The following is a 120,186-nucleotide window of genomic DNA, read 5'->3' on the forward strand; positions in this document are numbered from 1 at the left end:
GCCGCGCGTCGGCATCGGCGGCTCGGCGCCCCCGTCGCCGTCGGTTTCCTTGGTCGCATATGGGCCCCCTCCGCGCCCGCCGAGGCCGCGCCGCGCGAGTCGCCTTGCCGCTGCCGCACGCCACCCCCGCCCCCCACGTCGCACCTCGCACGGCGCCGCATGCCGCCGCGCGCGGCCGATCGCACGACGTGACCACAGCTCGCCACAGAGGACAAATTCCATTTCGCCCCCCGGGAAAACTTTAAACCCGGTGTGGGGATCGCGGCAAGGCAGCGGCCGCAACGGAGAAGAAGAGAGGAATCCACGGCTCGCCCGTGATCATCCGACGGCCGACCTCCACCAGCGCCCGCTGGCGACGCATCGCAGCCGCCCAGGATGGGGAGCCCACAGCGAAATATTACGAGTCGCGAGTCGCGACTCGCACGGCCCGCGCCGCGCGCGGGGTGTCGGTCAAGGTGCCCCCACGCCCCCGCGGTTGGCGCCGCCGCCGCCGCCGCCCACCGCCGCCCGCGTGCACCCACCGCCACCTGTTGCCGCCTAAGGGGAACGCCTCCGTTATAACCCACCGCACCATGCCGTCCTCCACCGCCTCACCATCCACGCCAGGGCCACCCCCGCCATGGCCTCCCCTTCCCCTTCTCCCCCCGCCCCCGCCTCCGGCCGCCGCGTGCCGCCCCCGTGCTGGACTCCCGACGAGACCCTCGCCGTCGCTCGGGCCTACACGGCGCGCCGCCTCGCCGTCGGCCGGGAGCACCTGACCTCCGCCGACTGGGCCGCCGTGGCCGCGGCCGCCCCGTCCAAGACCGCCAGACAGTGCCGCCACAAGGTCGAGAAGCTCCGCCGCCGCCTCCGATCCAGCCGCCGCCGCCCCTGCCCGCTTCTCGACGCCATCGATCTCCTCGACGGCCCTTCCCCGCCCTTCTTCTCCAAGTCGCAGTCCCGGTCCCCGTCCCTGTCCCCATCGCCACCGCCGGCAGTTTCTCCGCCGTCTCCCCCTTCCCCTCCCGCCTCCCCGCCCAGGAAGAGGAGGCGGGACGATGCCGGCGACGAGGATGGACTGAGTGACGTGGTGGGAGCGCTGAGGGCCATCGGAGAGGGGTTTCTGCGGGCGGAGGAGAGGAGGATGGAGGCCGCCAGGGAGACGCAGAGGATGCGGATGGAGATGGCGATTCGGCACCTTGATGCGCAGCGGAGGCTCATGGACGCGTTCGTGGGTCGCATCGTCGACGCCTTGGAGTAAAGTGGTGGCGCAAAGGTGTCTCCTCTCAAGTTTTCTTCCTTGTCCTCGTTTCGTAATGGCTCGTGTTTAGGAGTTTCTTAGAGCTGTTCATATGTAGTAGCTGTGATGGATCTGTGATGTAGTTGAAGTGGACAAATCTTAGTGCTTTGCAGTCTTGTATTTGCTGAAAGGGGCGTTTCTTATGGAAGAAGAAATTATCTTCCCATTTTCATGTCAATTTTGCTTGAATTTGTTAACTTTTATGTTCTGAAAAAAGTAACATATACTATGATAAAATAACAGCTCTAGAACATTGAATGTTGATGACAATTGTGTTTGGGGCTACCTGCACTTTTATTTACCTGAGAAGAAAGAATGCACATCAGCACATGTCTCTGCTATATTATTCACATACAGCATGAAAACCTTTGTTACCTTTTGCATAATAAACCGAATGTCTGAACCAAAAGGATGAACTGGAGACGTCGTTTGTCAACAACTGTAACTTTTCTCCTTTTGCTAGTACCTTGGCGCTTCAGCTGTGGCCGATAGTATCTTTCCTATTTTTCTTGAGACGCTGAATGAACTCACTACTGGGTTTTACTTCGATGGTTGGGCCAGCCTATATGCTTTGAAGTTTGAACCCAGTCATGCCAAGGGTTCATTTTCAGTCACGTCCCAGCAGAGTAGCATCCTTTTTTACTTCTGCTAGAGTTTTCACTTCATGGGGCTGAATATTTAGCATATCCAATTGGAGTACTGAAGAAATCAAGAAATCACTATCCTGAATATAATAACCCTATCCTGAAGGTGGATGTATTTCTGTGACCCTTTCAAGCAATTACAAATGGGAAAAGGATCAGGCCATATTGGCACCGCGATGATTGCTTGTATCCTGAATATACATATTGAATATTATTGATACCCAAGGTAAAATCCTAAAGAAAACTCTGATGGGCACATGAAGATTTCTGTACAAAGGTGACCAGAGACAAAAGTTTGTGTTCACTTCTCATATCTACATGTATCACAAAATTGGAGATGAATTCTACGTTTCTTCTTTATATAATGAGGTTATTCCTTATGACATGTTCTACTTTAGAGTTTGCATAGTATCAGAAGAGAATATGTTATCTTAGCTGCATGATGGTTTATGTTGGTTATTAGATGTTTCATCGAGATTCACTGCGGTGCTTATAGGCTACTATCCCAACCTTCATTTTTATCTTTCATTGACCAACTTTTGTTAAGAAAGATAAAATTCTTTGGATATATGTATGCTACCTTATTAATTATCTTTATGTATTTCCTTGTGCAAGGAACATTTCTGTTTCTGTGAACAATTCTGTTGAAGTTCTGTTTCTCCTTTCATTCCTTTCCCTAACAAATATCTTGCAGCGTGTGCATGAATTTGTTCATTACTGATCTATGATATTTTTCTGCTTTCCTGCTTTTTAAGGAGATTTTACGTTTTATATGATACTTATCCTTTTTGTCACATATTACTCACATTTGCTATATGCACTTCTTATAGAGAAGGGCAAATTATTTTCGGTTATCTATTAGCCCTCAGGCTTTCTGCTGAGCTGAAAGTTTTAGTTATTCCGAATGGCAAAATTTGGGAACTTTAGATATCCCGCGACCTGCTACATGGGTACTTATCTATCTTGTTATTGTTTAGAATCCCCTTATCCAGTGAGAACACTAAATGGGTACTTAAAGCTTTCCAAGGACTATAAGTTTATACATGAAAGGTTTTATCTTTCCACTATCCAAAACTAACAGTTCCATTTGGTGTCAGCGGATTTGCTGCAGATGAAGGCACCACTTAAGTATGATCTAGGACCACCATCATAGGATGTGGTCCTTACTCCTTCGAATGCTGGCATCCACTCCTTTAGCTAACTGTGCTGTTCGACAATTGGGCTACCACTTGAGATTAGCATGAACAAATGAAAATTGAGGTATGCACATTGACTCGACGATGCACGCTGATCTAAAGCAGGGACTCGCTCCATGATGTTCGGCTTTACTTCCGCATTCTATCGTGTGTGGTCCTTAAAATTTTGATATGATTCTGTATAGGAAGCACTATTTAGATTTATCGGATAACATTATTTAAAAGGCTAGTCTACTGAATATTTTCATCTCGCGGGTCCTTTTTGTGTCGTATACCATGAACATGCTCTTGTTTCACAATGAATGATGTATTTTTTTGAGATCTGTATGGTGTCTGTTTTCTTTTATAACATGAACACTACTTTAGTTCCCAAAACTGAACATTTCTGCCATAGCTGTTTGTGAGAATTCTTCTCGAATTGACATCTTTTCTTGGACCCGTATAGGTTGTGCGCATACGATCTATTTGTTCTTGGCGAGTAAGTAACATTTAGGCATCAAACTGTATTACATGAAAGCTGAATGGTATCCATGTGCTAGTGCTATCCATATGAATCCTTGCTTACGGTTATGAAAATGGTGCAAGTGAAATAGCATCATTAATTACTCTGAACACAGAATATGCATATCTGTTTACTTTAGTTCTCTCCGTGAGAGTTAAACAGAAAGGGAACGTCTTTTAACTTCATCTTCCCAAGTTTCATGAGTAGTGATTTTTTCTTAAGTACACAAATGAAATCTTGTGCATTTTCTTGGATATAATTTCCAGTAAACTTGGATATGATTATCTTGCTTTGTATCCTCATCTCTTGTTCCATCTGCAGGTATGGGCGTATGGTTAGTTGCACCTGAAAGCAGCTTCTAGCTGTGGGACAAATCAGTCATTCTGCTGATGTTTGATGTTTTCATGTACTCTTGCATTGCCTTTTGTTGTGGTGAAAATAGATAAATTCAGGTCTCTGGTCAAACAAACACATGCCTTGCACAATTCCGCATATACACTTTGAGAGAAAGTAGGTAGATGCCAATAGTTTTGGGCCAATCAGCAAGCACAAAAGCAGGAAAAGAAGGGATTGCCTAAAGCAAAAGTAAGCCTATCTTTTGCACCATCTTCTTTAGGCCTGGGACCATCTCTAAGATGTCCTAATTGCTATCTATTGATCTCAAATGTAACTTGTGGCATATAGTTACCCTACTGCTGCTAAGATATGTCCAAATTTGAATGATGGATCATTGCATTGATGTCATTTTCTTCTGCAGAGTATGTAGAGTGCACCCCATAGCATACATAGAAGACTATGATCACAAAGCTCCAGATGCTGAACCTCAGATAGGACCTCATCTTGAGGGTGGTTATCAGGAACACGTTCAGGAAGACAGATGCAGCAGCAGGCCATGGCATCAGAGGGACCGACCACTCCGATGGTGGTCCAGCGATGTCCTGCCGTGCTGTGCAATGGAAGATTGTGGTAATTGCTATGGAGATGGCCCCGAACAATGCCATCCCCCATCGGCACCACCCGTCGATCTTCCTCGAGAGGGAGAAGCCGAGAGAACTCAGCGTGAGCACCAGCAGGAAAAGGAGGACATGGAGCGGGCGGTTCACGCCGACCTTCACATACCGGTGGTAGATGAGTGCGTTGGCCACTAGGTAGAAGACCAGCAATGTCCCGATGGATATCATCTCAAACACTATCTGCAGCTCCGTGAAGAGTGCTAATGATGCAGTGCAGAAGCCTGGGCAACGAAAGTGCTTCACGGTTAACTAGAAAGTACTGCGAAAAAATAGATGCTGGCTAGTGGATTGGAATGTATTTGTTAGACGTAATCTGCTCTGTCTTGTGATACATATATGAACATGAGCATACCGTTGCCGAGATTTTACATTCATAAGACGTCTCATTTAAGTTACATGTACTGATCTTAAACTGCTTGACCTATAGAAACAATAAGTTTGTCTCAATCATGGGTGACACTACTTGTTATATGGACTTTGCCCAGAATTGTTGGAAGTCCATATCAGAGCATCAAAAGAAAAAGCAAGGTTCAGAGCTAGGGCGAGAGGGTTTGCCGTTTGCTTATTATACGTATCACTCGGCTAGACTAGGTTCATTTTTGTAAGTTATCTTCCGGGGCTTGTGGTTCATAAGCTTGTGACTTTAGCCATTACTACTTGCTAGAGCATACTATTTGTTTGCAACCATCTCCATCACTCTACTCCCCATTGGAGGATTTAAAAAGCACTTCTACTCCAATGCTGATACTAGACTTGCAGAAATTATTTAAGACTACTATTCAACACGTAGAAGTACTGCACATCTTGATTGCTGAAGTTTGACTCACTGACACATATTGCAATAAATGCTGAATAAATTGATGTTGTTTAATTTGAAAGATTTAGCAGCGTCGTTCTGGATACCTAGAAAAATGGTGGCGTTCATAGGAGTGCCCGTGGAAGGGTGGACCTTGGCGAGCCACGACGGCACCAGGCGCGCCCTGGCGATCACGCACAGGTACCTGGCCTGCCCCAGCATCGCCACCAGCAGCGACGCCACGATGCCGAGGCTCGCGCCGGCGCCGACCACGCTGCTCGCCCACCTCCAGCCCACCTTCTCCCTGAACGCCGACGAGAACGGCGCGGTCTCCGTTATCTGCACCAATGCGCACCGCACGGTGAGCCGAGAAGAACAAGCAGCACCGTTGGATCGATCCGCAGGCACAACACCTCCGCATGGTCACCTCGGTGTAGGGCAGCATGACGCAGAGGGCGACGGACATGAGGCAGTAGAGCGCGGACACGACGAGCACCGAGCCGGCGATGCCGACGGGGAGCGCGCGGGCAGGGTCCCGGATCTCCTCGGCCATGGTGGATGCCGAGTCGTACCCGATGTAGCTGAAGTAGACGATGGCCGCGCCGTCCAGGATGCCGCGGACGCCGTAGGGGGCCAGCCCGTGCGGCCGCACGAGGTTCCTCGCGCTGCCGTTCCACAGGCCGGCCACGATGATGAAGGCGAAGAAGAGCAGGTGGAACACCGTGAGCACCATGTTCAGCATCGAGCTCTCCTTGGTGCTGCAACAGTTGCAAATGAAACCAGTCTGGTCAATGCCAGTTCTTTTTTTCTTTTTTGCTACATGTGTTTTGCTGATCTCTGCGACTCTTCCTAATATTTTTGGGGGAAAAAAAATCAAAAGAACAGGTGCGTACTTGTACGTCCATGTGTCATCTATCAGACGCACACTGATAGCAAGTCATGCACGCACAGAACTTAATTGCATTGTGCTACTGTTGTGTTCATCGTAAAATATATATAGGAACTAAGAACACAGAACCACATGCTAACGAAGAGAAAAATACATTATCAGAGGAAAAATAAAAGAAAGCTTAAGTAATGCGATACTAGATAGAAATTCATACGGTTCAGTAGTGTGCCTACATTTACCTATAGCACAAGCATACGGTTATGAGGACGATGAGCGCGACGGCCGGCACGTCCAGCGCGTTGTACCCCTCGGCGATGCCGGCGACGATGATCCTCCACGCGTTGGGCTCCGTGACCCCGAACGTCGAGGCCAGGTAGTCCGTGAAACTCCTCGCCACCGCCGCGTTCGACAGCACGTACTCCATCAGAATGTTGGCTCCACCAAAGAACCCCACGAACTCGCCTGACAAAATAAGATAAAGGGGGTTTTGCTTCCTTGTTCCATCTACTTAAGAAACATGTTATGAAAAAAATCGGTTATAGTAGTAGTAGTTTTTTTGTCGGAAGACCATGAACAGCATCTAGCACGGAATTTATTGTTCTCATAAGATTTCGGTAGTAGTTTCAACAGGAACGGTGGCGCTGAATGTTCTTCAGTTTGTTTTAATTAACTGCAGGCAGCGTGTGGAACCAGAACCAGGGAGATGAGGAAAAGGGTTTATGATGAATTACCGAACGTTACTCTGAGGTAGCTGAAGGCGCCGCCGGCGACGGGAACGCGCACGGCGAACTCGGCGTAGCAGAAGGACGACAGCAGCGCGGAGACTCCGGCGATGACGTAGGACGCGAAGACGGCGGGCCCCGCGGTGTCGCGCGCCACCTTCCCCGTGGTGACGAAGACCCCCGCGCCGAGCATCCCGCCGACGCCGAGCCCGACGAGGTCGTACCACTCGAGCCGCCGCTTCATGCGCGCCCCCGACCGGTCCCGCACCTCGTTCAGCTCCTGCGCCGGCGTCCACGTCACCAGCGCCCTCCTCCGCAGCCGGTGCGGCGTCTGCGCGATCGACAGCAGCACGTCGCGCAGCGCCATTGGCCCAGCCGCCTAGCTTTGTTCGTGGCTCCCTCCCTTTCTTCTCCTCTTCCTCCTTGGCTCTCTTGACGGTTTCTTTGATCAGTGGCCTGTGGCCAGCTGCTGGGTGAACGTAGCCGGGACGATCGAATCGAGCTCGCTACTATTTATAAGAGAATAGAGGAGAGCATTCAAGTTCTTGGCCACTCGAACGGTGGGCAATGGAGTCTGAAGTCTCTGCATCCGTTCAGCTAGCTTTTGGGGCGTACGGGCCTCGCGAGCTTGCTAATAGCCATTAGCCAAGCCAGCCCAGTAGTGGGTGGATCGATGGATGTTTGCGTCCGTCTGTAACTGGGGGAAACCCTTTGCCTACTGGCTCTACTGGAACTGGAGTATCTAGCTCGCATGGTGGAGCGGCTTCAGAATCAAGGACCTGTCTCTTACTGCTGCTCGGTGCTCGCTGTGAACGACCGCTTGGAACTCAGCTTGCGTGCACCGTGGCCTGCCTGATGACAGGAGGGCACGGTTCGTCCGTGCGCGAGCCATGTGTTCGGCGTTCGCCTCGAAAAGCACTCCAACCAGAGCACGCACATGCCCAACTCAATTGGAGAGGACTAGCAGCTGTTAGCTGCAGCGCGAGAAGCTGTTCTTGCGCCACTACTTCTCTGAAAGCTTTGAAAAAAATCTTGGAGCGAAATGTGTTGGGTAATTTCATCTTTTTTGGATAAAGAGGTAATTTCGTCTGAATGCATTTCTTACCAGAATAAAATATGGTTGCAGATTCAGGCATATATTCTGGACTCGCCTTCATTTACTTAATCCTGTACACACCAGCAGCGCGCTGGTACATGTAAATGTGCGATTTCTGACGGCTCCTGCATTTTCTATGCTGCTACGACTGAAGCTCACACATGGCACAGGATTCAGGCTTTCAGCAGGTAGATGTGGATGGATCTTGTGGCTGTTTATAAATGGTGATGAAATCAATACTAGGATGTAGAGCACAGATTCCTGTACCTCTCATGTTGACACCTGGTCTGGCAGGCAACTTTATAGTGCTTAATGGAAAGCAGGGAGGTCAAATCTACATGAGCCCTATAAGGAGACCATCAGACCACCAATATACTAATGAGCATGTACTAGACACCACAAGGTACATGAGCATGGCGACTTGTCGACGTGCAATTGGCTCCTCGGGGGAGAGAGCACGCCACAGGCACTGTCAGCTGCAGGTTGCTCCAAGAAGTTATTTCTTATCTGCCTGAAGAAGATGTCATTTTGAGTTTTGTTTCCTGCAAGTAGTACAAATATCAATGTGTAGCTACCAACTTTCAATTACTACGAGAGGAAATGCCAGAGCTGAACTGAAAAGCGAGAAAACGCAGAAAAAGCTTATAGCAATTAGTAAGCAATATATCTGTAGAAAACAATAAGAGTTGCAGCATCCATAACAAATCCTGAACCTAGTAATTATGTATTTTAAAAGTGTTGAGAAAAGGCGTCAGACGATTGAAATATTAGGGGAAAAGAAACAGTTCTGAAAGTGAGTCAATGTACTGTGATACAACACTGATCAGCTTCTTTATCGAAGGAAAACCTTGATGAGCTTTTCCACGACGCAATCTCTGTAGAAAGATAACATAGGAGGATAGCACCAATGATCTGACGGCTTGAAAGAGAGGCCAGGCGATGTCCAGAGTAGTCAAAGATTCAGAGAGCATAACATGATTAGTCTGATGCTCTGAAAGATGTATACAGACGAACTGCTGCATGAAAGCATCAAGGTCACTGCTACAAAAAAAAAAGCTTTATTTGCACACCGTATAATACCTGAAAAAAGGTCGACGGCTAAAAGGATAGCAGCGATCGATCGATCTGCAGGCTAGCGGTTGTCACTGTAGGGGGTTCCCGGAGAATGAAGAACACGCAGACACACTCGCAGAGGCTGCCACTAATGATGGCCCCGAGAGAAAGATGAGGCGACTTTGCAATTGTTAATCCTTCGGTTTGGCACGGATTTGGAATCGCCTTGTTAATCACAAATTAAAGGGGAGGCGTAGGTTAGATGCTACAGGTGTAGGCACGCTGCTTGATGCTCCTTAGCTAGCCTGCCCTTTGGAATAGAATGATATCCTAGCCAAACTGCATTCCCATGTCCATGTGGGTATGCTACTTTTGCTAACATGCGTGGACGTAGTTAGATCAGAATGCATTAGGCATGCTGGAAAAGATTGTGATTTGTTTAGGCTCCAGGTCAGGAACCTTGTGGATTTTGTATTGCGCTGCAGCGCTACACACCTAGATAACTGCACCTGTTATGTAGCGCTACACTCCTAGTTTTTTTTTTAAGTGGTGTTATTTCTTTCAGAACACATATGTTTCTTAGGGAGAGAAACTGCTCAATTATTTCCACTACATTTGGTTAGAGGAATGTATTTATTAGATTATCTGCTCCTCCTTATGCATTAGCAACCTGTTTATGATAAGGAACGATTCCCTGTATTAGTTCTGTTTCAGTTTTATCATTTTGGGCTGCAATCAAAACTTGACCCAGTAGCATGTAAGAAAGTTCAGTCCGTCTACCTGGCCCAGCCTGTACCATTTTGTGTACTCGTTGGCCCATTAAACCACCACCTCAGTCAGTCTTGGGCCCACCAAAACATCCCCAGCCCAAGGCATCAAAGGAAAGAGGAGAACAGGAAAAAGGGTAAGAATGGCGAACGCCCCGGCGACGTCGCGGCAGGCTCCGTCGTCCCTCCCTCGTTCAAGGATACGGAGGCGCCGCCACACACCGGCATACCGCAGACCTCGCGAACCATGGCCACCATACCCAGCCAGTGGGGAGCACAAGCGCGCGGCCGGGCACGCGAGCCCACGGCATCCGGTTGATGGTTCCTGGTGTTCAGCGGCGGGCGATTGCTTGGCGCGACAGAGGGCCGCCTCACAATTCCGGCCGGGACAGGAGTCCGGGCGGGGGCGACGGCAACGGCGGTGGGCATGGCACCGCGGGCGGGACGGAGGGAGTAGGAGCAGATCCGAACATGGTACCAGGGTCTAAATGCAAAAAAACGGATCGCGATTAACAATCACTATCCAAATTAGAGGGCCTGCCAAATTATGTTCATCCTTGTGTGCCATTGGTCTCGTATCATAGACAAAAAAAAATTTGTGCATGTCATTTAGTGACACATAAGAAATGAGTTATATTTTTTAATGGTATTCAAAAAATTTACTCCAATTTGAAAATATTTAGGAGTCTTTGTATAAATAATCGCGATCCATATAAGGGGTTAACTGAAAAGTATAGGGGCTGTATGCAAATACTATTTTTCTTAAATTTTTGCAGACCACCTCCGCTCCATGGCAGCCATCGAGATCCCGCCGCCACCGGCGACCTCCGCCATCCCCGCCGGCAGCCCCGCACGAGCCTCCATCTACTCTCCGGTCACAATTAATACTCGCGATTCAAATTAGGGGGTTCATTGAAAATTACTGGGGAGCTATATGCAAATATCATCTTTCTTAAAATTTTGCCGGTCACCTCTAATCCATGGGAGCCAGCGCCGCTGCCGGCTGCCGGCGACAGCTCCCATCCCCGCCGGCAGTCCCGCACGAGCCACCGTCCCTCGCACATCACAGGTCCAGTCGCGGTGGCATTGGCACTCCCCGGCTGGGTCGATTGACTCGATTCCGTGTTAGGGTAAAACACTCCTATGCTTCATGGCTTCATGCGGCGCCTTGCCGGAGCGCCGCCACACACCGGCAGACCGCAGATCGGATGGCCTAGCGACGGCGCAGCGAGAGCCATGGTTCGTCAGTGCTTCTCTTTTCTGGTACAGTTTCGTGCGATAATTTTCTGGTCAAAACTCTCAAGTCCCTAGGTAAAACTGCTGAGTACCTGACATTTGCGAAATACCTGGTGATTTTGCGGCGGCGAGGTATTAATTCTGTCATTGGCCTGGTGTTGTGGATGTTTTCTTTTCCCTCTTTGCCCGGCAGCACAAAGGGTGTTCCCGTGGGATTTGGTAGGGCGGGTAGGAAGCCTATACTATCTTATAGTATGTTTGTTTGATGCAAAAGAACTGTGTCATGGCCTCACAAGTCTATTAGGTGTATCCTGTGGTTACTGGTTCCAAATTAAATGTTTGTACACAAAGGAGGTGATTTGAAAAACTAGGCAGGTTCTTGTTGCCACACAAAGCATGCTAGTGTTCTAGCCTTGTAGGTAACCAGGCAAGATACATGGTTCACCTATGATTTAGTTCTTTATATGCCTCTGTGCAAAACTAATCTAAATAAACCGCAATGTGTTGTCATTGATTAATATCGGTTCGATAGACTGCGCCGGTTGCGTGGCTTATATATGATGCTTTACAGCGGTTGGATTTCACCAGGGCAAGTAGTCAAAGAAAGGCACATGGAATTCAGGAAGCACCCATTGCGTGCATTTGATGGTTCAGAGACGAGCAAGACAATTCTTGATGTATCAGGTGCGTGCTTCATTTTATTTCCCTCTAATCCCCACCTAACATTCTTTTACACGAGTCCTATTCTCGCACTTATATAAGCACCTACATTCAAGCATAGGAGTTTTGGAAGGCTTCATACAATCATTCAGTGACACTACCGTTATGGCATTTTTCAAGCCATCTCTAGTGTTCTTTTCAATTGTTACTTTCCTCAGCCTGAATTGTGGTCCATCTCATGTATCTGCCAAGGTTTATATGGTGGTGATGGAGGATGATCCAGTCATTTCTTACAAAGTGAACCGCAAGCATGCCATGTATGTGTTTTCTGTATAGGAATAGGTTGACTTGTGTTATCTCCGGGAAGGGAAGTACACTTAACAAAAGAATTTCATTCAGGAGAGGCGAGGAAGCTCAGAAGTACAAACGAGTGGCCACAACAAAGCATGACAGCTTCCTGGACTCATTTCTCCCAATGGGATCTTACAAGAAACTGTACAGTTACACTCACTTGATTAATGGATTTGCTCTTCATGCTGAATCTGAGAAGGTGCTTTTTCTTAATCCCGAAAGTGCATAACATTACTTTATTCTTTAGTCTGTTACTTGATATTCAGTCTGGGAAACAAGAAAAGTGTTCTACAACGAGCTTTCATTCCCTCACCTGATAGAATAGAATTTCCAGTACCAGGAATAATATCCAAGTGCATACATAAATAATGATTGGATCTGCAGAGATACATCATAACATATAGACATAATATAAACGATATAGGCGAACTTATGCAAATTCTGGTTATTTTTTAATATTATCAGGAGTATTTTTGCAGTGAATTCATAAAGTCTGGTCTAGATTTGCTGCTGCTCTACCGCAGTTTCCCTCAATAAAATAAATCCGATCCACTTTATTTTCTGATCAGTGAGCAGTATATAACTTAATCTCTCAGTGTACTTACAAACTAAGACCCATAAAAGACATGACGATGTCCATCACAGCATCACGGAACTCATCAATGATCAAATAAATATGTTTGCTCTTATACTTTGCCATCCTTTTGCAAGTTTTCTTAAAGAATTGATGATCTTATTAGTGAAAGACGGTTGCTTGTTTCCATTGAGATTAATATCTGTTAATGTGTAACAGACGGTTAGAATTCTTAGCCGGGCAAAAGGAGTTAGACTTATCCAAGAAGACATCAAAATGGCCAAGATGACAACACACACTCCAAATTACATTGGAGCTAGTGGAGTCTGGCCACTACTGGGTGGTGCTGAAAATTCTGGTGATGGGGTGGTGATTGGCATGATTGATACTGGCATCGACCCCAAGAACCCAAGCTTTGTTAGCAGTAACATGTCAAGCCAAGCAAAATCACCACCAGCTAGTTTCAAAGGAATGTGCCATGCTGGGAATAGGTTTCCTCCAGATTCATGCGGTGGTAAGATAGTGGGAGCTAGGTGGTTTGCACGTGCTGCGCAAGCGACTGGAGAGTTCAATGCTACAATTCACTACGCATCTCCTTACGATTCAGATGGTCATGGCAGGTGTGTGCAACTATCTACTATGTTGATGGCTCTGTTAATTCATTTTTAACCACAGAATGTGTCACTGGCTGATCATACCAATATCTTCACAGCCACACCGCATCGATTGCAGCTGGGAATTTCCATACGCCAGTAATATCCAGAGGCTACAGCTTTGGGTATGCAAGTGGCATGGCCCCTGGAGCTCGGTGAGGAAGATTGAAAGAACAATCCTTTTTCAGCATTTCAGATATTGGAAGCAAAGAGGGGAAGCAATGTATATAATCTCACTCTTTGTTGCCTCTTCTGATTGCCCTGACAGACTCTCAATCTACAAAGCTGCATATCCTTTCGGTGGATATATGTCAGATGTGATAGCTGCAGTCGACCAGGTTCTTAGATATTATACTCTTTATTACAGAAAGCTACTACCATCTGTATCTCGGTAGCTGTATGCTAAACTGCCTGTGCTACTTGTTTGTAGGCTGTAGAGGATGGTGTGGATGTTATAAGTCTTTCTATGGCTCCTTCTTCAGTTTCATCTGGGCCAGCATCTTTCCTCAATTTGCTTGAGGCACAACTTCTCCTTGCCACAAAAGCTGGAGTCTCAGTTGTTCAAGCAGTTGGCAATGGAGGCCCCGATGAGAACACAGTCGTTTCTTTCAGCCCATGGATATTAAGTGTTGCTGCTTCGACGACAGACCGGAAGTATAGAAAATCAATCATAATCGGCAATGGGAAAGCCTTCTCCTGTGGCACTCTTTCTGGTATTCATTTCAACTTATCTTGGTTGTTGCTCGATAATTTGTAGCTTTTTGCCAATTTGTAAGCACAATTCAATACACTCCAATTTTTCCTTATGCTATTTATAAATTTTAGCAGATATTGGATAGGATAAGAGCTTTCTATCCTAGCTTACAGCATCATTCTGTTACCTGTCACATTCATGTAGATTTTAATGACGATTGACTATATCATAATGTGCCAATCTTTGTTTTGACTCCCTTCTTGCTTGTGTTGCCAGCACCAACACCAGGTGAAATAATGTACCCACTAGCATGGGCTGATGATGTGATAGTTGAGAATTCAACCGACGAAGGGTCAATCAAATGCCTAGATCCAAGGATCTTCATCAAACCTCTTGTCCAGGGAAAGGTGATTATTTGCATGTTCGACTCATCAGACTACTATGATGATGTGAGCCTTGCTAGCATCATCGATACGATTCAGAAAATTGGGGCTGCTGGAGTCATTGTTACTGATCGTTCTACGCACGACGTTGACATTGAATTTGAGCCTACATTTCCCACAACAGTTCCTTCAGCCATAGTCCTGAAGGGTTCTGACATGAGGGTAATTTCCTGAACAAGCAAAATGTCATTAGAGAAACTGTCTGTCCCTGGGTCCTGAACTCCTGATTCAGTTAGACTAGAGCTTGTGTTTTGCGTTACACTAGCGATTGGATCTGTACTGGAACTGCATTGTCTTTTGCAACTGGGTGCAGGCTCTAATGCAGTACTACAACAATAACACGGTTCGAGATGAAGACGGAAACGTTCTCAGCTTCGGAGCCACTGCTCGGATTCTGGAGGGACGGCGTGCAGCCTACACGGGAGAAGCACCTGTCGTCGCCGATTACTCGTCGCGGGGACCGGACGTGGAGAACTCGCTGATGCAGCCAGCAGAGGTGCTGAAACCGAACGTCATGGCGCCAGGGCATCTTATATGGGGAGCCTGGAGCCCGACGAGCTCCGCGCTGCGGGAGATCCACGGCGAGAACTATGGGCTGCTGTCGGGCACAAGCATGGCGGCCCCGCACGTCGCCGGGGTGGCTGCCCTGATCAAACAGAGGCACCCGACGTGGAGCCCCGCCATGATCATGTCCGCGATCATGACGAGCGCAGACGCGACCGACCGGTCGGGCTGGCCCCTGATGGCGAGGGGTGACGAGGGCTCCCTCAGCCCCGCGACGCCGTTCGACATGGGCGCGGGCGCCGTCAACGCGGCGCGCGCTCTGGACCCGGGCCTGGTGTTTGACGCCGGGTACCGGGACCACCTCCAGTTCCTGTGCGCGGTGCCCGGCGTTGACGAGGCTGCGGTGCTCCGCGCGGTGGGCGCGCCGTGCCCTCCCCGGCCGCGGGCGGGGGCGGGGGTGGTGCGCTGGTGCTCGGACCTCAACTCGCCGAGCGTGACGGTGGCGAGCCTGGTGGGGTCGCGGCGCGTGGACCGGCGGGTCACCAGCGTCGGCGCGCACAACGAGACGTACATGGCGTACGTGCGCGCGCCGGAGGGCGTGGCGGTGCGCGTGTCGCCGGCCGAGTTCTCCATCGCGCCAGGGGCGGCGCGGATGCTGCGGATCGTGCTCAACACCACCGCGCCCGGGAACGCCTTCAGCTTCGGCGAGGTGGTGCTCAGGGGCGACAGGAAGCACCGCGTCCGGATCCCCCTCGCCGTCTACCCCGCGGCGGCGCTGAGCCGGTGAACTCGCGGCACGAAACCATGCCACACCTAGCTCATAATGAAATAAAGCACGTGTGTTCTGGTGCACACTCGTTCCCGTTCGAAAATGCAGAGCAGAGGCTGCCTGCCTTTGTGGGGGAGCGCGGGAAGTCTCGTGACATTCGAATGTTCAGAACGGGTCGAACTCGAGACAAAGCTAGTCTTGGCTCTTGAGATCGTGAGCAGGCAAAACCACTCCCCGTTTTAAAATGCTCTTTGAAATCCACGTGTCCCGCGTGGCAATGAGGTGGACCTGGTTTGAGTGCATTTCCTGGGAACCGACGATGACTTGGAAATTAAAATAGGGTTATCCATCCATCCATCCATGGACATGCATGAGAGCTGCGAGCACGATTGGAATGAGGGTCTGACTATGAGCAGCAGCCAGCAGCAGATGACGCCGCGGCGTCGGTGCGACGCGGCGAGGCGGCCGTGCTTATCCGCGAGGGGCTCCCATCCCAGCTTGCACGCCTCCACCTCAGCGCGGACGCGGCGGCGGGCCGGTGCGCCGGCCGCACCTACCCCAGTTGACATCGGCCGCGAATCTGCCGGTGTTTGACCCCGTTTTTTATGGAGCGAGTTCTATGTCGATCGCGGGGCGCGCGGCCTCAGACGGGGACGCCGGCGGCGCGCGCTTGCGTGCACGCGTGGGCTCTCGTGGCCACGCGCAACCGGTGGGAAGCCATGCCGTCCGTCCGTCGACCCACCCCGTCCACGTCCACGGGCTCGAATTGAACTGCGGTCTGGCCGCTGGGCCTGGGCGGTACGATGCCGCGCCGGTGTCTCTGAGCCGTTGGTCACGCAGGTGCGACCAGGTCGTCAGCATCTACACGTTTCGCCCGAGACAAACAGCAGGGTGTAGATTTGACAGACACACACGCGCACAGACTTGAGTTTACCCGATCCATCCACGGTTACTACGAAAGGTAAAAAGGGATTCATCCACGAAAGTGTAAAGACCAGCGTGCTCGCGAGATGGAGCTCCACACACGATCTGGCGACGGGACCACACGGAAAAGGGAGTTCTTCGCATGTGATCTGCTCCCACCGAACCCCGGGGAAGTGGGGGCCTGAGGGCACGGCATGGAACTGCCGCTGTCTAGCCAGACACGGCCACAGCACCCCGTTCCATGGTTGCGTGATTGCATCCGTCCTCCGGCTCCACCTGCCTGGCTGCCTCCGTTTGGGCAGCTCTTTCCCAGGGTAGGCGCTTCCCCCGCCCGGAACGAGGAAGATCTCGGTTCTCGCCTGCCTCAGATAGTCAGATGCCCCTGTCCATGCACCGCCCGTCCGCCTCGGGCCTCGCCCTCGCTGAAACCTTGCGCCTGCTAGGTAGGTGCAAATTAGTGATCTTTATATGCATCTTTAATTTTTTTAGTTCAAAATTTTGTACTGATTTTTAAAATAAGATTTGATTTTAAAGAAATAATATAAAATTGTAAACTAATAAAGATTGGAGGTACACTTAAAAATCACTAATTGACACCCCTAGCACCTACGTTGTCATAGGAGTGCGTGCTATGAGGACCAGTACCAATGGCAAGAGATATACGAGAGAGTAGGGATTTTTTTTTGAAAAAAGTCTACTTTACCTCCTCTAACTTTCACGAAAGTTTAATTTTCCTCCAACTACAAAACCGGTCATATGATCTCCTCCAATTCTTCAAAACCGGTCAACTTTCCTCCTTGACTGGTTTTGAGGCTGAGGTGATAATGGTTTTGATTTTTTTTTTGAATTTTTCATATGTGCAAATTTGGAAGTAACAAAGTATAAAAAATTATGATATTTCACAAAATGCTAAACCATAGAGCATGGATAACATTACAATAAGATGTGCAAGATTTTGCTAAATGAAATTTAAATTGTTGAATTTCAAATGGACATAGAATCACAATTTTTCTAATTTTTTAGGTACCCAAGTAATTACTAAAAATTTGATAACATTATATTTGTGCATCCTTTTAAACCTTGTTGATGTGGTATCTTTGTTTGGCACATGCTATATACGATAGCATGTGCCAAACAAAGATACAATCATTTAGATACCATAGAAATTTGGAAAATTTTGATTACGCCTCCTTTTAAAATTTTAACAATTTAAATTTTGTTCAACAAAATCTTGCACATCTTGTTGTACTGTTATCCATGGTCTGTTTTAGCGTTTTGTGAAATATCATGATTTTGAGAGTTCTCTAGGTAATACTTTGTTACTTCTAAAGTTGCATGTATGAAAAATATTTTTTTTTGTCAAAACCACTATCACCTCAATCTCAAACCACTTAGGGAGGAAAGTTGTCCAGTTTTGATAAGTTGGGGGAGGCCATATGTTCGGTTTTATAGTTGGAGGAGGAAAATCGGACTTTCGTAAAAGTTGGAGGAGGCAAAACAAACTTTTTCCTTTTTTTTGAAAGGAAGATAGCAAGGATGTAAATGGTAAAAATATTTTCCAAACATATTTGATTTCAATCTGGTTTGAAAGTTTTTATTCGTTCGCATCCGATTCTAGTTATTCAATACCTATAATTGATCCGTATCTGGATACTAAAATTATATTTTTATGATGTCGATATCTATTACAATCTTATCCGGTAAAAACTAAGGGGGTGTTTGGTTCATGGGACTTATGCAAAAGTCTCTGGTACTTTAGGGCCTGCTTAGTTCCATAATTTTTCTTGTGCTATAGTAACTTCGAACGTTTAACCACTAATTAGAAGTATTAAATGTGGATAACCGACAAAACTCATTCCATAAACCCCGGGTGAAATCGCAAGATGAATCTAATGAACCTAGTTATGTAATGATTAGACAATACCGTGCTACCGTAAACAATATCTAATGATGGATTAGTTAGGCTTAATAGATTCGCCTCGCGATTTTTCGCTCATCCGTGTAATTAGTTTTATAAATATCTAATACTCCTAACTAGTGTTGTAAAAGTTGCCAAAACTTTTTGCTCAAAATTTTTGGCAACTAAACACGTCCGTCCCTAAAGAATCAGACATGAGAGACTTTTTTAGGCTAAAGTGCTAGTTGAGGGTAAAGAATCAGAAGTCCCTCTTGAATTTTTTTTGGATTAAAAGTCTATACGAGACCTAGTATTCCACCTCTATCCCTAGCGCTCACCTCTTGGATGCATGCAGATTAGGAGCAATATGGTACTTTGTGCATTCATTTAGATCTTTAGTCTCTTGGAATCTCTAAAACCAAACACGTAGGGACTCAAGATTTTAGTCCAGAGACTAAAATTGGTCTAGAGACTTTTGATAATTAAAAATCATCTAACACTATTTGTATTCGATCCCTATTCGAATAAATATATGAAAACAAATACGACATCAATAATATGTGTCTCTGTACGATCCGTTTACATCTTACTAATGCGGGGAGATGGCGTCGCAACGCCCGGGTTTGGACATTAGCTGGCACGTTGCCGTGTCAGCGTGGTGCCTTGAGTTGACGACACGGGCTGCAGGCTGCAGAGAATCCTGGGGAACTGAAAGACGAAATCCTGACAGAAAACACACATCACGCCAGACTTTTCAGTAACGGTTGGGGTGAGGTGAAGCATCGGAACGAAAAAGGTCGGGCGCGGCACGGCACGGCACGCACTGGGGCACCCTTTTGGGCCCGGTGTCGTACAGGACCCACAGGGAAACGGAAAATGTAAGTATTGGTAGAAAAGAGGAGAGAAGCCGAGACCGGAGAGGCATCAGGCAGCCATGAACGGAGCACGAGCAAGAAATCGCTCGGCGCCGTGGCCTCCCCCAGAAATTTCCTAATGAAACTCGCAATCTCCCTTCCTTATCCGGCATCGGCGCGCGCCACTAGTGAATTCGCGTTGGTGGCCAACAACCCCTTCCCGCCCGGAAGACGTGCTGCTGCCTCCAACTCCGACCCAAATCGAGTGCCAGTCGCGCTCCAACGTTTGTTGCGAGCAGAGTTCCTGTCTGACCTCCGAACTCCTCCCTCTTCTCCCTCCCTTCCTTACTTCCCCCAAAAGTTCGATCTTATCCCTCCTCCTTCCAGCTCCGCTTCCGCCCGCCTGGATCCACCCTGCCTCGCTATTAATACCGCCCGTGGCTCGTGCCTCCGATCTCCATTCCCAGGCCTTTCTCCTCGCTCCGCGGAGGAAACGCGCGCCGCCTGCCCTGCAGCCCGCGCTCTTTCCTGTTGCCGTTTTTAGCTCGCCCTCGGATCTCGCTCCCGTCGCGTGCGCCTGCTGTGTTCCTGTCGGCGCTGCTGGAAAGACGGGCCCTTTCGGCCGGCCGGCCTCTCGTGTGAGCCGTGATCTTTCCTTCTCATCCTTGGACCCGGAGGAGGTGCCGCCGCCATGAACGCGCTCGCCGCCACCAGCCGCAACTTCCGGCGCGCCGCGAGGCTGCTCGACCTCGACCCCAAGCTCGAGAAGAGCCTGCTCATCCCGTTTCGCGAGATCAAGGTGGGCTCCCCCGCGCGGTTGCTCGCGCCATCCGTGCTCCGTCTTTTCTGTTCTCGTGAGGATTGTTTCCGTCCGCGTTGACGGCTGATGCCTGATGGCTTGGTTGCTCATGGGTTTCGCCCTGTTCGTCGTCGCAGGTGGAATGCACCATCCCCATGGACGACGGCAAGTTGGCGTCCTTCGTGGGGTTCCGCGTGCAGCATGACAACGCCCGTGGGCCGATGAAAGGCGGTATCCGCTATCACCCTGAGGTGAGGCATCTCCCCTGATGCGATTCTGTTGTTGATTATGTCTAAGCATGCTAAGAATAGCTTCTGTAGCCATTGTGAACTTAGTTCATTGCTTCTTTTTGGTCTGGTGGATCTGCAATACGATACAATACTTTTCTGTAACTTAATTTGGGGTATTTTTTACTGTATATGTTGTCAAGCAGATGACGTGCGAACAGTATTCTTTTTTCGTTATGAAATATCTCTATTTGTCATACTTCTATCTTTATGCTTATTGTTGATATCTCTCTTGGTCCAAACTGAAAGAATGGCTTGATTTGTATTTTTTTCTATTATTTGTTGAACCACTCTCTAAAGACCTCGGATGTCCAAAAGTTTTACTTCCTTACAGGCCAATTCAACTCTATTCCATAAATAACTTTGCTGGAACATATTAAAAATTTCTGCCGGGAGGTCTTGTCTGATTCATCTATTTTGAATTTTTTTTAAGCACTCTATTTTGAAGTTGTTATGATGTTTTTTTAGTAAAGTCTATCACCGGTCCATAAACTTGTGTCGCTGTGTCACCCCGGTCCCTAAACTCACAAATCGACCGTTCAGATCCTCAAACTTGTCCATCTGTGTCATCTCGGTTCATAAACTTGTTCCACTGTGTCATCCCGGTCTCTAAACTAGAAAATCAAGTGTTTACGTCCTCAAATTTGTTCAATCATGTCATTCTGGTCCATAAACTTGATTTTGAGTATCATATGGGTCAAACAGGGCGATCTAAAATCTATATATTAAAAAGTAATTCATAACTTTTTCATATGAACTTGAATAAAGATAAACTTTATATCAAAATGGTAGCCCTCGGCGTATTCTACAATTTTGTAGTTGAAATATTTTTGAATTAAAACTGTTTAGGGTCTCAAAATATTATTGTAAGTTTATAGATTTTGAAATTTAAAATTTAAAATTAAATTTTGGGACTATAAACAATTTTAATTCAAAAAAATTTCAACTTCAAAGTTGTAGATCACGTCGAGAGATACAATTTTGATATAAAGTTTGTCTTCATTCGAGTTCATATGAAAAAGTTATAAATTATTTTTTGATATAAAGGTTTTAGATCGTCCGGTTTGGACTTAGATGAGACTTAAAACCAAATTTAGGGACTGGAATGACATGACTGGATAAGTTTGAGGATCTAAACAGACGGTTTATAAGTCTAGGGACCGGAATGACACAATCCAACAAGTTTTAGAACCTAAACAACCGATTTACGAGTTTAGGGACCGGAATGATACAGTCGAACAAGTTTAGGGGCCGGTGACGCACTTTACTCTCTTTTTTTCCAGGTAGTTAACTGACTACATTGTGGCTGCTTGGGTTAAACATGTGACTAACCAACTGATGTCATCATTTTCTTTTAGTAACAGAAGGCACCGTTTTCTTTTCTAATGCCATTCCTAGGTGTTCGTTCTTTTCTTCTACATTTTTAAATGTTAAGAAGGAAAAAAATCAGCTCCAGAATTTCTTGTTAACATTCTGTCTTGTATTTTTTTTCCTTGATCCAATTGTTTGACTGGCAAACAATGATTTTTATTGTTCGGTTTGACAGGTTGATCCAGATGAAGTAAACGCACTTGCACAACTGATGACATGGAAGACAGCAGTTGCAGCAGTACCTTATGGTGGCGCAAAGGGAGGGATTGGGTGCAATCCCGGTGAACTAAGTAGAAGTGAGTTGGAGCGGTTGACACGCGTATTTACACAGAAAATCCATGATCTTATCGGGACTCATACAGATGTCCCAGCTCCTGACATGGGGACCAATGCACAGGTGAGCCTGGCATTCCTTTTGTCATTTTTTGTAAGCCACTGTCATTTTTTGGTATGCTCAGCTCCTTCCCCTAGTCCTGGCACCAATTTATCCAATTATGACGCAGACCATGGCATGGATGTTAGATGAGTACTCGAAGTTCCATGGCCACTCCCCTGCAGTTGTCACAGGGAAGCCAATAGTAAGTGAATAAATATTAGTTATTACAGCAGGTTACTTTGTGCAAATAAAGTCTTTACAAAGTTTGATAAGATTTTTTTTTTGGTTGTAGGATCTTGGTGGATCCCTGGGGAGGGATGCAGCCACAGGGCGGGGTGTGATGTTTGCTACCGAGGCTCTCCTGGCTGAATATGGAAAATCCATTTCTGGATCGACTTTTGTTATTCAGGTGGGTCATAGTGGACTTCCAAAGTACTTTTATAAGATGGTAAAAAGAGAATAGCATGTTCAAGCTTAAACAAGAGCATGAATTCCTGCTGTTTTCTTAGAGTGTTAACTGCAGCTCAACTAGCAAAATGTGTTTAATTACTATGTGTATGCTATTTTTCTATTTTGCTAGCACAATATATATAGTCCTTATAGTCTGTAAAACTTGCAGGGTTTCGGTAATGTTGGTTCATGGGCCGCGCAACTTATCCATGAGAAGGGTGGTAAGATATTAGCCCTTGGGGACGTGACAGGTTCAATCAGAAACAAGGCTGGCATAGACATACCTGCTTTGATGAAGCACAGGAATGACGGCGGCGCTTTGAAAGATTTTCATGGCGCCGAAGTTATGGATTCTGCTGAGTTGCTAGTGCATGAATGTGATGTTCTTATTCCCTGTGCCTTAGGTGGTGTTCTTAACAAGTAAGAACTAGTGGTCCTTGTCTACTGTTACTTTCATTTATTTTCTGTCAACAATTGTCGCTCATTAGTATGGCTTTCTCAGTACCTCCTCATGAACTAAGAAACTATGCCAATCTTGTTGCGAGTCGAATAGTCTGCTTCTGATTCGTTTCCTAGTTTAGTAGTATAGATTCAAGGCTGCTGATTTGGCTTAATTAATTTTGTGAAGGGAGAATGCTCCAGATGTGAAGGCCAAGTTTATAATTGAAGCTGCTAACCATCCAACTGATCCAGAGGCAGATGAGGTACACAGAAAAATTTATAATAACTATTATCTATGAGATATGAGATATTATTAGGAACACAACCAATTTGGCAACCATGTATTCTGAGCCCCTGGCTCTTGTATATGTAGATTCTCGCCAAGAAGGGAGTAATTGTATTACCTGATATCTATGCTAATTCGGGTGGTGTGATAGTTAGCTACTTTGAGTGGGTTCAGGTAAATTAGCTGTACATTCTTCGCCATGTTATTGCACATCCTGCTTCCTTGTTTTAATCCAACACCTTCTTTGCACTATTTTGATGGTGCAGAACATTCAAGGTTTCATGTGGGATGAAGAGAAAGTGAACAATGAACTAGAAAAGTACATGAGAAGTGGTTTCCACCACACCAAGGCCATGTGCAAGTCTCTAGATTGCGACCTTAGGATGGGGGCATTCACTTTAGGAGTTAACAGGGTTGCTCGCGCCACCCTCTTGAGAGGCTGGGAGGCATGAGACCATTAATGGCATACAGATTCATCAGATTCAACATTCAATTATTCATGTCCAACAACGTTGGATGTTGGATGACCAGTGTTTGATCTGCTAAAATTCATCAGAAGTGGCCAGCTTGGAATGAGTCCAGTTGAAATAATATTCTGGGTGCTGTGCTTGTTGTGCCTTCTTTTTTTCACCAATACACTGTCCTGGGTTGCCAATGGTTAGTTATCCAGTTTCTGGTGATGGTTGATGAAAAAAATTATTGTCTACAAGTGATTCCAATAGAGTTCCTGTATCATGTCAGTCTTATTGAAATTCTGGTACGGGTTTGAAGACCCCAGATGTGAATGAATTGCAAAAACTGCATAATAAACTTGAATATTCCAGCAAGATACATTTCCAGAATATATTCACATGAACCGACAGTTAAGATAAAGCATATAACTGCTACGAATCTCTCATAGTTCATTAAGTTATATTCTACCCACTGCATTTAGCAATTCTGAAAGTGTTCTTAAGCTTACGAGATGATTCAGGGAGCCCAGGTTTTCAAGCTATGCGTTCGCTGCAGCCGGGGTTAGACAAGGCAGAGCGAGCAAACAACACGCCGGATCATTTGGTATCTCTTCAGCTGTCACTGGGTATAGTTTGCGAGCCTGGATGCTGCCCCGATCAGCAACAGACGCTGGGGTAGAGCAGCCACCGGCAGTCACTGGTATCAGCTTGGGTGATGCAAATGAGACCTTACGGCCTGCCTTCTTGCCAGCAACTGGTGTAGGAGCAGAGCGGTTGGTAGCCACCGCCACCCCTGTGCACTGCCGGCGATGGCTCTTGGGTGTAGCTGATGGAGCCTTGCCATCATCCTTCTTTCCTGCAGTACGGACAGAGCCTGCCTTGCGAGGCTGACGAACACTCTTGTTGGTTGCATATGGAGCCTCCTCAATACCATCCTTCTCAGCAACCAACAACACAGGAACAGAGCCGTCATCAGCAGCCACGACCACCAGCTCGCAAGCCTGGCTGCTGGACTCTGGTGAAGTGGACACTGTGCAAATGTCATCAGTCTTGGCCACGAGTGCCAGGTCAAAGGATGGGGCTTCATGGCCGTCCCTCTTGTAGTCTATGGCAGGCGTTGCCACAGGCACAGGCACGTCGGTGGTGGTCGCCAGGGCCAGCTCGAGAGGCTGACCACCGTCCACGGGCGAAGTTGGAGTGGCCTCGGTGCATGCCTTGTCCATGATCGATGTTGTTGCAGAGGCATTGCCCATAATCACCAGCGCCAGCTCCTTGTCCGTGGTGTATGGAACTTCGCTGCTGTCACGGCGCTTGAATGTCGAGGATGCTGCCTGATCTCCATCCTTGTTGGCAACAGCAGCAGGTGAAGTTGGAAGAGAGTCCTCGGCAGCAGCCAGTCGTGCAGCGGCTTGACGCAGCCCGCGACGCTTGGGCGTCGAGGACACTGCCTGGCTTCCATCCTTCCTGTCAGCAACAGCAACTGGTGAAGTTGGAACAGAGTCCTCACCCACGGCCAGTCCCACCACGGCACGACGCCGTCCGCGGCGCTTGGGCAGCGAGGATGCTGCCTGGCTTCCGTCCTTCCACTCGGCAACAGCAACTGGTGACGCTGGAACATACTCCTGAGCAGCGGCCAGTCCGGCCACTGCCCCATCCTTCCTGGCGTCCGCCACTTTCTTGGATAAGCCCACCGCGGCCTGTTCCACCGGGCGATCCACATCCGTGTCCTCCTTGGGGCTGCGCAAGTACTGCCCCGCCGCGGTGCAGACGAAGAAGCCCTCGATGACGTGCTTCTTGAGGTAGTGGCGAAGGAGCCTGTCATGTGCCGGCGGCACGCCGGGGTGCCTGGCGCGGATGAAAGCCGAGATGGAGTCCTCCTCCGAGCCACCATCCTCGCACAGCTCGTCGATTGCCTCGCCAATCATCTGCAACCGAACGTGGCCAACAATGTCAAGCGTGGTGATAGGCGTCCGCCCAGACAAATGGCTGGTACGAACTCAATTGCAACGCCCTTTTCTCATCTCAAATCTCAAAGAAAGAAAAAGTAAAAGAGGGGGGAAATATTCCATTGTTGGGCAATCAGTCGATCAACGTTCGTTCGACTGGAGGTATGGGTGGCTTTTCCACTGGAGGTGCCAAGTTCGTTCGATTAAGCACAGATTAACAGGACAAATTAATTACAGAAACAAAACTAACCACAAGCCGTACTATTGTCCAACAATAAAGTGCAAAATCTAAAGGAATGTTTTTTGAGGAATCATCCAATAAATAAAAGAGGAGCAGGGAGTAATTTGGGGGTGAGGTCCCGATCAAAGAATCCGCGGGGACAGTAGGCCATTACCCAGCAATAGGGTGGGTGATCCGGCGTGGGCTGCCGCTGCTTCCGCACGGCCCCCACCGGATGCGGCGGCTTCCCCTCCTCCTCCGTCTCCTTGCTCCGCTTCGCCGCTTGCCCTGCGTCCACCTCGACGACGGCGGCCATTGCTGGGTAGGTGGATGCGGAAGATCGGGTCCCGCCGCTTGTTTGGGTGGCCGACGAAGTAACGGGGAGAAGCGAGGGCGAGAGCCGAGAGGGACTGCGGCCGGTGGGTGTGCTTGTGGTTGGGCCGGGCTCTTCCGTCTTCCCTGCTGTTGTGCGGGTTGGCTATTTACTATTTTACTGTCGACCGGAGGGGTCCTACAGTTGATATTCCTACCGCTCTTTTTTTATTTTTTAGTAACTTTATTATCGTTTTTTTGAGAAAAAAAGTTCAAAAAAACTTTAAAGAGACAGATAATTTTCAAGTGAAAATTTGGTGAGGTAGAATTTTTTTTGGTGAAATAAAAAAGTTTTACGAGAAAAATTTTGACATATAGGAATTTATGAAATAAACTGAAAAATTGAAGGAAAAAGTGGAAAATAAAAAAACTCAGGTAAAATTTTTTTACTAAAAATTTTTGTATGAAAAGAAGAAAAAAAGAAAAAGTGAAAAAACCCTACCGACTGCCCACCGGCGCCGCTCGCCGGCGACGCCGCCGCACCCGACCCACCGCACCGCCTCTCCATCGCCAGCCCACCGCGCCGCTCCCCCAGCCGAAGATGTCAGAGCTCGCCTCTGGCATCGCGGATCCCTGTCGTGCCGCGCCTGCCCGTCGCTCCATGCCACCTAGCCGCCGCCGCCGCACCACCCAGCTCCATCGTGCTGGATTTGGGAGGAAGGGGAAGGGGCTCGGTGGCTGGATCCGGGAGGGATAGAAGGATGGAGGAAAAAAAAAGGGGGAAGAAGAAGGAAAATAGGAAGATGGACTGTAAGTTACAAAATTTACAGTCAACCACATACTCAATATTGGACTGTTCTGCTGCCTTTTATGGTGGTCACGGTCAGGGCTGGGAAACCCAACTATTCGTGGACCATACTGCCCTTGGTCATTGTAGCATCTCTCTCCCTGCTTTTTTGTTCAAACCCTTATTTTGCTATTCACCTGGTGAGTTGGTTACAGATTTACAATAAAGTCCCTGCAAGGGACTGTAATAAAAGGATAAGTTCCAGTACAAGGTGAGTCGCATCGAAATAAATCAATCAGTGAGTGGCAGCTGGCAGATTTTTTTAGTGGGGTAGCTAGCAGGTAGTAGGGGAGAGACCACCACCTGGGCCGAGCTACCGATAGTCCGAATCCACAGGCCCATTAGCCCAGGACCATTTGTGTTGCCTCTGATTTTTCCTCCTCACGCATTACGTCATGCCGTGAGCCGTGTCAAAAAAAAAAACTCATTCTGTGAGCTGACCTTTGATTTGCTGCTGTCGTCTTCGTCGGAAAACAAGAAAAATCAAGCAAGCAAATGTATGGCCATCGAGCACTAATAAAGGAAACATGCTCGCAAAAGTCGCGAGCAACAGACAGTTCTTCCTCTTTCCTGCCTTCCACCTCTTGCACAGTTTGCACTTACCAGTGCGGGGGCGGGGGCGGGACTGCGGGCGGCATGGACGGACCGAGGGGTGCCGCGCCGGGGCGTGGGTGGACGGCGCCGCACGGACGGGTCGGCGATACCGGGTCCGGGCGGGGCTCCATCCCCGACGGCTCGTGGTGGAGTTACGGCTGGGGGTGGGCCTCGGGGCCCGGGGGTGGCTGGGGCAACGGCCACGGCTCCGCGCAAGCCCCCGGCGGCGCTGCAGACGGCGCCGCGTACGGCGGCTTTGGCTACGGAAGCGAGCGCGGGGGATTCGGGTTCAGCTTCGGCGGCGCGAGCGGCCACGCCGGCGGCTTCAGCTGGGGAGCCGGCGGCGGGGCGTCTGGGACTGGAGGTGATCACGCGGCTCACGGCGGCTGGAGCGCGCGCGGTGGGTTCGGCGGTGGCGGAAGGCAGCGGACACCGCGAGGTCGCGGTCGTGGCAGCAACTGAAGAAGGCCAATCAGCATCTGGTGCTGTGCGGTGTGCTCGTGCAAGACTGCAATAGCGTCTCTGGTTTCATCCTGTGTGATTGTCTGCTTTTTTTATTAAAAAAATGTGACTGTGTCTGTAACTGTAAGCAAGAAACACCTTTGGTTCAGACTGTGTTTTGTTGGTAACACTAATACTAGTACCGTGTTTCTGGTAGAGAATCAAATGAAGGTAGAAGTAGAACATATGCTTAACATTTATTTCCCTGGAGGTACATGAATTATAGCCCGGTAAAACGACTGCAATATGAAACTCAGGTTCCAAGCTGTTGCACATGCTACAAAAAGGTTTGTAGGAAACAGAAAACTCGTTTCGGAACAAGGGAGTAGTTCCCATCCATTTTCATAACAGAGTGACGTCTGACGATCTAAATCATCTCTGGAGCTATTGGTTACCAACAAATAAAGCCAGATGCTCAGGTCCTCCAGCATACATACATAAAGGCCTAGAGCATTGAGGTAGCAGGCAGAGGAACACCCAAGCAGCAGTCTTCAACGGAAAGGACATGATTGATTCAGAGAAATACACACCTTTTGGAGTAAGGAGCTTTTTGATTCAGAAGTACTAAACTTTTCACAAGCATTTAACCTCGGTCTAGCCATCCACATGGAGGAGTTATTTTCTTTGGATATCTATTCTCACACTTGCTTTGGCCTTTTATCGATTTGATAATTCAGCTTGCAGTTGCATTTGAACTTGCAAAGTGAAAACAGGTAACCAAGGAGCAGAGAAAGATGGTATAGATGGTGAACAGTGAACACATATTGAATCTTACCTTTGCATTCATGTTGTTATCTGGCGTCATCGCGTCTGCATGTGAGCTTGAAGCCACAAAAGCCAATGTGCATAGATTATGCTTTCAGGACAAGTAAACACATCCAAATTCTGAACAAACTCAATGATAGTCAATAACAGCGTTTTAAAAACAGTTCCAGGCCGGACTCATATTGAGGGCATTCTAGCCAATCACTGGCAGGTGTCCAGAATTGAGCAGTTTTGGATTAAAATGTCAACACGAAATCCACAAGGTTTTGCTGGTGCTTTGAACTGAACAAAGTTGCCATGTTTCTATGTGTACTATCGTGACCATAAAAATATATTCTTGAGATGTACAGTAGAGATTTCTCATATTTTAAAATGACGCCACAAGAATTTCCATATGCAAAAAATGATCTAGCAATAGATTGCATCAATTTTTCAAAATGCTCAAGGAACATACTTGTAATATTCTGCTGATGCTATTAATTGAAATGAAATGTTGTCAACAGATCAAAAGACAATAAGAAAGGGCAAATAAATTTAGAATTCTCAAATAAGAATAGTGAAACATAGTACTTTCGTTTCATATTGCAAAACATGATTTACCACTATCTACATAATTTGGCTGAGCTACTGCAACATAATTGACCATGATTAAAAAAATTATCATGCCCTTGAACGGCAGTCATAGCATGACCACCAATTATTCCTCATATGTAAATTAATGGTAGTTAAGCATAGAGCAACCAATAAGGGATGAAGATTGTCAAAATAGAAAATCCACAAACTGATTGGGATGTATATGTGCACAATTGTCTACACATTTATTGTTAGACATACAAAATAACGAATAGGACGGGAGCGAAGGAAACACCTTACCCCAATGATAACCAAAGCATTGATGTCCATCTTGCATTTGTAACCATAAAAAAAATTCTAAAAGCAGACTAAATGAAACAAGTACAGCTATGCCAAAAATACTGCACATTCTAAACTTAATACAACCAGCCATCACACTCCACTGAACCACAAAGGCATTTTTTCTTCTTAATGTTACCATTTGCATCATGAACCTGATCTATTTTATAGTTGTAGTGGTATGCCAGTTCTTGATTGGGCCGAATATCATCACTAGCAAAGAACATGATATGAGGCACACTGATGTCTTCATGATCATAGAGGACGTTTTGTGCATAGAGGTTGGGGGTGCAACTATGATTGATAAATTTTGTAAAGTTTCCCATTTCTGAAGCATCAACAGCAAATCCAGCTTCATCATCTTTACCCGGACCCTTCTGAAGTGAGGGTATAGATCTTGATAGTCCCTCCCAAAGAGATTCATCATAATAATTGTGACCAATAGCAAATAAGTACTCGTCAGTCGTCCTTTTTTGTGCCTCTTCATCCTCCAGCACTTCTCCGATATATTCACACACAAAACTCCCAGATGGTATGAAGTCAAGAGTCCTCACACCCCAACCCATTGATTTTGTTTTGAAGACTTGCAGCCGGAACTTGAGGCCATGTTGGCCAACTCTGTTGTGACATGTAGGAGGGCACTTGCAAGAAGGCCCACACTCATAAACGAGAGGTTTTGCTTCTACAATGCGGCCTTTATCATTGAAAGGGATTTCTCCACCATTTTTCATAGCACATGCGCATTTTTTTGAGTCTGAGCATCCGCCTACACAACCACAGCCTGCTGGTGGAGTTGGCCTATAGTTACGGGGATATTGAAGGCGTGACATGTAGCGATATGGCATTGGGCACTCAGCGGATATATTGTTAACAACAGATACAGGGACCCTCTCCAGTCCTTGGGACAGATCTTTGATGATAATACTAGTGTTTGATCCATACTTCCCTGTCTGCAGAATTTCTTTGATGTCAATGTGTTTCTGTCCTTCCATTCTTCTCAGTCGGAACATGTACACATAACGGTCTTCACACTCTTTCACCCTCCAGTACTTCTCCACGTGGTATAGACCACTATATATATAAATAGGGAATTTCTTTTTTCCATTAACAGTGCTGAATCCATGGATAACACGAACTGGCGTATTAGTGTCCATGCTCTTTTTCAGCGCCAGGTTCGTACCCTCTATCTTCTGATTGACTGTAACTGCCACTGATCCAGAATACACCAAGACATCCAGATTATAATTGTTGTCGTAAGATTGTGCATTAGAGACAATGCTAATAGCGACACTAGTCCCATCATGCCTCTTGGTATAATCAATACCTAACCGATGCGGACGATGGAGACCAACAACACAAAGCTCTACCCTCAAATGAAAGATATCGCCAGGATAGATTCCAGGCACACTGCCAATATATTTCTTATCATCACACTCTGTGGAAAACCGCTCCCTGAAAATTCTGTAAGCCTGTAGATCAGGCCGCACGTTAAGCACTTCTTCCCTCGAATTCTCTTCTTCTTCATCTAAAAGCTCCCGATAAATTAACCGGAAATCCTGCAGAGACCGCATGATGCTCTCTCGAACGATGACACCTGGCATTCCTTTATCCTGATCATCATTATTGGTTTTCCTCTTCTTACATTCAGAACCAGTCTCATTTGCACCTTCCACTGAGGAGAAGTCACGCATAGCTGAAACTCTAACACCAGAATGAGCACTTGCGTAGTACCACACACTGCTTCTAGTTGCTGGAGTTGAACTGTCATCAAGATCAAACCCATATGATGGACAATCAGGAGATCCATTATCAGAGCCAAAAGCTTTGGAGAATGATCGCTTGTACCCAACCTGGAATCTCCATGGTACGACTGCCTTCCGACCCTTGCGGCAATATATTCCATTACCATTGTCATCAGGAGTTGCAGCACTGCAACCTTTGGCTGCTGCATCATTCCCCTTGGCCGCCCCATCTCCCGTGCGACACTCTGTTGCAGTGTGATAAGCAGAATCTCCCAACCCAACATTTATTTCTGGGTCCTCCGACCTGAGATCTGAAGCAGAAGAATCATTGCTCTTTAATCCAGTCTGATCCACAAAAGACTCCTTCAAACCTTCAGCAAAGCACTTCTTCACTTCTACATTGCTCCCAGCCACCTCAGGGTCGCAAGCTGCTCCATCGCCAGTACCCCTTGAATCCTGTGTACCAACGTCCTTGACACTGCCATCACAATTGTCGCTCCCCAAATTGCAGTCCACTCCAGCTTCAACGACATTGGCGACACTGTTATTTCCAGTTTCATCCAATCGGGGGCTCTTCGCCCCGCCATCCCTGCCAGACTTGCCCAGATCGCAGGCATTTTCGGGTACAGGGCGGCCCCCATTATCCACATCAGGGTTCTTGAAACTCTGCCTGGGAGTGCATCCCTCTGATTGCCGCTCTCCACCACCAACCGCCCCACTCTTGCCGCCGCTCGGCGCTCCACCGGATCCGCAATCTTTCGCGTCCCGGACGCCGACGGTCTCACCACCGCTGCTCGCCGCCCCACCCGATCCGCAATTTTCCGTTCCCGGATCACCGACGGTCTTACCGCCGCGGCAGCTGGGTGCTACGGCGGCGGCGTGCATGAGCGGCTCCCTGACGATGCCGCGCTGGAAGCGCCAGGGCACCAGCACCTTGCACCTCCGCGCGCCGACCGCCCTCGGTGGCTCCACCGCGGCCCCCATCTCCATCCAACGTCGCCGCCTACCCTGCTTGGAGCCTCCGACCCACCAGCAGACCCCCCTCCTCCGAAATCCCCTGGACGCGGATTAAAAGAAAAAACATGAGATGCCTCACGCCCTCAATACGAATCGGGCGGACCCGAGGGGGGAGGGGATAACCAAGGGGGCGAGCCAGTGCCCAGTAGGCCGGAGGTCTCCCCGATGCATACCTGAAAACGGCAACTGCCCGCGGAGCGGCGGGGCAAGGCGGGGCGGTTCCGGGACGGAGCGGGGGGGGGGGGGGGGGGGGGGGGGGGGGGGGCGAGGGGGGGAGTAGAGAGCGGCGGCTCCGATGGAGCGGGAGAGGAGAATGGGGTCTGGAGCGATGAATGGGGTCGCGCGGCGCCGAGCCGGGCGGCAGCGGTGGAGTGTGAGTGACGTGCTGTTGCCGAGCGCCTGGTCCCCCTTTTCCCCTGTTCTGATCTGCTACAGTTTTATTATGGCGTTGTTCCACTTATTAATCGGATCCGATTTTGTGTACACGGTGGGTGAGTTCTCCGATTCATAGCTTGATTAGTCGGATCGTGTTAAATTGATATTGGTTAAACCATACCATGTTTTGTGTAAAATTGAGTCGACAATTAGCACCTGTTACGATTGGGAGCGCTTTTCCTCTATTTTTTTCCCCGTGATTGAAAGGATTGGAATCGATTTGATGAGAAAAAAATATTAATAAAGCTATATCTTAAGATATCTGAGTTATGTGCCGGCTCCTCCTTTAAATTTATAAAACTCGAATTTCACATGCCTGAGTACACAAAAGATACATGTAGCCGGGGACTGAGCCGTAGCTCAGTTGGTAAGGGAAGCCGGTGTGCTCCCTGCCCGCCCGCGTTCGAAACTGTGTTTCGACGCCTGGTGCCCACAAGGGGATTTATTTCCCGTTTCAAGTGGTTGTATCCTCAGGCGCCTATGCAGCACAATAGGAGGCGACGTTCTCGACGCTAAGCGAAGCCTGGTCTTCGTGAATATATTGTAGGCGTGTTCCTGTTGTATGCGACACAATAGGAGAGCGTCGCCAAGCGAAGCCTGGCCTTCGTGAATATATTGTAGGCGTGTTCCTGTGTATAAGTTTAGGTTTAGCGTGCGCCTTAGGGGTGTGTGTGGAGTGCGTGGGTTGTGTTTGGGCATGCGTTCAGACACTACAACTTGTATTTCAGGTCTGAGGAATAAAAAGATACATGTAGCCATTTTAAGCCAAATGATTAGTACTGTAGGACAAACAAAATATTTAGCCGGTTTTTAGTTGGTTGGTACACGACAGAAACGCATTTAGCCGTTTCAAGCATTTGCTGCATGAGGGCAAACCGAGCCAAATGAGTAGCACAAGGCAGAGACAATTTAGTCGTGTTGGGGCATATTTGTCATGTCAAAGCTACAACTCTTTTTCAGTAATGTTTTTCACCTTATGAAGAAAATGAGAGAAACGAACGAGGTTAGACCAATTTATCACCATTGAGCCCTCGTGGACGAGTGCTTGATTGACTATTCCGGGCTTAGTCGCATACTCTGTGTTTATTGGTGGATGTGCTGGTTTTCGATCAATTGGAAAACCAGCAAAGATTAATAGATTGTATTCTTTAATAACTTGTAACTATTAGTAATCGTTACTATCTCTTTTCATTCTTTCATCTAGGACTTTAACTTTCTAAGTCATCAAGTAAGAAGTTTCATATCATTATGAATTTTATATGAATATAGTATTTTTGTTGGCATACACATGCACATAAAAAATTAGTCCACGGAAGATCCTACAAAGTGAGGAGTGTGCAGCCTACCATCATGACCACCACCAACTGCATTTATAAGATCAGGTTTGGTTTTTAAGTCATATGTCCCATCACATGGTATGTTTAAATACCAATTAGTAACACTAACTATAGACATAATACATATCTGATTTATAAGTCGTGCCTTAATCACGATATGAATTTATTAAGTCTTAGTCCATAATTTAACCACTCAGTAACTATCCGGCAATTGTGCATTAATTATACTTAATAGATTCGTATAGAGCCCTAATTGCAACTTATGCAATTATTTTTATATTAAATTGACATCCTAACATTCAAATTGACATCCAAACATTCGATGTGACAGCTACATAAAAAAATCAAACGAGATCTAAAATAGCGAAATTGTTCCATTGTGCTACAGCAACAGCCAGCATAAGGGCAACCACAATGTTGCATAAAGGTAGCCTTAATTAAAAAACATACTAGAGTCGTACCATTGTGGAGGTGCACCATAAGGGAAAAAAGTTTTAAGATGAATTTTAAGCTTAAGGTGTGACTTTAAGAAATTGTTTTTCTTCTCGCTCACTGTTGGTGGAAACAGCTCAGAGACTGGAGGTCGAAGCCTCCTACACAATCAGCGCCCAATTGCACGACACGAAAATTAAGGCAAGCGTAATTGCTCCTTGCATTCAATGTCCCATCACCAACAGTTACAGTGGTATTTATAGCCGGCGGCTTACCTACCCGCTGGCTTGGATTTCCCGTAATGGCCTCTAAATGCTAGATTCCTAAAATATTCCATGAGCAATTAAGTACATTCATCCCTGAACACTCTGTACAAGGCCCTGCACGTGGGCCTGCTCCGCCGTGCCCCCTTCGTCAGTCTGGCCTGCAGCAGCTCCTCTTCGGCTTCTCGGCTCGGCAGCGCCCGTGGAGTCGCCTTGCTTTGGGCTTCACCTCCCCTAAAGACTTCGTCCCATCAAACTCCTTCGGGTAGGCTTCGCCGTCTTCCTTGTGACTTCGCGTCCTTGCGCCTTCGGTCCTAGGGCTTCGCCCCGGGTCAAGGTCTAGCCCCTTCGATCCTCTTCGGCTCCGCCGGCCTTCGTACCGAAGGTCTTGCAGCTTCCTCTCGTCCTCTGGTCGGTTGCCTTCGGCGACGGGCAAAGGTGGCATTCCCAACACTCACCTTCCTCCCCCTCTCACTAGCATAGGATGTGGTTGGATATGTATATATATTGCAGCAACCTTTGAGCAGATTTGCACCAAATTTCAAATTTGTTCCATGGCAATATTTTAAGTTTGTTCATATAGTGCAAATTTACACCAAATCTAATTATTTTAATAAAATTTTGAAAATTTCCGTGGAACATGAATGAAATAAAATTAACATGATAAACTAAGTTCAAATGAACCTTAATTTTTAAATTTGGTAAATTTTAGAGCACGTTTTGATGCCTAAAAATACAATGAAACTTAAATTTTACCCATATTCAAATATTTACATTTCAATTTTTTTCTTTCCAACTAAAAATAATAGTTAAAATAGTTTTTCTATCACCTACTCTACCTTTGTAAAAAATCTCATAATTTTTAGACCCATTTAACTTTTTTTTCTTGCTATAAAAGTTGGAGGGAGAAAAAAAAAGAAAAAAAAAGCTCTACTGTGACGAAAATCAGGGTGGTTTCGGTGTGGGGGTGAGGGGTGGGGGGATTTTAAAATCAAATGGTTTCAAGAGTTTAAGGAGTATGATGTTCGGTTTTGGAGTTAAGAGTTTTTTTTACTCGGTGACAAATTCAGAGGGTAGCTTCATAATCTGTAACTAATCCAAACAACTCTTTGTATAAATGAGATGAAGAAAGGGAGGAAAAACTTGCTGTAACAATGTCTTGGCGTACGAGCCAAAGTTTTGCAGGCCCGGGGTGTGTGCCATGCTGCTGGCTCAGTGGCTCGGCAGTCGGCACAGCCGTGCAGAGAGGCTGGACCTGTCAACTCCGTTGGACGACGCGGATGCGCTCCGCCTGTTTCTGCAGCCGCGCTTCGTCTCTACTCTCTCTACTGCTCGGATGCGGTTTTCCTTTTTCTCCAGCCAGGCATGCACTCGGACGCACCAGAGAGCAAGGTAGCCTGGTGTACTGTGGAAACATTGGTAACGTGGTGTACTGGCTCAGCCAGATCCATCGGGTCATGAGCATGCTTCTATTTTGCAACTTTGCACGGATTCTTTTCCGGCATTGCTTTAGGTGCTTATTATGCCGCTGATTTATCCATATGTGCACACCAGTAGGATGATGGTTAAAAAATGACCAAAACGCCCTTAAAAACCAAACATCTTACTGTACGGAGAGTGAAATCTAAATTGCTCATTGCGAATTTTCGATCTCCAAATGAAAAGAGCATGTATAGGGCATATAGTTGTCCAACGGGCCCAGCCCGGCACGATTAGCCCGAATAACTAATAGTGCCGGTCCGGGCCGGCTCACGTGCCGAGGCACTGCGCACGAGCACGGCCCGAGGCCAATTTGGCGTGCCGGGCCAGCCCGACCGACCCGTTAAGCGCTGCACGGCCCGAGCTGCCGGTGCGGAGAAGCCGCCGCGCGGAGGAGCTGCCGGCCGCCACGCCGCGCAGAGGAGCTGCCGGCGCGGAGGAGAGGAGGTGGCCCGCCGGCCGCGGTGCGTGGGAGGAGGTGGCGCGGCCTGGAGGAGGAGGAGGAAGCGGCCGCGGCCTGGATCTGCTGCATCGCCGGCCGGAGGACGCCGCCGCCCAACGGAGGGAGAGAGGGGAGGGGGCGCGAGGGAGGACAGGGGTGGGGCGGGCGGCGTGAGGCCGTGAGCCGCGTGAGGGAGGGAGGGGTGGGCCGGTGGGGTGGCATATGTGGGCTATGGCCTGCTAGATTTAGAGTTTGGGACATGGGCTTTGTATTTTTATGTGGGCTGAATACATATTCGTGCCTGGCCGGGCCGGCCCACATGCCTGAGGCGCGGCCCAGGCACGGTACGATGCCCGTGCCGGGCCGGGCCTTGTATCGGGCCGAAAACTCGTGTCTCGGGCCGGCCCACGGGCCTCAGACCTAATGGAAAACTATAATAGGGCGCCTAATAACAAGCTAGAGCTCCAGATGTGATTGGGGCCTAGTGGCCTATGGTACGTGCGCACTCCATGCTTGCTTCCAAGCAAGCACGTCTGTATTGTACCTGGACAAGTGGCCGCACATGGCTGCTTGCTTGGAAGCAATGCTTGTATTGTATTGTATTGTACCTGTCCCTATGCAGCTAGCTGCTGCTGAGAACTACCGCTGCTGGTGGCGCCGTCGTCCTCGGACAGGCAGCAGCTGTGCAGCCTTAGACCGGCGGCACCAGCTGGGGTCGTCGGCGTCGTCTTATCCAGCTCCAGCCACAGCATCTCGGCCTGGAGGACGGCGCAGTAGTGGCCGAACGTCTCCGGCGACACGTTGAGGTCGAACCCGACGGCGAAGAGGAAGTCCACCTCCAGGTAGTTCATCTCCGGCAGGCTGATGCCGCCGACCCTGGCGAAGTAGGCGTTGTTGTAGCACCTGCGGAGGTAGTGCATAGCCGTCAGGTTCAAAGCTTGTTCCACAATTCAGAAACCAGCAGGCTTAGTGCCTGCCAGCAATGGGCTACCTGACGTGCACCAAACCAGATGGGCCAAGGATAGGCATCACCGAACCAATTCTTTTAGAATGTCAAATGGCCAGTTGAGTAATGTTTTTTTTTATAATTGTTGAATGATGGTTTAGAGAAGATGTCAATCACTCAGATGGATGATGGGTAATTTCTTTCTGAAAGGGACAGTAGGGTTCAGTTCAGAACTTCAGATATGATGCTCTTGGCAAGGAGAGAATTGGGCCGGTGAGCATCAGCATGGGGCAAGTTGCAAATGTCCCACTCTAATTCTATCACACAACTTAGCCATGGATTAACTTCCAAAGCGAGGAAAGGTTGTGACGGGGACAAAGAGGGTGAGGATCTTTGTCCTATGTTTTTGGGTCCCCACTCCCCAGTGCGTGTGTGGGCTGTATGGGAGGAACTGGATGAGCATATTTTCTTTGTTGGACGCGCATAATTTTCCCCATACATTATAACCCCCCAAAAGGCCAACTCAACCTCTAGAGAGGATAGTGAGATAACACTTGGTGACAATAAATACACAAAGTTGCTGCATTTTTCCATGGTCAGTTTCTCAAATGTAACGTGTGTCTTGTCATAGTTGCTGCATTTTTCAATTGCCAGTGCATAGGATGTAGGTACAGCAAGTACCAGTTAGAATTTAGGCAGCAAGTTGTTGAGCTCTGTTCCTTGAAGAATTTGCTCTGCTATGGTATGATCGTATCTCATCAGAGAATTCCATATTTGACTCTGAATTTTCAGAATCTGTTGGCTATGGTATGATCGTATCTCATCAGATAATTCCATATTCAGAAGAACCAATTCACCAATCTTTGTCATGGGTTAAGTAGAAGTCATCTGCATTACGACATGGACACCGATTTGAGCGTGGACACAAAAAAAAGCACACTATTCCAAACCTGGACGACAGGTTTACCCAAGTACCTTGCAAAAAGGAAGCAAGATAGTACTATTCGTGCAAAAATGCCTGGTCTCAAAATCAGTAGCTAGGTAAAATATATATAATGATCCAAATTAGAGCAAAAGAACATGATCATGTGATGTTATCTCTCCATTGTTATTAGAAATGAAAGGTGTGGCCAGGGGATCATATCAGGCGTGAAGTAGGCACACTCACACGTCATCCATGAACTTGACGGCGGCAAGCACGGCGGTGATGAGGAGGCGGTGGACGCTGTACGAGTCCACGGCGAGCGCGGCGCGCCCGCGCCGGCCGCGGCGCAGGAGCCGGTCGAGGTAGACGTAGGCCACCACGTAGCACGCGGGGCTGCACCCGGCGAACCGCGCGATCCGCGCCATGTACGAGCGCACCGAGATGTCCGGCCTCTCCGTGGCCCGGAACGCCGACGCCGGTGCCAGCGAAGCCGCGGACGCGGGCGCGTGCGCGTCCCCGGCGGCGAGCTCATCCGCCGCCGCATCGTTGCGCTCCACAACGCGCTCCAGCAGCGCGGAGAGGATGCCCACCACCCGCGGCATGTCCGCCAGCTGCTCCTCCTCCTCCTCGGCCATGACACGGTCTCTTGCCGTCGTGGCCTTCTACTAGACGCTGTGTGTGCGGGTTCTTATGGAGACTTGAAGAGGCGGTGGACTTGATGCTGCCGAGCTGAATAGGTCGTTATATAAAGGGAAATGGAGGGAAGAAGCTTAAAAACTGAGCGCCTATTCAAGGTATACAAAAACTGCTTAAAAACTGAGCGCCTATTCAAGGTATACAAAAACTTTTCATCAATTTTACTGAAATCTGTACGGAACATTTCCATGTTGAAAGCCAGCAGTAGAGCTAGAGAAGAGTTGGCATCAAGGTTGGCGGCGATAACGATTTCCAGCATTCCAGTCGTCAATTTACTCCAATTCGAGTGCGTCCGTAGTTCTGAATAGAATCTGTTGGATATTGAGGTGGCCCTAATACCAACTAAGTTGATGATCTACCCCTATAACACACCAACTCACTCTAGAGTCGGTCAGCTTCTAGTTACTTAGTGTACCGGGTCCTTTTGACGGCAGAGCCGTCTTTTGCTTCCGGGAGGCAGAACCTAACAACAGATGAAGCTGGCTTCCGGGTGACAGAGCCAACCTTCGATGAAGCCCAGACACTTTTGTGATCCCGGGTGACAGAGTCAACCTTCGATGGATCACAACTTATACACTAAGTACTTATGCTTAACCGGGAGACTAACACTTATAAAAATACTTAATTTATTGGAGCAACAAAGTTACAAAGGAACACACACCTTTAAGTGGCTAGCCTAACACTCACCCTTCTAGCCCTACCACAACTCATCTACCTTGCTCATAGATGGATGACATGGCAAGGAGGAGGGCTCTATTTATAGGTCAAGGGGAACCATGGTATTAGAACAAGTGTCCCCCTTCTAGAGAATTCCAAAAATATTCTAACATTTTCAAAATTTTACTTATTACTAATTCTAGAGTACTCCATAGAAAATATCTCATTCTTGCTTAGTGGAGAATGGTCTAGAGGGCTGTCTTGCATTCCTTTCAATACTCCCCCTCAAGGCAAGCTTCTATCTAGAGATGTCTTGCAGACCACGCCAAGTGCCTCTCGAAACTTCTCGAACTTTGCTTTGTGAAGAACCTTGGTAAGGATATCCGCAATCTGTTCTTCTGTCTTAGTAGGCACCATCTCAATTTTCCCTTCAAGTACATTTTCTCTTATATAGTGATAATGAACTTCTATGTGCTTGGTCCTTGCATGGAATACCAGATTTTCCGCCAATCGAATAGAAGATAGATTATCACAGAAAATCCTTACTTGGTACTCTGCCGGCTGGTGAAGATCCTCCATTAACTGCTTGAGCCAGGTGCTTTCTTGTGCTGCCATGCCGCCGATCGATACTCTGCTTCAGTACTAGACAATGCCACAGTTGGTTGTCTCTTACTGCACCATGATATAGCTCCAGATCCAAGACTAAAGAAGTATCCCGTAGTTGATCGCCGTGTGCAACTATCCCCAGCATAGTCGGCATCGCAATATCCCATAATACCAAAGTTGATGGTGCCCTTGACATACCTGAGGATACGCTTGACTGCATCAAGATGCGGCTTCTTTAGTTTGCTCATGTATCGACTAACTACTCCAACTGGATAGGAAATATCTGGCCGTGTTAGCGTAAGGTAGATTAGACTCCCGACCAGCAGTCGATACATAGTCATGTCCTCCAAGTCATTTCCTTCATCTTCCTGCAGCCTCACATTGGGATCCATAGGAGTAGATATAGGCTTGCAGTCAAGCATTCCATACCTTTGTAGGAGATCCTTGGCATATTTCTGTTGTCCCAGAAATAGCCCTTCTTTTGTGCGCTCCACCTCAAGTCCGATGAAATGTTTCAACTCTCCAAACTCCTTCATTTGAAAGCGGACTGAGAGATTTTCTCTTGTCCTTTGTATTTCCTCGGAGTAATCTCCCGTGATAATCAAATCATCAACATAGACTAGGACTATTGCTAGTCTTCCTTCCTTCGCCTTCACAAATAAACTAGAGTCTGATGGAGCGACTTTGAAACCACTCTGTACGAGAAACTCACCGATCTTCCCGTACCATGCTCGTGGAGCTTGCTTTAAGCCATAAAGTGCCTTCTTTAGTTTGCATACATAGTCGGGGTGGATCTTGCTCTCGAAGCCTCTAGGTTGCTCTATATAGATATCCTTATCAAGCTCACCATGTAGGAATGCATTCTTGACATCCATCTGCCACAAGCTCCAAGACTTGCAAGCAGCCAATGCTAGCAAGACTCGAATAGTTGTGATTTTTGCCACCGGACTAAATATTTCTTCATAGTCTAGCCCATACTGTTGAGAGAAACCCCGAGCAACAAGTCGAGCCTTATACCTTTCAATTGAGCCATCCGAACGGGTCTTTACCTTATAGACCCATTTGCAAGATATAGGCTTTACTTTATTTGGCCTTGGCACTAAATCCCATGTTTGATTATCATTTAGTGCCTTAATTTCTTCCTCCATCGCCTTACACCACTGAGGACCTTTTGATGCTTCTTCATATGAAGATGGCTCAACAAGTATAGGCTCATCAACAAAGACAGCATTTGCATACCTTGGATTAGGTTTGATCTTCCTTGTTGTCCTCCGTAGTTTTCGCATAGGCTCTTCAAGATCCATTTGTGGCAATTGAGGGTCTTCTGGTGTCATATGATGTACACCGGTCTTCCATTGGCTCTTGGCTTTCACTGATGAACCCTCTTTATTTTCACTTAGAGTTTGTGCCTCCTCCTCGTCTTCTATGATTTCTTCTGGAACCTCCTTCAATCCTTTAGAATCAGGTAACTCAACCTTTTCAGATGACCACCAAGCAGAAGCTTCATCAAACACCACATTTCTTGAGGTGTGGCACTTTCCTTTGGTTGGATCGCAGCATCTCCAACCTTTTCGTGCATCATCATATCCGACAAAGATGCATCGAATTGCCTTCTTCTCAAACTTGTTCCTTAGATGATCAGGCACAAACACGTAGCAGACACAACCAAACACTTTGAGATGGCTTACCACTGGCTTCAACTTTCATAGCAACTCATGGGGAGATTTGAAACCCAGCTTTGGTTGAGGTAGCCTATTAATGATATAGACTGCCGTCCTTATACACTCAGCCCAAAATCTTCCAGGCACATTCTTGGCATGGAGCATACTTCGGCAAATTTCAGCAAGGTGATGATTCTTGCGCTCTGCTACTCCATTCTGTTGTGGAGTATTTGGGCATGTCAATTGCCTTCTTATCTTGTGCTCCTTGAGATAGATAGTGAACTCATTTGACAGATACTCCCTTCCATTATCAGTGCGGAGGCATAGAATTTTCGTGTTGAGTTCACCTTCTATCTTCTCATTGAACTCCTTAAACTTTGTAAAAGTTTCAGACTTCTCTTTCATAAAGTAAACCCAGACGTACCTTGAGAAGTCATCAATAAACGTCACCATCTATCTCATTCCTCCAATAGATATTTGCTTGACTGGGCCAAAGACATATGAGTGTATGAGCTCCAAATGTGCCTTCGATCGATGCTCTGACTCCTTGTATGGCAATTGATGAGCCTTGCCATACTGACAACCGGCACACACTATGTCTGTCCGGATGTCTATTTGAGGAAGCCCTTTCACCACTTGTTTCTGCATCATCTCCTTCAATTTATTATAGTTAACATGTCCAAGACGCGCATGCCACAGATCACCGGTCTCATTTCTTCGAGTCTTGTCCACATAAGCAGATTCAGCTGAGAGGACATAGACCGATTGTCTCCTCCTTCCTTCCATGATGGGTGTGCCAATCACCTTTAATTTTCTGAAAATCGCCACACCTTCTGGTCCAAAGAGCACATATTTTCCTTCTGCTGTCAATTGAGGGACTGACAGCAGATTTTTCTTTAAACCAGGAATATGATAAACCTTCTCAAGTTAGAGTTGCTGAGGACCATACCTTGGAATGACCGCCTTCCCAACATGAGAGATAGATAATCTCGAGTTGTCTGCCATCAACACTACTCTTCTTCCCTTGTAGTCGGTCATATCTTCTAACTTCTTGTCATCATTGGTCATGTGATTAGAGCACCCAGAATCAATGATCCAGTCCTCCTTATAATTAACTACCAGATCAGTTATTGATGCAAAAGCAGCTGCCTCCATGTCCTCCTCCAACTTATCTTCTTCAATTTCTTGAGAAAACCTAGCTTCAACATCCCACTCTTCTTCGCTGATGTATGCTTCCTCCTTCTCTTGTGTGGTAGTGGTCATATTCCCTTTCAAAGCGCCTCACATTTCCTTCAAATCGCCTCATATTCCCTTCAAAGCGCCTCCTTGGCAATCGACATTCTCGAGCAAAATGACCTTGCTTACCGCAATTGTAGCATCCATCATTCTTTCTTCTTGGCTGTTGTTGCTGCTGGTCTTCTCGTCCATGGGCTCCCCCTGAAGAACCACTTCTTTCCTTTGGGTGATGCTTGCCACCATCTGACCACCTTGGTTTCGGCTTCCATTGACTCCGAGGTGGACCCTTCTTCTTACTTGTGAAGAGCACCTCCTCCTGCTCCTTTATAGTAATGGTGCCCATCTTCTTGGCTAACTCCTCCTGATTAGCCAACAAATTTTCTAGCTCCACCAATGAAGGTTGAGTAGGCCACCCTCTTATTGCGGCTATAAACCCATGATATTCGGGTCTAAGGCCATTGATGATAATTCTCCTCATACGAGCCTCACCAACCTTCTCATCTGGTGCAAGCTCGGATATCTCTCGACAGATAGATTTTACTTTTGTGAAATACTGACCAATAGTCAGAGTGTCTTGAGAGATACCAGATAACTCCTTCTCTAAGAGTTGGAGGCGTGCTTCATTCTTCTTGGAGAATAATTTTTCCTGAGTCTCCCAAGCTTCCTTCGGGGTCTCCGCATCCTGTATGTGCTCTAGTAGATCCTCTTCAATGGTCGTTTTTAGCACAAACATAGTCTTTCCAGCCTTGATGCGCCATTTCCGCAAAGCTTCGGCTCCATCCTTCTTTCCAGAACTATCACCACTCTCCTTTAGTGGAGGCACAGTTTCGGTTCCTGCAACAACCTCCCATAGATCCTGACCTTGTAGGTAGGACTCCATGCAGGTCTTCCAATAGCCATAGTTATGACTATTGAGCTTCCTGATCCCACTGCTTGCGCCAGCAAGATCTGCCATGGTGAATGACGCCCAGCGTCAAGTAAGCTTCTTGGTCCCAGACCAATTAGCTTCACAGTCCCTGACTGTGCTCCGGCAGAGTCTCCCCTTAGCGCCTTGATGTAGCACCGAACACAGCAAGCACTTTGTGCTAACTGAAGCCTCCTTTGGACGGTCCCGGACCGCACCACTCTGATACCAATTGTTGGATATTGAGGTGGCCATAATACCCACTAAGTTGAGGATCTACCCCTATGACACACCAACTCACTCCAGAGTCGGTCAGCTTCTAGTTACTTAGTGTACCGGGTCCTTTTGACGGCAGAGCCGCCTTTTGCTTCCGGGAGGCAGAGCCTACCAACAGATGAAGCTGGCTTCCGGGTGACAGAGCCAACCTTCGATGAAGCTCATACCCTTTTGTGATCCCGGGTGACAGAGCCAACCTTCGATGGATCACAACTTATACACTAAGTACTTAGACTTAACCGGGAGACTAACACTTATAAAGACACTTACTTTATTGGAGCAACAAAGTTACAAAGGAACACACACCTTTAAGTGGCTAGCGTAGCACTCACCCTTCTAGCCCTACCACAACTCATCTATCTTGCTCATGGATGGATGCCATGGCAAGGAGGAGGGCTCTATTTATAGGTCAAGGGGAACCATGGTATTAGGACAAGTGTCCCCCTTCTAGAGAATTCCAAAAACATTCTAACATTTTCAAAATTTTACTTATTACTAATTCTAGAGTACTCCATGGAAAATATCTCATTCTTACTTAGTGGAGAATGTTCTAGAGGGTTGCCTTGCATTCCTTTCAATAGAATCAGTAAAGATTTTGAACCCTACTTGCAGGGTAAAATGAGCAGAAAATTGCCCATATTTTTACCATCTCCTACAGAATTTTTTGTAGTTCATTCATGTTCTATTATCCACTTGTATGGCATATCTCTTATATTTCTTTCGCTTTCATTTTTTTAGAATGGAATATTCCTTGCACATCCTACATGATTGGCGCCTGTAAGTATGGCTGGTTGTTGATTTGTTAGGTAGTAGCTTGGTGAGGTAAAGAGACCAAAATTCTTTCTTTGCAATTGAGTTGCACACTCGGTTGTTCTTACTCGAGATTGGCTCAATAGGGGTGCTTCACAGTCGTGTCAAAAATGGTGAGATGTGAGAGTGCCAAAATCGACAAGTGGACCTGGATCATGGAGCCGAGCTAAGGGGAGGGAATGTGTAAAACAAACGCCTCTTTTACACGATTCCAGCCAAGTGTTCTGTATGCTTTTTTTCTGTTTTGAAAATTGTTTCATGCTTTTTTTAAAAAAATGTTTACAAGCCATGTATTACATAATTAAGTTGGGCGTGTCAATCACATGCCTGCAGTTCTGTTTCTCTTCACAAAATTGTTTAGTTGGAAATGGTGATCACGTCTTACTAAAGGACAAACACTCGAATGGCCAATAGCGTGACACCACCGCGCATCAGAACATGCTCTGTACTGAATCCCAATCCGTGCCCCTCGCTTTTAGCGTGCGCCTCCAGTCACTGCAGAATCGCCTATTCTAATGTTGCTGGAGGCTGCGATTTGTCTCTGCTAATTCCGAAAAGAAATGTTACGTGTATCTTTAGTATTATTTAGGACTTAGCCCTACATGTTGTATCCCTTTTAAATGCTGGCTTTCTTGCCAACTGCTCAGATCATGTCCTCACGTCCTAGTCTGTATTATTGTCCAGGACAAAGATGCAGTAGTACCCTCAACTTTGTGCAGGAAAATATATGGATAAAACGAGCACTTGGCCTTCCTTTTTCATCTTTGTATGGTCACTGTTTGTTCATCACCTAACTTTGAAGGAATCTATCATTATTTTAGTTATGCACCTTAATTTTAATTCGGATGCAGCCAGGTGACTGCAACTACCCTTGTGTGGTCTCTCTAGTGACCGGTGAGGTAGTGACCCCCACATGCTTTATTTCACATTGTTACGAGCTATCTGCTACAGATAAGCAGCCTTTTTGAAGGATAGAGATTGGTCAGCAAAGTAGCAGCAACTACTCGGGCGAATACCATGTGGTCCTTCTGAGATTTGCGACAAATCCAGCTACCATTATCCGGGTATCACGATCTACACAAACTATATGCACCAATCAAAACAAACATGCCAATCATACATGAAGTTAAGAGATGATACATAATTATGTGATGTGAAGTTTGCAAGCCATAGGTAAGAACGTAAGTGTGAAGCAAAGGGCCATAGTAAACCTAAGCAGTGTCAAGTCAAAGAGTGACAACGTGCGAGCATTGAAGTACACCTTCGATCCCAAGAACAAGAAGTGACCAAGAGGAGAAAAAGCTTCTAGTCATGCATCCTCTTATTGACTTCAACGGTAATCAAGCAAAGCAATCGAATCTAGTTTATGTACAAATTAAGAAACTGAACCGGTTTGTAGGCAGAAAGTAAACAACCTCAACCAGCTGTTGATAAAACTATTGCACCAAGAAGGCTTGATTAATCCTCAAAAATAATGTAAATATACATTTCGAAAGTACAAAGAAGCCATCTAATTGGCCCCTTGTTCATGATTTTAGAATTTCTAGCTGAGCCAAGGATCAGAAAGATCTATGTACCTTGTTGTCTTGCTTTGTCTAGCGAAACATCTGATCAAATGCATGCAACCCCTCTGGAATTGACATAGCTGTACCAATTGAGCACACATGTTTAGAAAACATTACAGGCAAGCAATGCAATTGTTCAATGCACGGTACTCATCATATCGTTACTCTTGCCTCCACCATTATGTGCCCGCAAAAGCATAGGTGTCAATCAGTGACTTGTATTCTTCATCCTCAGCACATCCTCTACTTGTAAGTACACTCACTAACCTGTCTGCACCCTCTGTGTCATTCTTCTCCTTGAAACTTGCCAGAAGACTCTCAACATTGGTGGGTCTTGGTTTCCATTTACTTGCACTTTTAACTGCTGTGGCTTTCTCCATGCATGACAGAGCTTCCAATATTTTATTATCCTTCAGGTAGGCTGTGGCAAGGATTTCCCAGGTGTTTGGCTTGGGGTTTCCACCTTTCTCAACAAATCGGTTCAGAATTTGCTCACCCTTGGTAATCAAACCTTCTCTAGCATACCATGCCAATAAAATGTTCATAGTCTTAGGATCAAAACTAGAGCTTTTGGATGCCCATTCCTCATATAGAAGCTCAGCTCCCTCAATATCTCCTATCCTTACAAGGGCTGATAGTACCTCTTGGTAACCCAGGTTATGAATTGTAGGGAAAGTTGCTTTATACCAGCTCCAAATACGGTAAACTTCTTCCTTCTTGCCAAGATGGCTATAGAGTGTGATGAGATAGTGAAAACACTTTTTCTCCCGACCTGTAGTTCTCTTTTCAGCTTCTTTCAAACATTCTTCTGCCTTCTCAGAGTTCCCAAGCTTAATATACATGCTAGCCAGTGTGGTATAAGTTGTCCAATTTGCAATAACAGACTCATCAGCGATCATCTGGCTAAAGACTCGCTCCATTTCGTCAGCATCTTGTTTGGCTGCACAGCTCTTTATCCATATGTTGTAAGTGCATACATCAAAGGAAACATTTCTATCCTTCATCTCATCAATAATTGACGACACTTTATCAGGCTCTCCAACATCCACATAGAAATTCATCAGCACATTACAAGGTAACGTGTCAGAAGCAAATCCCTTTTTCCTCATTTGCTGAAATGTGTCTTCCGTTTTCTCTTTCATCGTAGCTTGGGCGTAAACATTTAGAAGGGAACCGTAAGTCCGCTTGTCCTTCATGGTATCAGGAAGATCCTCAAAGTATTTCTCAGCATGTGAAACACCATGTACTTTAGCAATCAGATCCAACTGAATTGCCATATCGCTTGATGAGAGTGGAAATCTATCTCTGCGCCCTGCCATCCAATCATAAACCTGTGTATGTCATGGAAAACTTTTGATGAGAACCAATATCAAGGTTATCATTATTACGCATTTACGCTTGGCCATCAGAAGGCATATCAAGAATACAGTAAATTCTAATGCCTAGTCATCAATAAGCATTATCATAGGCTGAGCACCGAAAAGGATTTGTGGGAACGTTAAGGAATCAAGCTACTGTTTCACACCCCTAATTAGGCCACCATAATGCTCGAACAGTGGCTACTTTTCAGTTCAGCCCCCAGGTTCATGAATAAATAGGTGCATTGGCTGAAATCGAAGGGGAATCGGTCGTAGAGAGACGCCACGGAGCCGGATCACAACAGCATAGCTACCTGGAGCGCGAGGTTGAACCTCCTGAACTTGCGGAGCTCCTTGGCGATGCGGCAGAGCTCCCACTTGTCGAGGCGGCGCTCCCCCTCGTCCCAGGACCCCAGCGTGCGCCCCACGGGCCGCCCGCCGTGCCCCACCGCGATGCGCCGGTACAGGGTTCCCCACCGCAGCGGAGCGCGACGCTCGTAGTCCACCGTCCCGTAGCTGTGCACCTTCGCCACCTGCTGCCCAGCAGCAGCCGCCTCCGATGCAGACGACGACGGGGTGCTCGAGGAGGACGCTGCGCACCTAATCGTCACCGCCGCCACCGCGGAAACGCACGGACGCCTCTGCGTCGAGGGGCGTGCCGTGGTTAGGGGGGAGGAGGAGGTGACGAGGTGGAGCAGCATGGTGCGCGAGCGGGCGGGCGGGCGGGGAGCGGCGAGGAGAAGGGCGGCCTCCGTTGCGTTGCGGATGAAGGAAAGGGGATAAGAGAGTGGCGAGCCGGAGGCCGGGTTTGCGGGCTGGGCTGGCGCTTTAGGATTCGTGTGTCAGAATCCGCACAATCTGGGCCCACAGTCCTCCGCCTTTGCGTCTTCCCGCGCGGATTTGTATTGGTGGGCCGTGATCTGTTTACCTTTGGGCCATCGACTAGAAGCTCACTATCTTCACAGCCCATACCCCCCCCCCCCCTAGATGCTTGTTCTTAACTTCCACTAGGAGAAAATTGCAATTCTAAGAGTATGTTGACTATACAGTTCAAAAAAAAAGAGTATGTTGACTGCTCGAGCCGCTCCAAGTCCTCGCCATGGCTAGGTGTTGATGTTGCGCCATTACTATCTCTGGTGAGAAGTTCGAGACGCCGATTTGAAACTTGGATCTTTAGGTGAAAGTTTTGATTGGAGTTAAGATAGAATTCAGACACGCACAGCATGCTCAACCAGACAAAACAGGTTTGCCAACAAGCACTTCAGCACCGACTGCAAAGTGCATATCACATACATCTCTAATATTTTTCTTTACTCATTTTCCTGCAATAAGATGACATATTTTCCATACAGAGAGACAGCTTGTGATCTCTCCACGAGCCATGTGCCACAGAAAACCAGCAGAACCCGATCCAAAAGCATGCTACAAACATTAGCTAAACAGACAGTTGCCAAGTTGGCGGACGACGCACATTGTTATCTGGGCCACAGAACCCCCATCGTTGGTTGGTAAATAAAGGCACCATGATCCAGGAACCTAAACAAAACTACAGTTATCACCTATTCCTAATTTCTTGCTAATGGGACCTGGGACTATGGTTGCTTGAGACGCCCCTCTCCTCCAGCAACCCCATCCACGGAGTTGGAGCTCTGAGTTATTGAACTCAGCTGAGATGGTTGACAAAGAAGTTCTGCCTCCGCGTGCCATGCATTTAGAGGAATCTCCAGCAGCAAGTCTTGATCAGAGTCGTCATCGACATATTGTTGAGGGACCAACAGGGATAACTTTTCTGGGGGTAACATAAATAAGTTAAGTGCTTCTCCAGCGCAGGTTGAATCTTTGGTGGGATAGCTCGATTTCAGCAGAGATGAGCTTTTAAATTCAGGAGCCAAATCCCCAGATTTTAGAACTTTTTTATGATTCATCATGGTACCCTCTAGTTCTGCATGTTCACAGGGAAAAGCACATGAGAAACCTTTCATGTCACTGACATGCAGAAGTAGTGAAATAGGAATATACTCCAGACATTTTTAGATGTCACATCTAGAAACTTGATGCAAGTCAGGATCAGAGGAACTAAGATTGCTAACCTGTGTCACTCTGAATGTGAGTGTCATGGGATCTTTTGAGCAGATTCATAGTGGACTTGGTAAAGCCTTTTGATCGACTGATATTCTCCACACCCCCAGTTGCCTTAATCTCCTTTTCCTGATAAAAAAGAAACAACTATTTAGACACATACAAGCAAGTGTCCTGCTCAAGAATGAGGATATATTATATGGGTTTAGTTTCACTGATTAGTTAAGATACACATATGCTAACCAAATCCGGTGACACTCTATAGTCTATGCAGATAATATCTACAAATCATTAACCTGAACAAACAAAAGCATCATAGGATGGGTACCTCTAAACCTACTGAAACTAAAGCTGAATCAATACTCTCTGGGATATGCTGATTTCCGTAATGAAGTTTATCCCTGCAAAGACATAGGAAAAAAACTTAGATTGATTTTTACTAAAGGAACTTGTTTAGACTATTGAATGAACACTAAGGATAAATACAATCCTCAAATACACGCTCCCTCCATCCCAACAAAGGATGCAATTCTGGCATGTATCTGGACAATATGACATCCAGGTGCATACCCGGAATTGCATTCTTTGTTGGGACAGAGTAGTATGCTAGTAAGAACATAAAAAGTACAATACCTTCTAGCATTATCTTCAATATTCAGCGGCAACCTCTTTGGCCTTGCAGTTGCAGCATTTAGGTTGATTGCTGCTCTGTTTCCACTATGAGCAACAAACGAGGCAGACCCAGAGTAGGATTCACTTGTGATGTATGATTTGTTATCTGCAGGAATGGAGCTTGCTTCTGATTCTTCTTCCAGTGATTTCAAGTTCGGATGCCTTAGAAGCACACTTCCAGATCCTATCTCTAAGGAGCCCACAGGAGTTTCACTATGGTATAGTAGGTCTTCCTCTGATGATCCTGAAAGGTAATATAGCTGCTCTTCATGCATGATGGAGTTAAGATCTTTTGCAAGTTTTTCTACTGGTGAAGGTTTTTGACGAGTGACCCAGCTCCTTTTTCTCGATGACACTAGGGACTCCCAAGCATGTGATTGTGCTGAACCTGAATTGGCAATATATCTGAGAGTCAACGTTGACATTTGTGACAAAAAGGTAAATTCTAGACGAATTATGGCAAATCAATACTAGATCTTTATTTTTGTTCCATGGGATTGATGTGATCGAAAATTACTTCAGAGACGTGATAAAGGAAGACACATCATTGCCAATGGTGCATCAAGTATTGATATTATCTTCACTACATATTAGGCACCATCGTGTTTGAACCGCATATCTAGATCACAATCCTTCACGGTTACCTCCATGATAATAATGACAAATAAGTAGCTAATGGTTTATCAAATCACCATAAGTTCTGAACTTCTCATGAACTCATAATTCTGGACTACAGAAGGAACAAGAGTTTACTAAAAACTGTTCGAGTGGCATAAACGCCTTCATGAAAAAAACAGAGGATAAAATTTAGATTTGCAGTACAAACATATGAATAATATGATTTCTAAAAGGTAGCAATATAAAGATGTCTAAAGAAAATTTTAATGTTCAAGCACAACTTCGTAGACAAAGCATCTAAGAATGTACTTCTGCTATTAAGTCTATCACTCATCTTAAACTGAATCAATGCACAGACCCACAAAGGATGAGAGCGCACACAAATTATTTTATTAAGCAAAGTAGACATTGAGATCACTGACCTGTCATTTCGCTTGCATTAGAGGCACCATATGGCCCACAATTCTCAGAGTATGATACTGCAGATCCTGAACCAGATCGATAGCTTGGGTCAGGATCCCCCATCTTTCGGAAATTCTGACAAGAAAATAGCCCATTCTCAATTATGATGTGATTTGCTTTTTTCTTCTGTGATTTCAACTTTGATGTTGGTGGCTTCAGCTTGTTAATTCTAGGTTCATCATCATCAATATCATCCTTCCGATGCATTGGGGTGTAGTTTGCCAACGAACCCTTCGTTCTCCATCTCGAGCCACATGCATTGCACAACACCGGCTTATCTGGTGGCCCATTTCGCCAAAGGGGAGTACCTGCTCCAGAATTTCCCATGAGAAATCCATCAAAAATTGATATGCAAAAATGTGAGTGGTGTACAAGTTCAGAGTTTAATGACAGTGTATCACTGCCCATAGGAATTGATATCACAATTCAGATGTATCAAGAGATGTGGCCATCTGGGTAGGGAACAGAGAAAAAGGGTAAGAAACTACACACTGTCAATGAGTGTATCCAGAAGACATCATGAAACTAATCACATACTTCAGATCAAATATTTCAGATACTGTTTTCAATGCCTTAATGGTTAGTTCAACAATACAAGCATGTAATCTTAATATGCCGTTCTACGCAATGGCCATACTGGACGCAGATAGCCACTTCAAAGGAGCATTTGCTTCAGTAGGAGCTAAAGAAAGTTCAGACCATATAATGCTGCTGCCATAATATGGGATAAGCTTGTGTAAAAATTACACAGCTAATCAAAGTTTTCACTTCAATGGAACCGTGAACCTAAGCATTTCTATAGCAGCAGCAACAGCAAGGGAGCTCTAAATATCTGAATGGCAGAAGCAAATGGCTATTTTTTTTCTTGTAGAATAGGAGTCTCTGCTGCATCTAATCTCTCATTATCTCCAGAAGTTATCTAAGAAGCGCATATCCTCCGTAGTCAAACACAACTCTAAATGTGTTCCGTGAGCATGGTATAGTCTGTTCGTCACGTTTTGAATTTTACAGGCAAAGGCCTTTGAAACCTCAACTATGTGCACAGATATGAGATATCTCTTGAACACTCCTGGCAGTTCAACGAATCCAGAGTAATAATAACCATCAACGAGCGCACCAAGAACACGGAAAGATGAGGAATTCGAGTCCTACGGAGCTCAGAGATGTTGTCTAAGGCCCGCTTCCCAGATGCATAATTGGGGGAAATCATCATTTGAAAAGTAAAACTTGCTAAGGAACAAAGGGGAAAAGGGGAGCAAAACGAGAGAGAGAGAGAGAGAGAGAAGAAAATTTCTAGCTTTATTCAAGAACAAGAGCTCACTTGGGACTCCGCAATGACGGCAGGGTCCTTCCTTCCCCATGATTCCCTCAGGCCCCCACCTCCACACAGGTGAAGAAGAACGGACCAAAAAAAAAATCGCAATAAAACAAAAATGGAAAAACAAAGCAGAAACAAGCAGTTCTCCCGCACAGGTAAATTCTTGGGGGGAAAGGGAAAAATGAGAATTATTTTTCTGTATGAATCTCGTCAAACCCAGAGGGGATTCCTGGGAGCAGCTCCACAGCCCATGGAGTAGATAGGTGCTCTTCTTTCTTCCTTCCTCTCCTCTATTTGTTTTCCTGTTGTTCTGTGTATCCCGTCTTTTAGAGAGAAGGTAGAGGAGAGAGAGAAATAGAGGGGGAAGGGGTGGAGAAATAATGGAGGAAGGAATGCTGCAGCAGCAGCAGCCGGAGAGGAGGAGATTTACAAGGGCCAGGTGAAAGGCATTTAGGGAGGAATCCAGAAGAAATAAAATATAGTTTAAAAGATGTATGTTTTTGTTAATTAGAGAGAGAGAGAAACAAATAAGCAATGATGAATTGGGCAAAGTAGGAAAAACAGATGAGGCAGAGGGGGAGGCCATGGCTTCTTTTTCTTGCATCTTTCGGCCTTTTGGGGGTTGGTTTTTGCTGTGATTTCATTTCATTAAATTCAATTCCCTGATTATTCATGTGGGTCGGATATTTCAATGAACTAATTAGTCAATTTGCTTACCTGTAAAGCTGTCCGCTCTAGGTGCCATTGAAAGAATCTTTTTGCCTTGGGGCCATTTGCATCTTACCCCCTTGAGAAAAGAGCACATGTTCAATCCAACAAAGCTTAACCAAGGATGGTATTGCATAATGTAGTTGAGATTGAAAAGTCATTGATAGGGTAAAACATTTTTCTTAGGCACAATGCAATTTGTTGTGTGCACTTTAGGTAAACTATTGGAATAATCTGTTAGCGAATAGTGATAACTCTCTACTATACGAAAACGCGGGAACGTACGAAATTTTGAAAGATATATAACGTCAAAATTAATTGATTTATACTCAAAATAACTTGATCACATCCTGCGTAAAAATTTAGGCTTACATTTATGAATGCGGTACTATAATTTATTTTATTCTAAAAGTAAGATATGATTTCTAAGACATTTAATCCATGCTAGCTTATAAACGTCTAGGTGTGAGCTATGGATACAGAGTTGAAAACTTTATAGACACATAAAGATTAAGGGAGAAGGATGAGGCATAAAGGTGACACATGAAAGGTGAAAATCACATTGAATCAGTGTTGCTCGGTGGATGATCTAAAACCCAAATAAGCCTAAAGGTGTATGTAGATGGAGCGATGTCACAAGGAAGATATAAATGTCTTGATGTGATGCTAAAGAATATGCATCGAGCATAGCCGCATAGGAGGTGTAGGATCCATAGCACTCGTGTAGAACGGGAAGACAGGCCCGGAAAATAGACTCAAAATTTGATTCACCTTTGAAATGAATATTTTTTGCATTTTTTCTTTTGCAATTTGATTTGGCGACTTTTCTTTCTTGTAGTTATTCAAAGTATGGAAATGACTAAGGCATGGCAAGTTATGTGTTATTAATGTAGAAATTTTCTAGCATATCGACGACTTAGTGTATAAGAGCAAGGCTAATAAGCTTGTCTATAAGCCAAGCTACGTAGGCAGCAAAGAAATCTAATAGACAAAGTATACAATAAGCTAGTCTCTTCTTCTATTGCAAAAATATTTTTATTTATATATGACCCACCAGAGAGGAGACAGGGATGGCAGCACGAGAGAGCGAGGGAGAGATTAAGTGCGTGTGGGACCAGCAGCGTCTTGGAGGATGTGATGCAACCGGGGACGCTGCCAGCGTCGATCTCATTCTCTCTCCTCTTTTCTCTCCTGGCCATGTAGGAATATGCTGACGTGGTTTGGCTTATTGTACTTGCTCTCAGAATAGTGCGAAAGCACAGGTTCCCAATATGGAGGGCTGCACAGGCCAGTCCCAAAAGCTGTTTTAATGTGTTTGCCAGAAATATTAACTAGGTGATTCCCCTGCAATTCTGTGGGTGATCTTGCAAGTCAACCGTTGAATTGGCAAAGGTGCAGCGATATCTTGCCATCTTTTCTCTAACATATTTCGAATTTCTGGTGCCACCCAGCATTTTACACCCAAAGACAAGCGACTCTGCGCTGTATCATCCAACTAACAACAGTCATACAAATTCCAAATGTGATCACATGAATTGCCTCTAGTAAAGCTACCTACTATCCGTTTCAACAAGGCAATAAATTCCGCTAGAATCTAGAGTTTGGTTTACACTCGAATTTGAGTTTGGTTGACACGTGAATTGGTGTTTTTTTTTTCTTGAAAACAGAGAGTACTTTTCATGTGCATCACTCATTGAAACTATAGTTGAATCAAAATCAAGCAAAAGAATTAGACCGTCCTGTCACCCATTCAACGGTAGCCACATCTTCACCACTGATGAACAGCGTTAACAAGAGGTCTACGAGAGTACTAGTGATGCCACCGCTGACGTATTTTTACACCAAAACAGGCTACCAATATTCAAATCAGCGATGACACGATTGAGACAAATGCTGCGTCAGAAATTTGGCCATTTACGTCCCAAGGAAATTAGGCATCATCAAGACAGGGTCACCTCATACGAGCCATATTTTACTCAGAGCCCACCCAATGGTCGGTCTCTTTCGGGTTTTAACATGGTGGCCACACTATTTGTTAGTCCCAGACTTGCTAGTTATACCAAACAAAAGGCTATTCCTAAACTGAGTGCACCTAAGATAATGTTAGGAAAATGATGGATATGAGATCCAATACATGTTCTCTAGAAATGAAATCCTATGGATTTTCTCATACAAGAAATCCAATTGATTTTCTCGCGGAAAAAGAAGTCCTGTGGCTTTTCAGAAAAAAAGAAATCCAATAGATTTTTCCGAAAAGAAAAGAAACTCAATGGATTTCCCAAAGACTTCAATACGAATCTATGGTTAAGCTCTTACATAAGTCATCCGTTGGAGGCTCCTGGAGTAATTAAACTCTTGTACGAATTTTTTAGTGAAACAATTTGACTAGAGTAGGAGTTCATAAAACAATTAAAGATATGACTGTGGTCAAGAACTTGGGGGACACAAAGATATTCCGGCCCAGCATTTCATTGGTCACCGCCTAAGTTTTAGGTGTGAGTTTAGCTCAACAGGGGTAGCAGGGGATGGTGACTTGCAAATGCAATCTGTCTGGTTCAAAGTTGTATTTTACCTTCAGTACAGAATGGTGATGGTACTGGTACTCTTGTTGGGTTATTAGGAATGATTTGCAGAATTGCAGTTGGTATGCAGGCCAGAAACAAAAAGCAAAATCGAGTGACACTAGCCCCAAGTAGTAATCAAAGCGGCATCAAACTAGATGGACCGGCTGCGGGAGCCAGTAGCCACCGACCAAATAAATTGATGGTGGACGGACACGGCCGCACGGAGACCGCGAGGGGCCGGAGCGAGAGCGAGAGGCAGCAGTGGGTCCCCCATCCTTGACCCTGGCAGGTAGGAGCAGAGGAGATTAGGAGAAGCACACTGTTAATGCCGGTTTGCTTTCGGCTGTCCAGTGAGGCCGGCCATAACCTCACCCTGTGCTAACCTCCCTCCTATACCACGATCCCTCCGATCCATCCCGACGAGCAAAGGCTGCCGCCGGCCGTCCACGGATCGCCGGTGACTCGAGTGGCTACCGGCTACCGCCCGGCACGACACGACGCACCGCCGCACCGGTGCTTCGTCAGCCGCTGGCAGGACACGGGGGCTACCCTCCTTCTCTTTCACACCTGATGATGAATTGATGATGCCTCGTGTCGGCGTCGGCTTCGGCGGAGGCGGATTTGTCTCCGACTCGCCGTGCACCGGGATGAGATCACGAGAAGCCGCGGCGCAGGCAACAGGCTCACGGTTCCCGCAAATCCGGCGTGCGAGGCGGATTTCTGTGGGCACGCTGCCGGCTTCAAGCCGCGCCGGGCCGAGGAGGCGCGGCTAGCCGGCTCTACGTTGGTGGCGGCGGGCGCCACGCGCTCGTTTGCCAAGATTTTACTCCCTCCGGATCCTTTTCTTAGGCATATCAAATTATGAACAATTTGTATTATGGTACTATGTGATATTAATATGTATTTTGAACTGTCAATTTTTTTTGCACTACTTGAAATTTCAAATACCCACCTTCCAAATTCTGAATCTGCCACAGTCTGGCGGCCTCTCGTCTCACATCGCATGTTTGTACAGTGCGGACGCTGCCAGGCTGCCACCGAATAGTAGTCGCAAAGCGGGGCTGCAGTAGCTAAAGCTAACAAACATATTTTAGTTTGTATATCTCATGGTATTATTAAACTGAGGAACTTTGCATCCAGCACGCACTCATGCTGACTAATAGAGTCTGGAAGCTGTCTAGAGAAAAGAAAGAAAAAAAATTGAGCAAGTTGATATAAGATTGTTTGTGATTCCCCCTCTTCATTCAGTTTATGAAAAGCGTCGGTACTTTTTCCCTGCTCGAAAATGTTACATATTTTTTCAGCTAAAATGGCAGTCTCTTAAGTCTTAAGAGTTAAACTGTGGTTTGGGAGTCGGGATCTGGGGTGGAATCCAACTAGATTTACAGGTAGCAGGGAATGCTAAAGACCCAGGCCAGATATATCATATGTCTAAAAAAAGATATACCATCTGTATCATACAGACTGACAGAACACATCTTCAGTGTTGGCAGTTAGTGGTCTTGTGACAGAAACCTGAGTGTTTCTCTGTCCTCAGGGACAACCGGGCCAATTCAGTGAGAGAATGTCCGGGTCTCTCAGGTTCCCATGTGCAAACACCTTGGGCTCTTTCACCTGTAGAAAATGTGCAGGCAAAGAGGAAGAGAGTAAATTTCTGACAGGAGGGTATAATATGATGGAATTATTGTTACTTCAAGTTCCTAAACTTGGCTAGTTACCATACCAGGGAAAGTGGGGGAATTCGGGGATGAAGTTTTACTCTGGAGAATCCATCCACAGCAAACAAGCACTTGTACCCACTAATGGACTGGTGTTCACTGTTACATGTATCCGAGATAAGAGAGAGAGCATTTAAGCATCATGGTGTGAAATCCATATCAAATATATCAAAAGCACAGAAGTTGCTGGGAGCATTCAAAAACATATTAGGTGTCCAAAATGATTGAATGGTCGATTTTAAACTCACTTCAGTAGATAGGTGAAATTCCTTTCCTGAAATTCTTCAATGGAAATTTCTTCCTCCTTAGAATACCTGGCCACAGAACAAAAGATTGATTGTGCAAAAATAAAATTGTTGTGAGAATTTCAATGTAAATTGATGAAACCTCAGAAATGGTGGTGTCAAAATTTACGAAGGATCAAAAGAGTACATGACAACAAACAGCCTGTTCGGTTCGCTGGTTTGGATGGGCTGGTAACCATATATCATGGCGTGCCATTTACAGTAACCATCTGATACAGTAACCAGATGCTACAGTAAACCATCCGCTGCAGTGCTCCAGCCCATCCAAACCAGCGAACCGAACGGGGCCAAAGACAGATGTGCCATCAAGTCAGCAGTTCTGACTTACAATGCTTAGTATGCATACATTTCCATACAAACCAATGCAATTTAAAATAACGAAAAAACAAATATTATACAACTTAACTATGGGTCCAGCACTAGATCCAACCTCATTATAATTAAGGATGGCAGTATTTGACCTATGGCTATGCTGGGGCAAAAGCATAAACATTAGGTTCAGATGCAGGAAGGAGGAGCCATGTGATTTGAAGTACTGGATAGACCGATAATTTGTTGGTAGAGCAAAAAAGTAACATGTTTGATGGTTAACATGTGCCAAGGAAAGAAATATATAAACTGAAATGAAAAGTCACTGAACAACATAGTTGCATGGCTATCTTGTTGTGTCATTCCACATGAAGAGCTGGTGAGTCTGCCTAGCCTAATGGAGATGAGATGGAAGGGGTAAATGAGATCAATCCACAAATGCTTATTCATCTTAGACAACTCTTAGCTGATGTAGCACAACACATGGCAAGCCACATAGGATTAAGGGATGAAGTCGACCCTAAATGAAAAGTTTGAGGACTGAAACGGTCACTTTAATAATTGAGGGACCAAATGGAGCCTTCGGAGAGAACTCGAGGACAGAATACCTATTCCACCATTTCAGAACATGGTATAATTGCCCATTAGATTCTAGAGACTAGAGTGCAAACCAAACTGGACTATTGCAGAAAGTCTACACTCAATAAAAGTTGGGAAAACTCTATGCTGGACCACATAAGGCAGACGTACCGTGTAGGGATATCTAGTGAGCCTCAGAGGTATATTTTGCCAGATATAGTGGATGTGTAGTTGGCAAAGAAAGGTAAGACCAAGAGTTAGCTAGTCAGGGAGTAGTAAAGAGGCATGCCTGATTCAGTATTCCTATTCGCATGCTACAATAACCACTACTGTGAGAATACTCATAAAGCTATTAGGACTTAATATTTGAGGGAAAAAACTATTAGGACTTAAATTTTAGCCTGACAGTCCAAAATTAATAGTAGCAAAAGATAAGACTAATGGACCAACAGTCAACTAACTTTGTCGTATAGGAGCATACCTCCAAGGATATTCATTTTCACAGAAACGAGAAACCCCACTCATCGCGGTGAAGGCATCAATATGTACCATCTTTTCCTTCGCTGAAGAATCTGGTAACAGAGGAATGCAAAGATCAATGGCTCGTGGTATCTGCCAACAAAGGACACCTATCGTCCACATACCCCATAGTCATAGTAGAGGCCAATAAGAGTATATAGCTGCTCAAATTGTCATTTTGTGCTTGTAAGTTATCCAAACTTAAACCTTTTTAATAAATAGAGGCACCTATGCCTCACTTGTAGTTTGAGTGTTTGACCATAGGACACAAGTTTGTAGTTTCATGTATTCCACTTTAGTCACATAGCCCTCACCTGCTTCATGTAGAGCCTTTAGAGCATAGCCACCAGGATAATTGTTGTAGGATGCCATGAAAGTCACAGCAGAGTATCCTAGACTACAGGAACCATATGTAAGTTATCGATGCTAAATACGTTATACTATTCAAAAAACAGTTATGGATTAAAATCATCAAGGCAGTACCTGACAAGAAAGGCACCAAGCATGAGAATATAAAGTAAATTCCACCTAGCTTTCTTTCGGTTATTATATCTGGAAGTGATGAAGATAAATAAATATTGAATAGTTCATGACACTTGAACATCAAGGATTTTTATAAAGGAAGTAGGTAGATAAGTGATGCTAAAATTCCCAGCTTGAATTTGTCATTTTTTAAAATGGTATGAAACAGATACGATAGTTGCTCACAATCTGCTAGCTGCTAGTGAAGCGGACACATTAAACATGGGAATTGAGCCAATTATGAAACGAAGTTCCTGAAATATAGAAGATGACAATTATTATGTGCAATATTGGCCTAATGAATTTCAGATATAAGAATCAGACTACTATCCAGAGATGAAAAATTACCTTATGTGGAAGTTTTGAATAGAGTACGACAAATAAGAAGACAGGAAGCATGTATGGTGCTATCCTTCTATCAAGAAGGGCACCAACCTGAAAGTGGACTATAAGGCTTCATCAGATCTCCAGTAAAACACCAACCGGTAAATCATTAATGCCTTAACAATACCTCAAATCTCAACTAGCTAGTTCGTCGAAATTTAGAAACAAATAATTGCCTTTATAAATCCAATGCAATGCCAACCAAAGCTTAGAAAACACCATACCTTTAGACACAGTTAAAGGTGATGGACTATGGATAAAAGCCCCCACCCCTCCCACTATAACACCTGGGTTTTATGGTCGGGTTGGCTAGGTGGGGCGCGCTAACATGGTATCAGAGCCGAGGTCCCGGGTTCGAACCCACCCGGCCACGCATTTCCGTTGCGCGATTTCCCCTGCGCCTCTCGTGTGCTGAGACCTGCTGCGGGCTACGCCGGGCACTAGAACCTGCTACGGGCTACGCCGGGCTCGCACGCCGTAGGGGGAATGATGGACTATGGATAAAAACCCCCACCCCTCCCACTATAACACCTGGGTTTTATGGTCGGGTTGGCTAAGTGGGGCGCGCTAACAAAAGGTACATAAATCCTTGAGTAACCCTTATAACATTAATCCCTTACAATTTCAAATTATCTTGAAGTAAAATGGAAATGAAAAATATGGCTTTTATTGTCATAATCCTTTAGGATTTATACTTACTCCCTCTGTCCCAAAAAGAGTGTTTGTTTAGGCTTTAAAATTTGTCCCAAAAAGATTGTTTGTTTGGGATTCAGACCTACCTGTTCTCGTCACCCGAAACGAGGCTGACTCGTTCCCGAGGCTGAGATCCTGCGAGCACCCCTCCCCTACCCTTTTTTCGACCAGTATTGTTTGGCGCTAAGATTTTTTACCGCCACAATTTGGAGCCATGGAATCCTAGAGGTGTGACATTTACTACAGTGCACAGATAACCGAACAGTCATCATTAAATAGGCTGGGGAAGCCATCTGCCAGTCCGGCTGGGAAAGTAAATTGAACATACTTTTAATAGGGGTATGAAGGACATTTTTCATTCTGACTATCCTGTCTGAAATTTTCTAAACAAACACTCTTTCTGGGACGGAGGGAGTATATGCCAACATCAATTTTGGAAAAAAAAAAGTACCTAGGGTCAAGAAAAATGGCATGCAGACATTTCAAAAAACACTATGGTCTAAGATCACTCAAAATTCAAACAACAGATCATATGATAGCTCTAACCAGACAGAATCTGTCTTACCATGCAAAGGGGGTACGCCACAAGCATGGAACGCGGAAGTGCTGAGGTAAAGTACCAAAGAATTGAATGGGTCTTAAGCTTGTTAAGGAGAACATAAGCTCCAGTGGGTTAGTACGGATGTTTCATTTGTAAATGCACATTGAATAAATTGAATGGAACGGTCAGCTGCAGAGAGAAGTAACATAATGTAATAGGATGAAAAATTGTTATAGCATAAAGGATACACCCCATTCTGAACTTCGATTCAGAACTGAATTAAACCAGAGAACTTCAAATTCTGGCCACAGGATTCGACGCCACATTATAGAATCGATTAGCATTGTAAATCCTGAAAAAAAATATTCATAGTGCAGCCAAAATTTTCTCAAAGGTTTTGTGTGGCAATTCCATTACAGAATATACAAAGGTAACACAAAGAAACATACCAATGCATATAAGGGCGGTGCTTATGCAATATTTTACTGCTTCCAGCAGAGAAACAGACCTGCTCTGTAAATAGCATAGTCAAATTCATATGTTAGGGTAACTCAGCCCCAACAGTACAGAATGCATATAGAAACAAGAACAAGGTGTACGGATAATTCTTATAGTAGCCAAGAGTAGACATTACTATACACCATAGCAACCCTACAACTTCAATATGGCTATAAGAAAGACGGAGGTTGGACATAAATTCTGAGGGGGGCTATCTTGGTTAAGCATTGATTAAGATACTTTTTCTGACAAACAAATGGTGGCAGCTTGTGCTTCCTTAAGCAATTTGTAAATTTGAGGGGGGATGTGTTGGGGGGGGGGACCCCTAGAGCAGGTACTACTGGTTCAGGATAGAAACTAAAAACCACTAATATCTTTCCAAAGATGCCTGAATAATTCCTCTTGTATGTTCTGAGGGTCGCTCCTTCAAGTTCATAATCATGAGTATTCATACCATCTAAGTATTCCTCAAAGTTCAGGACTAGATTTATGTTTCTACTATTTAGTGGTGCTCCCAGCCAGGTTCACTTCTAGGCAAAGTAAATACTTTATACCGATTCCTGCACAATTTACTAAACAAAAATAGAACTATATTGAAATACAAGTACAACTGCACAAACAATGCAAGTGATGAAAAGAAAACAGCTTGGACATCTGCGAGGCCAGAGACTCACCAGCAAAAGTGCAAGCCCTATTGGGCCAAGAAGAAGAATCATATCACATCTAAAAACAACTGCAGCAACAATCTGCAAGAAAATGAGAATTGCACATAGTTTGGTTTAATTTAGTTACATAAAAAGCTTTAAATCTTTGTTGACCCTGATACTTGGTGCTGAAACTTGCACTTGTTGCAATCATGCCATGTCCAGAACTTTAGATTGAGTTTGCTTTTGTTGTGTGTACCAACTCAAATTTTGAAAAACAAGAATCCACGTGATAAACTTTGGAAACAAGACAATCTTTAGAAAATGTGAAAACAACACCATTCAAATTCAAAGAGTATATCTAAGGTAAAGCATACCAGGGTCTGTAATGTACGTATGGTGCTTCCCTTAAACCATAAAGAGTATGCCAAGTTGACTGCATAACATACACCATAGAAGAGTCATTTTCTTTTTTTGTGAACTCCTAAAGTTTTCTATTGTTGCCACAAAAACATTACAGAAACAGATTTCAGCTTTGTTTATACAGTGTGCTCTGTGCTTACCTAAAGCTAAAGCAAAGATATTTGGAAGCGGACGACTTGAGTAGAACAACAAGTGAAACTGGATAGCAGTTAGTACCACAAAGAACACTTCAGATTGATGACCAAACTTCTTTTTTACCTGCTTGTTAGAAGTAAGCCAACAGAACCATGATTTCCAATTTTAAAGTATATGAGAAATCCAATATAAACTCTTAAATAAAAAGTTATCGAACCACCTAAACAAAGCTAGGCATGTCGAAATGGTGTCGGATGCTCCAGATAAGCCAACCGCGCATCTACACCACATAATCGACTAACGACCAACTACACCAGTCTATGGTTCATGGTATTTAAAGTCTGCATGCACTATATTCGAATTTACAAGCAAGATTCCTTTACTGATCTTAATTTTTTTCCATCTTTCTATGAGCTGTTTTGCATGCCTGGCATTATTTATATCATATTCATTTTCATTAACCACTATGTTTTCAGAATATGAACAACAACAGAAAGAAGCAAGTAGTAAAGCACTAACAGCATCCAGTGTCAGACATAGTGAGAGATGAAAGGAAAAATACCTGAACTCGGAGAAGTCTCAAACTCATCAAAGTAACACAGCTCAATAGTAATCGAACTACCAAAGAAAACAGAGAAAATTCAGTTTACCAAAACTGCATCTACGAGAAGTTATTAACTTCTCAAGCCTCAAGCCATACATCTAAATAGAATAAACATTCATGGAAGATATGTACCGAGCTTTAATGATCACCTGTAAGAAGACTATAAAACTTTGGAACATGAAGCAAACGCATTACAAAGACTGCCGGCGATGAGAGAATAGAGATAACAAATGCTCCTGAAAATATTTACAGTGCATCACATTAATGTATAATGTCATATAGAGACCACAAGCTATGCAACCTAACAAAACACATATGAATATCTTGTTTTGAGGAAATATTGTTTCATGCTGCATGCATCACGGGTTTCAAGTCAACATGAACTTTACCTATAAATGTTCGAGGAACAACTCCAGGAAATTCTAAATGATCATACTGCACAAAACCATAAAAATACATAGTTGGAAATCAATTAATAAAGACCACAGATATTATCCTAAACCAAATTTGGAGAGTTAATAGCATCAGTATTTACCTTCTCAATGCGATAGGTGTGATAAAGAATATCATGCATGGCCTACAAAATAAATGAATGATGTGATTAGCTCGACCATAGAAAATGCATGACAGTAAAAGTGCACCCTCAAACAATAGATAAGGTAAAAATATTCTGCCAGATGAAGGTGAAAAATGTAGCTAAACTTGATATGAGACTAAAGTCTTCTAAGTTACAGGACGCAGAGCTGTATAAAAGAAACATAAATTGACATTTGATAATGGGAAACACTAGACATTTGCACAGCATATGCAGATGATTGCATACCAAACAATATACAACTCCTTGTACCAACTAAATGTGTATATTCAAAGTCATTTCAAAGAATGTCTGCATTTTCTGTCATGGCAGTGCATTAAGTCAATAAGCTTTTTTTTGACAATTGATCCAAGAAGTCCCATCGCACGTCTGTGGGGTAAATAATCCACTTTGATTGGGCGGTGTGAACTCACACTACCATCCAAAGTTACCCCCCCTCTCTTCCCCCCAGAGGCAAGCAACACATACTACAAATCACAAAAGGTTCTGCCTGAGCTTGAACAAATTAGCAATTATTCATCCTGCAGCATCTGCGGTGCATAATTACGAGTGAACACAACTAATTGCTCAGAACATGAACATCCGTAACTGCGCCGAAATCTGGGACTCCATAGTCCCTACTGGTCGCGGGATGAATGGGCAATAGCCGAGCCCAACAAGTCAGGGTGGGCAGGGGTGAGCCGGCGAAGCAGCTGCACAGGTGCAACGGCGGTTGCGTCGAGTATGAGGCACGCCGGGCAGGGGCGGAGGAGGTGACCGGCCGCCAGAGAATGAGAGGACGTGTAAGCAGCCGATTGAGCACACTATACTAATGCGGCAACGATACTGCGGCCAGATTTCGACGCAGTGGGGCGAGGCAAACAAGGAGGGAGCAGAGGTTGGAACCTGCACGTTGAAGCTCTCCTCCACCTTGGTGTAGGGCGCCATGACGGCGTAGAACGCGGCGATCGATCCGAGCATGAGGTCCCACCCCCATCCTGCGAACCAGCCGCCGCTGCTGGCAGGGGCGGGCTTGGGTCGGGGCATGGGCGGGAGCGGGAGCGGGAGCGGGAGCGGAAGCGGAGTTTCGACTCGACTGAGAAACGGCGAGCGGGGGATCCGGCACGCCGGCAGAGACAGGGGAGAGCGAGCCGGCGGCGTTGTCTCGGCGGCGTTGTCTCGGCGGCGTCGCGTGCGCGTCGGAGTTGGTGGCAGGCCGTGTTGGGCCCGGCCCAACATTAGAAACGGCCCGGCACGTGTAGTGTTGCTTTAAACTCAACTCATTGTTTAAGGCCCAATGGGATCCTTGGCCTCCATTTTCCTTGACCAGCTTTGTAGTACTTCCCGTTCCAAGAAAAAAAGTCATTCCAGATTCAAAATTTGTCCTAAGAAATAAATTATCTTACCGTATTAGAAAGTGCATGTGCCTGCAAAAATTAACTAGTGCCAAATAAATAGGAGCAAACATGGTCATTTTACCGTCTTGTTAATTTATCCTAAAATTGTTGGGATGATTTGTTTTTTTTTCTTGGAACGAAGGGAGTATTAGCTAACGAAGTTCCTACTTCGTAGGAAGAGTTTCATTCCAATTAAATACTAAGTACTTACGAGAAGAAAGATGAGAGTAGTTTTATCATGATAAAATTGATGCGCATCGCTTTTAACATGGTAAAAATATAGTGAAACGTCCGTGTTGGTGTTTTTGCCGTGACGTTAAAAACACCGATAGCTAGTGCGCTAGTTAGGGAATTTGTATTTATCTCCACACGTTTCATTAGCTCCTAGTGGTGAGTGAGAGATGGCACGGCCTGTCGTATGCAGGGGTGGCCGAGTATGCCGACGCATAAAAAATCAAGAACAAGAACTGAGGAAGCCCGATCCTATGTGAGGAAGAGGACCAAGGAACAATAGGCAATGCAGCTATTTCGGCGACCTAATCAAAAGTGGCCTAATTAACCTATCAAGTAGTAAGCCTCGATGCATAAACCCACTCGTCAAGAAAACACTGAGAAGAGAGCGCCCCCTCGTCGGGCGACTCGGGCGGACACCCCCGCCCCCTCGCCGCCGCCCCTTCCCCCACCCCCCTTCGTCGTGCCGCCGCCGGAGATGGCCGCCGGAAGCCTGCGCGGCCGGCGAGGACAGCGGCGGCGGGGCAGCCCTTCCCCTCCCCTTCGCCTAGCAGGCGCGGCCGCTGCAGGTGTTGAAGGAGGCCGCTGTCGGGCAAGCGGTGGCGGCGCCGGCGGCTCCAGCGAGGCCAGATCCAGGACCCCCGCGGTGCCGGATTCGACGCGTGGGTGGCCGCCGGCGAAGGCGCGGCTGGCGACGGCTCGGGCAAGCCAGCGTGGCCGGCGGGAGCGCGTGGAGTCCGGCCGGGGCTGGCCGGGTGTTGGCGCGACTTCAGGCCGCGGATGGGCATGGCGAGGCGAGGCGCACGGCGGCCGCGGCGAGGGCGCGTGGTTCCGGGGCGCAAGGCGCGTGGGGCGCACGGCGGCCGCGGCGAGGGCGCGAGGCGCCTGGGGCCCACGGTGGCCGCGGCGAGGGCGCGCGGTGCCTGGGCGCGAGGTGCATGGGCTCTGCACCGATGCGGGCGCGGCGCCGGCCAAACGGTGGAGGAGCAGGTCGTGGCAGTGCTTGACCCTCGTGGCTCTGCAGCGGCCGTCGCAGGAGGAGGAGGCGCACGCGCCTGGCGAGGTGCCGCAGTGGGGGGCTCCCTGTTTAGCTCGGTTGGGCGTTGGACAGGCACAGTAGAAAGCCATGTCGGCTCTTCCGGCAAGACGACGGCGACGCCCTCGGGCGCCGTTTACCTTCTTGGAGGCGTTGTCACGCTGTCTTCCTACTCCGGCCAGCTGCGGGGGTGCGTCGGGAACGCCGTGGCAGCGTGGCCGGCGGCAGTTTGCTTCAGTAATTGCCAGCGATGCCATGGTGGCTTGGCTGGCAGTAACCAAGCAGGGGTGCCAGTGGCGCGGCTGGAGGCTCCTGGCTGCTTCTTGTGCTGCTGGTCGTTGAGCTTGGCTGGAGGCGATGCCGCGAATGGGCGTTGGTTGTGGTGGCTCGTGTCGATGTCCCAATCCGACCGGCCAAGTTTGAGTGTCCCGGTTGATGTCCCAATCCAACCGGCTATTGTTTAGTTGTAGGTGTTGTAATTGTAGGTGTACTAGTTGTGGTTGTTCGGTTTTTTGGGCCCGATTTATTTATAAACAGGGTCAATTCTCTTTTTATTAATGAATGCCGAACTGTAAGGTTCAGAATCTTTCGAAGAAAAAAAAGTAGTAAGCCTCTCAGGTTCTTGCCCTTCCGATCCGATGCAGTCAGCCGCCAGACATACACGAACATGTGAGCGGAGATTTGTCTGGGAGCTCATGTTCGTTTTCCTCACTTGCAGCAACTGCTGTGGCGGCGCAGTTTCGCAATCATTAGGAGCTGCACGCATGATCAGCAAGGAGCCGCCCGGCCCTTCTTTGTATAATTAGGTCCTGTTTAGTTCAAGCGCAAAAAACTTTTGCGTCAGAATCTTATTAATTTGAAGTACTAAATGAAGTCTATTTACAAAACTTTTTACACAGATGGGTTGTAAATCGCGAGACGAATCTAATGATGCTAATTAATTCATGATTAATCAATAATTAGCGGATCGTTACTGTAACATCACTGTTGCAAATCATGGATTAAGTAGTCTCATTAGATTCGTCTCGCGATTTACAGCCCATATATACAAAAAAAATTATAAATAGACTTTATTTAGTACTGCGTACATGTGTCGAAACATTCGATGTGACGATTTTTTTTATGTTTACGGGGTTTATGGGGTGGGATCTAAACAAGGCTAATGTTTGTACTGCCCAGCAGCAGTGCCAGCAGCAAGCTAGCACGGTGGCCTGGCCTGGCATCGCTTTCTGTGCCGTGCATGCATGCTTGCCATGTCTAACAGCATCAGATGTTCTGACGCAATCATGCATGCATATAACCAAAGTCACACGTAGATTATGGCCCTGTTTAGTTCTTTACAGGTAAACGTAAAGAAGCCGTAAACGCATTAAAGTGAAAAAAAAATCTTGCTAATTTGAAGTACTAAATAAAGTCTATTTACAAAACTTTTTGCATGGATGGATTGTAAATCGCGAGACGATTCTAATGAGTCTACTTAATTCATGATTTGCAACAGTGATGCTACAGTAACCATCCACTAATTATTAATTAATCATGGATTAATTAGCATCATTAGATTCGTCTCGCGATTTACAACCCATCTATGCAAAAAGTTTTGCAAATAGACTTCATTTAGTACTTTAAATGACCAAGATTCCTTTGCAAAATTATTTTGCAAAATGACCTAAACAGGCCCTATATTTGGATCGATGGACCTTGCAGCTACTACTGCTGATTGCTTTCTACAAAATGTGCATCCGATCCACAAAGCAACATCTTGGTGCATCATCATCCACATATATCTCACACACAGCTAGCATTGCTGCGTCGTCGATCTCTAGAGCGAGGTGAAGGCGCAGCTGCCGGTGTGGTCGCCGACTCGCCGGCGTCGTCGTCGCTGCAGGGGGAGTGGGTGTGGCGGCCCTCGTAGGTGGTGATCACCATGCGGCAGTCCTCCGAAAGCCGCTCCACTCGCTTCTTCACGCGGCAGTTGCTGTGGGTGCACCGGTAGTAGCTCCTGAACGCATGCAAATGACATTATCAAGGCGGATCAGCGAACTGCTGGAACCATAAATTATGGGTGTTTATTAAATTTTTTATTAAAATTATGGATGTTTATAATTTTTTTATTAAAAGCGAGCATTGTCAAACTGTACTATCTACTATCAGCTTTATGTGTTCAAAAAGTGCCACTTCAATCCCGACATTCGAGCATATGCTGCTGGTATGGAAATGGCTGGGATTTATCTTGTTCACCCGTTACATTGATCAAATAATTCTTGTACAGATATCACTGTGAAAATAATACTCCATAGCTAGTACCACAACAAATATTTTCACCATGCCCCCGGCATAATGTAAAAAAGTGGTCGGTTTTTTATACTGTACCCCCATATGTTTGGGTCTTCGTCAATTATGCATGCATGGCAAAAAAAATTAAGTTTAATTCTTTCTGCATGCATGACAAATTATCAAAACTGAATCAAATCTACGTGGCAGAGAGCTCCTATGCATATAATGGACTATGTGAAGTTGCACTGAATCTGATTGGCCAGTTTTAATTATATGTGCGTTGAATTTAGAGAGTATTCTAGCATATATATTATTCAAAAGCATTCCAAACACAGACAAAAACATGAACAGGCCGGCATAGATTCAAGCTCTATATATACTACATGCCCTCTATCTAAAGAAAGCACTTGCGAATGAGATATGTAGCTTGAACGAAATTTCAAAGATACCAACAATCATATGGACAGGTCGGTTTGCCTTTCCTACGGCGCATTGAGTGTCTGAAGAATAAACATCCTTCTGTGAAAATGTGTGCACCATTTGGCATTTGTCCCAGCGCATCCATACGCACTGCTTCATGTGCATGCGTGTCCTATTGTTGCAGATCATGAATGATGATAGGTTTTACTAGTGCATGCCGTGGATGATGCATGATCAGAACTTAGACCTAGTAACAGAGGAAAAGGGTCTCTTGCTTTACAAATTCCTGAAACTGGTATTCTAGAGAATATGTAACAGAGGAAAATTTGTCCTTTCACTATGTAGTATTGCATCGCCTGACTCTTCTTTTCTTTTGGAAATAGGTTGTGTGGTGTGACTCTCACAGCAACAAATTTTCTGATTTATCCTTACTATAAGTCATGGTTAGGCGAAATGAAAGCAAAAGACTTATCTAACATCAACATATATAGGATATACTATCACTGATGACGCATCAAGCATGCCCAATGTCATAGAAAAAGACGATTCAGTCTTGGCATAAAGTTATTTAATTATTATAGACAGATGGCATATCTGGAATATTCATCCTGTTAATATGTTGCATGTGTATATCAATTTTTTTTCATGCAAGCACACATTTATAGAAGTATATATCATGAAACTAACACACCTAAAACTGCATCAGATTGGATGTTCCTCTTCAGTCTTCAGGCAGTATTCCTTATGATGTCATAATTTTATTAGCCTCTGTCTCTCACACTGAGAAGCTAGTGGACAATGTATCATATCACTGCCTATGACAGGAATGCCATCAATCTTAACTTTCCTACTATCAACAAAGCAAGGCAGAAAAAATACACAATTACTCCCAAATAATCTGAGGTCTATGATTTACTCTCTATTTGAGGTTACTGACTTTTATTGTTCTCTAAAAGGCAAATCTGACATTATTTTCATACAGACTTATAAAAGTTATTTACATATGGGCCAAGCTAGAAAATTTGTAAATATGTTGAGATCAAAATGTCAAATTTAGAAAATTGATTGAGACCTTCTAAACTATCAAATGAATCTCAAGCTAGCCTTTGGTTTATTTTTTTTTCCAACTTTCACTGTCATTCAAAAAAACGTCAAAATATCACTGCTATATAGCAGAGAGAGGACTAAACTAGCAGATGAGCTAGTAGTCCACCGAGCAATGCTCAATGCTGACTCCACCGCCTTCGACAAGTTTTTACATTAGTCCACTAGCAGAGAGAGGACTAAACTAGCAGATGAGACATGCTACTATGCTAGTACCAATCAGCTTATCACCCCTTCAAATTTTGGCAAGTTAGCATATGATTTCTGACTTCCAAAAGCAAGATCATGCATCAGGCGGAAGAGCACCTGCGCACACTACTCCTGAAGTGGGTTATTATTTGTGGGTAAAAACGAGAAAATTAGGGATACTATTTATAGGAATTTTGTGGAAAACGTATCAGTTTTTTGCATAGCGGCCGGCGGCGGGTAAACATTCACGCTCCAATTGTAATTTTGTAGACAGAGCATTAGGGTTAGTATTCATTTTTTGCCTTTGCGTGTTACTGTGTGCTCTTATGAACCAACTAATTAACGAATTGAATTACTATAGAGTACCTTGGATGGAGGCTGTTCTTGACAACCTTCTGGCCGTACTTCCGCCACTTGTAGCCGTCGTCCAGCACATCCACGTCGCTCCTGGTCTGGAAGCAGAACCTCGGCTCCCTCATCTTCCTCCTCACCTTCATCCGCGCTTTCTCCCCGGCCGCCGCCGCCGAGCCCTTCCACCTGTTCACCCCGTCAACACACATGTGCCGATGTGATCCCAATCAGTTCAACGCGAAATCCCCGACCCCACACCAATAAGCCCTAACAATCGGTGAACCACGCCACAGTACTACTCCCCCATATGTTCAAGAATCAAGCTAAGCGGCGAGTTACGATGCGCCGCGCCCTGCGTACCATGAACTCGAGCCGTGGAACGTGGCGGCAGCGGCGGTACTAGCGATCTCGCCGGCGGCTTTCGCCGCTGAGGTGCCCGCCTGCCAAAACCAATTTTACAGAGGATCAAGGAACAATCCAGATATGCGCCTATGCCATTAAATCAACCAGGCGCGCGCGCGTTGCGTTGCGTTGCGTCATTTAATTTACCTCGCCGGCGTCCAGCACGACGAAACCGGTGGGCTTCTCGCCGGCGCCAGCGCTAGAGTTGCAGAAGGGGATCCCGGGAAGAAGCAGAGGGTACAGGCCGCCTTGGTGGTACGAAGAGAGCATCACGCCATGGTTCCCGCCCTGCTCCTGGAACAACGGCATCTGCAGAAGCTTGGGCTGGTTCGGCAGCGGAGCAAGAGGAGGAGAAGGGGCACATGGGCTGAAGAGGCTAGGAAGGCAGGTCTCAAACTGGCTGCTCCCCTCCATACACGCATATAACACAAGATCTATCGACCATGCAGGTGAGGGTGTCGTGGTGATGATCAATGGCTCGAATGATCGATGGTGAGATGCCGAGGAAGATTTCTGTCTTTTAGGTTAAAAAAAAGGAGTGGTGGACAAGCTTGGTAGCCCAGATGGGAGGTCTGGACAAGACATGCCCTTTAAAGAGCCTTTTGCTCAAATGGTGGTGTGATGGCAGTACCTGTTCCTGTAGCGGTGTTGTACGCGCTAGGCTAGTATAATAGTGCTAAGTGCTTGCATTCACATTCATCATCTAAGAGGATCTCCCAGTCCTCCAGTCCCAATCCAACTACCATATTAAAAGAGTACATAAGAAACTAATGCTCCAGTAATCTCCCAAAACATATCTCTTTTCCTAATAATTATTAGAATATCACAACAATTTACCTCACCTCTCCCTAAATAAAGGGGGAGTTGTGACTCTCCCAATAAAATAGTTGGATTGACAGAAAGTTATTGTGAGACTACAAAAGCAATTCTCTCAATAATCCTAAAACTACTAATGAGACATCTTCCAATACCAGTTATTCGGAAAGGATTATTGGGGGACTGCTGGAGATGCTCTAACACTTTTGTGTTTTAAGTTATGGTTTCTTTACTCATAATGTATATTTGGTATGGCTACGACTTCTCTTGAAACGGCTCTGGCTGTTGCTCCTCGGGTGAAGCAGCTTCTTTGGTGGGAAGAAGCCGTTTTGAAAAATATCTGGTGAAACAACTTCTTCTATTTTTCATGAATGGATTGAAGAGGTAGGTGAAGGTGAAGTGATGAGAAACCACAATTTTTAGCTTTAGTCGCGCAAAACCGTTTTGTGTCTTCTTCATGGCTTCAGTGGTCAAGCTGTTTTGAAGATGGCCCTATGCATCGGCAGGGCTTGACCAAAAGCCGGTGGTGAAGCCATAACAAACATGCTCTATGTATACTTTGGCTGTGTTTGGATGACTTCATGAAAAAAATTTCACAAAAAGACGAATGCATGCATGGAGTACTAAACGAAGTTTATTTGCGAAATCTTTTCACGGATGACTAACTTTTCGAGATGAATCTAATAAGCCAAGTTCCACCATGATTGGCTACAGTGATGCTACAATAACCGCGCATAATCATCCTCTAATCATACGGTCAAAGGCTTCATTAGTTACAGTAACTGCTACAATACTATAATTGTGGAGGTGGTTTTGTAATTAGACTTTATTTAGTACCCCTAATTAGTGGTCAAAGAGCCAAAAAGTTTTCATGTAAACTTTTTCACTACCAACCAAACACGGCCTTGCATCTAGAGTTGTTGTGCTAGAATATTTGGTGGGGGAAACGGGTTCTAATAACATTCTTTTTTGTTTCCAATCACATTTCTTAACTGCTAAATTAAACTTAAACCATCATCAATCATCCCCAAAACCCAAATATCCAATTTTGAATGGCTATACATCCACTGATCTCTCGAAGTAATTCTCCTAATCATAAATATAAGTCTATATAGCTTTATCCTAATTCAAATTATTTTAACTGTGATCATCAATATCTTAAAATTCATAAATACAAAACGACAATACTAATTTATTTTATTTCAGAAAATAATACTATTCATTATGAAAATACTTCCATAATAGTCTATAACATTTTTAATATAATATATTTAAAAAATGTATACTTATATTTGTGATAGGGAAAAGAGAAAGTGATCGTGCCAAGCCGCCACTTCCCTCTTCCCCCTCGTTCAGGCATATAGGCTACTACTTGCTCTATTAATTTTAATTAAATGAACGTAATTTGGCTGCACGAAATCGATCTTTGGTCCTCAATTTTAGCTGAAAATCATGTTCACTAGCAACTGCTTTTAAATATGAACTCAGGTATATAAATCTTATGGCACGCAATAACATAAACATTATTAGACCAGCGCAGTACGGCAGTAGTGAAAATTTAATAAACTACGCCTTGTAGGAATGAATGGATGTAGTGCACGCACTGTGGCAGTCCAACGACGACCAAACTATTGCAAGAACATCATGCATAGCGTGGTGGTAAAAAAAAATCGAAGGCCATTCGCACCACGGCTTTAGTACTGTTTTTCAACAGAGCTTTTCCCCTACCTTTGAGCAAAAGATTTCATGCATGGCTTGTTTTAGGGTAATTGAGGAGCATATGTTACTGGAGCGGTCGATCAGGGGTACAAGAATGCAGTGATTGTACCTTTTGTTCCCTGCAATTGCTCAATAATTGTTGGGCACCACTCCACCGAAAAAGCACGGGCACACTCGATGTGCAAGCCTGTAACCTGGATCACATCTGCAGCCAGTAGTCCAGTACTCCACTCCCAAAACTCCTCCATCTACCTCTAGTAGTAGCACTTCTACCTGCAGATGTGTACACACACATGATACATGCATCATATCATGTGTGCATGCAAATGCATACTCATTGGTACTATGCAACAAGAGGCATGGATACATATGCATCTACATACACATATACGACGTCGGACGTGCACATGCTTTGTAGACGCAGTACCATGCATGGTACAGCTGACACAACGGCCCAGCCAGTTACTATATATTTGTAATGGAATCTTTGCTATTCTGGAGAGAAAAAACAACATGGCCACACAGGGCAGTCATCTTCGATGCTCCACAGGAGAGGAAGCGGGCCGTGCAGCTAGCGTTCGTGCCAATCATATGTCTGCAGCGGCAAGTAGTGGCCCTGGTCACGCGCATGATACTCCGATTGAAAACTAGGGTTCTTCTCATGGGGGCAAAGTGGTGGGCCTAGCACGCCATTACCAGGAGCAGCCATGCATGCCAAGATCGCAGGCTCGCGGCAGCGCGCGCACACGCAGCTTGCAGTTGCAGCGGCGAGTGATGGCCCGGTGTGTCCATATCAGGGCCACTAGCTTATCAACTCGTGCACCCGTACGGATTAATTAGAATTAATATAAACATAAGACTTATATAGCTAATAATTATGATTATCTATCTCACGCCCTCTTTCAACTATAAAATATTCTAATACATATTCTAATATATATCTTTCATTATATAGTTGTAATAAATTTCATTTTGTATGAAACCTCCATGTGTGTGATGTATATTTAATTGAACTATTTATTTAAGAATTATTTTTTCCATCATACATGAATGCATGGTGACACATATCAGGGATAGTATATTTATACAAATAATATATTAAAATATTAATTCAGAATTTTATATTGGTGCATTTTGATATTTTTGTCATAATATTATATAATTTAGATTCAGATTTAGGGGTTACTTTTATTTTTGATAATGACATGATTGGATAATTCATATCCAAATTTAGGGATTTATTTGCATTATTTTATAATGGTATAGGTGGTAATTTATAAGAAGATTAGTGGTTAATTTGAATTTTTTTATAATGGCACATGTGTGTAATTTAGTTACATATTTATAGGGTTACTTTAGTCTATTTTTATAATGGTAGGGGTGGATAATTTATTAGAAAAAAATAACAGATCCAATAACTACTATGGTTAGAGTTGTTGGGGTGATGGTCGGATATTTCTAATTTTTGTGAGAATTTTCAGGATTTCTCTATTGTTTAAGAATGTCTATCTAGGATCCTAGATGGTTTATGCGGAGTTTTTTTAAAAAAATTTAAATTTTTAATTAGTAATAGTAAGATAACCACTTAGGGCCTGTTTGGCTCCAGGACTTTTTCCAAAAGTCTCTATCACATCAAAAGGAATCTTACTATTTTATATTATTAAACAAAATATGTTTATAAATGTTTTTTGACAGCTGAGTGCTTTTTCGCGAGACGAATCTAATGAGCCTAATTAATTCATAATTTGCTACAGTGATGCTACAGTAACCATTCGCTAATCATAGATTAAGATACATCATTAGATTCGTCTCTCAGTTTAGCCCCAGGGTTCTGCAGTTAGTTTTATAATTAATATTTATTTAATACTTCTAAATACTAAAAAGTCCCTGGGACTTTTTTGAAGTCCCTGTTTCTAAACACCCCCTTAGGCAGACGGGGAGAGACTTTTGTTATCATTGCAGCTGCTGTAAAAAAGCCTCTTCTTCAGGGCCATCAGCCATATGCCTCTCCCGGGCTCCCTCCCCATTTGGTCCACTTGCGTATAGCTTGTGCATGGCTAGCCTCCATGTCTGTCTGTCGATTGCCTTGCCTCATCTCGATCTCGCCCCCCCCCCCCCCACCCACCAACCAAATCCAATGAAACTTTCTTGGAGGATCGCATAAGTGGCTGTGTTTAGTTCCCTCAACTCCTCCAAATTTTCCAAACTTTCCATCACATCGAAACATTAAATATAGCAAATGACTCATGCATGGAGTACAAAATGCAGGTAAATAAAAAAAACTAATTGCATAGTTTTAATGTATGTTGTGAGACGAATCTTTTGAGCCTAGTTAGCCTATGGTAGAACAATATTTACCACATACAAACGAAAACGCTACAGTAATTTTCGCAAACACTTTTCGCAAACACTTTTCGCAACTAAACACAGTCAATGTAAAGAACTAGGCTACTGGAGATCCCAGCTCAGATTACATATCAAGTGCAGTGATGCGCGGATAGGTCATGAGCCAGTCAGACAGGAAAACGTGTGTCGTGGTGTGGTAAACCACAGCCAGGTGCCGGAATGCACCTGCCTAAGCCCAGAGGGAGAGTACTCGGGGGTTAGCTAGGACTAGTTCGATCTCGCTGGAAGAACACGATGAACACAACAGGTTTAGAGTGGTTTGGGCCGCCGGAGCGTAATACCCTACGTCCACTGTGTGTTGTATTGCCTTAGTCTCGAGAGAGTCTTGGCGTCTCTGGTGCTGAGTCCAGTGTGAGTCTGTGTGTGTCCTCTTTGTAGCGAGCGTCTCTCTTTTATATCTAAAGGGAGGCGCGTACATGGCCGTTGGGTCTCCGACAGGTGGGCCCAATCGATGTAGTATAAAATATCATAATGTTCATACATTATGGCGTTGCAGGCGAAGGAGATCTCATTCCTGAATTTCCTTGCTTGCCCGCGGGGATCTTCCGACCGGCGTGCTTTGCCCTGTCTTGTCGAAACGGCGCTAGGCGTAGCTTGCAGTGTCGCCTGCAGCGTAGCTGAACAGCGGTGTAGCTTGCGGCGTAGGCGACATGATGAAAAAGTGCCGTGCCGTCGTATCCATTTAATGCGGTAGACGGGCTCTGCGCGGATGCAACGCATGCGGCTGCACTGTGTACCTCGGTAATATGCGGTCTACAGTGAGGCCTGACAAAGACTGCCCCGCGTGCCGGGGCGGCAGAGCACGCCTCAACCACCCGCATTGAATGCGGTGGGTGGGCGAGTCCTCCAGCGGAAGTCCCGCGCCCGCGCCCGCGCCTGCGGGACATGTGGCGGCTCCGGACCCCCTTGGCGGCATGTTAGTTCTACGCGCGTGGGAGGTCTGGACGGGCGCGAGGAGATCCCGGACCCCTATGGGGGTCCGAGTCCTCGGGCATTGGCTCGGAGCTTCCCTTCCTTAGGGACACGTGGCGTCACCGGACCCGTCCCAGAGCGGGGAGCGGGTCCGGGGCCGTTGGCCTGGTGAGGAAAGAGCCTGACCGGTGGGGTCCGGCTGCTCCGCTCATTATGGCGTAGTTACGCATGACTACGCGAGTCCTGCCTTGCTGCAGTAGAAGTGGGTATCCCTGCTACAGGGTACCGACAACTGCATGTGTGAGGAGTACGACTGCGCGGCGCTGTAGTTGTACAACACTGCAGCTTGATCGGTTGTCATCTGTTATTGCATGGTAGTACTCGGGGCTTGTTTAGATTATTTTGTATTTTATATTTTTACATTTCTGGAAAGAAATCTTCAACATTTGAAGTACTAAATATAGACTAATTACATATCTCGTCGACTAATTACATATCTCGTCTGTAAACGACGAGACGAATCTAATGAGCCTAATTAATCCATCATTAGAGCACATTTAATGTAGCAATTTAGTGTCTAATCACGTCCTAATTAGACTCATTAGATTCGTCTCGCGATTTACAATCTATTTGTGTAATGAGATTTATTTTTCGATTACATTTATTACACCATGCAAACAATTTATAAAATTTTTATATTTTTCGTTTTGGATCTAAACCGGACCAGAGTTCAGAGAAAGGAGTACACCAGAGTTCAGAGTACTGTATTATTCTCATTACGTTACGTGCGTGTTCCAAGAAAGGAGTACACCAGAGTTCAGAGTACGTGCTGGGAGTCTCTGCTACTGAAGCTAGGAGTCTACTGGTTTGTACACTACCAGCACGAGTAGCAGAGTTCAGATCCGATCCGTAAAATAGTTGTAAAAAGGATCGCATCGGATATTATAGCACACTGTAGCAATTTTCGTTTGTTTATGGTAATTGTTGTCCTACTATGACCTAACTATGCTCAAAAAATTCGTCTCGTCGTGTACATCAAAACTATGCAATTAGTTTTTTTATTTACTTACATTTAATGCTACATGCATGAGGTAAAAAATTTGATGTGATAGGTGAATAGTGAAGTTTGGAGGGAGAAATTCTATGGCAGTGTTTAGATCCACCAAAAACCCCCACAAAAACATCACTTTCCATCACATCGAAATATTAAATATAGCAAATGACCCATGCATGGAGTACTAAATGTAGGTAAATAAAAAACTAATTGCATAGTTTTGATGTACGTTGCGAGACGAATCTTTTGAACCTAGTTAGGTCATAATAAGATAATATCTACCATAAACAAACGAAATGTGCTACAGTATGCTACAGTTATTTTTCCCTGTCGCTACAGTGCTTCCCAGGGGACTAAACACAGCCTATAACTAAGGCGCGTTTAGTTCCGTTTGCAAAAAATTTTGGGTGTCAAATCAATTCTTTGACCAGATGTCGGGAGGATTTTTCGGACACTAATTAAAAAACTAATTTCAGAACTCACTTGGAAACCGCGAGATGAATTTTTTGAGGCCTTTGACCGCATCATTAGCACATATGGGTTACTGTAGCACTTATGGCTAATCATGCACTAATTAGGCTCAAAAGATTTGTCTCGACGTGTACATCCAAACTGTGTAATTAGTTTTATTATTCAATTACATTTAGTGCTTCATTCCTGTGTTTAAAGGGGGGGAGGTGAAAATTTTTGGGAACTAAACGCGCCCTAAACACATCCGTAGTAGCAAAGTAGCAGGGGACAGGCCAAAGGCAGCAAGCTAGCCTAGAGGGGAGCTAGCGGATAGCAGTGTCGTTGCGTGCAACGAGCAGTTCGTCTATCTGTTGCGTTCAGAGTCATGGTCATGATCTTGCCAGAGTTGTTCAGATAGACGCGGCACCGGTGCCGTTTGCCCCGGCACAACGCACAAGTGCGAGCCTATACGATGTTTGGACTCCTAATTAGAAGTACTAAACTAGACTAATGATAAAAAAAATTCGTAACCTCTAGACTTTTTCACCAGACGATTTTAGAGGTTAATTAGATTTAATAGATTTGTTTTTTAAATTATAAATTAAATAGATTTAGTAGATACATCCCGTGAATAAACTCTATGCATATAGAGTTAGTTTTATAATTAAAATATGTTTAATCTTCCTAATTAGTATCGAAATATTCCATGCGACAGAAATTAGAAAAGAGACCAGAGACGACATTTCCTCTAATTTCTCATGTTCTGCTCGATCGGTCTCGCCTGATGCGCACGATGACCTCCGACACGAATCATGAGCCATTCGAATACATCCAAATCGCCTTTCCAGGTTCCACCGCTCAGCTCGCCTATTCACACTCGACCGCCCTAGAGGCCAGACTATCATGACGCGCGCGGCCCCCATCTCTTCCATCCGTCTCTCTCTAATGATGCATGGTGATTTGGCCCTTTCCTTACCGTGGCATCGGCTGTGATCATCTACTACTACCGATCCGTGTAGCGCCGCCGTGCACGCAGGTCAGCAGGTGGTGGCCTTCTCCCTTCTGTACAGTTCGGTGGTGTGGGCCGCGGGCGCAGGCTTTCGGCGCCTCCACCACCGGCGGCAGGAACCGCATCATTTCGTTCGCAGGCCGGGCAACACGAACACGAGCGGGCACCCGGCGCGCGCGCGCACGCACAACATGCACCAAACGTGCCCCGGCCGTTCGTTCCTTGCTCCCCAGACACGCGCCCACGGCTTGCCCCCGTCCTCTCTCCGCAAACCGGGCGGGCCGCTCCCGCTGCATTTGTCAAATCAGACGGGGAGCGAGGGAGGCCCATGCCCCCGTGTCCACGCGTGCCGCCAGCCCGCGGCCGGCCAGCTCCAAACACCCGCCGCCCCCCGGTCGCGCATGACTCGGGCTAGTGATGCGGTTAAAGTTCTCGAAAAAATCGTCTCGCGGTTTTTTTTGGTAACTAAACGGCCCAGAGTCGTAGTCCCAGTCCCAGCCGACCCGCTCCCCTCCTCGCGGAGTCACAGGAAGGAAAGGCTTCCGGACGTCGCTGTCCATCCGTCGATGCAAGTACGGCGGGCCTAGGTTTATTCCATTTGTGACACGATCATAGGTAGGCAGTGATAGGTCGTAGCCTCGTAGGCCTTGAGCACCTGCATGCGTGTACCCCCGAGGCAAGAGGCTGCACGCATCGCGGCATCGGGAAGGAAAAGGAAGCAGGGTGACGGAAGAAAAGTCCAGTTCCAAGATCTCCCATCATGGTATGCAAATCAAATTGCTGGTGTGGCGGGTTTTAAAACGAACCCGCTAACCCACCCCGCAAAACCGGCCCAGCTGCAATATTTTTGTGGCCTAACATTGAACAACCCACTTAAGCCCGTGAACAAAAGACGGAACCCGCCGGACCCGCAACAACCCTAGCGGTGGTCGCCCGCCCGCCCGCCCGCCCGCGCCGCAATCCCCACCGCAGCCGCGCGCGTGGCCGGGGTCCGCGCGAGCTGGCCCGCATCTCCGCCCGCCCGTGGCGCCGCAATCCCCATCGCAGCCGCGCGTTTTGCCGGGGCCGGCGCGAGCTCGCCCGCATCTCCGCCCGCCCGCCGGCGCCGGCGCCGCATCTCCAACCCGCGCCCTACAGCCAGCAGGTCGTCGTCGGCAGGCTGCCCTACATCCAGCAGGTCGCGCCGCAACGGCCTGCGCTCAAGAAGGCCTACGAGCTCTCCGTGCTCTGTGACGCTGAGGTTCTTCGTGTTGTAGGGGAGCATATCAGCATAAAGATGTTGTTCTGATGTTTGGGATTTTTGGAGAGGGAGCAGCTCGTGTGGTGTTGTGAATTTGTGATTCGATGCTGCGGATTGGAGGTGGAAATCCGAGAGAGCTGCAGGATGCGGTGCAGGCATAGATGGCCTGAGATGTTGCTGTTGCTGGTTCAATCGGTGAGCAGTAGCAGAGGTGAAGGAGGAAGCTACTTCTGCTGCATCAATCAGGAACAAAAAAGGAAGCAGAGATCCATGGGCGTGATGGTGCTAGGAACAAAAAAGGAAGCAGAGATCCATGGGCGTGATGGTGCTAGTGCTTGGCTGGCTGCTTGCTGTGTGAGTTCGTGAGAAGAGGAGGAAGGAATCAGCACAGGTCTGAGGCCGAGAGCAACTGCTCAGAGCTAAGGGAGATCGAGGTACAACTATAACCTGGTGTGGGTAATGGGAACTTGGGAAGAGCTGAGGCGGCGCTCTGGACACAATGCTATGCAACCAACTTTCTTCTAAGAAGGAGTAAATGTCACTGGCGGTCCCCAAACTTGTGCCGAGATTTCAAGTAGGTCCCGGTACTCTCAAAATGCACATCTAGGTCCCTGAACTTGTCCCAAGTTCTCATCCCGGTCCCGGTACTCTCAAAATGCACGTCTAGGTCCCTGAACTTGCTAATCCATTTCATATAGGTCCAAATCTCCATAACATGCTCTCCAAACAGTACGATTAAGTGAACTAACAGGTGGGGCCCATATGACAGTCACAGCGTCATCGATCAGAGCGTGTACAGCCCCTGACTAAAAGAACTGAGGAGAGAATGAGTAGTGTTAGCTTAGCTCTACTCAATGTTCAATAGCTGACAACATTCAGCAACGTCCTATTGGCTATTGCTGAATGTTGCTGAATGTTGTCAGCTATTGAACATTGAGTAGAGCTAAGCTAACACTACTCATTCTCTCTTCAGTTCTTTTAGTCAGGGGCTGTACACGCTCTGATCGATGACGCTGTGACTGCCATATGGGCCCCACCTGTTAGTTCACTTAATCGTACTGTTTGGAGAGCATGTTATGGAGATTTGGACCTATATGAAATGGATTAGCAAGTTCAGGGACCTAGACGTGCATTTTGAGAGTACCGGGACCGGGATGAGAACTCGGGACAAGTTCAGGGACCTAGATGTGCATTTTGAGAGTACCGGGACCTACTTGAAATCTCGGGACAAATTTGGGAACCGCCAATGAAATTTACTCTTCTAAGAAGCATCCTGTCTGCAATGCTTCTCACAAGTGTAAGTTACAGGTCTTTAGAATTCCAGATAGATTTAAGGATTTTGTTTTGATTTCCTTTAGGAGTTGGTACAACTTCTAGTGCTCTTGGTGATGATGGTGTGCTTGACATTGATACCACTATCTCATTGGAAACAACATGGCATTGCATATGTAATAGACAGGCACTTAGACAGATAGAAGTAGCATTATTGATAGCATCTCATATGTTTGTAGTTACTAATTCTGTGCATAGATTTTATATAATGTCTGTCATGCCCATTCTATCAATTATTGTTCGGAAATCAGAGCTCTAAACTCTAAATAACTATGATCAGATATCAGCCAATACTCTGTAGTATGCTAAATCCTATTGTCACATTAGTTTCTGAACTTAAGGTGTTTTGTCTTACTTTCTCTAACCTTTGTAGCATGATAATTGTTTTGATTTTATTAACTGATGTTAGTATTGTGTTAAAGATGTTACAGTTCTGTCAAGTAGTCTTTGGAAGGGAGTTTTTTTTACTATTTTTTGTTCACTGTTGTTCAAAAAATAGAGCTCTGAACTCTGAATAATTATGTACTGTTGATAAAAAATCATGAAATTGCTTGAGCCTATGTGCTACAAAATTTCCTTCGCACTACAGATAAGCAGTTCTGATGAAAATTTTCTGTTTTTTGAACTTTCAGATTTGAAGAAACAAGATGCTTGGGGAAAAGTACTATGATCAGTGTAATATAGCCTTATTTGAGAGGAGCTGTCTCATCACTTTAGCAGGATGGTGTAAACCAGGATGACTTTAACAGTTTCATCATTTTTTATGTAATTTCAAAGCTTCAGTTGTCTCATTTCTGTTAAGTATTGAGTGTATTAAGTATTGAATTGACGTGCTGAAGGAAGCTAATGGTTCTAGTGCTGAAGGAAGCTAATAGTGTGCGTGCTTAGTCAAATGAATTAGCAGCGGACAAAGACGCCATATACACATGCGCGTGCACAGATATGCAGGATTTGGCGGGTTCTACCATCAAAGCTGCAAGGGCCACGAAATATATAAGCGTGACATTGTTGGGTTAGCGGCCTCCGCGAACCCGCAAAATTAATTTTGCGGTTCAATATAATAGGTAAATGTTCTTGAGTAGGCAAATTTGGACCAGAAGTGGTAAAAACTCCAATCCAACAGACTCTTTTCTTCGTTGTCGCTATCCCGCTCGTGATCTACTCCCCTCCGCTCGCTTCTTCTCCCGAGCACATCTCTCTCGCTATCTCCATCGTTCCGCGCACCCCTGCTTCCGCACGCCCCCTGCGCGTCCTCCTCCACCGGCGCAGCCTCCCCCACCAGCGCGGCCTCTCTGCGCCGGCACTGCCTCCCCCGCCGGCGGTTCCTCCCCTGCCGGCGCTGCCTCCCCCGCGCGGAGGTTCCTCACCTCGCGGCGTGGCTGCCGCTCGCTCTGCTCCAAGAAGCTGCTGCCGCCGAGGCCGCTAGCGCAGCCGGTGGCCCGCGCCATGGAGAGTGGGGGGTGGGGGTGGAGGAGGCGCGGCTTGCTGCTGCTACCGTGGCCGCTAGCACCGCTGGTGGCCCGCGCAGTGGAGGGTGGGCGAGTGGGGGTGGAGGAGGCGCGACGGGAGCAGCTGCAGGTTCTTGAGCTCCACCGGCCGTGAATCGACCTCCGGCACCGCGAATCGTCGCTGGGGGAGGGGGCAGACAGGGCCGCCGGGCTAGGGCGGAGGGGAGCAGAGAGGATGGTGAAAGGAGGGAGGAAGAAGAGGGAGACACGTGGGTCCCACATGTCAGTGGGTGGGTAGGGGAGAGAACTGAAGCAGGTGTTGAGATTTGGAGAATTGAAATAGAGTCTGTTGGAGAAAATCTCTTAATATGGATAGCATTTTTTATAGAAAGTCAGATTAAGAGTCAGATAGAGAGTCAAAAATAGCTTCTTTTTAGATAAAGGATTACCAATCCGGCCTCTATGACGAGGCATACACAGCCAAAGAAAAAAAAGTTTGCAAAAACTAGAAAAAGGAAAAAAGCACACCAGTCACTGGAGAGACTCCAAACTACTGCAAGCGATAGACATGCTTGCACCCTCCTTTAACTAAATTAAGAGATACTATCTCAATTAGTCTGCTCAAGCTGGAGAAAGTGTTGTTGGCGTGCTCCTCTCTCTGCAACTGCGCCCAGAAACAAAACCAGTATGTTCCCCTGAAGATGACCTGCAAAACCGAGTTAACTTTGATTTTGTTAAAAATTAAATCGTTTCGACATCTCCAGATCGCCCAGCATACAGTGGCAACCCCCACCCAGATGACCCTCCTAATCTTTTTAGATTGATTAGACAGCCAAGAATTAAACATATGGCGAATTGATCTAGGTGGCGTTAAACCAGTAGCATAAAAGATAATCTTCCAGACCAATCTTGCATAAGTACAGTCCAGGAAAAGATGTTGCATAGTCTCATTACTATTACATCCGCAACATTTTTGGCTTCCTGTCTAGTTCTTCTTAGCAAGATTATCTTTAGTTAAAAGTATCCCCTTTGAAGAAATCATAGGAATATCTTAATTTTTAGAGGAATATTTAACTTCTAGATCATCTTATGTCTAAAAGATGGTTGACTATCTAATAAGTGTAGATAGAAAGATCTTACAGTAAAAGACCCTGAATTAGTCAAATTCCATCTAAATGTATCTGACCCATCCACCAGCTGAACATGCGCGATCTGAGCTACAAGATTTTGCCATTCAACCAAAAATAACTAATCTCTTGGAGTTGCTCTAAGCTTAAACGGACGTTACTAGCTTCGCTCGTCAACAACTAAAAGGTCATGTAGATTTTTTAGAGAAAAAGTTTCCCCACTTTATTACAAGAACAAAGCGTACATAAAGTTCAGAGTGAAAGCAAAGCGTTTTGAGCGCGCCCGCTCAATACAAGTTCAGAAGGAGCAACTCTCATGCTTCCAAAAAGAGAACTAGAGAACGGTAAAGTCTGCAGAACCACATGGCGAAGCTCACGTTCCTGAGTTGCAACGTCGAAGTCCTGATGGGACTGCAGAGAGAAAGAAGTCCCCAACTCTGAACGTCGAAGTCCTGATGGGACTGCAGAAAGGGAGAAGTCCCCAACTCTGAACTGTCCCTCCACACGATTCTCGGCAATCTTGCTGCAAGCTGCGCCCATGCCCCAATGAAGCAGCCCATCTCCGAGGTCTTGTTCTCCTTGAATAAAGGTCTCCACCTGTCCAGCATCCTTGCCACCGCCCCTAGAACCGGATCCATTCCACGCCACGTTTTCCCCTGAAAGCACAAACCATTCCTTAGTTTCCAAATAACCCAGAGTACAGCAGCACAAACACAATTCAGATTCTCATTCTTATTATTGCTCACCCACCAACGGCCAATGGATTCAAAATCCATCCCAATTTTTTTACCCACAATGGCAGAAATTTCCATCCAAACTGAATGGCAACACAGCATTCAAAGAACAGGTGGTTAATTGACTCTGTCTCACAACAGAATAAGCATGTTTGGTCAGCGAGTTCTCTTCTTCTACCTAGGTTGTCTCTAGTCAGGAGCTTGTTTTTGGAGAGTAGCCACAGAAAAATATGAATAAAAGGTCATGTAGATTGATAACATGATGCTACTAAACTCATCACTCTGAACATACTTTCTAAAATATGCAGTAAACTTTTATGCAGAACAATTGTGCACTTGTGCTGCTCCTAGGCACCTAGCCTGCCTTGGGAGGGAACGGCAGGCAACGGGGAGCGTGACATCTAGTCTGATCCCCCGCCCGGCCGCCCGTCTTTCAGCTGGGCTCGAGATGCCCATGGCCACCCCCTGATGTGATCGCAGGATCCCATCCGATCTCTGATGCCTGGATCGATCGAGCTCGAGCCCCATTCCCATCTGCTGATGTGATTATTTTATCCCTTGTCCTTGGCCTTGTCGCCTCCTCACCGGCGAGGGGCGCTTTGTCATTGCCCCGAAAGCCGAAAGCAAGCGAAAATCAGGCCAGCGTAGACTGATCCCTGACGCGACGGCTCCGATTGGACGAGAGTAGTTTAGCACCCAGCCAGATTCTGAATAAAGAGATGGAAGTTCAAGCGTCGAGATTCTTGGGTGTATCTTTGCTGGAAAGTAGAGGACGGATAAGTTTTTTTCTTTTGAGGGGTAGGACGGATAAGTTTTTATAGGGGGAGGCCGGAGGACGGAGTGATGAACTATAAATTATGAACTCTACTCACTCCGTCTCAAAATAAATATAATTCTAAAACCGAACACGCAAACTAATGGTATGTGTAAAATTACCAAAATATTATTTGTCTTTTGTGGTGAGGGAATGTGATATTAATTGTCTTTTATGAGATTCTTCCGGAAACTGGCTTGTCTTTTGTGATAGGTGGGTTAAAGTTAATATTTTTGTGAGACAAATTTTGAACTCTAGAATTATATTTATTTTGGGATAGAAGAAGTAGCTTTTTAGGCCTAACCAAAGAGGCCATTGGGCTTGGACGAGCAAGGCTTTTGGGCTCCAGAAGATACCAAGCCCAAATCAAATGACTGTTGGCCGGCTCAATCCGAGCTCGCCCTTTTACAGGTCGGACTCCGTTGCCAATGTCCTCAATCATGCATGGATGAACACACAGCCACATAGCATTTCCAGACGACTTTCCACGATCCTCTTGTTTACAACGAAACCTAGGATCTGCCGGTATGTCGTTCAAAAGAAAAGGCGCCCTAGTACAAGGGTAAAGCCAGTAATAACATCCCAGCTGTTGGGTCTGTCAGGGTAGCTAAACAGGATAACACAATCCAATGAAGCACATCCACAGTCCACATTTATCCTAGATTCCTCCAGCGTTGAGCTCAGTGTACGTGGATCCAACGTTGTAATTCTTCACGTGTATGGAGCTGCGCTGTGTGTGGCAATGTTAGGGGTGTGACCGAGTTCAGTTGCTAGCGGGCGAGAAACCTGTATGATGGCATGTCCTCGATTCTCTGAATGTCTTCGAGCAACAGCTCCCTCTCGAGCTGGCGCCGCGTAGATTTAATAACCGACTGCAGCGATTGTTCGACGATTTGGTCAGGATGGAAGGTGCTTGGTACAAAGAACGTGTCCAACGGATCGATGCCGTATTAGAAAGGAAAGACGTACATTAAAATCCATGTAACTGGCGTGCATGTCGAGCCATTTCTGATCCATCAATTTGAAAGTTATGCAGTAAAGAATGTCAAATGCTCGATCATTTTCTGGAAAAAAAAACAAAGGTCAGATGGTCCTACCTGGAGGTAATTGTGAAAACATGATTGCTCTTACCCAGCTTCTATTAAAAGCTAATAATATATGTATATCTCTAGAGGGCCTCACACAGGTGTTAACCATTACACCTATAATGCTGTTTGGGTTTCTACACCCTTACTGAAAGTAACTGCAAAATTTTTAAGGGGCCCTTGCTAGCTGCAATGCGTTTCTAAGAAAACATGCATGTTAGACACAACTAGGCAAGTCAGTTGGGCTCACTTAAGTCCTCCAAATTTGTAAGAATATAGCTATGTTGACAACCACTAACTATTCGGTTAAGTCGGACTGTCTGAGCCTGAAAGGCCTTCCGGGATAAAAGCCTGAACTACATCAGTTCTGTAAGATTTCAGCCCTATACAAATGTAACAGTAAAAGAATGACATACCTTTAAGTAGATTTAGAAACACTGCTCCAATCAATGACTTTGGCTTAGCTGCAGCGACATCAACTTCGGATCACAGTTGTTCATTTCGATTGCTAAACTACTTTCACAGTTCGGATCAACTTAATAAGAAATGCTGAAAAGTTTGACAGACAAACCTGCTTGAAGATCAAGCATCTGAATTAACATGAATGTAATATTTACACCAGCTACAGCAAAGGGATATTCCCACAACGCTCTATCACCATTCTTCTTACAAAGGAGCTCCTGGAAGGATTTCTGCAGAGAAAGGGACTCACTGAGCTGAATTTGGGGCCCAATTGAAAATGACGCAGTTCAACAAAGTGGTGATAACCGGATTTCCCGTTGTTCTTTTCTAATTACATAATGCAGCATAACTGGACAAATCGTACATCTTTACAGGATTTACAAGATACATTATCGACCATTTCTTCATTTAATGAAATCATTAATGGATCATTGGCTGTTCAATTGCCACAATAGGGAGAAAGCAGAGTTTCAGTGAAATTCCAAGAAACATGTAAACTATGTGACTCCTTTAGATCCTTTCGAGCTCATCAAGCTCGATAAATAACATTTAAAGCCACAAGGGATGCATAAGCCAACATTGCAGAAACGTTGAGATGAATGTAAACAAGCACTTGGGTCAAGTGATTTTTACTCACTGAAAAGTTCTTAGAGAAGTACAGTAAATTCTCCAAAGATATAAAACCACCACCTCTGTAAATTCAACAGAACATATGATGACACATTTGAAATTTAACAAATGAATGACTTGGTGAAGTGCACACATTGTAATGAACGGAGGAAAGACCTGAAATCTGTAGATGGATCTTTTCCTTGCCATCCCATCTCCTTCCACTGATCTGATACTAGCCCTAGAAGTTCAGTTCCAGGAAAAGAAGCACGCCAAAGGGCCTTCAGTGCTTTCTAGTGGATATATGTGTCAGTACATAACCAAAATTAGATAGAACTCAGGAAAGGGAGATGGAATTATGGAAATGTATGCTATAGATTCCCATGCAAAACTTGCCATTCAGGTGTGTTTAGTTGGTGAAAAAGTTTGGGTTTTGGCACTGTAGCATATTTCGTTGTTACTTGACAAATAATGTCCAATTATGGACTAATTAGGCTTAAAAAATTCATCTCGTGCTAATCAGTTAGACTATGTAATTAGTTATTTTTTTCAACTGCATTTAATGTTTCATGCATGTGTCCGAAGATTCGATGTGACGGATACTGTGCAAATTTTTTTGGAAACTAAACAGGGCCTCAGATATCCTTATTTCTTAGGGCATGGGAGCACCAGTAACAAATTATTACTAACAAGGATATTACTAACAAGGATAACAACTCATAACATAAGCAAGGATATGATTGTTGTACACTTGGATCAACTGGCTAATTTGAGGGGTTCTTTCCTCCTTTTTTTTTAATACCGACATGTGTCTAATTAAATTGATGGATTGAAAAATGAAATGTGCAAGTGCCTTCAAGCTCATTGTAGATATTAGATATTTTCACCTTTCCCCCGAACCTAAGCATGAGAATGCAACTGTACTGTTAAGTATATCAACACACGTTATACCATGCCAGTTGTCATCTTGAATTAGGATACCAAAGCTCATCACAGCACATTCAACGGTAACAAAGAAAAAAATGTGCATTTCTATTATCATATATAGCTCATACCTGATGATCTAGATTTGAACTATCATACTGCACTTCTATCCGGTTCTGCAATCTATGCCAGCACTCTTCCTGGAACAGAGAATGATCAAGTATTATTCCTGTAGGAATTTTCATGTCCCAAGAATCATACATGTATGACAGCAAGAACACGCAATGCAATCAGAAAGCCCTCAATCAATACTACAATTCACGTTTCCATATATTGCCCCCTGGCGGAGAGAGGGGGTTAAAACTTTTCAGCGGAGGATCAATCATTCATGTTTCAGAATACTGATCGCGTGCCACAAGGGAATAAAAAACGAGAGAAGATGTTGCTAACGCCTGCTTGGAAGGGATACAAGCCATTAGGAATGAAACGAGAATGAGCTTTTCACCTGAATGGCGGTCAGATCGAACGAGAGGCGCGCGTCGCTATCCCTTCTCTGCGCGCAGACGCACGAGAGCCCCCTCCCGATCCACGCCGTGGACACGCCCACGACCTCCGCTGCGGGCGCACGGAAAAGGAAGGGGGGAAATTCGTCACCGTGAGCCTCTGCACCGAGACAAACAGCGCGATCAAACGATGAAGCCACGCGCGTACCCGGCGAGGAGTGGTGGCGGTGGTGGTGGACGGCGCCGGCGCCGGAGAGGCGGCGCACGGCGATGAAGGAGCCGGCATTCTGGTCCATGCCGAACGAGCGCGCGCGCGCGCTGCTCCCCGCCTCCCCGACCTCGCCCTCCCCCGTCTCTCGCTCTCTCTCCTCTCTCCCTTCCCGATCTCTGTGTCTACGCGCCGCGATCCGCGCGGGAACCCATGCATAGCCGGGGCGGAGGGAGGGAGGCCGCGGCTCCCCAATCCTGGCGTGCGCGAGATCCCACGGGCGGATCGACCACGAGGGCTGTCTCCACGACGCGCCGCGCCGGTGGCACCCCCCTGGTTTAGCTGGTTCGTTTGGCTGGCAACTTGGCGCTTCTAATTGGCTTGGCTCCGGATGGTGGCGCGAATTATTGCTGTGTCGTCTTCGTCTCGCTTCAGCTTGAGACGGCTTCCCTGTTTGAGGCGCCAAGGACGTCCAGCGTAGAAAGCAACTTTCCTTTCCTAGCCAATCCCAGAGGCTTTCAAGCAAGGCGGATAGAATTGAATCTTGGTGTACCCAAATGAATGTCTTCAGGTTGCAATGTTGTGTTTAACAGCGCCGAAAGAACACTGAAATCCGTATTTCACTTTTAAGAAATATGATGCGGTTTATGTTTGTCAAAGACGAATAAAAGAGATACCAAAGAGCTTAGCTAGATCATCAATCTCGTCTCCCAATGGGCGAAGATTTAGATCAACAGCAGCGTGGGTTCCCAAAGACTGTCCGCATATTCCAGACCAAGTGTCCAAAATACACCATTCATAAGTAGCCTATAGCTGCAGCATAAAATATATTGATGCCCGTGGGAAGCAAGATGCATAGGCAAACAGCAAATGAGCTTGTTTAAGCTTTATTTTCTTACTGATGAAACCAGAACATCCACATTCTACAAAGGCAACACAAATTTACAAGTTATCTATGAAGTACATCAAACCTGTCACAAAGGTTTGGTGTAATTCATACTCCATAAGCATCATTGGAGATTGATCCTACACTCCTATTTCAGAAACAAGTGATTCTTTGGGTTATTATGGAACTGACTGATACCACCGGCGTTTTACTTCAGTTTTTGTCCGAACCTCCCTGAGCCTTCCATCAGTTCCATAGTCTCTCTCCATCACAAGATTGATCCCTTCTTCTGAGTACCACCCAACCCCGATACAGAGCACACCGTCCTCATTGATGTCAACATAGGCAGTGACGCCACCAGGTAACCAGAGCACGGTGACATCCTGCATGTCAAGCATCTCCTCCTCCCCAAAGAAAACTGAGCTCTCAGGCAGGGTTCTCTTCTTCACAGTCTCCATGCACAAGTAGACAAAAGGAGCACCGCCCTCTAGCTCATGCATTTCATCACTGAAAATTGGTGTTGCACTGACTTCATATACTTTCCAGGAGCCTGTCAGTTCTGATGGTTTGGTCCGGCTTCTTTGAGAGAATGGTTTAAGCTCAACGAGTGTATCACTGCAGAGAAAATAAATGCAGTTCATTAGAAAATTTGTAAAGTCAATATTGTACAAAATTAAGCATTATTTATACATCCAGACCACATGAAACAATTTATGTTTTTTTTAAGAAAAAATCATGGTCGTTCACGACTTCATGTTCCACCCATAGAGAAAATCTGGAGTTATTCAGTCAAATGGCTCCTCAGCTCATGTTTGGTCTTCCACTTCCTTTACTGGTTAGTGTCTGCATACAGTTACTAGTGAACCAATTAGGTTTGAAACCCTCAAATAATTGACCAGACGTACAAGAAAATTGTACCTAGACAAGTTTTCTGTATTTCTATCTTAGTCTCTATGAACTTGATGTGGTTAGTTTTGAATCATGCAGTCTAGAACCTGTACTTTGTGGACCCCTTGGCCCACAAAAGAAAATTTCGGTGGCGCTTATGGAGGAAATATTTGATAAGTACACAAGATGGTTTTGTTGCCAAATACAAGGTCAGCAACTTTTGGAAGACAGTGTAGCTCATCAGGAACAAGAGTGAGCACAGAACCTTATAGAAGAATGTCACCATATCCTGAAGTGAATCACACACAATAAAATGTCACCATATCCTGAAGTGATTCACACATAATAAAATTTTTAAATAGTCTTGATTTAAATCTTTTTAAAAACAGTTATATCTATTATACCATTCTTTATCCTTTCTTGATTGGTCTGACCAACCTTGAACTATTATTGCCATGAGCAGTAAAGCAAATGGATAAATTCATAGGATAAGGCAGAGTCTTACTCTTCAACATGGATATTTGCTGGGCTGGCCCATTTTTCTTCATATACAGCAACCCTTACAATTTGTATGTTAGCTCCTCCTTCATTAAACTCAATTGTATGCACAATCCGCAACCTATTGTGGCAACCTTTGACAAGACACTAAAATACAAATGGATGTCATAAGTCATCAATGGTAAACCAAGGTACCATACCCACATGCAGCATTTAGATACAAATGGTACACATATCTAATGGACACGTGAAACTCTTTCCAAAAACAATACTGTTCAAACTTGAAAGTTGTAGAACAGCTGGTTAATTAGTAACATAATTTGGGAAGGATTTTTCCTTATCCTTACAAAGTAAATACAAGGCTGGTGAAGTTGCTATTTATACATGTGCATAATTTAATCATAAAACTCATTGAAATTGCCTGAAAATGGCACATTTATTACAACAACAACAACAACAACAACAACATAGCCTTTTTTCCCAAGCAAGTTGGGGTAGGCTAGAGATGAAACCTGAAAGAAATAAGTTCAAAAAAAAATGGCACATTTATTGCACACTAAAAATGCAATTTAATGAGCAACATAGCCACACAAAAAGGAACATGGTTTCTATTTAATAGGTACAGAAAACAACATCGCAAAAGGAAGAAATTAGCACAGGATGGTTTCAAGCAAACAATATGATACCAATCGACTTTAAAACAACAGATCCTTGTAGCAAATTTCAGTTTGGAAATATCAGCGACTTTCATGTCAAAACTATAGCCTTCCAAGGTACTTTGTTTGGGACAGCAAAAAGGTTCATCTAGCAAAGCAAAACTAAGTTATGGCATCCAAATGTAAAACAGAAAGAGGAAAAAAAAGAAGACGTAATTTTCTCCAAGAAAAGATGTTCATGTACAGAAGCAACTTATTCTACTTAGCATATAGAGATAAGCATTCTTATCATTCAAGTAAGCCTAGACCTTTGCGTGCTGTTTGCGAAAATTGAAAATGAAAACTTAAGTGGAGTAGACATACTTGCTCAAACTTATATGTTGGTGAAAGGAAGTATTTAGATTCATCATATTCACCAATCGCAATATCAACTGGACCTCTGGAGTACGATCCATCCTGAAATTCAAAGAACAGTGGTCAAAAGGGTACTGGATTATTCATGAACAAGAAGACAAGCTGATTATAACCCAGTTTTCCAGAGAAGTTAATGGCCAGAGAATAATGCACTTGAACAAGAATGGATATATAAGGCATCAATGTCTTTTTCTTATAACTGAAACTCACAGAAGAATGACTTGCTTGTAATGCAGCTTCTCAACGCTTTTGAATAATGCAGGCCTAAATGTATAATAGTTCTAACAATTTATTGCATTACCTCACAACTAGCTTCTTTTTCTGACAGAGAAGCCCACCTAACTGTTCAAGTATTGCAAGGACAAAATACTAAATTCACATTTTCACATACAAAGATCCTGGTAGGCTAGTGGCTAAAAAAGTGACAAATTCCATATTTTGCAAAGTATAGTAAAAAATATTGATGACAGTAGAAAATATGCCATGGTTTTCAATTAGCAATGAATACAAAGAGAATCATGCACATATATCAGTATCATTGGATTTCATAACGAAAGAAATTGGACGAAAAGACAAAGGAACCCTACCTCAAAAAATACGATTCCAGGCTCCATAGCAAAAGTTTCTTCATCAAGCACAGCACTCTTGTTAAGATCAAATGACTCATATGAAGGCAAATCAGCTGTTCCCTTCCCACTAGAAGCATCATAACTCCCACCATCATATGATGCGATCTGCTTCACAGCTTCCCCAAAAGGATTGATAGGGACCCAATTTGTTCTCCTTCGGATCTCGGAGCCATGACCACTATCAAAAGATCTCTCAATGTGAGAAAGAGTGTAACAGTCATAAAGGTACTCTTCTTTGCTCCCAACTCCAACAGGCTCCATCTCTGCTGTGATTGGCGAGAAGACAGCTCCAACACCCTTCCAGTTACCACTCAAGCTACTCGCAAATGTATCCCAAGAAGGCTTTATAACAGGTTCCTAAGATTGAAAACTGATAACATCAGAAGCCTCCATCAAATTGTTAGTAATAATGTATGTCAAATTATTAAGCAAACAATTTGGAGGGAGAATGTTGTTTCCCCCAGCTTAATCCCAACCATTCACCGCTATATGAACCCTACCAGAACTAATGAGTACTAATTAGAATGCTTGAACCGAATGAATTATCCAACCATCAATTAGTGTATCTCTGAAGCAGCTATTGGCTTAAAGTCTAATAAACTAACTTCAAACTGTTAATTGATGCAGATAACTAAAGCCACCGGTTGGATTTCGCAGGATTAACATGAGAAGCCCTCCACTGTTCCTCCAAAATGGTAATACACTAATGCTAGAAACTCATGTATCCGCCTTATATTTGTAATCATGTCACTTACCTATGATGGACAGATTGAGAAGAAGCATGAAATACCTGAGTTTGGAGCACGGTCTCGACCTCCACGAGCATGGCTCCAGACACCAGAATCCTGGAGTCCGCATCCTTGCCCTTCCTCCTCGGCGGCGGCGGGGGGAGGCGGCGCCCGCCGGGGCGCCTCCTGCGGCGGTGCTTCGGGCCCCGCCCCGCCTCCTTGGCAGCGCGTTCGTTGTCGACGCTCCAGACGTTCTCCTTCCCCCTCGGCGACGCCTTGCCGCCCCCGGCGGAGCACGAGACGGAGGCCCTAGGCGGCGCGACACCGCAGGAGGAGGAGGAGGCCCGGCGGCTCGGGGCGGAGAGGGTGAGCCCGCCGCCGCCGCACGCGCCCAGGCACGTGGGCGGCTGCATGCTTTGCTACTAGGTGTAGTGCTCGATCGATGGTCGCGTGCGCGCGCGGTGCCGCTCGGCGAGGGTGGAGAAGCTGCGAGGTTGGGGATAGTGCCTCGGAGAACGCTGTGAGATTGACATGTGGGGCCCCAGGCACGCGAGAGCCTCATCTACGTGGAAATATACTTTTCTTTTTTCCTTCGGTCCAGCGGAAAGCGGCTTTTCAGTTACTATAAATGTAATTCTAAAACTACACACACAAACCAATGTATGGTATGAAATTATCAAAATACCTCTTGTTTTTTATGAGAAGGATCTAAATAATATTTTGTCTCTTTTCTAAGAGTATCTCCAAAAGCTCTTGTATAATATTAGTTAAACATAGAGATTTGAAGGCTATGTAAAAAATATACAGCTTCCAAAATTGAGGGCTAAATCAACAGTCTTTTTAAATTAGACTCTTCATATTTTACTTTATTGGTGGGCCCCACATGTCACCCTCCTTATCTTCTTCTTCTTCCCCACCTCTGGCTCCAACTCGCCTGGATCTCCGGCGCTCACGCCGCCTCGCCCTCGGCTGCGCCGGGGGCCTCCTCCGACGGCGGCGCCTCGGCCTTGGCGCCCGTGGAGCAGGACTTAAAATATTAGCATTCATACATTCACTTAAAATATTAGAGTTTTGGTTAAATTTTAGCCCATTGTATTAGCACTTCTGTTTGGATGGACTAGTGCTAATGTTTAGCACTTGGATCCAAACAGAACCTTAATTTAGTAACTTTGCAAAAACCTTGACGCAGTGCGAAAGCAAATGGAGCTGTTGTAGGGTCGAGATGGCGGACTAGAGGGGGTGAATAGTCCTTTCTAAAACTAATTGCGCCGGCTAACCGAAACTTATGCGGAATTGAAACTATTCGCTTAGCCAAGACTTCACCCCTGTAACTATGACTCTAAGGCACCTCCAAAAAGATCATACACAAAGCAAATTGAGTGCCAAGCTAGCAAGAGCTCTCCTAACAATTCTAATGCCAAGCCACACAAGTCTAAGCACTAGTACTTCACAAACCGGAGGAGCTCCTACACAATTCTAATGAGCAAAAGTATAGAGCCAAAACTAAGCTCACTAGATACTCAAGGATAAGGATACACAATCCAAACCCAAGATCTCAACTTGCTTAGCTATACAATCTAAGCAAGAGCAACTAATTAAGCTACACAAGCTAACTAGTTACACTAGGATCTCTACTTCTAGCTACACAAGCAAGAAGATGATTAGCAAGCTACACAAGCTAACTAATTACTAGAGAGCAACTACACATGCACAAGATATATATGAATGTAAATACAAGGCTTGTGATTTGGAGAATGCAAATCACCGAGAAGAGTAGACAAAATTGACACGGTGATTTTTATCCCGAGGTTCACTTGGTTGCCACCAAGCTAATCCCCGTTGAGACAAGCTCCAAGGTTGCCACCGATCCTCTTGCTAGTGGTGACTCTCAAGTCACACTCTCCCATGTGGAGTGCTCACACTGAGCTCTAGCACATGATCCGGCCGGACCACTTGTTGCTCTTCACGTCTCGCTCAACTAGAGTTGCTCTTCGCGGCTCCCGCGGGGTGAGCACAATGCCCCTCACAATCTCTTCCCGGAGCACCGCACAATCTTCTTGCGGGCTTCAACGGAGACTCTTGCCACCAAGCCGTCTAGGAGGTGGCAACCTCCAAGAGTAACAAGCACACCGGCTTGCAACACAATCACCTAGTGCCACTCGATGCAATATCTCAAAGCATTCGCACTAAAATCGCTCTCTCACTCGATCGGATGATTACTATCAAGTTAGAGTGAGTATAGGGCTCTCAAGAACTCTCACACATGGACACCAAGTCCCCAAGGTGCTCAGCAACCTCAAATGGCCGGCCACACCCTCTATTTATAGAGGGAGGCCCCAAACTAGCCGTTACACTCAAATCCCGTGAAAACAGAGTTTTCGCGGACTGTCCGCCTCACAGAGACCGGACCGTCCGCCATTCAAAACCAACGGCTAGAACTGCAATGATTGTGTCAGAATCGACCGTTAGAGCCTCGGGCGGACTGTCCGCACCCCTGGGGCGGACCGTCCGCGGTTCAAAACTTCGAACCAACCGATTTGCAAACGTCTCTGACTAAATCTGGAAGTGACCGGCGGACTGTCCGCTCCCCAGGGGCGGACCGTCCGCCGTTCAAAAAGTGAGCACACACAGAAACCGTAGTGTTTCTGTCCCAGAATTTTCAGTAGGAGGCGGACCGTCCGCCCCCAAGGGCCGGACCGTCCGCAGTACAATTGGACACCCAAGACAGAACTATCAAGTTTCTGCGCCCGTTTCAACTTTTAAAGGCGGACCGTCCGCCCACATGGACCGGACGGTCCGCAGTTCATTTTGGACCACCAACAAAGCAAAAAACGGTTCTGTTCGAGCTCATCCGAGATAACGGCGTACCGTCCGCCCCCCAGGAGAGGATCGTCCGCAGGTCTATTTCCAGCAGAAATGTACCTCGGTAAAACGGCCATAACTCTTAGCTCCAATGTCCAAATTTGGTGATCTTGGACTCTATGGAAAGCTTATTCAGATGGCTACACAACCCAACTGAATATTTGATCCAAAACACAATGGATCAAAGTTGTATTTCACTCAAAGAGCCAACCTAATCTCCGAAGAATACCGAAAAGCCTTTCTAGCTTCCCCAAGTTGATAAACATCAACTCCAACTCTTTCTCCTTTGCTAATGTGCCAACAACACCAAGTGAACAATACCATGTGCATGTGTGTTTGCATTTTCACAATCATTTTCAAAGGATTTTCACTTGATCTCACCACACCACTCGATCCTAGCAACATCGCAATGTTAGATCGCTCAAGTGGCACTAGATGACCGATATACAAACAAGTTTGCCCCTCTTGATAGTACGACCATCTATTCTAAATCCGGTCATGCACTTCTCTACACAACCTTTGACCGGTGAAATGAAATGCCCTACAAGTCATACCTTTGCCTTGCGCATTCCATTTCATCTTCCCAAATGTTGATGCCACACAAGCACCAAACTCTATCAAGCCTTTTGATCATCATCATGAGTCAACACTTGGCTTGATCTTCCTTGAATGATATGATCCACTCCATATCATCACATGACCTCTTTGGTCCATCGATCTTGACATTGCTCGCTCTTCACCGTTGCCTTGGTCCATCGACGCCAAATCTTGCCCAAGCTTCACTGCCTCGCGGTCCCTCGCTTCAAAGCCTTGACTTGCCCTTCTCCATTGCAACCGGTCCATCAAGCCAAGCCTTGTCTTGATCTTCTCCACTTTGGTCACATAACTCCATGTCATGTCTCATATGCAATGAGTTCCTCCATCACACTATATGAGCATAGCATCAACCCTTAGTCATTTCTCCTTTATGGCACATGTTGCTCATACTAGTGTCTTTGTGTGGACTAATCACCTGTGTATCTCAACATAAATACTTATTAGTCCACCTAAGTTATCACTCAATTACCAAAATCAAACAAGGGTCTTTCAGCTGTACATAGTATAAGTACAAACATCTGCGTCACACAATAAACTCATAAGTGGCTATAGAATAGAATGTTGGGTTCTCGGCTTATTTACCACCCAATCAATACGCATACATGAGGGTTAGATAGAGTAAAGTGGCAGAGTGTCGCCTTCGTATTAGCACGTGTCCTTTACAGATTGGTTGGGGGGTATTTATACCCCCACCTTTGTTACATATTGACTATAATACCCCTACCAACCCGGAATATTCGTGGGATATTCCAGGCCGAAGGTCATTTCATACAGTTGGAGTGTACAAATTGTCTTCCCTATCCGATTCGTATGCGAGATGCTACCCCGAAGATATCCTAGGAGACCTTCGGGTTTGCAGTTAACCTTCGGCTTCCTTAGAGGACCTTCGGGTGCTTCACGGGATCTTCGACCGATTCCGCGGACCTTCGGGTGCTTCACGGGACCTTCGGCCGATTCCGCGGACCTTCGGGTGCTTCACGGGACCTTCGGGTTCTTGTCACCTTCATACTGTCCAGTCGAGCACATAAGTCGGTGGGAGGGATTTGATTGAAGAGTTTATTTGTGCGAATATATGGCCCCTGTCCACGGGTTGGGATCCAAATCCCATGGGGAAAGTTAGGGTGCGTGCCTCAAAAGAAACAGTTCCCTTTCCGAAGTTTGCGCTGGTCAAGCCGCCAGGTAAGAGCAACGAAGCTATTGTTTCAGAGGTCGAGGAAAGGGCGGCGGATCTTGCAGGACCATATCTATCGAAGGAGCATGATTCTTTTGTTGTTTGCTGCCCCGGGGGTTCTCGGGTAAACCAGTATTTTTTCGTTATGGGTGTGAAGTACCCTGGGCGGGAGGAGCCCATGAAACCGGAGAAGAGGAGCAAGGGGGTTCGGGTGAAGATCCCGCCGCCAAGAAGAGAAAAAATTCTTCTGCGGACGCTGGTTCTTTGAAGGCTTCCCCGAAGGTCTTTGCGACAAAGCCGCCCGGTCCGCCTCCGAGGGTCCCCTCGGCAAAGAAAGGTAATCGCTTGGCTCGATGCCTTCGGGGGTTTCACATAGTGAGCTGTGTAGTGAGTCTTTCATGCGGGAGCTAGAGGATACGATAAGTTATTCCCCTCTTTGAGGAGAGTCTATGGAACTTTATCTTGATCAGTTTGGGTCCCTCCTTTCAGGCCCGGACAGTGTTGGGGACGTGGTTGTGAAACTTCACCCATCAAGCGGCACGGGTCTTCGGAGTGTCAGCTTGCTTGATCTTGAAGACGAGGGTGCTACCATTGACCCTGTTTTGCCTACACCTGCGGCCACTGTTGGGCCTTCTCCTGCCCCGGTCGAAGTTGTCGCGAAGGTTGCAAGCCCGGCCGTTGCGACCTCTATCGTTCAGCCTTCGGAGATTTTGGAGGGTGTTGTTAGCGAAGATGCTGGTGCCGTTGCTACCGCGGCGCGCGAGGACCGGGTGGGGGCGGAGGCAGTCTTAATGGGCGACGACACCCGCGATGATGGGCAACATCGCTTCGACGAGCTAGGTGGGGTTCTACTACCTCGTCCTATTGATTTTCAGGGACCGAATATTGATCCTTATCTTCCTTGGGTTCGTGAAGTAGATGTTGCCACAATGATGGCAGAGCTGAGCCACGAGATCGAGGTTGGGTCTATGTAGGTGCCTCTACCTTCGCAGGACGCCTCTTCGGTCATCAAGGTGCAACAACTGGAGAAGGAACTCTTTGATATCGAAGGTATTCTTGTTTATTTTGGCGAAGTATGTGTAGTGAATTATTTAACAGCTATGCTTTATGTAGGTTTTAAGAAGGAACTTGAATGTTACGGTACTGGGGATCTTGGCCGTGTGGTGGTGGCGATGAATGCGAAGGCTCTCATAGCTGGGAGGATGCTGTTGTGAAAGGCGAAGGTTGAATCTGAGAAGATGCTCAAAGGTTCAGCTGAGCGGCTCCGGTTGGTTGTAGAAAACGAGAAGTTAAAGAAAGAGCTGGCGGTGCTTCAAACTCTCGATGACTCTTAGAGGAAACAGAATGAGGAACTGGAGGAGAGGGCAAAACACCATGACGTTGTTGTCACTGAGATGCAGAAAGAGCTGGATTCGAAAGAGGCGACCATTGAAGGCCTGAGGCATGAGGTTGCCAAAGGGGTTGACAGCGCCAAGAAGGCTGAAAGCCTCGTCATTCAACTTTTTGGCGAGTGCTCTAAGAAGGACCAGTTGATTGAGAAACTGCAAGATGAGGCCCGGGAGAATATGCAAATACTCAGTGATGCAAGCGATGAGATTGAGGAAAAGAGTGGTGATATCTACGAAGCTTACAGGGATGCACTTGCAACCTTTGGGGCTGAGCCCGAACCCTTGTTAAGGTCCAGTGGCCTGGGGGTTAATGGTCTGCTGGACTAGATGCTGAAGGAGTTTGCGGTCTTGGGGAATATTTTGACAAATATTTCAGACAACTCGGCAGTTATCTCGTGCGAGAATGCTTTCGCGTTGCTCGAGAGCGAAGGCTGCCAAGACTTGGTCAATATTGCCGCTCCAGGGTATCAGTTCTCGGAGTCTTCAGAGTTGGAAGCTTGCTCTGGCAGGATTCAATCTGTGAAAAGGGCTTTCCTGCGAAGGTTCTGGTTGTCTGCTGGTCGGCAAGTTTTGCGGGACACCGCCCGCCAACGTCTTGAAGAGGTTAGGGTGTTACCCTTCGGGTTCACTTTTTTCGTCATTAAATGTTTTTTGATTGCTTTTTGTGTAGTCCAAGCGAGCTCGTGAAGTTGCGAAGGGGATCGTCAACGAAGGTGCAGATGCTGAAGAACTCGCGGGGACATCTGGTCAGGTCGGGAGCGACGACGAAGAAAACCCGAAGGTCTTGGATTTTAGTCTTTATGAGATGAACTTGAGACTTTTTGTGATGTGGACTCTAATGTAAATATTCCCACCCTGGCCAGGCGGTTGTGCCGGCAGGTCAAACACTTACTGTGGCGCCTCTCCGAATCGGGCGCGATGGTGGCGCCACACTCTGGTCTGACTGGGAGCGATTTAGCTTCGAGCACCCTAGCACGAGTGTTGCTGAGTTTTTGAACGCTAGTGGAGCTAGAAGTATTTAAGTTGTTTTTGTGATGAACGAGGCTCTCTTGAGGTGAAAATTGTTGACCTTATGTTTGATGTAAATGGACGCCGTGTCTGGCTTGTTCTTTGTCTCTCGCTTTTGCGATTTTGTCTTGTGCATTTGTTTTTGTGTGCCGATGGTTTAGGCGGCTTGGGTAATTTTGTCCTTTGAAAAAACGTCTCCCTCCTTGTTGCCCTCGTTGGTTGGCACTGGGCGAAGGTTTGTGGGCTTCGGGCTGGGACTGTTGATCCTAAGCTTCGAGTAGCATAGGTAACTTTGTCTTCTGGAAAAAACGTCTCCCCCCTCCTTGCCTATGCTGGTTGAAGCTGATTGTGTGAATGATCACATGCTTTGAATAGCATGAGTAAATTTGTTTTTTTAGAAAAATGTCTCCCCCCACCTTGCACATGATGTTTAAAGCTGAGCGAAGGTTTTGGGGTCTTGGTCTTGCGTGAATGGTCACATGCTTTTAATAGCATGAGCAAATTTGTTATTTTAGAAAGACGTCTCCCCCACCTTGCACATGCTGTTTAAAGCTGAGCGAAGGTTTGGAGGCCTTGGTCTTGCGCGAATGATCACATGCTTTGAATAGCATGAGCAAATTTGTTATTTTAGAAAAACGTCTCCCCCGTTCTTGCACATGTTGTTTAAAGCTGAGCGAAGGTTTTGGGGCCTTGGTCTTGTGCGAATGATCACATGATTTGAATAGCATGAGCAAATTTGTTATTTTAGAAAAACGTCTCCCCCCACATTGCACATGTTGTTTAAAGCTGAGCGAAGGTTTTGGGGCCTTGGTCTTGCGCGAATGATCACATGCTTTGAATAGCATGAGCAAATTTGTTATTTTAGGAAAACATCTCCCCCCACCTTGCACATGCTGTTTAAAGCTGAGCGAAGGTTTTGGGGTCTTGGTATTGCGCGAATGATCACATGCTTTGAATAGTATGAGCAAATTTGTTTTTTAGAAAAACATCTCCCCCGACCTTGCACATGCTGTTTAAAGATGAGCGAAGGTTTTGGGGCTTCGATATGAGGTTGAGAGCCCCTGAGAACTTTTGTGCTTATAGCACTTGTGTTTTAGAGCGAAGGTGTTTTGGCTTTGATACTGGGTCGACATCCCCTTGCCTTTTTAGTGCTTATTGCACTTTATTTTTTAGGGCGAAGATGTTTTGGCTTCGATACTGGGTCGACAACCCCTTGCCTTTTTAGTGCTTATTGCACTTTGTTTTTTAGGGCGAAGGTGTTTTGGCTTCGATATTAGATCGACAGCCCCTTGCCTTTTTAATGCTTATAGTACTTTTTTTACGACAAAGGTATGGCATTTCTTTGAGCGGCGCGTGTGAAGCGTATCCTGTCGTTTTGCCCATGTTGCCCAAAGCGAGTTTTGGATCCCATTTTGGATAAGTATGTTGGGCTCGTGAGGGATGCGAGTCTAGTTGACTTAACTTTGTGAATTGTGTCGAGCGACGGTCGAAGTTTGCAGCCTAAATGCTGCTTCGATTGTCGGGAGCTTCGGGGTGTTGGGGAAATTGCTTTAATTCATGAAGTAATGAAATTTATAAGGGTCCGCCTCGTTAAAAAACTCACCTCCTTGATGGAGTCCCCTTTTGTGAGGAAAAGAGTACGGCCCGAAGGTTCAAAAGTGGAAAGGAAAGTGAAAAATACCTAATGGGTCTGGTTCTGCTTATAGATTCACAGTCCAACCCATTTTTACATTTTGCTAGATATAATATTTCTTGAGGCTGTCAGCATTCCATGAATGCGGCAGCTCGTTGCCTTCGGAGTCAGCTCGGTGGTATGACCCAGGTCTTTTGCTGGAGATGACGAGGTATGGGCCATCCCATTTTGACTCCATTTTTCCTATGTTTTCTGCATTTGGCCTTCGCTTGAGGACCCAATCCCCAACAGAGATGTTCTTCTTGATCACTTTCTTATCCCTCCACCTTCTGGTTTTATTTTGGTATTAGCTCAAGTTGGAGGCTACTTGTAAGATGTCAAGCTCTATTATGTCTGACTCGTCCGAAGGTTCGTTGCCTTCGGGAGTGGAGGTTGCTCTTAGGCTTTGGTTCTTTAGCTCTTCTGGACTCATGGCTTCGGCGTCGTATAACAGCCTGAATGGAGTGAATTTGGTGGCTCTAGTTTCGGTCGTATTGTGTGACCAGACAACCTTCGGGAGTTCATCAACTCATTTATCCTTTTTCTGGTCAAAGAGGCATTTTTTTATGCTTGTGAAGATGACACCATTGGCGCGTTCCACAGCCCCGTTAGATTGGGGGTGGTAGACTGAGACAAACATGAGTTTGTCTGAATGGCTGCGAGTCAAACTGTTTGCCGTTGTCAACTGTGAGCTCCTTTGGTACCCCGAACCTGCATATGATGTTCTGCCAGAAGAATTTTCGGACTGCTTCAGAGGTGATATTTATCAGGGGCTTGGCTTCGACCCACTTGGTGAAGTATTCTACAGCAACCACTGCATATTTGTAGTTTCCTTAGGCAGTAGGCAGGGGGCCTACCTAGTCCATGCCTCATCGTTGGAGGGGCCAGGCGGGAGCTATTAGCTACGAGGGCTCCGAAGGTCTGTTGGACTTGGGACCCAATTTTTGACAAGCTTCGCATGTCTTGACAATTCTTTCCGTGTCTTTCAACGCTGATGGCCGGAAAAATCCCAGCCTGAAAGCTTTTGCTGTAAGTGGTCTGATTCCAATGTGAGATCCACAAACACCGGAGTGAATCTCTTTGAGGAGCTTCGTGCCTTGATCTACTGGAATGCACTTGAGCCAGGGGGTTACTACTCCTGATTTGTATAGCTCGCCTTGTGAAATGACGTAACCTCTTGTTCTCTGAGAGTGTCTTTTCTCTTCTGCTTCGTCGGAAGGCTCGTAATAGCCCCGAAGGTATGCCATTATTGGTGCCCTCCAATATTCACTAAAGATTGCATTGATTCTGATTTCCTTGCTTGCCTTGGTCGAAGGTGTAGAGATTTCTTCAAAGAAAACATCTGGCGGGAGTTGCTGCTTTCTAGCAGTAGCCTTTGCGAGCCTGTCGGCTTCGTCGTTCTGGGCACGCGGGATGTGAACGATGGTAAAGCCATTGAAGTGTTTTTCCATTGTCCTTACTGTTTCCAGATATTCGATGAGCTCGGGTTTCTTGGCCTCGGATTTTTTTTCTATGTGGTCGGCTATGACCTTCGAGTATGTTTTGATGACACAGTTTTGATGTCCAAGTGCCTTCATTTTGCGAAGCCCAAGTAAGAGAGCTTCGTATTCAGTTTATTGTTTGTGGATGGTGCTGACTGAACAAATTTGAGACAGGCGGCATATCTTATTTTTGCTCCCGAAGGTGATTCGAGAATTGCTGCAATGCCGACACCTTCGTTCTGCCAAGCTCCGTCACAGTGAATTGTCCATGTTTCTATGGGTTCTTCTTCCTGGACTTCGGGAGATGTCCAATCTGCTATGAAATCGGCTAGGACCTGGGATTTGTTTTTAAAAGTTAACTACCAGCTCTGATAATTCTGAAGCCCATTTCACTATTCTTGGTGAAGCTTCTCTGTTATGTAACAGGTCATGTAGGGGTTGATCGGAGATGGCTATGACTCTGTGGGCCTCGAAATAGTGACGAAGCTTGTGTCAGACCCGGGGCAGCGGTACTGCTCCCAGGCGTAGAATGTTCTAGAGTAAGGGATAGCTCATGGATGTACCTTACCTCTCTTGTAAGCTACCCGAATAGGCGTAGAACTAGCTGCAGTACAAAGGAAACTACCCGATTTGCTGAAGTAGGACTCCAACTATACTCGGCTAGGACTTTCCATGTAACCCTGTTCCCCCGGATATATAAGGGCGGACAGGGACCCCCTCGAAACACATCTACACCAAAGGCAATACAAACCACCACACATGACGTAGGGTATTACGCAACTCGCGGCTCGAACCTGTCTAAATCTTTGTATTCCTTGCACCATCGAGTTCTAGAGCCGTCGATCCCTACCTACATACCCTACTGCTAAGGGTATCCCTGAGCAGGCTTGGCAGTAAACATCGACAGCTGGCGCGCCAGGTAGGGGACTCGGCGAGTTCATCGGCGAGTTCGATTGCCACTTCCGCCTTCAGCACCACGACGCCTCCCAAAGGCGCCACCTTCATCTTCGGTTTCATGGGTCTGCGTCGCCAATGGTTCAGGCGGCTTCGATAGCCACTTAACCAACTCTCCCATGCTGAAGAATCCTACGTCGGAAGATTCCAACAAGTACGCCAGATCTCATGATCGCGGTGTTACATTGCTTCCCGACCTCGCCAAGCAGATCGAGCCGAAACTCGATGACAACTCGAGTTCTACTCGGACTCAGATTGATCTCAAATCGAAATCTACTCGGATTGGGACTCTTCTTGCGCAACCTGTCTTTGGTCTGCGCAATTCATCATCTGCTTACAAACAGATGATTAAATCCATCTATGAAAGTAGCTTGGATCGCCCACTTCACGTCAAAAACCAATTAGCCACCGCTAGCCGGGAGGCACCCGTTTTTGACGTTTACCCAGATCCAGTCGAGTCGCCTCAAGACAGCCTGGATTTCATCACCAATGCGCTGGCCAAGATGCAACTCAAATCTTGCCGAGGCCACACTCTCGCAGAACTACTCGACAACCTGCGAGAAGTCGCCAGCATTGACGATCTCCCGTTCCAACACGGCGCTCCCCTCGTAACCGAGAGGGAAACTGGCTCCGGCGGAACTGTCCTAGCTGATTACGGATCAGACCTGGAAAGCTTCTCTCGCGAACGTTTGGTTCCGGTAATCATCCAGCACGGGGAAGCTCCAAGCCACCATGATCCAAACGAAGCCGTGGATCAGATTTCAGCAGATAATCTGACCCAAGATGCTCCGCCAGATGAAGATGAAGGTACCCGCACAGCTCGCAGGGCAAGAAATCGACGTAAAGAGGAGCGCAGAGTTCAGGCAGCCCAACGTGCTCGTCTTCCTCCACGCAACCTCAACAACGACTTCAACAATGCTGCGGATCCTATCTTCAGAACACCAATTGAAGCGATGACCGAAGCAACCCTGCGACTTATGACAATGCCCCAAAATGCTGAGTTGGAACAAGTCATAAATCTCACTAAAAACGCTGTTGAACAACTCGAGAGACAGAACCCCCTGTCCTTGCTTCACGGTACGCGATCAAGGGCTACTACAACAGCAATACCTCAAGCAAGCCGTACCCCCGGAGGCCACCAGCGTCAACAGCAGCAGGAACAGCAGAACCGAAGAAACCAAGAGGATCAAGAAGCTACGAGTAGTCATTGCCCCAGAGGTGGCCAACTTCAAGCAAATCAAGCTCCTGGCCCTTAGCCAAACCGCAACAACAACAACCGTGGGAACAACAGGGAAGAGGTAGCCGATTCCATCGTGGATGCACGTGACATCATCAACGCAAGACGCAGAGCACAGCTTGCAGACAACTCCGATCGTTTCCCCACCCTCAGCAGTGTCTTCGACAACGTCGAGTACCCAAAGGATTTCAAGCCGGCAAACATCCAGAAGTACGACGGTAAGCAAGACCCTGCTCAATGGTTACGTTTATATTCGACCGCTGTTAGTGTTGCAGGGGGAGACACCAACACCAAGGTCCTCTACTTCTCGATGGCCCTGGAGCCCGCACCCCTCACGTGGCTCGAAAGCTTGGCGCGCGAGCCTATTCACTCGTGGGATGACCTCAAGAAGGCCTTCATCGACAACTTCCAAGGGTCGCTACACCGTGTAGCTACTCGACACGCCCTGTCCATGTGCAAGCAAGAACAAGGCGAGTCGATCAGATCCTACGTCAAGCGCTTCTTCGACACAAGAGCCACCATCCCCAACATCGCCGACGACGACGTCATCGACTACTTCCAGAGCAGCATCACTGTCCAATCACTATACCGCGACTTTGGGCGTAACCGGCCCAAAACAGTGGTAGATCTACATGACATGATGCAGCGCTGGGCAAATGAAGAGGAGTAAGAACGCAATCGCTTTCCCCGCCGCAACAACGACAATAACGGGAAGCGCCACAATGATCGTGGAGGGCCCAGCAACCAGCAGGATCCTACATGTAAGCATAAGCCTGACGATACTATCGGCACCATAGATCGCACACCGCGTGGTAAGAAGGGCGACAAACTGCAAGACCAGTTCGACAAGATACTTCACAACAAAAGATGCCCAATCCACCCCAAGAGCAACCACTCGATGTGGGCGTGCACGATCCTGCGCAAATCCTTCCAGTCGGCACCTGCAACTACTCCAAAGAAAGAACAAGAAAAAGATGATGAAGACGACAAGAAAGACCGTGATGGTTTCCAACAACAGCAAAACGTCGTCAAAGTCATATTTGGAGGAGACTCTAGCTTTTCCAAGCGAGCTCAAAAGCTCCTACTCAGAGAGATCCTCTTAGTCGAATTAGTAATTCAGAGGCCACTCAAATATTGCGAGGTCCCCATTACCTTCTCCAGGGAGGATCAGTGGACCAGCTTCTCTGAACCTGGAAAGTTCCCGCTAGTACTCGATCCAGTCGTTCAGGGCTCCAAGCTTACTCGAGTACTCATCGACGGCGGAAGTGGGCTCAACCTAATCTTTGCAAGCACATTGGTAAAGATGGGCCTCAACTATATGAGTCTGCTTACTCCAAGCAAGGCTCCGTTCTACGGCATCATCCCCTCAAATTCCTCTGCTCCAATTGGCTCGGTTACCCTCCCAATCACATTTGGTACAGAACAGAACTTCCAGATAGAGTACATCAAATTCGAAGTAGCTGACTTCGAGTCCTCTTATCATGCTATCTTGGGAAGACCTGCACTAGCCAAGTTCATGGCAGTGCCACACTATGTCTACTTGCTCCTCAAGATGCCAGGCAACACAGGAGCCCTTTCACTACGGGGAGACCTCCTCAAATCCTTCGAGTGCGACAAGGAAGCAATAGATCATGCTTCTACTATCCGGGTTCCTAGCTCTGTCAGTGAAATACTTGCCACTGCTAAAGAACTCTCCCTCAAGGAGTCGACGCCTTCCAAGAAGCCAAGCCAATCATCGGTTAAACCAACCAACGGTGTGGGCACTAAGACTATCCAGCTACAAGAGGGAGACGACTCCAAAACAGCCATCATCGGAGCAGGACTGGGTGACAAATAGGAACTCGAGCTTGTCAACTTCCTTAGGGCCAACCGAGACGTATTCACGTGGAAACCAGCCGATATGCCAGGGGTGCTCAAGGAGCTAATCGAGCACGCCTTGAAGGTAGACCCTAAAGCAACACCAAAAACGCAACGGTTACGGCAGTTCTCACCGGACAAGCGAGAAGTCATCAAGAAAGAGCTGGCAAAACTACTCGCAGCTGGGTTCATCAAAGGAAGTCTACCACCCTGATTGGTTGGCCAACCCTGTGCTCGTCCAGAAGAAGAACAACAACAAGTGGAGGATGTGCGTCGACTACACTGATCTAAACAAGCATTGCCCAAAGGATCCTTTCGGGCTACCACGCATTGATCAAGTAATCGACTCAACAGCAGGATGTGTCCTGTTATCTTTCCTCGACTGCTACTCAGGGTATCATCAGATCGCCCTAAAAGAAGAAGACCAAATCAAGACGGCCTTCATCACCCCTTACGGGGCATACGCCTACAAAACCATGTCCTTTGGGTTGTAGAACGCTGGCGCCACCTACCAGCTTGTGATACAGCTGTGCTTCTCCGATCAGCTACATCGCAATGTTGAAGCCTATGTTGATGACGTCATTGTCAAAACAAAGACCCAGGATCAATTCATTATTGACCTGGAAGAGACCTTCAACAGCCTCCGAAAATTCCGCTGGAAGCTCAACCCAACCAAGTGCGTCTTCGGTGTACCCTCTGGAAAACTACTCGGATTCATCGTCAATAACCGAGGAATTGAGGCTTACAAGCTGCATGACAGTCTTGAATCGATTCTTGTCCAGACTTGGCGAACGGGGATTACCCTTCTTCAAACTCCTAAAGCAACAAGACAAATTCGAGTGGACTACAGAAGCCGCGGAAGCACTCGAGAGTCTCAAACATCATCTCCCATCACCGCCGATTCTAACAGCTCCACTACCTGGTGAGGAATTACTCCTCTACATCGCTGCGACTACCCACATAGTCAATACGGAGATAGTAGTCGAACGACCAGAGGAAGGCCACGCTTATTGTGTTTAGAGACCAGTCTATTTCATCAGCGAAGTACTCTCTGAATCAAAGGTTAGATACCCATCAATTCAGAAACTTCTGTATGGAATTCTAATCATCTCCAGGAAGCTCCGGCATTACTTCGACGAATATAAGATCTCAGTCATAACTGACTTTCCATTGGGGGATATATTCCACAATCGGGATGCCACTGGACGAATCTCAAAGTGGGCAGTTGAACTGGGAGCCTTGGAAATCAACTTCAAGCCAAGAACAGCAATCAAATTCCAGCACCCCAAAACATTCCAGAGCATTGGGTGATGTACTTCGACGGCTCACTCAAGATCAACGGAGGCGGTGCAGGAGTTTTGTTCATCTCCGCCAAGGGAGAACAATTGAAGTATGTGTTCCAAATTCTGTTCAAGGTCTCCAACAATGAAGCTGAATACGAGGCATTGCTACACGACCTCCGACTAGCAGTATCTCTCGGCATCAAGCGACTACTTGTTTATGGTGATTCACTACTCGTCGTTCAACAAGTCAATAAAGAATGGGACATCAACAAGGATACAATGGACGCATACGTTGCAGAAATCAGAAAGCTCGAAAACAAGTTCTCAGGATTGGAGATCCACCACGTCGATCGCAACAACAACGTGGGAGCCGATGTCCTCTCCAAACATGGGTCCACTCGAGCAGCTGTTCCACCAGGAGTTTTCATCCATGAACTTCACCACCCATCAGTCAAGGAACAAAGCCAACAAGCTACAGACACGAAGGCCCCGGCCACAGTCAGAGAAGTGCTAATGATTGAAGCAGACCGGCGGACTCAGTTTATTGACTTCATCAAGAAATTCAAGCTTCCACCACATGTCGATCACAAAAGCACTGAAGCTGCCCGCATCATCAGGCGTAGCAAGGGTTTCGTTCTCGTCGGCGACAACCTATACAAGCGCTCTGCTTCAGGCATCCTCATGAAGTGTGTTACCCTTGAAGAAGGCAAAGACATCCTCATGAGTTTGTGGCAATCATGCTGTATCAAGGACATTAGTCGGCAAGGCGTATAGGTCAGGATTCTTCTGGCCAACAGCTATCTCAGATGCAGAAGACCTGGTCCAACGGTGCCCTGGTTGCCAATTCTGTGGCAAGAACACTCCCGTCCCAGCACACAACTTGATAACAATCCCTCCATCATGGACGTTTGCCTGTTGGAGTTTGGACATGATCGGACCATTAACCGTCGCTCCAGGAGGATTCAATCATGTGCTGGTAGCAGTCAACAAGTTCACCAAGTGGATCGAGTATAAGCCCTGTAACACCCGGTTTATAAAAGGACATAAACCGAGCAATCAAATACGTGCCAGGATCAAGTCACACGTATATACAACAGAATGAACAATATATCACAGCACATATCACATAAAAAGATGTAATAAAGCGAATACGAATGTTATTTATTACATTAATGACAAAAGTCTGGTACAGAGTATGCGGAAACATAATACATAAACGATAACTCTCGTCAGAAGCTGAGCAGGGCGCCACAGGGACGTCGACTGGGAGACGAATGCCTAGAAGTCCTCGTACTCCTGGTAGCTCCGGGTGAACTCCCTCGCATCGGCAGGAACTGAGCAGCAGTAGAGTGTCCCCAAGAGGGAAAAGAGTAGAGTAGGCAAGAGTGAGTACACAACTTGTACTCAACAAGTATGACACAAACTATGAGGCTCTAAGGTTGGCTGACTCAACTGCATTAGCTTTTAAGTCTTGGAAATTTTTTATTAAAGCTAATTACTATAAGTTGATGAATTACCATAACTCAGTTACATAGTAATTAATCAGAATTAATTATGATACTACTGAGAACCATACCAAACCAAGCCACCCGGGGAAACCCTCCTAACCAAAGGAAGATAACCCCACTAATCAAAAGGAGGATCTGGGCCGCTCATGACCGTGAGCACGGCTAGTATACCAATTTTACACTCTGCAGAGGTTGCACATCTTTACCCACAAGTCGTGAGCTACGCTAGTTGTTCATCACACTTCCTTAGGTGAGATGACTAGCAAACTCACTACAAGGCCGTTACAAAGGACACATTGGTAAGGTGTAACCGCTAAGGATTCAGGCTCCGCAACGATGGGGCCCACCTCGAGGGGGTACACAGACCAAACCTCGTAGCGCAGGGACCATTGAAGCTCACCACCCCTCCTGCCCCGTCGGTAAGTTACTCCCGAACCAAAATGACCTAATTAGTAAGCCAAGACCGTCCCATTCCAGTCTTGTGGTTGCGCGGTTGTCCCAGGTTGTCGCTCTAATGACGTACGGTCCTTATGGAGAGTAGCTAGCACAAAACACAGTGCGAGCCCCCTAAACCTAGTTTCTAGAAAAACCAATTTTTAAAGAGACGTGAGCCACTCAAATGGGCCACTCCCAGAATTAAGTTGCATATACCATTAATCAAATTAATTAAAAAGGACCAAGTGTGTTATAGCGCGGCACCTAGCACAACTAACCAAAATTCAACCCAAGGGATATATAGATAAAGGATATAAAGTGGCTAGGAAAGTCCTTATAGGCATACAGTATTAAAATGCAATATGAAAATGTAATTAAAGGTGATAGGTGGTGTTCATGTTATACTTGCCTTCCTCAAAGTTCTCCTGCTGCTCAAACTGCTCTGAAGATGGCTCCTGGTACTGGTACTGGGGCTCCTCAGATGGATCAACGTCTACTCACGTTCACATGGCAAAAAACAATACACAACATAAACATACATGCAAACAAGAGCAAAAACTAGGAAACAGTACAACAATACATGAAAACAGCAAACAAAACTATGCTAGAACTATTCTACATGATACAACGATCGCGTGGACATAAAAAACGCCTAAAACGGAGCTAGAACGCGAAAACTAGGCCTAAAACAAGATCCAGGGGCTTAACTGTAAGGAAAACAGAGTTTCTGGGGGTTTTCTGCAAAAACCAGGGACTAAAACATAATTAAACCTTAGTTCTAGGGTCTAACGTGCAAAAACTATAGCTCTGGACTGCGGGTTAGATTTTTAAAAAGGTCAGGGGCCTAAATGAAGAAAAAGGGACTAAATTGGAAATACTTTTGAACTAACCAGAACGGCGGGTTGATTTCTAAAAAGCTCAGGGTCTCTTTAGCAAAACTGCCAGGCTGAAGGGGTACGCGTGGATCTTGGCCGTCGGATCTAGATCTGGTGGCTCGCATCAAAGGGGTATGCGCTTCTAATCTCAGCCGTTCACTCCCGATCGGGCGACTCAGATCAAAAGGCGCGGGGTGCGGTGGCGCTGGGTCGCCAGCGGTGGAGGTAGGGTTTGAGGCGGCGCCGGAATGGTTGATGGGGCGCAGGGGGTCGCGGGGGGGTGCTTTTAAAGGAGGGTGCCGGGGTCCTGGGCGTGCGTGCAGCAGATGGAAGCTCGCCGGGAATCTCGGCGGAACGGGCGCGGCCGTTGCGCGAGGAAGAAGGAGAGTCTGGCGCGTGGGGTCGCTCGGTCAGCCACAAAGCGGGGGCGAGAGCGCGGGCGCAGGGAGCTGCTGACACGAGGGACCAAGCTATCAGGGAGAGGGGGCGCGCGAAAGCGGGGTGGAGTCTGCCTGCTGGCGATCTGGGCCGGACTGAGCGGGGGAGACGGGCTGGCGCTGGGCTGCGAGCGGGAAGAGATGGAGGCAGGCCGGGCCCAACATGAAGAGGGGAAAACGGGTCGGGCTGACTGGTTGCTGGGTTTAGGTCCGGTTGGGTTTTTCTATTTTTCCATCTCTTTTCTATTTCTAAACAATTCAAAACTATTTGAATTCAAATGAAATTTGAATTCAAACTCCTATGCAAACCAACAAATAAAATCATGCACCAGCATGAATGCAACAACAAATTTTAAACTTAGACAAATTTTAATTACTTGTGGAACAAAAATTAGATTAAATACAAGACTAAGCAAATTAAATCCTAGGAAATCAAATAAAGCCAATTATATTTATTAATAAATAGGAAATTTAAATTAGGGTGTTACAAGCCCATTGTCAAGATCTCATCAGATAGAGCAGTGGACTTCATCTCCGACATTATCCATCGGTTTGGTTTTCCTCACACCATTATTACAGATCTTGGCTCTAACTTCACGTCACAATCTTTTTGGGATTTCTGTGAAAATTCCTGCATCGAGGTCAAATATGCTTCCGTGGCTCACCCTCGGGCAAACGGTCAAGTTGAGCGCATCAATGGCTTAGTACTCGACGGCTTGAAGAAAAGACTCTACGACACCAACACCAAGAAAGGCGGCAAGTGGATTCAAGAACTACCTCATATAGTTTAGGGGCTGCGAACGCAGCCTAGCAAAGCAACCGGATAGTCTCCATTATTCCTCACCTATGGATCAGAAGCTATACTACCCGCAGATATCACGTGGAAATCTCCTAGAGTAGAAGCCTATCAAGAAGGAGAAGCAGATGAAGCTCGACAATTTGAGTTAGACTCGGTCGAAGAGGCCAGAATCAATGCCTTAACTCAATCGGCTAGATATCTTCAAGGAGTCAGACGCTATCATGATCGCAATGTCCAGCACAGATCTTTCAACATTGGAGATCGAGTACTTCTGAAGACACCCAGTTGCGGAAGTCTTGGACCTGAATTTTCTCATGTGCCAGAAGATGTTGGACCCTAGCCAAGCAAGATGCTGTATAAGACAGCTGAGGCAACGAGGATAAAACCAACAAAATACTATATACTCACTGGACGGCATCGAGATGAGGAACTTTTCTTTGTACTATTAATCCGGGAGTCGCTTTCCGTTTCTTGTTGTCATCAGAATCAGCATCTACAGAAGTCGGCGGCATGCAATACCAAGATTTATAATTTTTCTGCAGAACAAAGGCCAAGAATTAGTCAGAAGATCATGAATAGTTAACTACAAGTACTCGACATGGTCTCCAACTCACGTACCTAGGTATTCTCGGGAGGATTCTGTGTCGAGAAGAGTGTTGGAAGCGCCAAAGACTTGTCGAAGTTATCGAGTACTTTACAGCATCTCTTGATTACTTTAGACTAAGCCATTGGCTCTGGTGACATCCTAGTGGGATCCTTCGTGCCTTCATATCTAAAGGCAGGATGTTGTCGCAGTTGAAGAGGTTGCGTCCGGCGACCGATAAATGAGAAGACCACATGATCTCCAGTGACTCACTTTTTCTTAACAACGGCAATCGCACGAAGAATGGCTTCAACTTGCTTGCCACCAGGTCCTCTACTCGACCAGCTCTCCTGGACTTGGGGGGCACCAGCAGTCCTTCCTGGAAGTGGGGATTCAAAGTGGCCAACATGGAACCAGAACTTCTTCCATTCGGCTTCAACTTGTTCTTCTTGGGAGCCATCTTACAATCACGAGTTTTAACTCGGGTGCTACGAGAGGGGCTTTGGATTTTGACTGAGAAGAGATGAATGTGAATCTAAGTCTGACGGCGGCCAGGAGTTCAAGGGGTAAAAACCTCGGAAGTTTTCAACCAGCTTTATACGGTCTTCAAGGGTAATTTTGTGAATGTTTGGGATGCCAACGGATTCTTTCCTTCTCAGGGAAAGTTTCAGTTTTTGCCACGAGATTTTAATGATTCTTAAATCTAAATGGAGGAATTTAAATTCAAGACTCGGGGGCTGCGGAATATATGTATCAGAGATTTATTTTTCAATTTTTTTGAAAAATAAGAAGAAAAAGACTGAAGTGACCCTCAGCCTGATTCTACGATTCAACCTAAGGCTCGGGAACTACTCCATATGGAGCGCGAGTACTTCGCGTACCATAAATAATCAAGATTTCGGGATATGAGCACCTCACAGCCTCGAGGCAAACGGAAGTACTTGAAGGACTACTCGACGTATCTGAAATAAGAACCAGAATCAACCAGAAAGATGTTCAGACTACTTGAAGTACTCGAAGATGCCCCGTCAAGTACTCGACGCCTGCAGGACTCGGCTACGAAGAGCTTGGGGGCTTGTCAGACCCAGGGCAGCGGGACTGCTCCCAGGCGTAGAATATTCTAAAGTAAGGGATAGCTCATGGATGTACCTTACCTCTCTTGTAAACTACCTGAATAGGCGTAGAACTAGCTGCAGTACAAAGGAAACTACCCGATTTGCTAAAGTAGGACTCCAACTGTACTCGGCTAGGACTTTCCATGTAACCATGTTCCCCCGGATATATAAGGGCGGACAGGGACCCCCTCGAAACACATCTACACCAAAGGGAATACAAACCACCACACAGGACGTATGGTATTACGCAACTCGTGGCTCGAACATGTCTAAATCTTTGTGTTCCTTACACCATCGAGTTCCAGAGCCGTCAATCTCTACCTACAAACCCTACTACTAAGGGTGGATCTGAGCAGGCTTGGCGGTAAACACCAAAAGCTTGCGAGAGGCCATGATGACCGCATAGGCTATCTTTTCAAGTTCCGAATAATGCAGCTTGGATCCTGCTAGAGCTTCAGATGCAAAGTAAACTGGGAGTTGTTTTCGAGTGCCAACTGTTTCTCTTTCAACAACTAATGTAGCACTAACAGCTTTTTGAGAGGCCGCAGTGTATAGCAGGAGTGTCTCCTTCGGGTCTGGTGAGGTTAGTTTGGTCATATTCTGGAGATATTCTTTGAGGGAGTTGAAAGTTTCTCTTTATTGTTCGCCCCATTCAAATTTCTGTGAGCTTCGGAGCACCTTAAAGAACGGCAAGCTTTGAGCTGCCGAGCGTGGGATGAATCTGTTTAGAGTAGCGATTCTGCTTGTGAGCTTTTGCACATCCCTGATTGACTGTGGCTCTTCCATGTTGCAGAGAGCTGCAATTTTGTCTGGGTTTACTTCAATACCTTTGGTTGAGACCAGGCATCCTAGGATTTTTCCCTTGTGTACTCCAAAGACACATTTTTTGGGGTTAAGGCTCAGGTTTGCGTTCCGAAGGTTGGCTAAGGTTTCTGCCATATCTGAGATATGGTCTCGTCGTGCTGCACTGATGACGACAATGTCGTCGACATAAGCTAGGATGTTTCTTTTTAGCTGAGATTCCAAAACTTTGGAGGTCATCCGTGAAAATGAATGACCGACATTTTTCAGACCTTCGGGCATTCTTACGAAATAGTAAGTGCCAAAGGGGGTTATAAAACTTGTTTTTTCTTCATCTTCCTTTCTCATCCAGATCTGATGATACCCGAAGAAGCAGTCCAGGAGTGACATTAACTGACTGTTTGCAGCGTCATCAACGATTTTGTCAATTCATGGGAGAGGAAAATCATCTTTCGGGCAAGCCTTGTTTAAGTCTGTGAAGTCTATGCACATTCTCCATTTGTCGTTCTTCTTTTTGACAGGCACCGTGTTGGTGAGCCAAGTTGGATATTTAACTTCGCGGATGACCTTCGCGTCCAGCAAGCGTTGTACCTCTGCTTTGACGGCGGCGGCCTTTTCGTCGGACATCTTGCTAGGCCTTTGTTTTTTGGGCTTGGCACCAGGTCTGATGTCAAGGCGATATTCAACTATGTCTCTGCTGACTCCCCGAAGGTCAGCTGCTGACCATGCGAAGACATCCTTGTTCTTGTTCAGGAAGTCAAGCAGTTCTTTTTCTTCTTCTTCAGAGAGTGTTGCGCTAATTGTTACGACCTTATCCGGTAGGTGCTTGTCAAGGGGTACTCTTTTGACTTTGCACCCTTCCTCGAAGGTTACTTTTTCTTTGTTAAGCTTTTCGGTGACTGTGGTCTTTTCAGCTTCGAGGGCATGTACATTTCTTTGCCCTGGGGCTACCCCTCGCTCAATGTCTCTGGTGAGCTGCTGATTGCCACGCACTGTAATGATGCCCCTTGATGCCGGCATTTTCATGCACAGGTACAGTTGGTGCACGACTGCTTCGAATTTGTTGATGAGTCCCCGGCCGAAGATGGCGAGGTAAGGGTAGTTCGTTTCGACAACATCGAAGGTGATATGTTCTATTCTTGGGTTAGTGGTGTCACCGAAGGATACTGGGAGTGAAATTTTTCCGAGGGCCTCGACCCTTTTCCCTCCGAACCCAATTAAGGGGATTTCGGCTGGCTGGAGGAGGTTTCTGTCAATGTTCATTCTATCGAAGGTGCTTGAGAAGATGATATATGCAGAGCTGCCAGTATCAACTAGTATTTTCTCGATGGTCCAACCTTAAATGTTGGCTTCGATCACCATTGCATCGGTGTGGGGGTAGCTGTTGAGGCTAATGTCCTCCTCTGAGAAGGTTATCGGCATGTGAGACCAAGGAGT

At 46.0% G+C, this 120,186-nt stretch overlaps 12 protein-coding genes, 1 long non-coding RNA gene and 1 pseudogene across 16 annotated transcripts; 5 read left to right on the forward strand and 9 right to left on the reverse strand.

Annotated features, from left to right (window-relative positions):
- The first annotated feature begins 275 nt into the window (after positions 1 to 275).
- LOC120683044 (extensin-like) lies at positions 276 to 1,564 on the forward strand. The gene has a single exon (XM_039965056.1). The coding sequence runs from the start codon at positions 620 to 622 to the stop codon at positions 1,238 to 1,240; it is 621 nt and encodes a 206-aa protein (XP_039820990.1). The 5' UTR covers positions 276 to 619; the 3' UTR covers positions 1,241 to 1,564.
- A 2,489-nt stretch (positions 1,565 to 4,053) lies between these two features.
- LOC120683043 (cationic amino acid transporter 6, chloroplastic-like) lies at positions 4,054 to 7,766 on the reverse strand. The gene is made up of 5 exons (XM_039965055.1): positions 7,051 to 7,766; positions 6,559 to 6,781; positions 5,858 to 6,188; positions 5,538 to 5,769; positions 4,054 to 4,855 (listed from the first exon to the last, which is right to left on the reverse strand). Exons 1-5 carry the CDS (start codon positions 7,406 to 7,408, stop codon positions 4,320 to 4,322), a joined length of 1,680 nt encoding a protein of 559 aa, XP_039820989.1. The 5' UTR covers positions 7,409 to 7,766; the 3' UTR covers positions 4,054 to 4,319.
- A 2,971-nt stretch (positions 7,767 to 10,737) lies between these two features.
- Positions 10,738 to 16,086, forward strand: LOC120683832 (subtilisin-like protease SBT2.5). 4 transcript variants are annotated; one of them, XM_039965929.1, is made up of 10 exons: positions 10,738 to 11,196; positions 11,765 to 11,877; positions 12,106 to 12,170; positions 12,253 to 12,403; positions 12,998 to 13,398; positions 13,491 to 13,586; positions 13,700 to 13,769; positions 13,862 to 14,144; positions 14,402 to 14,730; positions 14,882 to 16,086. In XM_039965929.1, the coding sequence occupies exons 2-10, from the start codon at positions 11,839 to 11,841 to the stop codon at positions 15,857 to 15,859; spliced, it is 2,412 nt and encodes an 803-aa protein (XP_039821863.1). In that variant the 5' UTR covers positions 10,738 to 11,196; positions 11,765 to 11,838; the 3' UTR covers positions 15,860 to 16,086. The 4 variants fall into 4 exon arrangements, with proteins under 4 accessions (XP_039821863.1, XP_039821865.1, XP_039821864.1 ...); XM_039965931.1 differs by having other exon boundaries at positions 11,782 to 11,877; XM_039965930.1 differs by lacking the exon at positions 10,738 to 11,196 and having other exon boundaries at positions 11,246 to 11,877.
- A 3,512-nt stretch (positions 16,087 to 19,598) lies between these two features.
- On the forward strand, positions 19,599 to 24,191 carry LOC120682035 (glutamate dehydrogenase 2, mitochondrial-like). Its single transcript, XM_039963770.1, has 9 exons — positions 19,599 to 20,315; positions 20,453 to 20,566; positions 22,149 to 22,370; positions 22,477 to 22,551; positions 22,642 to 22,758; positions 22,969 to 23,219; positions 23,428 to 23,503; positions 23,614 to 23,700; positions 23,793 to 24,191. The coding sequence occupies exons 1-9, from the start codon at positions 20,208 to 20,210 to the stop codon at positions 23,976 to 23,978; spliced, it is 1,236 nt and encodes a 411-aa protein (XP_039819704.1). The 5' UTR covers positions 19,599 to 20,207; the 3' UTR covers positions 23,979 to 24,191.
- Positions 24,192 to 24,288: 97 nt separating this feature from the next.
- LOC120682034 lies at positions 24,289 to 26,560 on the reverse strand. Its single transcript, XM_039963769.1, has 2 exons — positions 26,320 to 26,560; positions 24,289 to 25,903 (listed from the first exon to the last, which is right to left on the reverse strand). The coding sequence occupies exons 1-2, from the start codon at positions 26,458 to 26,460 to the stop codon at positions 24,518 to 24,520; spliced, it is 1,527 nt and encodes a 508-aa protein (XP_039819703.1). The 5' UTR covers positions 26,461 to 26,560; the 3' UTR covers positions 24,289 to 24,517.
- Positions 26,561 to 27,939: 1,379 nt separating this feature from the next.
- Positions 27,940 to 29,155, forward strand: LOC120681248 (glycine-rich cell wall structural protein 1.0-like). Its single transcript, XM_039962759.1, has 2 exons — positions 27,940 to 28,261; positions 29,112 to 29,155. The coding sequence occupies exons 1-2, from the start codon at positions 27,940 to 27,942 to the stop codon at positions 29,153 to 29,155; spliced, it is 366 nt and encodes a 121-aa protein (XP_039818693.1).
- Positions 29,156 to 29,920: 765 nt separating this feature from the next.
- LOC120681460 (histone-lysine N-methyltransferase, H3 lysine-9 specific SUVH5-like) lies at positions 29,921 to 33,088 on the reverse strand. Its single transcript, XM_039962958.1, has 2 exons — positions 33,008 to 33,088; positions 29,921 to 32,874 (listed from the first exon to the last, which is right to left on the reverse strand). The coding sequence occupies exon 2, from the start codon at positions 32,805 to 32,807 to the stop codon at positions 30,153 to 30,155; it is 2,655 nt and encodes an 884-aa protein (XP_039818892.1). The 5' UTR covers positions 32,808 to 32,874; positions 33,008 to 33,088; the 3' UTR covers positions 29,921 to 30,152.
- Positions 33,089 to 37,673: 4,585 nt separating this feature from the next.
- LOC120682825 (cyclin-P4-1-like) lies at positions 37,674 to 39,844 on the reverse strand. The gene is made up of 2 exons (XM_039964854.1): positions 39,337 to 39,844; positions 37,674 to 38,125 (listed from the first exon to the last, which is right to left on the reverse strand). The coding sequence occupies exons 1-2, from the start codon at positions 39,726 to 39,728 to the stop codon at positions 37,837 to 37,839; spliced, it is 681 nt and encodes a 226-aa protein (XP_039820788.1). The 5' UTR covers positions 39,729 to 39,844; the 3' UTR covers positions 37,674 to 37,836.
- Positions 39,845 to 47,232: 7,388 nt separating this feature from the next.
- LOC120681249 lies at positions 47,233 to 54,367 on the reverse strand. Its single transcript, XM_039962761.1, has 9 exons — positions 54,015 to 54,367; positions 52,654 to 53,001; positions 51,575 to 52,001; positions 51,270 to 51,342; positions 50,953 to 51,070; positions 50,456 to 50,804; positions 49,865 to 49,869; positions 49,177 to 49,682; positions 47,233 to 48,835 (listed from the first exon to the last, which is right to left on the reverse strand). Exons 1-9 carry the CDS (start codon positions 54,052 to 54,054, stop codon positions 47,684 to 47,686), a joined length of 3,018 nt encoding a protein of 1,005 aa, XP_039818695.1. The 5' UTR covers positions 54,055 to 54,367; the 3' UTR covers positions 47,233 to 47,683.
- A 4,143-nt stretch (positions 54,368 to 58,510) lies between these two features.
- Positions 58,511 to 66,900, reverse strand: LOC120682558 (dol-P-Man:Man(7)GlcNAc(2)-PP-Dol alpha-1,6-mannosyltransferase-like). Its single transcript, XM_039964516.1, has 19 exons — positions 66,638 to 66,900; positions 65,693 to 65,734; positions 65,547 to 65,592; positions 65,307 to 65,393; positions 65,116 to 65,171; positions 64,559 to 64,676; positions 64,373 to 64,431; positions 64,026 to 64,097; positions 63,303 to 63,366; positions 63,102 to 63,205; positions 62,878 to 62,949; positions 61,584 to 61,670; positions 61,422 to 61,489; positions 61,197 to 61,265; positions 61,028 to 61,110; positions 60,676 to 60,766; positions 59,250 to 59,315; positions 59,007 to 59,100; positions 58,511 to 58,897 (listed from the first exon to the last, which is right to left on the reverse strand). The coding sequence occupies exons 1-19, from the start codon at positions 66,776 to 66,778 to the stop codon at positions 58,817 to 58,819; spliced, it is 1,500 nt and encodes a 499-aa protein (XP_039820450.1). The 5' UTR covers positions 66,779 to 66,900; the 3' UTR covers positions 58,511 to 58,816.
- Positions 66,901 to 69,979: 3,079 nt separating this feature from the next.
- Positions 69,980 to 73,717, reverse strand: LOC120683575 (annotated as a pseudogene).
- A 10,287-nt stretch (positions 73,718 to 84,004) lies between these two features.
- LOC120683285 lies at positions 84,005 to 84,940 on the forward strand. Its single transcript, XR_005678750.1, has 2 exons — positions 84,005 to 84,038; positions 84,706 to 84,940. It is a non-coding gene; the product is annotated as an uncharacterized LOC120683285 (long non-coding RNA).
- A 3,697-nt stretch (positions 84,941 to 88,637) lies between these two features.
- LOC120681892 (ELMO domain-containing protein A-like) lies at positions 88,638 to 92,342 on the reverse strand. The gene is made up of 9 exons (XM_039963551.1): positions 91,988 to 92,342; positions 91,782 to 91,891; positions 91,408 to 91,476; positions 90,530 to 90,645; positions 90,381 to 90,435; positions 89,853 to 89,973; positions 89,698 to 89,745; positions 89,166 to 89,260; positions 88,638 to 89,068 (listed from the first exon to the last, which is right to left on the reverse strand). Exons 1-9 carry the CDS (start codon positions 92,073 to 92,075, stop codon positions 88,967 to 88,969), a joined length of 804 nt encoding a protein of 267 aa, XP_039819485.1. The 5' UTR covers positions 92,076 to 92,342; the 3' UTR covers positions 88,638 to 88,966.
- A 501-nt stretch (positions 92,343 to 92,843) lies between these two features.
- Positions 92,844 to 97,231, reverse strand: LOC120681891. Its single transcript, XM_039963550.1, has 5 exons — positions 96,749 to 97,231; positions 95,917 to 96,315; positions 95,279 to 95,371; positions 94,267 to 94,406; positions 92,844 to 93,488 (listed from the first exon to the last, which is right to left on the reverse strand). The coding sequence occupies exons 1-5, from the start codon at positions 97,097 to 97,099 to the stop codon at positions 93,053 to 93,055; spliced, it is 1,419 nt and encodes a 472-aa protein (XP_039819484.1). The 5' UTR covers positions 97,100 to 97,231; the 3' UTR covers positions 92,844 to 93,052.
- Between the last annotated feature and the right edge of the window lie 22,955 nt (positions 97,232 to 120,186).

This window comes from Panicum virgatum, chromosome 7N, assembly GCF_016808335.1.
Source record: "Panicum virgatum strain AP13 chromosome 7N, P.virgatum_v5, whole genome shotgun sequence".
Taxonomy (NCBI): domain Eukaryota; kingdom Viridiplantae; phylum Streptophyta; class Magnoliopsida; order Poales; family Poaceae; genus Panicum; species Panicum virgatum.

What these genes read in the sequence shown, in the direction of transcription:
- LOC120681460 (XM_039962958.1), bottom strand. Translation starts at nt 32,807, where the DNA reads ATGGAGATGGGGGCCGCGGTGGAGCCACCGAGGGCGGTCGGCGCGCGG.
- LOC120682034 (XM_039963769.1), bottom strand. Translation starts at nt 26,460, where the DNA reads ATGGCCGCCGTCGTCGAGGTGGACGCAGGGCAAGCGGCGAAGCGGAGC. An exon ending in ATCACCCACCCTATTGCTGG is followed by an intron (nt 25,904 to 26,319) that starts GTAATGGCCTAC and finishes GTTCGGTTGCAG; the next exon opens with ATGATTGGCGAGGCAATCGA.
- LOC120681892 (XM_039963551.1), bottom strand. Translation starts at nt 92,075, where the DNA reads ATGGACCAGAATGCCGGCTCCTTCATCGCCGTGCGCCGCCTCTCCGGC. An exon ending in ACTTCTCTAAGAACTTTTCA is followed by an intron (nt 89,974 to 90,380) that starts GTGAGTAAAAAT and finishes CTTTCTCTGCAG; the next exon opens with AAATCCTTCCAGGAGCTCCT. An exon ending in GATGCTTGATCTTCAAGCAG is followed by an intron (nt 89,746 to 89,852) that starts GTTTGTCTGTCA and finishes ATGTCGCTGCAG; the next exon opens with CTAAGCCAAAGTCATTGATT.
- LOC120682558 (XM_039964516.1), bottom strand. Translation starts at nt 66,778, where the DNA reads ATGCCCCGACCCAAGCCCGCCCCTGCCAGCAGCGGCGGCTGGTTCGCA. An exon ending in CACCGCCCTTATATGCATTG is followed by an intron (nt 63,206 to 63,302) that starts GTATGTTTCTTT and finishes ATTTTTTTTCAG; the next exon opens with GATTTACAATGCTAATCGAT. An exon ending in TGGCGTACCCCCTTTGCATG is followed by an intron (nt 61,671 to 62,877) that starts GTAAGACAGATT and finishes GTCCACTTTCAG; the next exon opens with GTTGGTGCCCTTCTTGATAG.
- LOC120683044 (XM_039965056.1), top strand. Translation starts at nt 620, where the DNA reads ATGGCCTCCCCTTCCCCTTCTCCCCCCGCCCCCGCCTCCGGCCGCCGC.
- LOC120683043 (XM_039965055.1), bottom strand. Translation starts at nt 7,408, where the DNA reads ATGGCGCTGCGCGACGTGCTGCTGTCGATCGCGCAGACGCCGCACCGG. An exon ending in ACCGTATGCTTGTGCTATAG is followed by an intron (nt 6,189 to 6,558) that starts GTAAATGTAGGC and finishes CAACTGTTGCAG; the next exon opens with CACCAAGGAGAGCTCGATGC. An exon ending in TCATGCTGCCCTACACCGAG is followed by an intron (nt 5,770 to 5,857) that starts GTGACCATGCGG and finishes GCATTGGTGCAG; the next exon opens with ATAACGGAGACCGCGCCGTT.
- LOC120681249 (XM_039962761.1), bottom strand. Translation starts at nt 54,054, where the DNA reads ATGGGGAAGGAAGGACCCTGCCGTCATTGCGGAGTCCCAA. An exon ending in TAATGCAAGCGAAATGACAG is followed by an intron (nt 52,002 to 52,653) that starts GTCAGTGATCTC and finishes TTGCCAATTCAG; the next exon opens with GTTCAGCACAATCACATGCT. An exon ending in TCACATTCAGAGTGACACAG is followed by an intron (nt 50,805 to 50,952) that starts GTTAGCAATCTT and finishes GTGAACATGCAG; the next exon opens with AACTAGAGGGTACCATGATG.
- LOC120681248 (XM_039962759.1), top strand. Translation starts at nt 27,940, where the DNA reads ATGGACGGACCGAGGGGTGCCGCGCCGGGGCGTGGGTGGACGGCGCCG. An exon ending in CGGGGCGTCTGGGACTGGAG is followed by an intron (nt 28,262 to 29,111) that starts GTGATCACGCGG and finishes AAGTGAAAACAG; the next exon opens with GTAACCAAGGAGCAGAGAAA.
- LOC120681891 (XM_039963550.1), bottom strand. Translation starts at nt 97,099, where the DNA reads ATGCAGCCGCCCACGTGCCTGGGCGCGTGCGGCGGCGGCGGGCTCACC. An exon ending in CTGGAATCGTATTTTTTGAG is followed by an intron (nt 95,372 to 95,916) that starts GTAGGGTTCCTT and finishes TTTGAATTTCAG; the next exon opens with GATGGATCGTACTCCAGAGG. An exon ending in CAACATATAAGTTTGAGCAA is followed by an intron (nt 94,407 to 95,278) that starts GTATGTCTACTC and finishes TTTGTATTTTAG; the next exon opens with TGTCTTGTCAAAGGTTGCCA.
- LOC120682035 (XM_039963770.1), top strand. Translation starts at nt 20,208, where the DNA reads ATGAACGCGCTCGCCGCCACCAGCCGCAACTTCCGGCGCGCCGCGAGG. An exon ending in ACATGGGGACCAATGCACAG is followed by an intron (nt 22,371 to 22,476) that starts GTGAGCCTGGCA and finishes ATTATGACGCAG; the next exon opens with ACCATGGCATGGATGTTAGA. An exon ending in GATCGACTTTTGTTATTCAG is followed by an intron (nt 22,759 to 22,968) that starts GTGGGTCATAGT and finishes TAAAACTTGCAG; the next exon opens with GGTTTCGGTAATGTTGGTTC.
- LOC120682825 (XM_039964854.1), bottom strand. Translation starts at nt 39,728, where the DNA reads ATGGCCGAGGAGGAGGAGGAGCAGCTGGCGGACATGCCGCGGGTGGTG. An exon ending in GTCAAGTTCATGGATGACGT is followed by an intron (nt 38,126 to 39,336) that starts GTGAGTGTGCCT and finishes CTACCTCCGCAG; the next exon opens with GTGCTACAACAACGCCTACT.
- LOC120683832 (XM_039965928.1), top strand. Translation starts at nt 12,019, where the DNA reads ATGGCATTTTTCAAGCCATCTCTAGTGTTCTTTTCAATTGTTACTTTC. An exon ending in TTCATGCTGAATCTGAGAAG is followed by an intron (nt 12,404 to 12,997) that starts GTGCTTTTTCTT and finishes AATGTGTAACAG; the next exon opens with ACGGTTAGAATTCTTAGCCG. An exon ending in TGAAGGGTTCTGACATGAGG is followed by an intron (nt 14,731 to 14,881) that starts GTAATTTCCTGA and finishes AACTGGGTGCAG; the next exon opens with GCTCTAATGCAGTACTACAA.